Source organism: Pimephales promelas, chromosome 25 (assembly GCF_988280905.1).
Source record: "Pimephales promelas chromosome 25, fPimPro1.hap1.1, whole genome shotgun sequence".
Classification (NCBI taxonomy): domain Eukaryota; kingdom Metazoa; phylum Chordata; class Actinopteri; order Cypriniformes; family Leuciscidae; genus Pimephales; species Pimephales promelas.
This window is the reverse complement of record NC_142793.1, coordinates 9,790,018-9,934,196: the sequence shown is the minus strand read 5'-3', so window position 1 is coordinate 9,934,196 and position 144,179 is coordinate 9,790,018. Positions and strand designations below refer to the sequence as shown.

Below are 144,179 nucleotides of genomic sequence, written 5' to 3'. Positions count from 1 at the left end.
TTTTTTTCGGGCCGAATTTTTGAGTTTCGATATCTCAGCTCTGGAAGGGGCTAGAGCCTCCATTTTTGCACTCAGGTCTAAGTCTCATGGCCCTCTATCAGAATCCAGAGTTTTGGGAAGATTGGAGAAACTTAATTTTTCGCCCCAAAAAAAAAACGTAAGGGGTACCACTGTCGTTTTTTTTTTACGGGCCGAATTTTTGAGTTTCGATATCTCAGCTCTGGAAGGGGCTAGAGCCTCCATTTTTGCACTCAGGTCTAAGTCTCATGGCCCTCTATCAGAATCCAGAGTTTTGGGAAGATTGGAGAAACTTAATTTTTCGCCCATAAAAAAAAAAACGTAAGGGGTACCACTGTCGTTTTTTTTTTCGGGCCGAATTTTTGAGTTTTGGATATCTCAGCTCTGGAAGGGGCTAGAGCCTCCATTTTTGCACTCAGGTCTAAGTCGCATGGCCCTCTATCAGAATCCAGAGTTTTGGGAAGATTGGAGAAACTTAATTTTTCGCCAAAAAAAAAAAAAACGTAAGGGGTACCACTGTCGTTTTTTTTTCGGGCCGAATTTTTGAGTTTTGATATCTCAGCTCTGGAAGGGGCTAGAGCCTCCATTTTTGCACTCAGGTCTAAGTCTCATGGCCCTCTATCAGAATCCAGAGTTTTGGGAAGATTGGAGAAACTTAATTTTTCGCCCAAAAAAAAAAAACGTAAGGGGTACCACTGTCGTTTTTTTTTTCGGGCCGAATTTTTGAGTTTCGATATCTCAGCTCTGGAAGGGGCTAGAGCCTCAATTTTTGCACTCAGGTCTAAGTCTCATGGCCCTCTATCAGAATCCAGAGTTTTGGGAAAATTACAGAAACTTAATTTTTCGCCAAAAAAAAACAAAAAACGTAAGGGGTACCACTGTCGTTTTTTTTTCGGGCCGAATTTTTGAGTTTCGATATCTCAGCTCTGGAAGGGGCTAGAGCCTCCATTTCTGCACTCAGGTCTAAGTCTCATGGCCCTCTATCAGAATCCAGAGTTTTGGGAAGATTGGAGAAACTTAATTTTTCGCCCAAAAAAACAAAAACGTAAGGGGTACCACTGTCGTTTTTTTTTTCGGGCCGAATTTTTGAGTTTCGATATCTCAGCTCTGGAAGGGGCTAGAGCCTCCATTTTTGCACTCAGGTCTAAGTCTCATGGCCCTCTATCAGAATCCAGAGTTTTGGGAAGATTGGAGAAACTTAATTTTTCGCCCCAAAAAAAAACCGTAAGGGGTACCACTGTCGTTTTTTTTTTCGGGCCGAATTTTTGAGTTTCGATATCTCAGCTCTGGAAGAGGCTAGAGCCTCCATTTTTGCACTCAGGTCTAAGTCTCATGGCCCTCTATCAGAATCCAGAGTTTTGGGAAGATTGGAGAAACTTAATTTTTCGCCCAAAACAAAAAAAAGTAAGGGGTACCACTGTCGTTTTTTTTTCGGGCCGAATTTTTGAGTTTTGATATCTCAGCTCTGGAAGGGGCTAGAGCCTCCATTTTTGCACTCAGGTCTAAGTCTCATGGCCCTCTATCAGAATCCAGAGTTTTGGGAAAATTGGAGAAACTTAATTTTTCGCCAAAAAAAAAAAAAAAACGTAAGGGGTACCACTGTCGTTTTTTTTTTCGGGCCGAATTTTTGAGTTTCGATATCTCAGCTCTGGAAGGGGCTAGAGCCTCAATTTTTGCACTCAGGTCTAAGTCTCATGGCCCTCTATCAGAATCCAGAGTTTTGAGAAGATTGGAGAAACTTAATTTTTCGCCCAAAAAAAAAAACGTAAGGGGTACCACTGTCGTTTTTTTTTTTGGGCCGAATTTTTGAGTTTTGGATATCTCAGCTCTGGAAGGGGCTAGAGCCTCCATTTTTGCACTCAGGTCTAAGTCGCTTGGCCCTCTATCAGAATCCAGAGTTTTGGGAAGATTGGAGAAACTTAATTTTTCGCCAAAAAAAAAAAAAACGTAAGGGGTACCACTGTCGTTTTTTTTTCGGGCCGAATTTTTGAGTTTTGATATCTCAGCTCTGGAAGGGGCTAGAGCCTCCATTTTTGCACTCAGGTCTAAGTCTCATGGCCCTCTATCAGAACCCAGAGTTTTGGGAAGATTGGATAAACTTAATTTTTCGCCCAAAAAAAAAAACGTAAGGGGTACCACTGTCGTTTTTTTTTCGGGCCGAATTTTTGAGTTTTGATATCTCAGCTCTGGAAGGGGCTAGAGCCTCCATTTTTGCACTCAGGTCTAAGTCTCATGGCCCTCTATCAGAATCCAGAGTTTTGGGAAAATTGGAGAAACTTAATTTTTCGCCAAAAAAAAAAAAAACGTAAGGGGTACCACTGTCGTTTTTTTTTTTCGGGCCGAATTTTTGAGTTTCGATATCTCAGCTCTGGAAGGGGCTAGAGCCTCCATTTTTGCACTCAGGTCTAAGTCTCATGGCCCTCTATCAGAATCCAGAGTTTTGGGAAGATTGGAGAAACTTAATTTTTCGCCCAAAAAAAAAAAAAACGTAAGGGGTACCACTGTCGTTTTTTTTTCGGGCCGAATTTTTGAGTTTTGATATCTCAGCTCTGGAAGGGGCTAGAGCCTCCATTTTTGCACTCAGGTCTAAGTCTCATGGCCCTCTATCAGAATCCAGAGTTTTGGGAAAATTGGAGAAACTTAATTTTTCGCCAAAAAAAAAAAAAAACGTAAGGGGTACCACTGTCGTTTTTTTTTTCGGGCCGAATTTTTGAGTTTCGATATCTCAGCTCTGGAAGGGGCTAGAGCCTCAATTTTTGCACTCAGGTCTAAGTCTCATGGCCCTCTATCAGAATCCAGAGTTTTGGGAAAATTGGAGAAACTTAATTTTTCGCCAAAAAAAAAAAAAACGTAAGGGGTACCACTGTCGTTTTTTTTTTTCGGGCCGAATTTTTGAGTTTCGATATCTCAGCTCTGGAAGGGGCTAGAGCCTCCATTTTTGCACTCAGGTCTAAGTCTCATGGCCCTCTATCAGAATCCAGAGTTTTGGGAAAATTGGAGAAACTTAATTTTTCGCCAAAAAAAAAAAAAACGTAAGGGGTACCAATGTCGTTTTTTTTTTCGGGCCGAATTTTTGAGTTTCGATATCTCAGCTCTGGAAGGGGCTAGAGCCTCAATTTTTGCACTCAGGTCTAAGTCTCATGGCCCTCTATCAGAATCCAGAGTTTTGGGAAAATTGGAGAAACTTAATTTTTCGCCAAAAAAAAAAAAAAAACGTAAGGGGTACCACTGTCGTTTTTTTTTTTCGGGCCGAATTTTTGAGTTTCGATATCTCAGCTCTGGAAGGGGCTAGAGCCTCCATTTTTGCACTCAGGTCTAAGTCTCATGGCCCTCTATCAGAATCCAGAGTTTTGGGAAGATTGGAGAAACTTAATTTTTCGCCCAAAAAAAAAAAAACGTAAGGGGTACCACTGTCGTTTTTTTTTCGGGCCGAATTTTTGAGTTTTGATATCTCAGCTCTGGAAGGGGCTAGAGCCTCCATTTTTGCACTCAGGTCTAATTCTCATGGCCCTCTATCAGAATCCAGAATTTTGGGGAAATTGGAGAAACTTAATTTTTCGCCAAAAAAAAAAACGTAAGGGGTACCACTGTCGTTTTTTTTTTTTCGGGCCGAATTTTTGAGTTTCGATATCTCAGCTCTGGAAGGGGCTAGAGCCTCCATTTTTGCACTCAGGTCTAAGTCTCATGGCCCTCTATCAGAATCCAGAGTTTTGGGAAGATTGAAGAAACTTAATTTTTCGCCCCCCAAAAAAAAAAACGTAAGGGGTACCACTGTCGTTTTTTTTTCGGGCCGAATTTTTGAGTTTTGATATCTCAGCTCTGGAAGGGGCTAGAGCCTCCATTTTTGCACTCAGGTCTAAGTCTCATGGCCCTCTATCAGAATCCAGAGTTTTGAGAAAATTGGAGAAACTTAATTTTTCGCAAAAAAAAACAAAAAAACGTAAGGGGTACCACTGTCGTTTTTTTTTTCGGGCCGAATTTTTGAGTTTCGATATCTCAGCTCTGGAAGGGGCTAGAGCCTCAATTTTTGCACTCAGGTCTAAGTCTCATGGCCCTCTACCAGAATCCAGAGTTTTGGGAAGATTGGAGAAACTTAATTTTTCGCCCCAAAAAAAAAACGTAAGGGGTACCACTGTCGTTTTTTTTTTCGGCCGAATTTTTGAGTTTTGATATCTCAGCTCTGGAAGGGGCTAGAGCCTCCATTTTTGCACTCAGGTCTAAGTCTCATGGCCCTCTATCAGAATCCAGAGTTTTGGGAAAATTGGAGAAACTTAATTTTTCGCCAAAAAAAACAAAAAACGTAAGGGGTACCACTGTCGTTTTTTTTTTCGGGCCGAATTTTTGAGTTTCGATATCTCAGCTCTGGAAGGGGCTAGAGCCTCCATTTTTGCACTCAGGTCTAAGTCTCATGGCCCTCTATCAGAATCCAGAGTTTTGGGAAGATTGGAGAAACTTAATTTTTCGCCCAAAAAAACAAAAACGTAAGGGGTACCACTGTCGTTTTTTTTTCGGGCCGAATTTTTGAGTTTCGATATCTCAGCTCTGGAAGGGGCTAGAGCCTCCATTTTTGCACTCAGGTCTAAGTCTCATGGCCCTCTATCAGAATCCAGAGTTTTGGGAAGATTGGAGAAACTTAATTTTTCGCCCCAAAAAAAAAACGTAAGGGGTACCACTGTCGTTTTTTTTTTACGGGCCGAATTTTTGAGTTTCGATATCTCAGCTCTGGAAGGGGCTAGAGCCTCCATTTTTGCACTCAGGTCTAAGTCTCATGGCCCTCTATCAGAATCCAGAGTTTTGGGAAGATTGGAGAAACTTAATTTTTCGCCCATAAAAAAAAAAACGTAAGGGGTACCACTGTCGTTTTTTTTTTCGGGCCGAATTTTTGAGTTTTGGATATCTCAGCTCTGGAAGGGGCTAGAGCCTCCATTTTTGCACTCAGGTCTAAGTCGCATGGCCCTCTATCAGAATCCAGAGTTTTGGGAAGATTGGAGAAACTTAATTTTTCGCCAAAAAAAAAAAAAAAACGTAAGGGGTACCACTGTCGTTTTTTTTTCGGGCCGAATTTTTGAGTTTTGATATCTCAGCTCTGGAAGGGGCTAGAGCCTCCATTTTTGCACTCAGGTCTAAGTCTCATGGCCCTCTATCAGAATCCAGAGTTTTGGGAAGATTGGAGAAACTTAATTTTTCGCCCAAAAAAAAAAAACGTAAGGGGTACCACTGTCGTTTTTTTTTTCGGGCCGAATTTTTGAGTTTCGATATCTCAGCTCTGGAAGGGGCTAGAGCCTCAATTTTTGCACTCAGGTCTAAGTCTCATGGCCCTCTATCAGAATCCAGAGTTTTGGGAAAATTACAGAAACTTAATTTTTCGCCAAAAAAAAACAAAAAACGTAAGGGGTACCACTGTCGTTTTTTTTTCGGGCCGAATTTTTGAGTTTCGATATCTCAGCTCTGGAAGGGGCTAGAGCCTCCATTTCTGCACTCAGGTCTAAGTCTCATGGCCCTCTATCAGAATCCAGAGTTTTGGGAAGATTGGAGAAACTTAATTTTTCGCCCAAAAAAACAAAAACGTAAGGGGTACCACTGTCGTTTTTTTTTTCGGGCCGAATTTTTGAGTTTCGATATCTCAGCTCTGGAAGGGGCTAGAGCCTCCATTTTTGCACTCAGGTCTAAGTCTCATGGCCCTCTATCAGAATCCAGAGTTTTGGGAAGATTGGAGAAACTTAATTTTTCGCCCCAAAAAAAAACCGTAAGGGGTACCACTGTCGTTTTTTTTTTTCGGGCCGAATTTTTGAGTTTCGATATCTCAGCTCTGGAAGAGGCTAGAGCCTCCATTTTTGCACTCAGGTCTAAGTCTCATGGCCCTCTATCAGAATCCAGAGTTTTGGGAAGATTGGAGAAACTTAATTTTTCGCCCAAAACAAAAAAAAGTAAGGGGTACCACTGTCGTTTTTTTTTCGGGCCGAATTTTTGAGTTTTGATATCTCAGCTCTGGAAGGGGCTAGAGCCTCCATTTTTGCACTCAGGTCTAAGTCTCATGGCCCTCTATCAGAATCCAGAGTTTTGGGAAAATTGGAGAAACTTAATTTTTCGCCAAAAAAAAAAAAAAAACGTAAGGGGTACCACTGTCGTTTTTTTTTTCGGGCCGAATTTTTGAGTTTCGATATCTCAGCTCTGGAAGGGGCTAGAGCCTCAATTTTTGCACTCAGGTCTAAGTCTCATGGCCCTCTATCAGAATCCAGAGTTTTGAGAAGATTGGAGAAACTTAATTTTTCGCCCAAAAAAAAAAACGTAAGGGGTACCACTGTCGTTTTTTTTTTTGGGCCGAATTTTTGAGTTTTGGATATCTCAGCTCTGGAAGGGGCTAGAGCCTCCATTTTTGCACTCAGGTCTAAGTCGCTTGGCCCTCTATCAGAATCCAGAGTTTTGGGAAGATTGGAGAAACTTAATTTTTCGCCAAAAAAAAAAAAACGTAAGGGGTACCACTGTCGTTTTTTTTTCGGGCCGAATTTTTGAGTTTTGATATCTCAGCTCTGGAAGGGGCTAGAGCCTCCATTTTTGCACTCAGGTCTAAGTCTCATGGCCCTCTATCAGAACCCAGAGTTTTGGGAAGATTGGAGAAACTTAATTTTTCGCCCAAAAAAAAAAACGTAAGGGGTACCACTGTCGTTTTTTTTTCGGGCCGAATTTTTGAGTTTTGATATCTCAGCTCTGGAAGGGGCTAGAGCCTCCATTTTTGCACTCAGGTCTAAGTCTCATGGCCCTCTATCAGAATCCAGAGTTTTGGGAAAATTGGAGAAACTTAATTTTTCGCCAAAAAAAAAAAAACGTAAGGGGTACCACTGTCGTTTTTTTTTTTCGGGCCGAATTTTTGAGTTTCGATATCTCAGCTCTGGAAGGGGCTAGAGCCTCCATTTTTGCACTCAGGTCTAAGTCTCATGGCCCTCTATCAGAATCCAGAGTTTTGGGAAGATTGGAGAAACTTAATTTTTCGCCCAAAAAAAAAAAAAACGTAAGGGGTACCACTGTCGTTTTTTTTTCGGGCCGAATTTTTGAGTTTTGATATCTCAGCTCTGGAAGGGGCTAGAGCCTCCATTTTTGCACTCAGGTCTAAGTCTCATGGCCCTCTATCAGAATCCAGAGTTTTGGGAAAATTGGAGAAACTTAATTTTTCGCCAAAAAAAAAAAAAAACGTAAGGGGTACCACTGTCGTTTTTTTTTTCGGGCCGAATTTTTGAGTTTCGATATCTCAGCTCTGGAAGGGGCTAGAGCCTCAATTTTTGCACTCAGGTCTAAGTCTCATGGCCCTCTATCAGAATCCAGAGTTTTGGGAAAATTGGAGAAACTTAATTTTTCGCCAAAAAAAAAAAAAACGTAAGGGGTACCACTGTCGTTTTTTTTTTTCGGGCCGAATTTTTGAGTTTCGATATCTCAGCTCTGGAAGGGGCTAGAGCCTCCATTTTTGCACTCAGGTCTAAGTCTCATGGCCCTCTATCAGAATCCAGAGTTTTGGGAAAATTGGAGAAACTTAATTTTTCGCCAAAAAAAAAAAAAAACGTAAGGGGTACCAATGTCGTTTTTTTTTTCGGGCCGAATTTTTGAGTTTCGATATCTCAGCTCTGGAAGGGGCTAGAGCCTCAATTTTTGCACTCAGGTCTAAGTCTCATGGCCCTCTATCAGAATCCAGAGTTTTGGGAAAATTGGAGAAACTTAATTTTTCGCCAAAAAAAAAAAAAAAACGTAAGGGGTACCACTGTCGTTTTTTTTTTTCGGGCCGAATTTTTGAGTTTCGATATCTCAGCTCTGGAAGGGGCTAGAGCCTCCATTTTTGCACTCAGGTCTAAGTCTCATGGCCCTCTATCAGAATCCAGAGTTTTGGGAAGATTGGAGAAACTTAATTTTTCGCCCCAAAAAAAAACCGTAAGGGGTACCACTGTCGTTTTTTTTTCGGGCCGAATTTTTGAGTTTCGATATCTCAGCTCTGGAAGGGGCTAGAGCCTCCATTTTTGCACTCAGGTCTAAGTCTCATGGCCCTCTATCAGAACCCAGAGTTTTGGGAAGATTGGAGAAACTTAATTTTTCGCCCAAAAAAAAAAACGTAAGGGGTACCACTGTCGTTTTTTTTTCGGGCCGAATTTTTGAGTTTTGATATCTCAGCTCTGGAAGGGGCTAGAGCCTCCATTTTTGCACTCAGGTCTAAGTCTTATGGCCCTCTATCAGAATCCAGAGTTTTGGGAAAATTGGAGAAACTTAATTTTTCGCCAAAAAAAAAAAAACGTAAGGGGTACCACTGTCGTTTTTTTTTTTCGGGCCGAATTTTTGAGTTTCGATATCTCAGCTCTGGAAGGGGCTAGAGCCTCCATTTTTGCACTCAGGTCTAAGTCTCATGGCCCTCTATCAGAATCCAGAGTTTTGGGAAGATTGGAGAAACTTAATTTTTCGCCCAAAAAAAAAAAACGTAAGGGGTACCACTGTCGTTTTTTTTTCGGGCCGAATTTTTGAGTTTTGATATCTCAGCTCTGGAAGGGGCTAGAGCCTCCATTTTTGCACTCAGGTCTAAGTCTCATGGCCCTCTATCAGAATCCAGAGTTTTGGGAAAATTGGAGAAACTTAATTTTTCGCCAAAAAAAAAAAAAACGTAAGGGGTACCACTGTCGTTTTTTTTTTCGGGCCGAATTTTTGAGTTTCGATATCTCAGCTCTGGAAGGGGCTAGAGCCTCAATTTTTGCACTCAGGTCTAAGTCTCATGGCCCTCTACCAGAATCCAGAGTTTTGGGAAGATTGGAGAAACTTAATTTTTCGCCCCAAAAAAAAAACGTAAGGGGTACCACTGTCGTTTTTTTTTCGGGCCGAATTTTTGAGTTTTGATATCTCAGCTCTGGAAGGGGCTAGAGCCTCCATTTTTGCACTCAGGTCTAAGTCTCATGGCCCTCTATCAGAATCCAGAGTTTTGGGAAAATTGGAGAAACTTAATTTTTCGCCAAAAAAAAAAAAAAAAAACGTAAGGGGTACCACTGTCGTTTTTTTTTTCGGGCCGAATTTTTGAGTTTCGATATCTCAGCTCTGGAAGGGGCTAGAGCCTCCATTTTTGCACTCAGGTCTAAGTCTCATGGCCCTCTATCAGAATCCAGAGTTTTGGGAAGATTGGAGAAACTTAATTTTTCGCCCAAAAAAACAAAAACGTAAGGGGTACCACTGTCGTTTTTTTTTCGGGCCGAATTTTTGAGTTTCGATATCTCAGCTCTGGAAGGGGCTAGAGCCTCCATTTTTGCACTCAGGTCTAAGTCTCATGGCCCTCTATCAGAATCCAGAGTTTTGGGAAGATTGGAGAAACTTAATTTTTCGCCCCAAAAAAAAAACGTAAGGGGTACCACTGTCGTTTTTTTTTTTTTCGGGCCGAATTTTTGAGTTTCGATATCTCAGCTCTGGAAGGGGCTAGAGCCTCCATTTTTGCACTCAGGTCTAAGTCTCATGGCCCTCTATCAGAATCCAGAGTTTTGGGAAGATTGGAGAAACTTAATTTTTCGCCCCAAAAAAAAACGTAAGGGGTACCACTGTCGTTTTTTTTTTACGGGCCGAATTTTTGAGTTTCGATATCTCAGCTCTGGAAGGGGCTAGAGCCTCCATTTTTGCACTCAGGTCTAAGTCTCATGGCCCTCTATCAGAATCCAGAGTTTTGGGAAGATTGGAGAAACTTAATTTTTCGCCCAAAAAAAAAAACGTAAGGGGTACCACTGTCGTTTTTTTTTTCGGGCCGAATTTTTGAGTTTTGGATATCTCAGCTCTGGAAGGGGCTAGAGCCTCCATTTTTGCACTCAGGTCTAAGTCGCATGGCCCTCTATCAGAATCCAGAGTTTTGGGAAGATTGGAGAAACTTAATTTTTCGCCAAAAAAAAACAAAAAACGTAAGGGGTACCACTGTCGTTTTTTTTTCGGGCCGAATTTTTGAGTTTTGATATCTCAGCTCTGGAAGGGGCTAGAGCCTCCATTTTTGCACTCAGGTCTAAGTCTCATGGCCCTCTATCAGAATCCAGAGTTTTGGGAAGATTGGAGAAACTTAATTTTTCGCCCAAAAAAACAAAAACGTAAGGGGTACCACTGTCGTTTTTTTTTTCGGGCCGAATTTTTGAGTTTCGATATCTCAGCTCTGGAAGGGGCTAGAGCCTCCATTTTTGCACTCAGGTCTAAGTCTCATGGCCCTCTATCAGAATCCAGAGTTTTGGGAAGATTGGAGAAACTTAATTTTTCGCCCCCAAAAAAAAAAAACGTAAGGGGTACCACTGTCGTTTTTTTTTCGGGCCGAATTTTTGAGTTTCGATATCTCAGCTCTGGAAGGGGCTAGAGCCTCCATTTTTGCACTCAGGTCTAAGTCTCTCTATCAGAATCCAGAGTTTTGGGAAAATTGGAGAAACTTAATTTTTCGCCAAAAAAAAAAAAACGTAAGGGGTACCACTGTCGTTTTTTTTTTCGGGCCGAATTTTTGAGTTTCGATATCTCAGCTCTGGAAGGGGCTAGAGCCTCAATTTTTGCACTCAGGTCTAAGTCTCATGGCCCTCTATCAGAATCCAGAGTTTTGGGAAGATTGGAGAAACTTAAAAACAAAAAAACAAAAACGTAAGGGGTACCACTGTCGTTTTTTTTTTCGGGCCGAATTTTTGAGTTTCGATATCTCAGCTCTGGAAGGGGCTAGAGCCTCTCTACGTTTTTTCTAGCCCATGGAGGCTCTTGAGTTTCGATATCTCAGCTCTGGAAGGGGCTAGAGCCTCCATTTTTGCACTCAGGTCTAAGTCTCTCTATCAGAATCCAGAGTTTTGGGAAAATTGGAGAAACTTAATTTTTCGCCAAAAAAAAAAAAACGTAAGGGGTACCACTGTCGTTTTTTTTTTCGGGCCGAATTTTTGAGTTTCGATATCTCAGCTCTGGAAGGGGCTAGAGCCTCAATTTTTGCACTCAGGTCTAAGTCTCATGGCCCTCTATCAGAATCCAGAGTTTTGGGAAGATTGGAGAAACTTAATTTTTCGCCCAAAAAAAAAAACGTAAGGGGTACCACTGTCGTTTTTTTTTTCGGGCCGAATTTTTGAGTTTCGATATCTCAGCTCTGGAAGGGGCTAGAGCCTCTCTACGTTTTTTCTAGCCCATGGAGGCTCTTGAGTTTCGATATCTCAGCTCTGGAAGGGGCTAGAGCCTCCATTTTTGCACTCAGGTCTAAGTCTCTCTATCAGAATCCAGATTTTTGGGAAAATTGGAGAAACTTAATTTTTCGCCAAAAAAAAAAAAAACGTAAGGGGTACCACTGTCGTTTTTTTTTTCGGGCCGAATTTTTGAGTTTCGATATCTCAGCTCTGGAAGGGGCTAGAGCCTCAATTTTTGCACTCAGGTCTAAGTCTCATGGCCCTCTATCAGAATCCAGAGTTTTGGGAAGATTGGAGAAACTTAATTTTTCGCCCAAAAAAAAAAACGTAAGGGGTACCACTGTCGTTTTTTTTTTCGGGCCGAATTTTTGAGTTTTGGATATCTCAGCTCTGGAAGGGGCTAGAGCCTCCATTTTTGCACTCAGGTCTAAGTCGCTTGGCCCTCTATCAGAATCCAGAGTTTTGGGAAGATTGGAGAAACTTAATTTTTCGCCAAAAAAAAAAAAAACGTAAGGGGTACCACTGTCGTTTTTTTTTCGGGCCGAATTTTTGAGTTTTGATATCTCAGCTCTGGAAGGGGCTAGAGCCTCCATTTTTGCACTCAGGTCTAAGTCTCATGGCCCTCTATCAGAATCCAGAGTTTTGGGAAGATTGGAGAAACTTAATTTTTCGCCCAAAAAAAAAAAAACGTAAGGGGTACCACTGTCGTTTTTTTTTCGGGCCGAATTTTTGAGTTTTGATATCTCAGCTCTGGAAGGGGCTAGAGCCTCCATTTTTGCACTCAGGTCTAAGTCTCATGGCCCTCTATCAGAATCCAGAGTTTTGGGAAGATTGGAGAAACTTAATTTTTCGCCCAAAAAAAAAAAAACGTAAGGGGTACCACTGTCGTTTTTTTTTCGGGCCGAATTTTTGAGTTTCGATATCTCAGCTCTGGAAGGGGCTAGAGCCTCAATTTTTGCACTCAGGTCTAAGTCTCATGGCCCTCTATCAGAATCCAGAGTTTTGGGAAAATTACAGAAACTTAATTTTTCGCCAAAAAAAAACAAAAAACGTAAGGGGTACCACTGTCGTTTTTTTTTTCGGGCCGAATTTTTGAGTTTCGATATCTCAGCTCTGGAAGGGGCTAGAGCCTCCATTTTTGCACTCAGGTCTAAGTCTCATGGCCCTCTATCAGAATCCAGAGTTTTGGGAAGATTGGAGAAACTTAATTTTTCGCCCAAAAAAACAAAAACGTAAGGGGTACCACTGTCGTTTTTTTTTTCGGGCCGAATTTTTGAGTTTCGATATCTCAGCTCTGGAAGGGGCTAGAGCCTCCATTTTTGCACTCAGGTCTAAGTCTCATGGCCCTCTATCAGAATCCAGAGTTTTGGGAAGATTGGAGAAACTTAATTTTTCGCCCCAAAAAAAAAACGTAAGGGGTACCACTGTCGTTTTTTTTTTTCGGGCCGAATTTTTGAGTTTCGATATCTCAGCTCTGGAAGAGGCTAGAGCCTCAATTTTTGCACTCAGGTCTAAGTCTCATGGCCCTCTATCAGAATCCAGAGTTTTGGGAAGATTGGAGAAACTTATTTTTCGCCCAAAAAAAAAAAACGTAAGGGGTACCACTGTCGTTTTTTTTTCGGGCCGAATTTTTGAGTTTTGATATCTCAGCTCTGGAAGGGGCTAGAGCCTCCATTTTTGCACTCAGGTCTAAGTCTCATGGCCCTCTATCAGAATCCAGAGTTTTGGGAAAATTGGAGAAACTTAATTTTTCGCCAAAAAAAAAAAAAACGTAAGGGGTACCACTGTCGGTTTTTTTTTCGGGCCGAATTTTTGAGTTTCGATATCTCAGCTCTGGAAGGGGCTAGAGCCTCAATTTTTGCACTCAGGTCTAAGTCTCATGGCCCTCTACCAGAATCCAGAGTTTTGGGAAGATTGGAGAAACTTAATTTTTCGCCCAAAAAAAAAAAACGTAAGGGGTACCACTGTCGTTTTTTTTTCGGGCCGAATTTTTGAGTTTTGATATCTCAGCTCTGGAAGGGGCTAGAGCCTCCATTTTTGCACTCAGGTCTAAGTCTCATGGCCCTCTATCAGAATCCAGAGTTTTGGGAAAATTGGAGAAACTTAATTTTTCGCCAAAAAAAAAAAAAAAAACGTAAGGGGTACCACTGTCGTTTTTTTTTTCGGGCCGAATTTTTGAGTTTCGATATCTCAGCTCTGGAAGGGGCTAGAGCCTCCATTTTTGCACTCAGGTCTAAGTCTCATGGCCCTCTATCAGAATCCAGAGTTTTGGGAAGATTGGAGAAACTTAATTTTTCGCCCAAAAAAAAAAACGTAAGGGGTACCACTGTCGTTTTTTTTTCAGGCCGAATTTTTGAGTTTTCATATCTCAGCTCTGGAAGGGGCTAGAGCCTCCATTTTTGCACTCAGGTCTAAGTCTCATGGCCCTCTATCAGAATCCAGAGTTTTGGGAAGATTGGAGAAACTTAATTTTTCACCCAAAAAAAAAAACGTAAGGGGTACCACTGTCGTTTTTTTTTTCGGGCCGAATTTTTGAGTTTTGATATCTCAGCTCTGGAAGGGGCTAGAGCCTCCATTTTTGCACTCAGGTCTAAGTCTCATGGCCCTCTATCAGAATCCAGAGTTTTGGGAAGATTGGAGAAACTTAATTTTTCGGCCAAAAAAAAAAACGTAAGGGGTACCACTGTCGTTTTTTTTTTCGGGCCGAATTTTTGAGTTTCGATATCTCAGCTCTGGAAGGGGCTAGAGCCTCAATTTTTGCACTCAGGTCTAAGTCTCATGGCCCTCTATCAGAACCCAGAGTTTTGGGAAGATTGGAGAAACTAAATTTTTCGCCCAAAAAAAAAAAACGTAAGGGGTACCACTGTCGTTTTTTTTTTTCGGGCCGAATTTTTGAGTTTCGATATCTCAGCTCTGGAAGGGGCTAGAGCCTCCATTTTTGCACTCAGGTCTAAGTCTCATGGCCCTCTATCAGAATCCAGAGTTTTGGGAAGATTGGAGAAACTTAATTTTTCGCCCAAAAAAAAAAAACGTAAGGGGTACCACTGTCGTTTTTTTTTCGGGCCGAATTTTTGAGTTTTGATATCTCAGCTCTGGAAGGGGCTAGAGCCTCCGTTTTTGCACTCAGGTCTAAGTCTCATGGCCCTCTATCAGAATCCAGAGTTTTGGGAAGATTGGAGAAACTTAATTTTTCGCCCCAAAAAAAAAAACGTAAGGGGTACCACTGTCGTTTTTTTTTTTCGGGCCGAATTTTTGAGTTTTGATATCTCAGCTCTGGAAGGGGCTAGAGCCTCCATTTTGCACTCAGGTCTAAGTCTCATGGCCCTCTATCAGAATCCAGAGTTTTGGGAAAATTGGAGAAACTTAATTTTTCGCCAAAAAAAAAAAAAAAACGTAAGGGGTACCACTGTCGTTTTTTTTTTCGGGCCGAATTTTTGAGTTTCGATATCTCAGCTCTGGAAGGGGCTAGAGCCTCAATTTTTGCACTCAGGTCTAAGTCTCATGGCCCTCTACCAGAATCCAGAGTTTTGGGAAGATTGGAGAAACTTAATTTTTCGCCCCCAAAAAAAAACGTAAGGGGTACCACTGTCGTTTTTTTTTCGGGCCGAATTTTTGAGTTTCGATATCTCAGCTCTGGAAGGGGCTAGAGCCTCCATTTTTGCACTCAGGTCTAAGTCTCATGGCCCTCTATCAGAACCCAGAGTTTTGGGAAGATTGGAGAAACTTAATTTTTCGCCCAAAAAAAAAAACGTAAGGGGTACCACTGTCGTTTTTTTTTCGGGCCGAATTTTTGAGTTTTGATATCTCAGCTCTGGAAGGGGCTAGAGCCTCCATTTTTGCACTCAGGTCTAAGTCTCATGGCCCTCTATCAGAATCCAGAGTTTTGGGAAAATTGGAGAAACTTAATTTTTCGCCAAAAAAAAAAAAAACGTAAGGGGTACCACTGTCGTTTTTTTTTTTCGGGCCGAATTTTTGAGTTTCGATATCTCAGCTCTGGAAGGGGCTAGAGCCTCCATTTTTGCACTCAGGTCTAAGTCTCATGGCCCTCTATCAGAATCCAGAGTTTTGGGAAGATTGGAGAAACTTAATTTTTCGCCCAAAAAAAAAAAACGTAAGGGGTACCACTGTCGTTTTTTTTTCGGGCCGAATTTTTGAGTTTTGATATCTCAGCTCTGGAAGGGGCTAGAGCCTCCATTTTTGCACTCAGGTCTAAGTCTCATGGCCCTCTATCAGAATCCAGAGTTTTGGGAAAATTGGAGAAACTTAATTTTTCGCCAAAAAAAAAAAAAAACGTAAGGGGTACCACTGTCGTTTTTTTTTTTCGGGCCGAATTTTTGAGTTTCGATATCTCAGCTCTGGAAGGGGCTAGAGCCTCAATTTTTGCACTCAGGTCTAAGTCGCATGGCCCTCTACCAGAATCCAGAGTTTTGGGAAGATTGGAAAAACTTAATTTTTCGCCCCAAAAAAAAAACGTAAGGGGTACCACTGTCGTTTTTTTTTCGGGCCGAATTTTTGAGTTTTGATATCTCAGCTCTGGAAGGGGCCAGAGCCTCCATTTTTGCACTCAGGTCTAAGTCTCATGGCCCTCTATCAGAATCCAGAGTTTTGGGAAAATTGGAGAAACTTAATTTTTCGCCAAAAAAAAAAAAAAAAACGTAAGGGGTACCACTGTCGTTTTTTTTTTCCGGCCGAATTTTTGAGTTTCGATATCTCAGCTCTGGAAGGGGCTAGAGCCTCCATTTTTGCACTCAGGTCTAAGTCTCATGGCCCTCTATCAGAATCCAGAGTTTTGGGAAGATTGGAGAAACTTAATTTTTCGCCCAAAAAAAAAAAAACGTAAGGGGTACCACTGTCGTTTTTTTTTCGGGCCGAATTTTTGAGTTTTGATATCTCAGCTCTGGAAGGGGCTAGAGCCTCCATTTTTGCACTCAGGTCTAAGTCTCATGGCCCTCTATCAGAATCCAGAGTTTTGAGAAAATTGGAGAAACTTAATTTTTCGCAAAAAAAAAAAAAACGTAAGGGGTACCACTGTCGTTTTTTTTTTCGGGCCGAATTTTTGAGTTTCGATATCTCAGCTCTGGAAGGGGCTAGAGCCTCAATTTTTGCACTCAGGTCTAAGTCTCATGGCCCTCTACCAGAATCCAGAGTTTTGGGAAGATTGGAGAAACTTAATTTTTCGCCCCCAAAAAAAAACGTAAGGGGTACCACTGTCGTTTTTTTTTCGGCCGAATTTTTGAGTTTTGATATCTCAGCTCTGGAAGGGGCTAGAGCCTCCATTTTTGCACTCAGGTCTAAGTCTCATGGCCCTCTATCAGAATCCAGAGTTTTGGGAAAATTGGAGAAACTTAATTTTTCGCCAAAAAAAAAACAAAAAACGTAAGGGGTACCACTGTCATTTTTTTTTTCGGGCCGAATTTTTGAGTTTCGATATCTCAGCTCTGGAAGGGGCTAGAGCCTCCATTTTTGCACTCAGGTCTAAGTCTCATGGCCCTCTATCAGAATCCAGAGTTTTGGGAAGATTGGAGAAACTTAATTTTTCGCCCAAAAAAACAAAAACGTAAGGGGTACCACTGTCGTTTTTTTTTCGGGCTGAATTTTTGAGTTTCGATATCTCAGCTCTGGAAGGGGCTAGAGCCTCCATTTTTGCACTCAGGTCTAAGTCTCATGGCCCTCTATCAGAATCCAGAGTTTTGGGAAGATTGGAGAAACTTAATTTTTCGCCCCAAAAAAAAACGTAAGGGGTACCACTGTAGTTTTTTTTTTACGGGCCGAATTTTTGAGTTTCGATATCTCAGCTCTGGAAGGGGCTAGAGCCTCCATTTTGCACTCAGGTCTAAGTCTCATGGCCCTCTATCAGAATCCAGAGTTTTGGGAAGATTGGAGAAACTTAATTTTTCGCCCAAAAAAAAAAAAACGTAAGGGGTACCACTGTCGTTTTTTTTTCGGGCCGAATTTTTGAGTTTTGATATCTCAGCTCTGGAAGGGGCTAGAGCCTCCATTTTGGCACTCAGGTCTAAGTCTCATGGCCCTCTATCAGAATCCAGAGTTTTGGGAAGATTGGAGAAACTTAATTTTTCGCCCAAAAAAAAAAACGTAAGGGGTACCACTGTCGTTTTTTTTTTCGGGCCGAATTTTTGAGTTTTGGATATCTCAGCTCTGGAAGGGGCTAGAGCCTCCATTTTTGCACTCAGGTCTAAGTCGCATGGCCCTCTATCAGAATCCAGAGTTTTGGGAAGATTGGAGAAACTTAATTTTTCGCCAAAAAAAAAAAAAACGTAAGGGGTACCACTGTCGTTTTTTTTTTCGGGCCGAATTTTTGAGTTTTGATATCTCAGCTCTGGAAGGGGCTAGAGCCTCAATTTTTGCACTCAGGTCTAAGTCTCATGGCCCTCTATCAGAATCCAGAGTTTTGGGAAGATTGGAGAAACTTAATTTTTCGCCCAAAAAAAAAAAACAAAAACGTAAGGGGTACCACTGTCGTTTTTTTTTTTCGGGCCGAATTTTTGAGTTTCGATATCTCAGCTCTGGAAGGGGCTAGAGCCTCCATTTTTGCACTCAGGTCTAAGTCTCATGGCCCTCTATCAGAATCCAGAGTTTTGGGAAGATTGGAGAAACTTAATTTTTCGCCCAAAAAAAAAAACGTAAGGGGTACCACTGTCGTTTTTTTTTTCGGGCCGAATTTTTGAGTTTTGATATCTCAGCTCTGGAAGGGGCTAGAGCCTCCGTTTTTGCACTCAGGTCTAAGTCTCATGGCCCTCTATCAGAATCCAGAGTTTTGGGAAGATTGGAGAAACTTAATTTTTCGCCCAAAAAAAAAACGTAAGGGGTACCACTGTCGTTTTTTTTTTCGGGCCGAATTTTTGAGTTTCGATATCTCAGCTCTGGAAGGGGCTAGAGCCTCCATTTTTGCACTCAGGTCTAAGTCTCATGGCCCTCTATCAGAATCCAGAGTTTTGGGAAGATTGGAGAAACTTAATTTTTCGCCCAAAAAAAAAAACGTAAGGGGTACCACTGTCGTTTTTTTTTCGGGCCGAATTTTTGAGTTTTGATATCTCAGCTCTGGAAGGGGCTAGAGCCTCCGTTTTTGCACTCAGGTCTAAGTCTCATGGCCCTCTATCAGAATCCAGAGTTTTGGGAAGATTGGAGAAACTTAATTTTTCGCCCAAAAAAAAAAACGTAAGGGGTACCACTGTCGTTTTTTTTTCGGGCCGAATTTTTGAGTTTTGATATCTCAGCTCTGGAAGGGGCTAGAGCCTCCGTTTTTGCACTCAGGTCTAAGTCTCATGGCCCTCTATCAGAATCCAGAGTTTTGGGAAGATTGGAGAAACTTAATTTTTCGCCCAAAAAAAAAACGTAAGGGGTACCACTGTCGTTTTTTTTTTTCGGGCCGAATTTTTGAGTTTCGATATCTCAGCTCTGGAAGGGGCTAGAGCCTCAATTTTTGCACTCAGGTCTAAGTCTCATGGCCCTCTATCAGAATCCAGAGTTTTGGGAAGATTGGAGAAACTTAATTTTTCGCCCAAAAAAAAAACGTAAGGGGTACCACTGTCGTTTTTTTTTCGGGCCGAATTTTTGAGTTTTGATATCTCAGCTCTGGAAGGGGCTAGAGCCTCCATTTTTGCACTCAGGTCTAAGTCTCATGGCCCTCTATCAGAATCCAGAGTTTTGGGAAAATTGGAGAAACTTAATTTTTCGCCAAAAAAAAACAAAACGTAAGGGGTACCACTGTCGTTTTTTTTTCGGGCCGAATTTTTGAGTTTCGATATCTCAGCTCTGGAAGGGGCTAGAGCCTCCATTTTTGCACTCAGGTCTAAGTCTCATGGCCCTCTATCAGAATCCAGCGTTTTGGGAAGATTGGAGAAACTTAATTTTTCGCCAAAAAAAAAAACGTAAGGGGTACCACTGTCGTTTTTTTTTCGGGCCGAATTTTTGAGTTTCGATATCTCAGCTCTGGAAGGGGCTAGAGCCTCCATTTTTGCACTCAGGTCTAAGTCTCATGGCCCTCTATCAGAATCCAGAGTTTTGGGAAGATTGGAGAAACTTACTTTTTCGCCCAAAAAAACAAAAACGTAAGGGGTACCACTGTCGTTTTTTTTTCGGGCCGAATTTTTGAGTTTCGATATCTCAGCTCTGGAAGGGGCTAGAGCCTCCATTTTTGCACTCAGGTCTAAGTCTCATGGCCCTCTATCAGAATCCAGAGTTCCCTATCGTAGTCACTTCGAGTTACGTCAGAAGTGACGGAGATTGGGGGTTTCGCATAGAAAGCCAATCCTCTTCGAGTATTAAAACACGAGCCAATGGCATGCAATGCCTTGGGGCTGCGGAAATTTGCATAGCGTACTCCGCCCTACTCCGTGAGTATAAAAGGAGGAAGTGAACGCAACCGCAGTATGTTTTCGCTTCGGAGCCAAGAGAACCTCTTCACTCCTCAAAGCTGAATCAAGACTCTTCGAGACGAGCGTCCTCTTCAGTGTTGGTGTGACGGCGGTACCCAGCGAGATTCTGCATTGCCTGCGATCTGTGCAGTGGTTTGCCAGACTTTGCGCTTCTCCCTGGTAGCCTCAGCGCTGAAAGAGTGAATTTCTCTCCTCTCTGTAAAAGAGCTGCACGCGGCACGTCTTTTTAAAGATGGCTCGCCCGTGCCCTTCTGGATGTGGTAGATTTCTGTCGTCATCTGATGGTCACGAACGCTGCTTTGTTTGCTTGGGCATTCAGCATGCAGCAGCAGCGTTCGTGGATGACTCATGTTCCTTCTGTGGGACCATGACCATCTCCACACTGAGGTCGCGGCTCAATGATCTCACTAGAGTGAGAGCCCCGGTCCCCCCTACTCGATCGGCTTCCTTCACGAGAGGGGGCCCGTCGACCCGGGGACCGGGCGATCTAACGGTGACGGTGTGGGATAAAGCCCCGACAATTCCTCGGGCCACACCTCCCGCCTCAGTGCGTGAGCCAGCGGGCGCTAGTTCGACTCGGTCGGTTGTCTCTTCGGCGGCACCGGCTGCTTCGAGCAGCGCCCCAGATGATGATGCGATGTCTATCACAGCATCACTAGGCGGGCTTGATTCCTCGGGAGAGGAAGATCCGGCTGCGTTGCCTCCTTCGGGAGTCCCAGCGTTGTCCGCGTCAGATCCCGAGATGACGGCCATGCTGTCTCGAGCCGCTGGGAGTATCGGGCTAGAATGGAAACCTCCATCCTGCCCCGACCTCTCACGGATGGATAATTGGTTTTTGGACAAGGCTGCCGCTGCAAAGCCACGGCCGACTCCAATACCTTTTTTCCCCGAGCTGCATGCGGAGTTATCGCGCTCTTGGGGGGCTCCTTTGTCCACTCGAGAGCGCGATCTCTCCCCCGCCTTTCCCCCCCTCGACGGCGGGGCCGCCCGTGGGTGCACTGGGATGCCCCCGGTGGAGCGCTCTGTTGCGATGCAGCTGTGTCCACAGAGCGCCTCCACCCGTGGTCCTCCTAAGCACCCATCCAAAGCCTGTGGGTTCTCGTCTGCTATGGCGGCGCGATCCTACAGAGCGGCGGGACAGGCGGCCTCCGCTCTGCATGCTATGACCACTTTGCAGGTCTTCCAAGCGAAGTTGCTCAGAGACATGCACGAGGGCGGGACTGACACGACGGCATTCAAAGAACTGCGGTCCGCCACTGACCTTGCTCTCCGGGCAACGAAAGTGGCTGCTCGCGCCGTTGGTCAGGTGATGGCCACTAGCGTGGTTCAGGAGCGTCATCTGTGGCTCAACCTGTCGGATACGCGGAGCGCTGAGCGGACTCGTCTGCTCGACGCTCCGCTGTCCCAGGTTGGCCTTTTCGGCGGTGCGGTCGAGGACTTCGCCCATCAGTTCTCCACCGCCCAGAAGCAGACGGAGGCCATCAAACACATCCTGCCCCGACGACCAGCTGCTGCCTCCACCCAGTCGTCGGCACAGGCGCCTCCCCCTGCTCGCCGCCGAGGACGCCCCCCTGCGGCTCCCCTCCCTCCCGCCCGGCCCCAGCAGCAGCCTTCACCCGGGCCCCGGCGTCGAGGAGGCCGCAGGCCGGCGTCACAGCCCCCTCAGGCCGCTCGCCCCGCTAAACGCCAGGCCAAGCGAAGATCCTGACACGGGCCGCTCAGTGACGATCTCGAGTCTTTCACAGGAGGCGGTAGCAGGCCCCCTCCTTCCCCCGGTGGAGGGCCGGGGGAGAATCTTTTGTTCTCAGCTCCCCGCTGCTCACCCACGGGTGGGCAGCACCCTGAACTGGTTAAAGAAAGACTTGACATCCTCACTGAGCTCACAGACTGGAGTGAGTGCCCCCGATGCCCCAGGGTATCGGCCCACTCACTCCTCTCTGTCTCGGAGGGCGCGGAAGGGTGCGTGTGTCGTCCCCGGGCTACACCAATCCCTTCCCCCTCTCTCGCCAGACCCCCGGCAGAACGGACCCCCGTGGAACGCTCCGCTTTCCCTGGTCCCTTCTGTCGGGGAGCGGGCTTCGACGCATCCGAGCGGGGTAACCCCTGCACGCGTGCCAGTCGACCCGCCACGCTGCCCCTCCGGGGGGACGTCTGTGGTTCACATGACCCCGTTGGCTCACTTCCTGGAAGCCTGGCTAGCGCTTCCCGGGGTATCCCGCTGGGTCATCAGAACGATCAGATTCGGCTACGCGATTCAGTTCGCACGGTCTCCTCCCCGCTTCAGGGGAGTTCGCTCCACGATAGTCGGTGGCAATGCCCCAGTCCTGAGAGCGGAGATTGCGAACCTGCTGGCGAAGGGTGCAATCGAGACGGTCCCTCCAGCCGAGGTGAGGTCCGGGTTTTACAGCCCCTACTTCATTGTCCCCAAGAAGACCGGTGGGTTACGACCGATCCTGGACCTGCGCATTTTGAACCGTTCTCTCCATCGACTACCGTTCAAAATGCTCACGGCCAAACGCATTTTCGAATGTGTTCGGTATCAGGATTGGTTTGCAGCGATCGACCTGAAGGACGCGTACTTCCATGTGTCCATCTTACCTCGACACAGACCGTTTCTTCGGTTTGCCTTCGAGGGCCAGGCATATCAGTACGCCGTTCTCCCATTCGGGTTAGCTCTGTCCCCTCGCGTCTTCACGAAGATCGTCGAGGCAGCCCTTGTTCCCCTTCGCGAACACGGGGTTCGCATCCTGAATTATCTCGACGACTGGCTGATACTAGCACACTCTCGAGCTCAGCTTTGCGAACACAGAGACTTGGTGCTCCGGCACCTAGCCCGTCTGGGCCTTCGGGTCAACCGAGAAAAGAGCAAACTTTGCCCCGTGCAGAGGATCTCTTTTCTCGGCGTGGAGATAGACTCGGTCGCCATGTCCGCGCAGCTCACGATCGAGCGCGCGCACTCACTGCTGACTTGTCTTCGTCAGTTCGAGGGCAAGAGTGCGGTTCCACTGAAACTTTTTCAGAGGCTCCTGGGGCATATGGCATCCGCGGCCGCGGCAACGCCGCTCGGTTTGCTTCATATGAGACCGCTTCAGCTGTGGCTTCGCGATCGAGTCCCGAGGTGGGCATGGCATCGCGGCTCGCTCCGAGTCCCAGTGACTCCGACATGCCGGCGAACCTTCTTCCCGTGGTCGAACCTCAGCTTTTTACGGACGGGCGTCCCTATTCAGCGAGTTTCCAGGCATCTCATCGTCTCCACGGATGCATCTACCACGGGTTGGGGTGCCATGTGCAATGGGCATGCAGCCGCCGGCTCCTGGACGGGGGCCCAGCGCCTCATGCACATCAATTGCCTCGAGCTGCTGGCAGTACGGCTCGCCCTGCACCGCTTCAGAGCGTTGCTCAAGGGCCAGCATGTGCTTGTCCGCTCAGACAACACTACGGCTGTAGCGTACATCAACCACCAGGGGGGTCTACGCTCGCGCCGGTTGTCGCAGCTCGCCCGCCACCTCTTGATATGGAGTCAGAAGCACCTGAGGTCCCTTCGTGCAGTTCACATTCCTGGAGACCGGAACTGGGCAGCCGACGAGCTGTCTCGGGTCCGCCCTATCTCCGGCGAGTGGCGACTCCATCCCCAGTCGGTCCAGCTGATCTGGAAAGAGTTCGGGGAGGCACAGATAGATCTGTTCGCCTCCCGGGACTCAGCCCACTGCGCCCAGTTTTATTCTCTGACCTGGGGCACTCTCGGTTCGGATGCGCTGGCGCACAGCTGGCCACGGGGCCCACGCAAGTATGCGTTTCCCCCAGTGAGCCTCCTTGCACGGGTGTTGTGCAAGATCAAGGAGGACGAGGAGCAGGTCTTGCTGGTAGCCCCCTACTGGCCCACCAAGACGTGGTTCTCCGATCTCATGCTCCTCGCGACAGCACCTCCTTGGCCTATTCCTCTGAGACAAGACCTACTCTCTCAGAGACGGGGCACTCTGTGGCACCCTCGTCCCGATCTCTGGAGGCTGCACGTGTGGCTCCTGGACGGGACGAGGCAGGTTTGAGTTCGCTGCCACCTGCGGTGGCGGCAACCATCACTTCCGCAAGAGCGTTGTCCTCGAGACACCTTTATGCGTTGAAGTGGAACCTCTTCGTCAATTGGTGCTCTTTTCGCGGAGAAGACCCCCGGAGATGTTCGATCAGTGTCGTGCTTTCCTTCCTGCAAGAAGGGTTGGAGCGCAGGCTGTCGCCCTCCACCCTTAAGGTTTACGTCGCGGCCATTGCCGCTTCTCATGAAGCAGTGGAAGGTAAGTCCTTAGGGAAGCACGACCTGGTCATCAGGTTCCTGAGGGGAGCGAGGAGGCTGCATCCGCCTCGTCCTCCCCTCGTACCCTCTTGGGACCTCTCGGTAGTTTTAAGTGCTCTGCAGAGGCATCCCTTTGAGCCTTTGCAATCAGTAGAGTTAAAGTTTCTGTCCATGAAGACAGCACTCCTGGTTGCATTGGCCTCCATCAAGAGGGTGGGGGACCTGCACGCATTCTCCGTTGACGAAGCGTGCCTGGAGTTCGGGCCGGCTTACTCTCACGTGATCCTGAGACCCCGGCCTGGATATGTGCCCAAGGTTCCCACCACTCCCTTCCGGGACCAGGTGGTGAACCTGCAAGCGCTGCCCCCGGAGGAGGCAGACCCAGCCTTGGCACTGCTCTGTCCGGTACGTGCTCTCCGCACCTATGTCGACAGAACGCAGTGTTTCAGGACCTCAGACCAGCTCTTTGTCTGTCATGGAGGGAGCCAGAAGGGAAGGGCTCTCTCAAAGCAACGGCTGTCCCACTGGATAGTGGATGCCATTGCTTTGTCTTACCAGCAGCAAGGCCTTCCGTGCCCCCTTGGTGTGACGGCCCATTCCACTCGGAGTGTAGCCTCCTCTTGGGCTTTAGCGCACGGCGCCTCGCTAACAGACATCTGCAGAGCTGCAGGCTGGGCGACACCCAACACCTTCGCCAGATTCTATAATCTGCGAATTGAGCCGGTATCCTCTCACGTACTCGTTTCGGCCAGTTCTGGATCCGCTCAGGTGTCTTCGCTTGCTCGCCACTCCACTCCCCGGACTGGATAAGTGCGATATTTCCTCAGTTCTTCCATTGAAGTCTTGAGTCCTCCAGCACCGACGATGCGGGCACCACTGCGTGGCTCTGGATGCTAGCTAGGTGCCTCCATGCGCACGGTTCCCCATGGTAACCGTCTCATGTGTATTATCCACTGTAAGCCTCTCTGAGCATGTGTCTTCCCTTGGCAAGCCATCTGCCACCCCTGGAGTTTAAATCAGTAGCCACCTGCGGTTGGTACTCCAGTGTTCCATATGTGTCCCTATGTGGCCATATGTGTATTCTTAAGTCCTCCCTTCGGTAGGCAGCTGGTAGCATGTCCCCTTCGGGATATGTTTCCCAGTGTACCTTGGTAATCCTGTGTCAAAGTCGGATCCCCAAAAAAAAAAAAAAAAAAAAAGAGGTAAGGCTCGGGGGTTCAGTCTTTCGCAGGGCACTGGAAGACAGCTTGAAGATGGCGTGATGGCACAGACCCCCAATCTCCGTCACTTCTGACGTAACTCGAAGTGACTACGATAGGGAACGTCTCGGTTACGTATGTAACCCTCGTTCCCTGAGTAAGGGAACGGAGACGTTACGTCTCCCTGCCACTTCTGCTGTATCGCTGGGTAGAGGCCGAGTTCAGTCTTGGCTCCTCAGCGAAGACATACTGCGGTTGCGTTCACTTCCTCCTTTTATACTCACGGAGTAGGGCGGAGTACGCTATGCAAATTTCCGCAGCCCCAAGGCATTGTATGCCATTGGCTCGTGTTTTAATACTCGAAGAGGATTGGCTTTCTATGCGAAACCCCCAATCTCCGTCACTTCTGACGTAACGTCTCCGTTCCCTTACTCAGGGAACGAGGGTTACATACGTAACCGAGACGTTTTGGGAAGATTGGAGAAACTTAATTTTTCGCCCCAAAAAAAAAACGTAAGGGGTACCACTGTCGTTTTTTTTTTTCGGGCCGAATTTTTGAGTTTCGATATCTCAGCTCTGGAAGGGGCTAGAGCCTCCATTTTTGCACTCAGGTCTAAGTCTCATGGCCCTCTATCAGAATCCAGAGTTTTGGGAAGATTGGAGAAACTTAATTTTTCGCCCAAAAAAAAAAAACGTAAGGGGTACCACTGTCGTTTTTTTTTCGGGCCGAATTTTTGAGTTTTGATATCTCAGCTCTGGAAGGGGCTAGAGCCTCCATTTTTGCACTCAGGTCTAAGTCTCATGGCCCTCTATCAGAATCCAGAGTTTTGGGAAAATTGGAGAAACTTAATTTTTCGCCAAAAAAAAAAAAAAAACGTAAGGGGTACCACTGTCGTTTTTTTTTTCGGGCCGAATTTTTGAGTTTCGATATCTCAGCTCTGGAAGGGGCTAGAGCCTCAATTTTTGCACTAAGGTCTAAGTCTCATGGCCCTCTACCAGAATCCAGAGTTTTGGGAAGATTGGAGAAACTTAATTTTTCGCCCAAAAAAAAAAACGTAAGGGGTACCACTGTCGTTTTTTTTTTCGGGCCGAATTTTTGAGTTTTGATATCTCAGCTCTGGAAGGGGCTAGAGCCTCCATTTTTGCACTCAGGTCTAAGTCTCATGGCCCTCTATCAGAATCCAGAGTTTTGGGAAAATTGGAGAAACTTAATTTTTCGCCCCAAAAAAAAAACGTAAGGGGTACCACTGTCGTTTTTTTTTTTCGGGCCGAATTTTTGAGTTTCGAAATCTCAGCTCTGGAAGGGGCTAGAGCCTCCATTTTTGCACTCAGGTCTAAGTCTCATGGCCCTCTATCAGAATCCAGAGTTTTGGGAAGATTGGAGAAACTTAATTTTTCGCCCAAAAAAAAAAACGTAAGGGGTACCACTGTCGTTTTTTTTTCGGGCCGAATTTTTGAGTTTTGATATCTCAGCTCTGGAAGGGGCTAGAGCCTCCATTTTTGCACTCAGGTCTAAGTCTCATGGCCCTCTATCAGAATCCAGAGTTTTGGGAAAATTGGAGAAACTTAATTTTTCGCCCAAAAAAAAAAAAAAACGTAAGGGGTACCACTGTCGTTTTTTTTTTCGGGCCGAATTTTTGAGTTTCGATATCTCAGCTCTGGAAGGGGCTAGAGCCTCAATTTTTGCACTCAGGTCTAAGTCTCATGGCCCTCTATCAGAATCCAGAGTTTTGGGAAGATTGGAGAAACTTAATTTTTCGCCCCAAAAAAAAAAACGTAAGGGGTACCACTGTCGTTTTTTTTTCGGGCCGAATTTTTGAGTTTTGATATCTCAGCTCTGGAAGGGGCTAGAGCCTCCATTTTTGCACTCAGGTCTAAGTCTCATGGCCCTCTATCAGAATCCAGAGTTTTGGGAAAATTGGAGAAACTAAATTTTTCGCCAAAAAAAAAAAAAAAACGTAAGGGGTACCACTGTCGTTTTTTTTTTCGGGCCGAATTTTTGAGTTTTGGATATCTCAGCTCTGGAAGGGGCTAGAGCCTCCATTTTTGCACTCAGGTCTAAGTCTCATGGCCCTCTATCAGAATCCAGAGTTTTGGGAAGATTGGAGAAACTTAATTTTTCACCCAAAAAAAAAAACGTAAGGGGTACCACTGTCGTTTTTTTTTCGGGCCGAATTTTTGAGTTTCGATATCTCAGCTCTGGAAGGGGCTAGAGCCTCAATTTTTGCACTCAGGTCTAAGTCTCATGGCCCTCTATCAGAACCCAGAGTTTTGGGAAGATTGGAGAAACTAAATTTTTCGCCCAAAAAAAAAAAAAAACGTAAGGGGTACCACTGTCGTTTTTTTTTTTCGGGCCGAATTTTTGAGTTTCGATATCTCAGCTCTGGAAGGGGCTAGAGCCTCCATTTTTGCACTCAGGTCTAAGTCTCATGGCCCTCTATCAGAATCCAGAGTTTTGGGAAGATTGGAGAAACTTAATTTTTCGCCCAAAAAAAAAACGTAAGGGGTACCACTGTCGTTTTTTTTTCGGGCCGAATTTTTGAGTTTCGATATCTCAGCTCTGGAAGGGGCTAGAGCCTCAATTTTTGCACTCAGGTCTAAGTCTCATGGCCCTCTATCAGAATCCAGAGTTTTGGGAAGATTGGAGAAACTTAATTTTTCGCCCCAAAAAAAAAAAACGTAAGGGGTACCACTGTCGTTTTTTTTTTCGGGCCGAATTTTTGAGTTTTGATATCTCAGCTCTGGAAGGGGCTAGAGCCTCCATTTTTGCACTCAGGTCTAAGTCTCATGGCCCTCTATCAGAATCCAGAGTTTTGGGAAGATTGGAGAAACTTAATTTTTCGCCCCAAAAAAAAAACGTAAGGGGTACCACTGTCGTTTTTTTTTTTCGGGCCGAATTTTTGAGTTTCGATATCTCAGCTCTGGAAGGGGCTAGAGCCTCCATTTTTGCACTCAGGTCTAAGTCTCATGGCCCTCTATCAGAATCCAGAGTTTTGGGAAGATTGGAGAAACTTAATTTTTCGCCCAAAAAAAAAAACGTAAGGGGTACCACTGTCGTTTTTTTTTTCGGGCCGAATTTTTGAGTTTTGATATCTCAGCTCTGGAAGGGGCTAGAGCCTCCATTTTTGCACTCAGGTCTAAGTCTCATGGCCCTCTATCAGAATCCAGAGTTTTGGGAAAATTGGAGAAACTTAATTTTTCGCCCAAAAAAAAACAAAAACGTAAGGGGTACCACTGTCGTTTTTTTTTTCGGGCCGAATTTTTGAGTTTCGATATCTCAGCTCTGGAAGGGGCTAGAGCCTCCATTTTTGCACTCAGGTCTAAGTCTCATGGCCCTCTATCAGAATCCAGAGTTTTGGGAAGATTGGAGAAACTTAATTTTTCGCCCAAAAAAAAAAACGTAAGGGGTACCACTGTCGTTTTTTTTTTCGGGCCTAATTTTTGAGTTTTGATATCTCAGCTCTGGAAGGGGCTAGAGCCTCCATTTTTGCACTCAGGTCTAAGTCTCATGGCCCTCTATCAGAATCCAGAGTTTTGGGAAAATTGGAGAAACTTAATTTTTCGCCCAAAAAAAAAAAAACGTAAGGGGTACCACTGTCGTTTTTTTTTTCGGGCCGAATTTTTGAGTTTCGATATCTCAGCTCTGGAAGGGGCTAGAGCCTCCATTTTTGCACTCAGGTCTAAGTCTCATGGCCCTCTATCAGAAACCAGAGTTTTGGGAAGATTGGAGAAACTTAATTTTTCGCCCCAAAAAAAAAAACGTAAGGGGTACCACTGTCGTTTTTTTTTCGGGCCGAATTTTTGAGTTTTGATATCTCAGCTCTGGAAGGGGCTAGAGCCTCCATTTTTGCACTCAGGTCTAAGTCTCATGGCCCTCTATCAGAATCCAGAGTTTTGGGAAAATTGGAGAAACTAAATTTTTCGCCAAAAAAAAAAAAAAAACGTAAGGGGTACCACTGTCGTTTTTTTTTTCGGGCCGAATTTTTGAGTTTTGGATATCTCAGCTCTGGAAGGGGCTAGAGCCTCCATTTTTGCACTCAGGTCTAAGTCTCATGGCCCTCTATCAGAATCCAGAGTTTTGGGAAGATTGGAGAAACTTAATTTTTCACCCAAAAAAAAAAACGTAAGGGGTACCACTGTCGTTTTTTTTTTCGGGCCGAATTTTTGAGTTTCGATATCTCAGCTCTGGAAGGGGCTAGAGCTTCAATTTTTGCACTCAGGTCTAAGTCTCATGGCCCTCTATCAGAACCCAGAGTTTTGGGAAGATTGGAGAAACTAAATTTTTCGCCCCAAAAAAAAAAAACGTAAGGGGTACCACTGTCGTTTTTTTTTTTCGGGCCGAATTTTTGAGTTTCGATATCTCAGCTCTGGAAGGGGCTAGAGCCTCCATTTTTGCACTCAGGTCTAAGTCTCATGGCCCTCTATCAGAACCCAGAGTTTTGGGAAGATTGGAGAAACTAAATTTTTCGCCCCAAAAAAAAAAAACGTAAGGGGTACCACTGTCGTTTTTTTTTTTCGGGCCGAATTTTTGAGTTTCGATATCTCAGCTCTGGAAGGGGCTAGAGCCTCCATTTTTGCACTCAGGTCTAAGTCTCATGGCCCTCTATCAGAATCCAGAGTTTTGGGAAGATTGGAGAAACTTAATTTTTCGCCCAAAAAAAAAAACGTAAGGGGTACCACTGTCGTTTTTTTTTCGGGCCGAATTTTTGAGTTTCGATATCTCAGCTCTGGAAGGGGCTAGAGCCTCAATTTTTGCACTCAGGTCTAAGTCTCATGGCCCTCTATCAGAATCCAGAGTTTTGGGAAGATTGGAGAAACTTAATTTTTCGCCCCAAAAAAAAAAAACGTAAGGGGTACCACTGTCGTTTTTTTTTCGGGCCGAATTTTTGAGTTTTGATATCTCAGCTCTGGAAGGGGCTAGAGCCTCCATTTTTGCACTCAGGTCTAAGTCTCATGGCCCTCTATCAGAATCCAGAGTTTTGGGAAGATTGGAGAAACTTAATTTTTCGCCCCCAAAAAAAAACGTAAGGGGTACCACTGTCGTTTTTTTTTTTTCGGGCCGAATTTTTGAGTTTCGATATCTCAGCTCTGGAAGGGGCTAGAGCCTCCATTTTTGCACTCAGGTCTAAGTCTCATGGCCCTCTATCAGAATCCAGAGTTTTGGGAAGATTGGAGAAACTTAATTTTTCGCCCCAAAAAAAAAACGTAAGGGGTACCACTGTCGTTTTTTTTTTTCGGGCCGAATTTTTGAGTTTCGATATCTCAGCTTTGGAAGGGGCTAGAGCCTCCATTTTTGCACTCAGGTCTAAGTCTCATGGCCCTCTATCAGAATCCAGAGTTTTGGGAAGATTGGAGAAACTTAATTTTTCGCCCAAAAAAAAAAACGTAAGGGGTACCACTGTCGTTTTTTTTTTCGGGCCGAATTTTTGAGTTTTGATATCTCAGCTCTGGAAGGGGCTAGAGCCTCCATTTTTTGCACTCAGGTCTAAGTCTCATGGCCCTCTATCAGAATCCAGAGTTTTGGGAAAATTGGAGAAACTTAATTTTTCGCCCAAAAAAAAAAAAAACGTAAGGGGTACCACTGTCGTTTTTTTTTTCGGGCCGAATTTTTGAGTTTCGATATCTCAGCTCTGGAAGGGGCTAGAGCCTCCATTTTTGCACTCAGGTCTAAGTCTCATGGCCCTCTATCAGAATCCAGAGTTTTGGGAAGATTGGAGAAACTTAATTTTTCGCCCCAAAAAAAAAAAACGTAAGGGGTACCACTGTCGTTTTTTTTTCGGGCCGAATTTTTGAGTTTTGATATCTCAGCTCTGGAAGGGGCTAGAGCCTCCATTTTTGCACTCAGGTCTAAGTCTCATGGCCCTCTATCAGAATCCAGAGTTTTGGGAAAATTGGAGAAACTAAATTTTTCGCCAAAAAAAAAAAAAAACGTAAGGGGTACCACTGTCGTTTTTTTTTTCGGGCCGAATTTTTGAGTTTTGGATATCTCAGCTCTGGAAGGGGCTAGAGCCTCCATTTTTGCACTCAGGTCTAAGTCTCATGGCCCTCTATCAGAATCCAGAGTTTTGGGAAGATTGGAGAAACTTAATTTTTCACCCAAAAAAAAAAACGTAAGGGGTACCACTGTCGTTTTTTTTTCGGGCCGAATTTTTGAGTTTCGATATCTCAGCTCTGGAAGGGGCTAGAGCCTCCATTTTTGCACTCAGGTCTAAGTCTCATGGCCCTCTATCAGAATCCAGAGTTTTGGGAAGATTGGAGAAACTTAATTTTTCGCCCAAAAAAAAAAACGTAAGGGGTACCACTGTCGTTTTTTTTTTCGGGCCGAATTTTTGAGTTTCGATATCTCAGCTCTGGAAGGGGCTAGAGCCTCAATTTTTGCACTCAGGTCTAAGTCTCATGGCCCTCTATCAGAATCCAGAGTTTTGGGAAGATTGGAGAAACTTAATTTTTCGCCCCAAAAAAAAAAAACGTAAGGGGTACCACTGTCGTTTTTTTTTCGGGCCGAATTTTTGAGTTTTGATATCTCAGCTCTGGAAGGGGCTAGAGCCTCCATTTTTGCACTCAGGTCTAAGTCTCATGGCCCTCTATCAGAATCGAGAGATTTGGGAAGATTGGAGAAACTTAATTTTTCGCCCCAAAAAAAAAACGTAAGGGGTACCACTGTCGTTTTTTTTTTTCGGGCCGAATTTTTGAGTTTCGATATCTCAGCTCTGGAAGGGGCTAGAGCCTCCATTTTTGCACTCAGGTCTAAGTCTCATGGCCCTCTATCAGAATCCAGAGTTTTGGGAAGATTGGAGAAACTTAATTTTTCGCCCAAAAAAAAAAACGTAAGGGGTACCACTGTCGTTTTTTTTTTCGGGCCGAATTTTTGAGTTTCGATATCTCAGCTCTGGAAGGGGCTAGAGCCTCAATTTTTGCACTCAGGTCTAAGTCTCATGGCCCTCTATCAGAATCCAGAGTTTTGGGAAGATTGGAGAAACTTAATTTTTCGCCCCAAAAAAAAAAAACGTAAGGGGTACCACTGTCGTTTTTTTTTCGGGCCGAATTTTTGAGTTTTGATATCTCAGCTCTGGAAGGGGCTAGAGCCTCCATTTTTGCACTCAGGTCTAAGTCTCATGGCCCTCTATCAGAATCGAGAGATTTGGGAAGATTGGAGAAACTTAATTTTTCGCCCCAAAAAAAAAACGTAAGGGGTACCACTGTCGTTTTTTTTTTTCGGGCCGAATTTTTGAGTTTCGATATCTCAGCTCTGGAAGGGGCTAGAGCCTCCATTTTTGCACTCAGGTCTAAGTCTCATGGCCCTCTATCAGAATCCAGAGTTTTGGGAAGATTGGAGAAACTTAATTTTTCGCCCAAAAAAAAAAACGTAAGGGGTACCACTGTCGTTTTTTTTTTCGGGCCGAATTTTTGAGTTTTGATATCTCAGCTCTGGAAGGGGCTAGAGCCTCCATTTTTGCACTCAGGTCTAAGTCTCATGGCCCTCTATCAGAATCCAGAGTTTTGGGGAAATTGGAGAAACTTAATTTTTCGCCCAAAAAAAAAAAAAAACGTAAGGGGTACCACTGTCGTTTTTTTTTTCGGGCCGAATTTTTGAGTTTCGATATCTCAGCTCTGGAAGGGGCTAGAGCCTCCATTTTTGCACTCAGGTCTAAGTCTCATGGCCCTCTATCAGAATCCAGAGTTTTGGGAAGATTGGAGAAACTTAATTTTTCGCCCCCAAAAAAAAAACGTAAGGGGTACCACTGTCGTTTTTTTTTCGGGCCGAATTTTTGAGTTTTGATATCTCAGCTCTGGAAGGGGCTAGAGCCTCCATTTTTGCACTCAGGTCTAAGTCTCATGGCCCTCTATCAGAATCCAGAGTTTTGGGAAAATTGGAGAAACTAAATTTTTCGCCAAAAAAAAAAAAAAAACGTAAGGGGTACCACTGTCGTTTTTTTTTCGGGCCGAATTTTTGAGTTTCGATATCTCAGCTCTGGAAGGGGCTAGAGCCTCAATTTTTGCACTCAGGTCTAAGTCTCATGGCCCTCTATCAGAACCCAGAGTTTTGGGAAGATTGGAGAAACTAAATTTTTCGCCCAAAAAAAAAAAAAAAACGTAAGGGGTACCACTGTCGTTTTTTTTTTTCGGGCCGAATTTTTGAGTTTCGATATCTCAGCTCTGGAAGGGGCTAGAGCCTCCATTTTTGCACTCAGGTCTAAGTCTCATGGCCCTCTATCAGAATCCAGAGTTTTGGGAAGATTGGAGAAACTTAATTTTTCGCCCAAAAAAAAAAACGTAAGGGGTACCACTGTCGTTTTTTTTTCGGGCCGAATTTTTGAGTTTCGATATCTCAGCTCTGGAAGGGGCTAGAGCCTCAATTTTTGCACTCAGGTCTAAGTCTCATGGCCCTCTATCAGAATCCAGAGTTTTGGGAAGATTGGAGAAACTTAATTTTTCGCCCCAAAAAAAAAAAACGTAAGGGGTACCACTGTCGTTTTTTTTTCGGGACTCAATTTTTGCGCTTTGATATCTCAGCTCTGGAAGGGACTAGAGCCTCCATTTTTGCACTCAGGTCTAAGTCTCATGGCCCTCTATCAGAATCCAGAGTTTTGGGAAGATTGGAGAAACTTAATTTTTCGCCCCCAAAAAAAAAAACGTAAGGGGTACCACTGTCGTTTTTTTTTTCGGGCCGAATTTTTGAGTTTTGATATCTCAGCTCTGGAAGGGGCTAGAGCCTCCATTTTTGCACTCAGGTCTAAGTCTCATGGCCCTCTATCAGAATCCAGAGTTTTGGGAAAATTGGAGAAACTTAATTTTTCGCCAAAAAAAAAAAAAAAAACGTAAGGGGTACCACTGTAGTTTTTTTTTTCGGGCCGAATTTTTGAGTTTCGATATCTCAGCTCTGGAAGGGGCTAGAGCCTCAATTTTTGCACTCAGGTCTAAGTCTCATGGCCCTCTACCAGAATCCAGAGTTTTGGGAAGATTGGAGAAACTTAATTTTTCGCCCAAAAAAAAAAACGTAAGGGGTACCACTGTCGTTTTTTTTTCGGGCCGAATTTTTGAGTTTTGATATCTCAGCTCTGGAAGGGGCTAGAGCCTCCATTTTTGCACTCAGGTCTAAGTCTCATGGCCCTCTATCAGAATCCAGAGTTTTGGGAAGATTGGAGAAACTTAATTTTTCGCCCCCAAAAAAAAAAACGTAAGGGGTACCACTGTCGTTTTTTTTTTCGGGCCGAATTTTTGAGTTTTGATATCTCAGCTCTGGAAGGGGCTAGAGCCTCCATTTTTGCACTCAGGTCTAAGTCTCATGGCCCTCTATCAGAATCCAGAGTTTTGGGAAAATTGGAGAAACTTAATTTTTCGCCAAAAAAAAAAAAAAAACGTAAGGGGTACCACTGTAGTTTTTTTTTTCGGGCCGAATTTTTGAGTTTCGATATCTCAGCTCTGGAAGGGGCTAGAGCCTCAATTTTTGCACTCAGGTCTAAGTCTCATGGCCCTCTACCAGAATCCAGAGTTTTGGGAAGATTGGAGAAACTTAATTTTTCGCCCAAAAAAAAAACGTAAGGGGTACCACTGTCGTTTTTTTTTCGGGCCGAATTTTTGAGTTTTGATATCTCAGCTCTGGAAGGGGCTAGAGCCTCCATTTTTGCACTCAGGTCTAAGTCTCATGGCCCTCTATCAGAATCCAGAGTTTTGGGAAAATTGGAGAAACTTAATTTTTCGCCCAAAAAAAAAAACGTAAGGGGTACCACTGTCGTTTTTTTTTTCGGGCCGAATTTTTGAGTTTCGATATCTCAGCTCTGGAAGGGGCTAGAGCCTCAATTTTTGCACTCAGGTCTAAGTCTCATGGCCCTCTATCAGAATCCAGAGTTTTGGGAAGATTGGAGAAACTTAATTTTTCGCCCAAAAAAAAAAAACGTAAGGGGTACCACTGTCGTTTTTTTTTCGGGCCGAATTTTTGAGTTTTGATATCTCAGCTCTGGAAGGGGCTAGAGCCTCCATTTTTGCACTCAGGTCTAAGTCTCATGGCCCTCTATCAGAATCCAGAGTTTTGGGAAGATTGGAGAAACTTAATTTTTCGCCCCAAAAAAAAAACGTAAGGGGTACCACTGTCGTTTTTTTTTTCGGGCCGAATTTTTGAGTTTCGATATCTCAGCTCTGGAAGGGGCTAGAGCCTCAATTTTTGCACTCAGGTCTAAGTCTCATGGCCCTCTACCAGAATCCAGAGTTTTGGGAAGATTGGAGAAACTTAATTTTTCGCCCAAAAAAAAAACGTAAGGGGTACCACTGTCGTTTTTTTTTTCGGGCCGAATTTTTGAGTTTTGATATCTCAGCTCTGGAAGGGGCTAGAGCCTCCATTTTTGCACTCAGGTCTAAGTCTCATGGCCCTCTATCAGAATCCAGAGTTTTGGGAAAATTGGAGAAACTTAATTTTTCGCCCAAAAAAAAAAACGTAAGGGGTACCACTGTCGTTTTTTTTTTCGGGCCGAATTTTTGAGTTTCGATATCTCAGCTCTGGAAGGGGCTAGAGCCTCAATTTTTGCACTCAGGTCTAAGTCTCATGGCCCTCTATCAGAATCCAGAGTTTTGGGAAGATTGGAGAAACTTAATTTTTCGCCCAAAAAAAAAAAACGTAAGGGGTACCACTGTCGTTTTTTTTTCGGGCCGAATTTTTGAGTTTTGATATCTCAGCTCTGGAAGGGGCTAGAGCCTCCATTTTTGCACTCAGGTCTAAGTCTCATGGCCCTCTATCAGAATCCAGAGTTTTGGGAAGATTGGAGAAACTTAATTTTTCGCCCCAAAAAAAAAACGTAAGGGGTACCACTGTCGTTTTTTTTTTTCGGGCCGAATTTTTGAGTTTCGATATCTCAGCTCTGGAAGGGGCTAGAGCCTCCATTTTTGCACTCAGGTCTAAGTCTCATGGCCCTCTATCAGAATCCAGAGTTTTGGGAAGATTGGAGAAACTTAATTTTTCACCCAAAAAAAAAAAACGTAAGGGGTACCACTGTCGTTTTTTTTTCGGGCCGAATTTTTGAGTTTTGATATCTCAGCTCTGGAAGGGGCTAGAGCCTCCATTTTTGCACTCAGGTCTAAGTCTCATGGCCCTCTATCAGAATCGAGAGATTTGGGAAGATTGGAGAAACTTAATTTTTCGCCCCAAAAAAAAAACGTAAGGGGTACCACTGTCGTTTTTTTTTTTCGGGCCGAATTTTTGAGTTTCGATATCTCAGCTCTGGAAGGGGCTAGAGCCTCCATTTTTGCACTCAGGTCTAAGTCTCATGGCCCTCTATCAGAATCCAGAGTTTTGGGAAGATTGGAGAAACTTAATTTTTCGCCCAAAAAAAAAAACGTAAGGGGTACCACTGTCGTTTTTTTTTTCGGGCCGAATTTTTGAGTTTTGATATCTCAGCTCTGGAAGGGGCTAGAGCCTCCATTTTTGCACTCAGGTCTAAGTCTCATGGCCCTCTATCAGAATCCAGAGTTTTGGGGAAATTGGAGAAACTTAATTTTTCGCCCAAAAAAAAAAAAAAACGTAAGGGGTACCACTGTCGTTTTTTTTTTCGGGCCGAATTTTTGAGTTTCGATATCTCAGCTCTGGAAGGGGCTAGAGCCTCCATTTTTGCACTCAGGTCTAAGTCTCATGGCCCTCTATCAGAATCCAGAGTTTTGGGAAGATTGGAGAAACTTAATTTTTCGCCCCCAAAAAAAAAACGTAAGGGGTACCACTGTCGTTTTTTTTTCGGGCCGAATTTTTGAGTTTTGATATCTCAGCTCTGGAAGGGGCTAGAGCCTCCATTTTTGCACTCAGGTCTAAGTCTCATGGCCCTCTATCAGAATCCAGAGTTTTGGGAAAATTGGAGAAACTAAATTTTTCGCCAAAAAAAAAAAAAAAAGCGTAAGGGGTACCACTGTCGTTTTTTTTTTCGGGCCGAATTTTTGAGTTTTGGATATCTCAGCTCTGGAAGGGGCTAGAGCCTCCATTTTTGCACTCAGGTCTAAGTCTCATGGCCCTCTATCAGAATCCAGAGTTTTGGGAAGATTGGAGAAACTTAATTTTTCACCCAAAAAAAAAAACGTAAGGGGTACCACTGTCGTTTTTTTTTCGGGCCGAATTTTTGAGTTTCGATATCTCAGCTCTGGAAGGGGCTAGAGCCTCAATTTTTGCACTCAGGTCTAAGTCTCATGGCCCTCTATCAGAACCCAGAGTTTTGGGAAGATTGGAGAAACTAAATTTTTCGCCCAAAAAAAAAAAAAACGTAAGGGGTACCACTGTCGTTTTTTTTTTTCGGGCCGAATTTTTGAGTTTCGATATCTCAGCTCTGGAAGGGGCTAGAGCCTCCATTTTTGCACTCAGGTCTAAGTCTCATGGCCCTCTATCAGAATCCAGAGTTTTGGGAAGATTGGAGAAACTTAATTTTTCGCCCAAAAAAAAAAACGTAAGGGGTACCACTGTCGTTTTTTTTTCGGGCCGAATTTTTGAGTTTCGATATCTCAGCTCTGGAAGGGGCTAGAGCCTCAATTTTTGCACTCAGGTCTAAGTCTCATGGCCCTCTATCAGAATCCAGAGTTTTGGGAAGATTGGAGAAACTTAATTTTTCGCCCCAAAAAAAAAAAACGTAAGGGGTACCACTGTCGTTTTTTTTTCGGGACTCAATTTTTGCGCTTTGATATCTCAGCTCTGGAAGGGGCTAGAGCCTCCATTTTTGCACTCAGGTCTAAGTCTCATGGCCCTCTATCAGAATCCAGAGTTTTGGGAAGATTGGAGAAACTTAATTTTTCGCCCCAAAAAAAAAACGTAAGGGGTACCACTGTCGTTTTTTTTTTTCGGGCCGAATTTTTGAGTTTCGATATCTCAGCTCTGGAAGGGGCTAGAGCCTCCATTTTTGCACTCAGGTCTAAGTCTCATGGCCCTCTATCAGAATCCAGAGTTTTGGGAAGATTGGAGAAACTTAATTTTTCGCCCCCAAAAAAAAAAACGTAAGGGGTACCACTGTCGTTTTTTTTTTCGGGCCGAATTTTTGAGTTTTGATATCTCAGCTCTGGAAGGGGCTAGAGCCTCCATTTTTGCACTCAGGTCTAAGTCTCATGGCCCTCTATCAGAATCCAGAGTTTTGGGAAAATTGGAGAAACTTAATTTTTCGCCAAAAAAAAAAAAAAAAAAAACGTAAGGGGTACCACTGTAGTTTTTTTTTTCGGGCCGAATTTTTGAGTTTCGATATCTCAGCTCTGGAAGGGGCTAGAGCCTCAATTTTTGCACTCAGGTCTAAGTCTCATGGCCCTCTACCAGAATCCAGAGTTTTGGGAAGATTGGAGAAACTTAATTTTTCGCCCAAAAAAAAAAAACGTAAGGGGTACCACTGTCGTTTTTTTTTCGGGCCGAATTTTTGAGTTTTGATATCTCAGCTCTGGAAGGGGCTAGAGCCTCCATTTTTGCACTCAGGTCTAAGTCTCATGGCCCTCTATCAGAATCCAGAGTTTTGGGAAGATTGGAGAAACTTAATTTTTCGCCCCCAAAAAAAAAAACGTAAGGGGTACCACTGTCGTTTTTTTTTTCGGGCCGAATTTTTGAGTTTTGATATCTCAGCTCTGGAAGGGGCTAGAGCCTCCATTTTTGCACTCAGGTCTAAGTCTCATGGCCCTCTATCAGAATCCAGAGTTTTGGGAAAATTGGAGAAACTTAATTTTTCGCCAAAAAAAAAAAAAAAAACGTAAGGGGTACCACTGTAGTTTTTTTTTTCGGGCCGAATTTTTGAGTTTCGATATCTCAGCTCTGGAAGGGGCTAGAGCCTCAATTTTTGCACTCAGATCTAAGTCTCATGGCCCTCTACCAGAATCCAGAGTTTTGGGAAGATTGGAGAAACTTAATTTTTCGCCCAAAAAAAAAACGTAAGGGGTACCACTGTCGTTTTTTTTTCGGGCCGAATTTTTGAGTTTTGATATCTCAGCTCTGGAAGGGGCTAGAGCCTCCATTTTTGCACTCAGGTCTAAGTCTCATGGCCCTCTATCAGAATCCAGAGTTTTGGGAAAATTGGAGAAACTTAATTTTTCGCCCAAAAAAAAAAACGTAAGGGGTACCACTGTCGTTTTTTTTTTCGGGCCGAATTTTTGAGTTTCGATATCTCAGCTCTGGAAGGGGCTAGAGCCTCAATTTTTGCACTCAGGTCTAAGTCTCATGGCCCTCTATCAGAATCCAGAGTTTTGGGAAGATTGGAGAAACTTAATTTTTCGCCCAAAAAAAAAAAAACGTAAGGGGTACCACTGTCGTTTTTTTTTCGGGCCGAATTTTTGAGTTTTGATATCTCAGCTCTGGAAGGGGCTAGAGCCTCCATTTTTGCACTCAGGTCTAAGTCTCATGGCCCTCTATCAGAATCCAGAGTTTTGGGAAGATTGGAGAAACTTAATTTTTCGCCCCAAAAAAAAAACGTAAGGGGTACCACTGTCGTTTTTTTTTTTCGGGCCGAATTTTTGAGTTTCGATATCTCAGCTCTGGAAGGGGCTAGAGCCTCAATTTTTGCACTCAGGTCTAAGTCTCATGGCCCTCTACCAGAATCCAGAGTTTTGGGAAGATTGGAGAAACTTAATTTTTCGCCCAAAAAAAAAACGTAAGGGGTACCACTGTCGTTTTTTTTTTCGGGCCGAATTTTTGAGTTTTGATATCTCAGCTCTGGAAGGGGCTAGAGCCTCCATTTTTGCACTCAGGTCTAAGTCTCATGGCCCTCTATCAGAATCCAGAGTTTTGGGAAAATTGGAGAAACTTAATTTTTCGCCCAAAAAAAAAAACGTAAGGGGTACCACTGTCGTTTTTTTTTTCGGGCCGAATTTTTGAGTTTCGATATCTCAGCTCTGGAAGGGGCTAGAGCCTCAATTTTTGCACTCAGGTCTAAGTCTCATGGCCCTCTATCAGAATCCAGAGTTTTGGGAAGATTGGAGAAACTTAATTTTTCGCCCAAAAAAAAAAAAACGTAAGGGGTACCACTGTCGTTTTTTTTTCGGGCCGAATTTTTGAGTTTTGATATCTCAGCTCTGGAAGGGGCTAGAGCCTCCATTTTTGCACTCAGGTCTAAGTCTCATGGCCCTCTATCAGAATCCAGAGTTTTGGGAAGATTGGAGAAACTTAATTTTTCGCCCCAAAAAAAAAACGTAAGGGGTACCACTGTCGTTTTTTTTTTTCGGGCCGAATTTTTGAGTTTCGATATCTCAGCTCTGGAAGGGGCTAGAGCCTCCATTTTTGCACTCAGGTCTAAGTCTCATGGCCCTCTATCAGAATCCAGAGTTTTGGGAAGATTGGAGAAACTTAATTTTTCACCCAAAAAAAAAAAACGTAAGGGGTACCACTGTCGTTTTTTTTTCGGGCCGAATTTTTGAGTTTTGATATCTCAGCTCTGGAAGGGGCTAGAGCCTCCATTTTTGCACTCAGGTCTAAGTCTCATGGCCCTCTATCAGAATCCAGAGTTTTGGGAAAATTGGAGAAACTTATTTTTTCGCCAAAAAAAAACAAAAAACGTAAGGGGTACCACTGTCGTTTTTTTTTTCGGGCCGAATTTTTGAGTTTCGATATCTCAGCTCTGGAAGGGGCTAGAGCCTCAATTTTTGCGCTCAGGTCTAAGTCTCATGGCCCTCTACCAGAATCCAGAGTTTTGGGAAGATTGGAGAAACTTAATTTTTCGCCCAAAAAAAAAAACGTAAGGGGTACCACTGTCGTTTTTTTTTCGGGCCGAATTTTTGAGTTTTGATATCTCAGCTCTGGAAGGGGCTAGAGCCTCCATTTTTGCACTCAGGTCTAAGTCTCATGGCCCTCTATCAGAATCCAGAGTTTTGGGAAAATTGGAGAAACTTAATTTTTCGCCCAAAAAAAAAAAAAAAACGTAAGGGGTACCACTGTCGTTTTTTTTTTCGGGCCGAATTTTTGAGTTTCGATATCTCAGCTCTGGAAGGGGCTAGAGCCTCCATTTTTGCACTCAGGTCTAAGTCTCATGGCCCTCTATCAGAATCCAGAGTTTTGGGAAGATTGGAGAAACTTAATTTTTCGCCCCAAAAAAAAAACGTAAGGGGTACCACTGTCGTTTTTTTTTCGGGCCGAATTTTTGAGTTTTGATATCTCAGCTCTGGAAGGGGCTAGAGCCTCAGTTTTTGCACTCAGGTCTAAGTCTCATGGCCCTCTATCAGAATCCAGAGTTTTGGGAAGATTGGAGAAACTTAATTTTTCGCCCAAAAAAAAAAACGTAAGGGGTACCACTGTCGTTTTTTTTTCGGGCCGAATTTTTGAGTTTTGATATTCCAGCTCTGGAAGGGGCTAGAGCCTCCATTTTTGCACTCAGGTCTAAGTCTCATGGCCCTCTATCAGAATCCAGAGTTTTGGGAAAATTGGAGAAACTTAATTTTTCGCCAAAAAAAAACAAAAAACGTAAGGGGTACCACTGTCGTTTTTTTTTTCGGGCCGAATTTTTGAGTTTCGATATCTCAGCTCTGGAAGGGGCTAGAGCCTCCATTTTTGCACTCAGGTCTAAGTCTCATGGCCCTCTTTCAGAATCCAGAGTTTTGGGAAGATTGGAGAAACTTAATTTTTCGCCCAAAAAAAAAAACGTAAGGGGTACCACTGTCGTTTTTTTTTCGGGCCGAATTTTTGAGTTTTGATATCTCAGCTCTGGAAGGGGCTAGAGCCTCCATTTTTGTACTCAGGTCTAAGTCTCATGGCCCTCTATCAGAATCCAGAGTTTTGGGAAAATTGGAGAAACTTCAATTTTTGCAAAAAAAAAAAAAAAACGTAAGGGGTACCACTGTCGTTTTTTTTTTTCGGGCCGAATTTTTGAGTTTCGATATCTCAGCTCTGGAAGGGGCTAGAGCCTCCATTTTTGCACTCAGGTCTAAGTCTCATGGCCCTCTATCAGAATCCAGAGTTTTGGGAAGATTGGAGAAACTTAATTTTTCACCCAAAAAAAAAAACGTAAGGGGTACCACTGTCGTTTTTTTTTCGGGCCGAATTTTTGAGTTTCGATATCTCAGCTCTGGAAGGGGCTAGAGCCTCAATTTTTGCACTCAGGTCTAAGTCTCATGGCCCTCTATCAGAACCCAGAGTTTTGGGAAGATTGGAGAAACTAAATTTTTCGCCCAAAAAAAAAAAAAAACGTAAGGGGTACCACTGTCGTTTTTTTTTTCGGGCCGAATTTTTTAGTTTCGATATCTCAGCTCTGGAAGGGGCTAGAGCCTCCATTTTTGCACTCAGGTCTAAGTCTCATGGCCCTCTATCAGAATCCAGAGTTTTGGGAAGATTGGAGAAACTTAATTTTTCGCCCCAAAAAAAAAAAAACGTAAGGGGTACCACTGTCGTTTTTTTTTTCGGGCCGAATTTTTGAGTTTTGATATCTCAGCTCTGGAAGGGGCTAGAGCCTCCATTTTTGCACTCAGGTCTAAGTCTCATGGCCCTCTATCAGAATCCAGAGTTTTGGGAAGATTGGAGAAACTTAATTTTTCGCCCAAAAAAAAAAACGTAAGGGGTACCACTGTCGTTTTTTTTTCGGGCCGAATTTTTGAGTTTCGATATCTCAGCTCTGGAAGGGGCTAGAGCCTCAATTTTTGCACTCAGGTCTAAGTCTCATGGCCCTCTATCAGAATCCAGAGTTTTGGGAAGATTGGAGAAACTTAATTTTTCGCCCCAAAAAAAAAAAAAACGTAAGGGGTACCACTGTCGTTTTTTTTTTCGGGCCGAATTTTTGAGTTTTGATATCTCAGCTCTGGAAGGGGCTAGAGCTTCCATTTTTGCACTCAGGTCTAAGTCTCATGGCCCTCTATCAGAATCCAGAGTTTTGGGAAGATTGGAGAAACTTAATTTTTCGCCCCAAAAAAAAAACGTAAGGGGTACCACTGTCGTTTTTTTTTTTCGGGCCGAATTTTTGAGTTTCGATATCTCAGCTCTGGAAGGGGCTAGAGCCTCCATTTTTGCACTCAGGTCTAAGTCTCATGGCCCTCTATCAGAATCCAGAGTTTTGGGAAGATTGGAGAAACTTAATTTTTCGCCCAAAAAAAAAAACGTAAGGGGTACCACTGTCGTTTTTTTTTTCGGGCCGAATTTTTGAGTTTTGATATCTCAGCTCTGGAAGGGGCTAGAGCCTCCATTTTTGCACTCAGGTCTAAGTCTCATGGCCCTCTATCAGAATCCAGAGTTTTGGGAAAATTGGAGAAACTTAATTTTTCGCCCAAAAAAAAAAAAAACGTAAGGGGTACCACTGTCGTTTTTTTTTTCGGGCCGAATTTTTGAGTTTCGATATCTCAGCTCTGGAAGGGGCTAGAGCCTCCATTTTTGCACTCAGGTCTAAGTCTCATGGCCCTCTATCAGAATCCAGAGTTTTGGGAAGATTGGAGAAACTTAATTTTTCGCCCCAAAAAAAAAAACGTAAGGGGTACCACTGTCGTTTTTTTTTCGGGCCGAATTTTTGAGTTTTGATATCTCAGCTCTGGAAGGGGCTAGAGCCTCCATTTTTGCACTCAGGTCTAAGTCTCATGGCCCTCTATCAGAATCCAGAGTTTTGGGAAAATTGGAGAAACTAAATTTTTCGCCAAAAAAAAAAAAAAACGTAAGGGGTACCACTGTCGTTTTTTTTTTCGGGCCGAATTTTTGAGTTTTGGATATCTCAGCTCTGGAAGGGGCTAGAGCCTCCATTTTTGCACTCAGGTCTAAGTCTCATGGCCCTCTATCAGAATCCAGAGTTTTGGGAAGATTGGAGAAACTTAATTTTTCACCCAAAAAAAAAAAACGTAAGGGGTACCACTGTCGTTTTTTTTTCGGGCCGAATTTTTGAGTTTCGATATCTCAGCTCTGGAAGGGGCTAGAGCCTCAATTTTTGCACTCAGGTCTAAGTCTCATGGCCTTCTATCAGAACCCAGAGTTTTGGGAAGATTGGAGAAACTAAATTTTTCGCCCCAAAAAAAAAAAACGTAAGGGGTACCACTGTCGTTTTTTTTTTCGGGCCGAATTTTTGAGTTTCGATATCTCAGCTCTGGAAGGGGCTAGAGCCTCCATTTTTGCACTCAGGTCTAAGTCTCATGGCCCTCTATCAGAATCCAGAGTTTTGGGAAGATTGGAGAAACTTAATTTTTCGCCCAAAAAAAAAAACGTAAGGGGTACCACTGTCGTTTTTTTTTCGGGCCGAATTTTTGAGTTTCGATATCTCAGCTCTGGAAGGGGCTAGAGCCTTAATTTTTGCACTCAGGTCTAAGTCTCATGGCCCTCTATCAGAATCCAGAGTTTTGGGAAGATTGGAGAAACTTAATTTTTCGCCCCAAAAAAAAAAACGTAAGGGGTACCACTGTCGTTTTTTTTTCGGGCCGAATTTTTGAGTTTTGATATCTCAGCTCTGGAAGGGGCTAGAGCCTCCATTTTTGCACTCAGGTCTAAGTCTCATGGCCCTCTATCAGAATCCAGAGTTTTGGGAAGATTGGAGAAACTTAATTTTTCGCCCCAAAAAAAAAACGTAAGGGGTACCACTGTCGTTTTTTTTTTTCGGGCCGAATTTTTGAGTTTCGATATCTCAGCTCTGGAAGGGGCTAGAGCCTCCATTTTTGCACTCAGGTCTAAGTCTCATGGCCCTCTATCAGAATCCAGAGTTTTGGGAAGATTGGAGAAACTTAATTTTTCGCCCAAAAAAAAAAACGTAAGGGGTACCACTGTCGTTTTTTTTTTCGGGCCGAATTTTTGAGTTTCGATATCTCAGCTCTGGAAGGGGCTAGAGCCTCCATTTTTGCACTCAGGTCTAAGTCTCATGGCCCTCTATCAGAATCCAGAGTTTTGGGAAGATTGGAGAAACTTAATTTTTCGCCCAAAAAAAAAAACGTAAGGGGTACCACTGTCTTTTTTTTTTCGGGCCGAATTTTTGAGTTTTGATATCTCAGCTCTGGAAGCGGCTAGAGCCTCCATTTTTGCACTCAGGTCTAAGTCTCATGGCCCTCTATCAGAATCCAGAGTTTTGGGAAAATTGGAGAAACTTAATTTTTCGCCCAAAAAAAAAAAACGTAAGGGGTACCACTGTCGTTTTTTTTTTCGGGCCGAATTTTTGAGTTTCGATATCTCAGCTCTGGAAGGGGCTAGAGCCTCCATTTTTGCACTCAGGTCTAAGTCTCATGGCCCTCTATCAGAATCCAGAGTTTTGGGAAGATTGGAGAAACTTAATTTTTCGCCCCAAAAAAAAAAACGTAAGGGGTACCACTGTCGTTTTTTTTTCGGGCCGAATTTTTGAGTTTTGATATCTCAGCTCTGGAAGGGGCTAGAGCCTCCATTTTTGCACTCAGGTCTAAGTCTCATGGCCCTCTATCAGAATCCAGAGTTTTGGGAAAATTGGAGAAACTAAATTTTTCGCCAAAAAAAAAAAAAACGTAAGGGGTACCACTGTCGTTTTTTTTTTCGGGCCGAATTTTTGAGTTTTGGATATCTCAGCTCTGGAAGGGGCTAGAGCCTCCATTTTTGCACTCAGGTCTAAGTCTCATGGCCCTCAATCAGAATCCAGAGTTTTGGGAAGATTGGAGAAACTTAATTTTTCACCCAAAAAAAAAAACGTAAGGGGTACCACTGTCGTTTTTTTTTCGGGCCGAATTTTTGAGTTTCGATATCTCAGCTCTGGAAGGGGCTAGAGCCTCAATTTTTGCACTCAGGTCTAAGTCTCATGGCCCTCTATCAGAACCCAGAGTTTTGGGAAGATTGGAGAAACTAAATTTTTCGCCCCAAAAAAAAAAAACGTAAGGGGTACCACTGTCGTTTTTTTTTTCGGGCCGAATTTTTGAGTTTCGATATCTCAGCTCTGGAAGGGGCTAGAGCCTCCATTTTTGCACTCAGGTCTAAGTCTCATGGCCCTCTATCAGAATCCAGAGTTTTGGGAAGATTGGAGAAACTTAATTTTTCGCCCAAAAAAAAAACGTAAGGGGTACCACTGTCGTTTTTTTTTCGGGCCGAATTTTTGAGTTTCGATATCTCAGCTCTGGAAGGGGCTAGAGCCTCAATTTTTGCACTCAGGTCTAAGTCTCATGGCCCTCTATCAGAATCCAGAGTTTTGGGAAGATTGGAGAAACTTAATTTTTCGCCCCAAAAAAAAACGTAAGGGGTACCACTGTCGTTTTTTTTTCGGGCCGAATTTTTGAGTTTTGATATCTCAGCTCTGGAAGGGGCTAGAGCCTCCATTTTTGCACTCAGGTCTAAGTCTCATGGCCCTCTATCAGAATCGAGAGATTTGGGAAGATTGGAGAAACTTAATTTTTCGCCCCAAAAAAAAAACGTAAGGGGTACCACTGTCGTTTTTTTTTTTCGGGCCGAATTTTTGAGTTTCGATATCTCAGCTCTGGAAGGGGCTAGATCCTCCATTTTTGCACTCAGGTCTAAGTCTCATGGCCCTCTATCAGAATCCAGAGTTTTGGGAAGATTGGAGAAACTTAATTTTTCGCCCAAAAAAAAAAACGTAAGGGGTACCACTGTCGTTTTTTTTTCGGGCCGAATTTTTGAGTTTTGATATCTCAGCTCTGGAAGGGGCTAGAGCCTCCATTTTTGCACTCAGGTCTAAGTCTCATGGCCCTCTATCAGAATCCAGAGTTTTGGGAAAATTGGAGAAACTTAATTTTTCGCCCAAAAAAAAAAAAAAAACGTAAGGGGTACCACTGTCGTTTTTTTTTTCGGGCCGAATTTTTGAGTTTCGATATCTCAGCTCTGGAAGGGGCTAGAGCCTCCATTTTTGCACTCAGGTCTAAGTCTCATGGCCCTCTATCAGAATCCAGAGTTTTGGGAAGATTGGAGAAACTTAATTTTTCGCCCCAAAAAAAAAAACGTAAGGGGTACCACTGTCGTTTTTTTTTCGGGCCGAATTTTTGAGTTTTGATATCTCAGCTCTGGAAGGGGCTAGAGCCTCCATTTTTGCACTCAGGTCTAAGTCTCATGGCCCTCTATCAGAATCCAGAGTTTTGGGAAAATTGGAGAAACTAAATTTTTCGCCAAAAAAAAAAAAAACGTAAGGGGTACCACTGTCGTTTTTTTTTTTCGGGCCGAATTTTTGAGTTTTGGATATCTCAGCTCTGGAAGGGGCTAGAGCCTCCATTTTTGCACTCAGGTCTAAGTCTCATGGCCCTCTATCAGAATCCAGAGTTTTGGGAAGATTGGAGAAACTTAATTTTTCACCCAAAAAAAAAAACGTAAGGGGTACCACTGTCGTTTTTTTTCGGGCCGAATTTTTGAGTTTCGATATCTCAGCTCTGGAAGGGGCTAGAGCCTCAATTTTTGCACTCAGGTCTAAGTCTCATGGCCCTCTATCAGAACCCAGAGTTTTGGGAAGATTGGAGAAACTAAATTTTTCGCCCAAAAAAAAAAAAAACGTAAGGGGTACCACTGTCGTTTTTTTTTTTTCGGGCCGAATTTTTGAGTTTCGATATCTCAGCTCTGGAAGGGGCTAGAGCCTCCATTTTTGCACTCAGGTCTAAGTCTCATGGCCCTCTATCAGAATCCAGAGTTTTGGGAAGATTGGAGAAACTTAATTTTTCGCCCAAAAAAAAAAACGTAAGGGGTACCACTGTCGTTTTTTTTTCGGGCCGAATTTTTGAGTTTCGATATCTCAGCTCTGGAAGGGGCTAGAGCCTCAATTTTTGCACTCAGGTCTAAGTCTCATGGCCCTCTATCAGAATCCAGAGTTTTGGGAAGATTGGAGAAACTTAATTTTTCGCCCCAAAAAAAAAAAACGTAAGGGGTACCACTGTCGTTTTTTTTTCGGGCCGAATTTTTGAGTTTTGATATCTCAGCTCTGGAAGGGGCTAGAGCCTCCATTTTTGCACTCAGGTCTAAGTCTCATGGCCCTCTATCAGAATCCAGAGTTTTGGGAAGATTGGAGAAACTTAATTTTTCGCCCCCAAAAAAAAACGTAAGGGGTACCACTGTCGTTTTTTTTTTTCGGGCCGAATTTTTGAGTTTCGATATCTCAGCTCTGGAAGGGGCTAGAGCCTCCATTTTTGCACTCAGGTCTAAGTCTCATGGCCCTCTATCAGAATCCAGAGTTTTGGGAAGATTGGAGAAACTTAATTTTTCGCCCCCAAAAAAAAAAACGTAAGGGGTACCACTGTCGTTTTTTTTTTCGGGCCGAATTTTTGAGTTTTGATATCTCAGCTCTGGAAGGGGCTAGAGCCTCCATTTTTGCACTCAGGTCTAAGTCTCATGGCCCTCTATCAGAATCCAGAGTTTTGGGAAAATTGGAGAAACTTAATTTTTCGCCAAAAAAAAAAAAAAAAACGTAAGGGGTACCACTGTAGTTTTTTTTTTCGGGCCGAATTTTTGAGTTTCGATATCTCAGCTCTGGAAGGGGCTAGAGCCTCAATTTTTGCACTCAGGTCTAAGTCTCATGGCCCTCTACCAGAATCCAGAGTTTTGGGAAGATTGGAGAAACTTAATTTTTCGCCCAAAAAAAAAAACGTAAGGGGTACCACTGTCGTTTTTTTTTCGGGCCGAATTTTTGAGTTTTGATATCTCAGCTCTGGAAGGGGCTAGAGCCTCCATTTTTGCACTCAGGTCTAAGTCTCATGGCCCTCTATCAGAATCCAGAGTTTTGGGAAAATTGGAGAAACTTAATTTTTCGCCCAAAAAAAAAAACGTAAGGGGTACCACTGTCGTTTTTTTTTTCGGGCCGAATTTTTGAGTTTCGATATCTCAGCTCTGGAAGGGGCTAGAGCCTCAATTTTTGCACTCAGGTCTAAGTCTCATGGCCCTCTATCAGAATCCAGAGTTTTGGGAAGATTGGAGAAACTTAATTTTTCGCCCAAAAAAAAAAAAACGTAAGGGGTACCACTGTCGTTTTTTTTTCGGGCCGAATTTTTGAGTTTTGATATCTCAGCTCTGGAAGGGGCTAGAGCCTCCATTTTTGCACTCAGGTCTAAGTCTCATGGCCCTCTATCAGAATCCAGAGTTTTGGGAAGATTGGAGAAACTTAATTTTTCGCCCCAAAAAAAAAACGTAAGGGGTACCACTGTCGTTTTTTTTTTTCGGGCCGAATTTTTGAGTTTCGATATCTCAGCTCTGGAAGGGGCTAGAGCCTCCATTTTTGCACTCAGGTCTAAGTCTCATGGCCCTCTATCAGAATCCAGAGTTTTGGGAAGATTGGAGAAACTTAATTTTTCACCCAAAAAAAAAAAACGTAAGGGGTACCACTGTCGTTTTTTTTTCGGGCCGAATTTTTGAGTTTTGATATCTCAGCTCTGGAAGGGGCTAGAGCCTCCATTTTTGCACTCAGGTCTAAGTCTCATGGCCCTCTATCAGAATCCAGAGTTTTGGGAAAATTGGAGAAACTTAATTTTTCGCCAAAAAAAAAAAAAAAACGTAAGGGGTACCACTGTCGTTTTTTTTTTTCGGGCCGAATTTTTGAGTTTCGATATCTCAGCTCTGGAAGGGGCTAGAGCCTCAATTTTTGCGCTCAGGTCTAAGTCTCATGGCCCTCTACCAGAATCCAGAGTTTTGGGAAGATTGGAGAAACTTAATTTTTCGCCCAAAAAAAAAAACGTAAGGGGTACCACTGTCGTTTTTTTTTCGGGCCGAATTTTTGAGTTTTGATATCTCAGCTCTGGAAGGGGCTAGAGCCTCCATTTTTGCACTCAGGTCTAAGTCTCATGGCCCTCTATCAGAATCCAGAGTTTTGGGAAAATTGGAGAAACTTAATTTTTCGCCCAAAAAAAAAAAAAAAACGTAAGGGGTACCACTGTCGTTTTTTTTTTCGGGCCGAATTTTTGAGTTTCGATATCTCAGCTCTGGAAGGGGCTAGAGCCTCCATTTTTGCACTCAGGTCTAAGTCTCATGGCCCTCTATCAGAATCCAGAGTTTTGGGAAGATTGGAGAAACTTAATTTTTCGCCCCAAAAAAAAAACGTAAGGGGTACCACTGTCGTTTTTTTTTCGGGCCGAATTTTTGAGTTTTGATATCTCAGCTCTGGAAGGGGCTAGAGCCTCAGTTTTTGCACTCAGGTCTAAGTCTCATGGCCCTCTATCAGAATCCAGAGTTTTGGGAAGATTGGAGAAACTTAATTTTTCGCCCAAAAAAAAAAAACGTAAGGGGTACCACTGTCGTTTTTTTTTTCGGGCCGAATTTTTGAGTTTCGATATCTCAGCTCTGGAAGGGGCTAGAGCCTCAATTTTTGCACTCAGGTCTAAGTCTCATGGCCCTCTATCAGAATCCAGAGTTTTGGGAAGATTGGAGAAACTTAATTTTTCGCCCAAAAAAAAAAAACGTAAGGGGTACCACTGTCGTTTTTTTTTCGGGCCGAATTTTTGAGTTTTGATATTCCAGCTCTGGAAGGGGCTAGAGCCTCCATTTTTGCACTCAGGTCTAAGTCTCATGGCCCTCTATCAGAATCCAGAGTTTTGGGAAAATTGGAGAAACTTAATTTTTCGCCAAAAAAAAACAAAAAACGTAAGGGGTACCACTGTCGTTTTTTTTTTCGGGCCGAATTTTTGAGTTTCGATATCTCAGCTCTGGAAGGGGCTAGAGCCTCCATTTTTGCACTCAGGTCTAAGTCTCATGGCCCTCTTTCAGAATCCAGAGTTTTGGGAAGATTGGAGAAACTTAATTTTTCGCCCAAAAAAAAAAACGTAAGGGGTACCACTGTCGTTTTTTTTTCGGGCCGAATTTTTGAGTTTTGATATCTCAGCTCTGGAAGGGGCTAGAGCCTCCATTTTTGTACTCAGGTCTAAGTCTCATGGCCCTCTATCAGAATCCAGAGTTTTGGGAAAATTGGAGAAACTTCAATTTTTGCAAAAAAAAAAAAAAAACGTAAGGGGTACCACTGTCGTTTTTTTTTTTCGGGCCGAATTTTTGAGTTTCGATATCTCAGCTCTGGAAGGGGCTAGAGCCTCCATTTTTGCACTCAGGTCTAAGTCTCATGGCCCTCTATCAAAATCCAGAGTTTTGGGAAGATTGGAGAAACTTAATTTTTCGCCCAAAAAAAAAACGTAAGGGGTACCACTGTCGTTTTTTTTTTCGGGCCGAATTTTTGAGTTTCGATATCTCAGCTCTGGAAGGGGCTAGAGCCTCAATTTTTGCACTCAGGTCTAAGTCTCATGGCCCTCTATCAGAATCCAGAGTTTTGGGAAGATTGGAGAAACTTAATTTTTCGCCCAAAAAAAAAAAAACGTAAGGGGTACCACTGTCGTTTTTTTTTTTCGGGCCGAATTTTTGAGTTTCGATATCTCAGCTCTGGAAGGGGCTAGAGCCTCAATTTTTGCACTCAGGTCTAAGTCTCATGGCCCTCTATCAGAATCCAGAGTTTTGGGAAGATTGGAGAAACTTAATTTTTCGCCCAAAAAAAAAAAAACGTAAGGGGTACCACTGTCGTTTTTTTTTTTTTGGCTGAATTTTTGAGTTTCGATATCTCAGCTCTGGAAGGGGCTAGAGCCTCCATTTTTGCACTCAGGTCTAAGTCTCATGGCCCTCTATCAGAACCCAGAGTTTTGGGAAGATTGGAGAAATTTAATTTTTCGCCCAAAAAAAAAAAACGTAAGGGGTACCACTGTCGTTTTTTTTTCGGGCCGAATTTTTGAGTTTCGATATCTCAGCTCTGGAAGGGGCTAGAGCCTCCATTTTTGCACTCAGGTCTAAGTCTCATGGCCATACCCGGCGCTATGGGCGGGCCTTAGGTGGCCGGGCCCGCCTACCGAGCGCCTGTGCCCCCTTCTCCATGCAATTTGCAATTAATAAGTTTTAAAAAGAAATTTATTTTAAAAATAAAAATAATGTATTGAATAACTCATGCGGAGATTCCACTCCCAAAAACGTCGACTTCAGCTGTCTTAAGAACATTAGTGGGCCAGTTATTTTTATTACTCTTCTTAAGTTGCACCAGCCCTGACACAATGCTAAATCATAAAACAGATATCAATAACATTACGATATCCTTTAATCGATTTAAATAGTTATTGATTTAGGTTTATGTGGTCGTTCAATTACGCCTTTATAATTGTATTAAACGTGAATGTAAATAATGGTCCAGGGGTAGAACTTTTGCCAAGCGTGCCAGAGATTCTGGGTTCTATCCGTTCTAATTCTGGGTTCTAATCCGTTCTAATAACATTTTTTTTTCCATCAAAACTGATTATGTTTATCAGTGGTTGTATATCAGGCACAGACAAAACATCTTCAGAACATTTTGTGTTTTAATTTCACCGTAATGAATAGAGTCTCTCCACAACTGATTGCGCGTCCGAGTGAAGACTGTGCGCAAGCCAGAAAAAAAAAACACATTAGCCTATCCGCGCCAGCGGCAACGAGCATTAATTTGAACAGTTGATTTTAAAAACACATTTCAGCGCTAGATCGTCTCTTATTTAAAAAACGAACGAAACGAATGCTCTGCTAGTTAACTGAAGATGTTTTGTTTATTTGTATTGGTACATTCGTGCCGAAATGTTTCAAAAGTGGTGGGTACAATATCGACGGTGGGGACATATCCCACCCGCAAATTACGCCTGGTACTTGAAATCGGCGTAATAGTTAGTTTTTGTCCTATAGAAAAATGTATTGGATGTCATAATTAGGCCCCCCCTACAATATTAAATGCCCGTCCATTGGTTTGTTTCTGCAGCCGGCTCTGATTCTACGTGGCATTGATTCAACAAGGTGCTGAAAGCATTCTTTGGAAATGTTGGCCCATATTGATAGGATAGCATCTTGCAGTTGATGGAGATTTGTGGGATGCACATCCAGGGCACGAAGCTCCCATTCCACCACATCCCAAAGATGCTCTATTGGGTTGAGATCTGGTGACTGTGGGGGCCATTTTAGTACAGTGAACTCATTGTCATGTTCAAGAAACCAATTTGAAACGATTTGATCTTTGTGACATGGTGCATTATCCTGCTGGAAGTAGCCATCAGAGGATGGGTACATGGTGGTCATAAAGGGATGGACATGGTCAGAAACAATGCTCAGGTAGGCCGTGGCATTTAAACAATGCCCAATTGGCACTAAGGGTCCTAAAGTGTGCCAAGAAAACATCCCCCACACCATTACACCACCACCAGCAGCCTGCACAGTGGTAACACTGGCAGATTCTGACTCTACCATCTGAATGTCACACGTGTTGTGTGTTCAAATGCTTTGTTGCATACCTCGGTTGTAACGAGTGGTTATTTCAGTCAAAGTTGCTCTTCTATCATCTTGAATCAGTCGGCCCATTCTCCTCTGACCTCTGGCATCAACAAGGCATTTTCACCCACAGGACTGCCGCATACTGGATGTTTTTCTCTTTTCACAACATTCTTTGTAAACCCTAGAAATGGTTGTGAGTGAAAATCCTAGTAACTGAGCAGATTGTGAAATACTCAGACCGGCCCGTCTGGCACCAACAACCATGCCACGCTCAAAATTACTTGCAATAGTGTCATTGATTACAAGCTGTTTAACTGACGTCTTTCCGCGGTTGAAACGCTGATTGAGCGAATCAATGTGACACGGATTTCGATAAGTTGTACTCTATCTTTTAACACACTTTCAGATGCTCATTCATGTTTATTTCACGCTGTGACTGGTATTATTAAGCCGGAAGAGAGATCAGCGCTGCTGCTTCTCCAGTGCGATCTCACGCCACAGCGCCAAAACTCTATTTATGTTTTTGAATTTCTAAAGAAAACGGACGTAATTTGAAAATTGAGACTTTGTTTCATATCAATAGTAACAAAGCCAAAGGACAAAGATTATTGCGATTTTTTTGGATGCGCGCAACCGCGATACAATGTTCCATTCATTCAAATGAAACAGGATGACTAATCGATTCTTGAGATTTAAGAATCGATATCGCTTCGTAAAAAAATGAGAATGATTAATATCGAGAAATCGATATTTATTACCCAGCCCTATTTATGTATGTAGACATATTAAGTTCAGTAATTTCAGTTAAATTGCAATGAGGATTACCTATTAATTGTCATTTAAGTGAAATTACTGAACTTGAATATATAAGCTTGATAAAGATGATCATTTTAGAAGAAAATTTCAAATGGCATTTAGAGGCTTTTGCATCTGAACTCTTCATTGCATTTTAAATAATAGAACATTTCTCAGTGATCGTAAATAAAACAAAATTCCATTTTCTCGGTTTAATGAAAACCAATAGGTCGTTATGGCAGAGGCGAATAAACATCCGGATATCTCTCCAATGGAGCGTGTTAACGCAAACGTGTAAGTTTCACGTTTGAGGGGGTTAAACCGTGACATCTACACATTTTCCAAAGTGGACTATTTAGGCTGCTTCATTAAAAATGTGACATTTAGACATTTTTTTTTTTTAGCGTGAATCGAGGCAAATGAATCCTGTTCACCTTGAAAATAATAAATGTTTTTTGCATTTTAAATATTAGACCATTTCTCAGTGATCGTCAATAAAACAAAATTCCATTTTTCTCAGTTTAATGAAAACCAATAGGTAAGATTCAGTTTAAGTGTAAGTTTCACGTTTGAGGGGGTTTAAACCGTGACATCTACGCGTTTTCAAAAGTGCACCAAAGTGATTATTTCACGTCTTGTCACGATATCGGGTTGAAGAAACATTGTTTAGGCCACTTTTGTTTGATATAATGACAACAAATTAATGCAAGTATGGAAATTGAACTCAAGTCTTCTTGATTAAAGCCCAACGCTTTATCAACTGAGCCACTGAGTCTGTTGAGTGCAAGGGTGTATTGGACTGGGTTTTATTGCAGGTTTGGTTTTATTTGTTGGAAAAATAAATATAGAAATATAATTTGACACAAGAGGGCAGTATAGCCCTATTTATGCTTCTGAGTTTAAACTAAACCGTGACATCTACACGTTTTCCAAACTGGACCAACGTGATTAGCCTATTTCACGTCTTGTCGTGATACGGGTTGGGCACTGAAGTTACAGGAGTTTCTTCCCGTTGCTAAGCAATGGAACTAGGTCGAGTATTTAAAAGGTTATGGTTAACACGGTTAACGTGGTTTAACGTCGATGTAATACGTTGTTTTTAGCGTACCTTTTGCTTAAACGAGGAGCTGGGGGACGCTGGAAAAATAGACATTTTACTCATTAGAATGTGGCATGGATCCATGCAAATGAATCATTTTCACCTTGAAAATAATAAATGTTTTTTTTTTTTTTTTTTTTGCATTTTAAATAATAGAACATTTCTCAGTGATCGTAAATAAAACAAAAAATTTTTGGTTTAATGAAAACCAATAGGTCGTTATGGCAGAGGCGAATAAACATCCGGATATCTCTCCAATGGAGCGTGTTAATGATCATAAACATTCAAATTAACAATCAATTAAATGTAAAAAAAAATGATGTATGATATAATTAACATTAACACAAGCATAAATTTAAAAAATCTAATTTAAATTAATGTAAATCATATATAGGCTAGGCCTACAAACATTAAATGAATAATAAAAAAATGAAAAAGTCATGTTTAAAAGAGATATTGTATTATTTTGCTCCTAATAAGATGGAAAATAGCAGAAAATAGTGTCTAAAAAACATAAATATTAACGATAAAAATGTACGATAATTTATAATAATATGAACATAAATACATTATAATTGATATAATTAATATTTAAGCCTAGACACATTACAATGACAAAAAACAAAATTAAAAGTCATGTTTTAGGAAACAATCATAAAATTGTATTATTTGTGTCCTAATACGATAACAAATAGCAGGAAAAGGAGTCTTAAAATCAATTTTGGGGAAGGGGAAGTGACGTATGCCATAAAGCAGTCAAATTTTGTGGTTCTTTTTGTGCTCGGGTTCCCTCCCCGAAGTTACAGAGTGCCAGTAAAAGCGATACAGACCACGTCAGGCTATGGCAGACCTGTCATTCAACCTATTGTAAGTCGATGTACCATCCGAATGGTTTGGGAAAAATATTATAAAGATTGAAAAAACTACATAGTGCTGCTTTAATACCTTTTTCACACTTTTTTTGTGTTATTTTTTTTCCACATTGTTTCCACTAATCTTTGGAAAACCTTTATTTAAAGCAAAATCACAACTGTAGATACACAATTTCATTTTTTTTTTTAAATTCAAGTTGATTCAAGATAGTAAAACGCATATTAAACATAGGCCAGAAGATTTTTTTAACAGTGAATAAAAAGGCATGACTCAAGTAGGCCTAAATAATATTCCCAGTCAAATTTCCTGCAAGATTCAAGTAAAACGAACTGTATATAAGGTCAGTTATATGTGTACCGGTAGTCCTAATAGTATCCTGCATCCTATTTCTAACGCATAGACAGTTGTACCACCCTGCTAACTGTGGATCTGAAAGGATATTCTGTTGGTCCTCGGATACTGTCTATCAGGCAGACCATTGCAAGGTGACAAATATCTCAAAAGTGCAAAACAGGAAGCACACACATTTTCTCTACAGTGTTACTCCCAGTGAAGACATTCAATAACCCATTTCCACAGCAGCTTATATTTCGGGGATTGCGTTCTTGTCTGCCAAGACCATCAACACGTTCAACCTAAATATGGGGGATGTTTATAGGCTACTATTCTTAAAGGTGCATTCAGTGTTTTTTTGTTGCTTATTTGTTGAGTTTTTATAAAAGTCATCTGAATTGCATTGTGCACACAGGCGTAATTCATTCCATTGTGATGTCTAACGTCCATTGTGGTACAGGTACAGGTACAAAAAAACATTTAAAGAGGCACTATGCAGTTTTTGTTTTACCTTAAAGGAGTAGTTCACTTTAAAAAAAAAAAACTTTTGCTTATAATTTACTTGTTCATGTCATTCTTTCTTCAGTCGAAAAGAAATTAAAATTTTTTGATGAAAACATTCCAGGATTTTTCTCCAAATAATGGACTTCAATGGGAACCAAACGGTTGAAGGTCCAAAAGACAGTTTTAGTGCAAACTGAAAACTGTTGAAAGGGCTTTAAACAATTTCAAACAATGAATAAGAGTCTTATCAAGCGAAACAATCGCTCATTTAAAAAAACAAAAAAAAAACAAAGTTTAAGTTTTTTTTAAGCTCAAATGGTCGCCTTGCTCTGTTCTGTGATGCGTGTTCGTGACTCTCCTGTTCAAACTCATTCATCAAAATGAACAAATCTTTTTCCGAGTCAATTCGTTCATTTCGTTCGTTTGAATCAACCAAATTAGATGAACGAGTTAGATGAACGAGTTTGAACAAGAGAGTCACGATTTGCATTACACAACAGAGCAAGGCGACCATTTGTGCTTATAAAACTTAAACTGTGTTTTTTTTATATATAAATATGAGCGATCGTTTTGCTTGATAAGACCCTTATTCATCGTCTGGAATCGTTTAAAGCCCTTTGAACAGTTTGCAGTTTGTACTGAAACTGTCTTTTGGACCTTGAACCATTTGGTTCCCATTGAAGTCCATTATATGGAGAAAAATCCTGGAATGTTTTCATCAAAAACCTTAATTTCTTTTCAACTGACATGGATATCTTGGATGTGTGTAGTTTGTGTGCAGATGTGGAGTCTACGAGGAAAGACATTTGTATAGTTAGAAGTGTCTTTTATCTGATGAACTCATGGGCTTCATGCGTGAAGCACCAGCAGAGCAAATTTTAGAGTGTACATAGACCATTCTTGCACATGAAATGTGTCTCTTTTATTACCTATGCCTGTAATGGAATAGGTAGGGCCCCCTGAATGTGTTTTCCATATGATTCCGTTTGCATGCTCCTACTATAAATAATTTATATTGGCTTTAAGTGGAATTAGTGCAGGTTTTCATCGTCAGCAGAGCCACTGATACCGTGAGAGTGGGCGCTTACTTGAATATCCCTGTGTTTATTGAAGGGTCAGATGAGCTACTTCTACAATGACAAAGGTGGGAATTCCAACACCTCTAAATTGGTGTATTTCTATTTGCATGGAATTCTACACACACTCTATAAGCTATATTATGCAGTTTGAGACTTAAGTGGATGAAGAAATTTTATTCTGCAATGAAGCCTATGGCTATATTTCGCATTGTGCCAGTTATTCTCATTATGTTCATATTTCACCTGAATGATTAAATTGTTTACATAACATTTAATAATAATATATCAACATAAAAATAACATTTTAAATATTACATTTTCCTCCCCAATTTATAATGAGAATTTTTATCAATAACAGAAAAGCTATTTCCCCAATAGGTTTATATTTGAAGAGTTCAGATGGAAAAGCCTCTAAATGGCATTTGAAATTTTCTTCTTTAATGATGATTTTTATCAAACTTGTATATTTAAGTTCAGTAATTTCACTTAAATAACAATTAATAGGTAATTATCATTGCCATTTAAGTGAAATCACTGAACTTAAATATACAAGCTTGATAAAAATGATCATTCTAGAAGAAAATTTCAAATGGCATTTTTGCAGGATTTTGCATCTCTTAGCAAAGCAAAGAAAAAGGCATAAAGAAATGAAGAGTTCAGATGCAAAAGCCTCTAAATGCCATTTGAAATTTTCTTCTTTAATGATGATTTTTTATCAAACTTGTATATTTAAGTTCAGTAATTTCACTTAAATAACAATTAATAGGTAATTATCATTGCCATTTAATTTTGCATTTTTGATTTTGCATCTGAACTCTTCATTTCTTTATGCCTTTTTCTTTGCTTCGTTTGACTTTGGGGTAGAATAGGACATGATCTTGACAGGTTTTATAGAATTTAGTTTGCAAACAACAGGCTCCTATACAGTAACAAAATGTAAACTTTATTGCAGATTGACATCTCTATTTTTCAGATTAACAGAAGACAGAAAAGTTGAATGGCAGAGTCATATGTTATATGCACATTGCTGATTGACTTGTGGCACCTGATGTCTAAACAAACCCATCAGAGATTGCTCAGCAGGGAACTTTTCAGAATATAATTTTCATAGTGTAGCATTTTAATATAAAATACAAGCAAAACAAGGCTCCAAAACACCATTCTATATAAGATCATCACAATTAGTCTCTTCTGTAAATGCTCAAATGAAAAGAGCATCAAGAGATTAAGACGTTAACAGTGCGCTGGGGCGTAAGACATTTTCTTTCTTTTGGATTTGATATCTTTGACCTGAGAAACCTGCAGATACAGTAAACATTCAAAATCACAGTGATGATTAAGAGGACATTCCCAGTAGGCCACACGTATCAGGTGATACTGATCAAGTTCTCCTCTCTGCACTGTAGATTCACATGATGGTGATTGTGATTTAGTGTTTTAGCACAGGGACCAATGCTCCAAGGTTGGACCTTGTCAAGACACAAGAGATTCACAAGCTGAGTAGCAGCACATCTATCAAATTATTTTAAAAGTTCATCTGGATTTTGCCAAAGTGCCCCTATTATGATTTTTTTCGAATATTGCAATTTGTGAAAGGTCTCCAAAGTTGTCTCCTAAAAGAAAGAATCGATTCGGAAGTGCCAAAAAAAGTCTCACTTACTGTTACAAAACCCATGGTCCTCATTGGCTGCCTGCGAACATCTACTTTGACCCTCAAACACTGTAGTTCTCGCTGAGGCCTGGAAATGCTGTTTTCTACTTTGCGATGGCACATCCACTTTGCCTCCACATCTAAAAGATGAGGGCTCGTGCACAAATCATTACAGTAAAATCAACAAAATCGTTACTGTCCGAATCACTACATGTGTACATGGAGCATTGCATTCTGATTACAATCGATTTAAAAATACAATCCAAATGAAAATGCTGCTTGAAAACACCTCAATTGAAATTAAAATGCACAAACTGATTGCAATTGAAATAGGTTTGGGTGGGGAAAAATCTTTTTCAAATCCATTCTATAGGTAAAAGATTGGACTGAAAACCGAAATCAGAGCAGAGTAGACCAATCACAACAAACTGGGCCATCTGACCAATCACAACAGAGTAGACCAATCACAATAGACTGGGACATCTTACCAATCAGAGCATAGTAGACCAATCACAACAGCCTGGGCCATCTGACCAATCAGAAAAGAGTATTCCAATCACAACAGATTGGGTCATCTGACCAATTACAATAGACTGGGACATCTGACCAATCAGAACAGAGTAGACCAATCACAAAAGGCAGGGCCATCTGACCAATCAGAAAAGAGTATTCCAGTCATAACAGATTGGGTCATCTGACCAATTACAATAGACTGGGCCATCTGACCAATCAGAAAAGAGTATTCCAATCACAACAGACTGGGTCATCTGACCAATTACAACAGACTGATACATCTGACCAATCACAACAGAGCAGACCAATCACAACAGACTGGGACATCTGACCAATCAGAGCACAGTAGACCAATCACAACAGACTGGGCCATCTGACCAATCAGAAAAGAGTATTCCGATCACAACAGACTGGGTCATCTGACCAATTACAACAGAGTAGACCAATCACAACAGACTGTGACATCTGACCAATCAGAGCACAGTAGACCAATCACAACAGACTGGGACATCTGACCAATCAGAGCACAGTAGACCAATCACAACAGACTGGGCCATCTGACCAATCAGAAAAGAGTATTCCGATCACAACAGACTGGGTCATCTGACCAATTACAACAGAGTAGACCAATCACAACAGACTGTGACATCTGACCAATCAGAGCACAGTAGACCAATCACAACAGACTGGGCCATCTGACCAATCAGAAAAGAGTATTCCAATCACAATAGACTGGGTCATCTGACCAATCACAACAGACTGGGTCATCTGACCTATCACAACAGACTGGGACATCTGACTAATCACAACAGAATAGACGAATCACAACAGACTGGGACATCTGACCAATCACAACAGACTACATCATCTGACCAGTCCGAGCAGAGTAGGCTCTCGGAAAGGAGGGGTTTAGGACTCAACCCTTGAGTGAGCCGTTTCAGACAATGTGAGAAAAGAGCTGATGCTGCAATGTATATTATGAGGAAATTAAAGTGTTTTTGACCTTGGATGCATGTAACCCGATTGTAGGAGACCTCCAAAAGAATTTAGGAACCTTTAATATTGCATAATAGGAGCACTTTAAACCACAATTCTACAGGACAAATGTTGCCCTCAGGCTGTAAAATCATTTGTAATGGTGGAATTCAGCTTTCTAACAATTAGCAACTATATTTCATAAAACCAGGTATTTTAAACATGACCACAAAATGTACAAATGCCGCTACAATCATCAATGTTCTTCTAGAGTTAAGGCAGACGTCGTCAACGAATGATCAAGTTTAGTCTGAAGTGATATAAATACAAAACTCTACTTCTACCTTCAATAATGTCCTACAGTTTGAATTAATGAATATCTAGAAATACCATATTGGTTAATCTGGTCAATTGTAAGAATCTAAACAAATAATTTTTAAAATCAGCATAATATCAAAATCTCTCAAAAACAACCATTATGAAGAAACAATTTGTCCTTTTGAGTTCTGCATTGAAACTAAGACTGTACAGCAATGAAAAAAATGTCTTTAACATCGGCTCATATTCTAGTACTATTGATTGATCTTCAATATTTGTGTATATGTAGTAAAAAAATGATTGTGCTATTCACGTTAAAAGCCCTTAATTTCAGTCTCCTCAATCAATAAGTGCTTCTCTCACAGTTCATGCTAAAAAAAAAAAAAAACACCACAAGAACTTGAGGTACAGTTAAAACATTACAAACTACAGCAAATATTCAGCAAAGTTCAAGTAAAAACCCAGCTGAGATGAGTGATGTTTAAGGTTTTTTCATCTTCATCCATTTAGCGCATTGGTTTGTCCTTGTAGAGTCTTTCTCAATTTCCATTCGATTGTTTGGTCTTCGTAAAATTCCATTGATTGTTTTTAAGCAAAGGGTTTGATTTCTAGCTCCATATCATGATAACAATTTAACTTTAAGAGGCTGTAAGATTTTCATAAATTTATCAAATGTAAACCGGCGTTCTGAAGAAGTAAAAATCCCCCCTCCCCCTCCAAAAAAAAAATCTCATGAAATAAAACAAGTAGTGAAGAAAACGAGAGAGATCTAAAAATCATGAGAAAATATAAATCACTTTGATTTTTAAAGTGCAAATGTAAAATTATCTTCTACCTAATCTCAAGATTCCTTGAGACACAGATAATGGTCTTTATGGAAAGTGCAATTTGAGATCAGCACAAGTCGTAAGTAAGCCTCAGGATCTCCGTCGTACAAAAACTGGCACGTCCCCAAGGCCGACCGGGTAACTTTCCAGAAACGTCCCTCCATCAAACACTTGAGCATTGTTAGTGTCCTGCCACTGAAAGGCACTCTCTGGCAGGTAAATGTCTCTTTGTAAAGCTCCTTTCTCTGTAACCGGAGCAACAAGAACCTAGAAAAAAAGGAGAACAACTTTAAAGGGGTGGTTCAGGATTTTGGACATCAGGTCTCATTTCCAAGTACAGTCCGTTCTCATCCCAAGACGTCATCTAACTGACACTTTTGACCATACGTCAACATCCGACGTTTTAGGGCCCTTTAACGTCAGTTAGATGACGCTATCTAACCTTGACCCTACCCGAGACCTAGACCTACCCGCATCATCTAACTGACGCTAAAGTTAAAGAGTCAGTTAGATGACGCCCTAGGATAGCGTCATCTAACTGATGTTAAAGCGTCGGAAAGCGTCAGTTAGATGACGTCTTGGGATGAGAATGTGTTGCCAAATTAGCCTTAGTGTTATTTATCAGTGGAGACAGTTTTCAAACATTTTTATCCAGTCATTCCAGTTGCATAGTTCGCCGGTGCTAGACTAGCGCGAGTCAACAGTATCGGCTAGCCTGCCAATAAAAACAGTTTTACCCACTCCACAGTACACCAAAAGTAAATAAATTGTAACGCCAGACTATCTTGAAATAAAATTGAGTACACAATTCTTATGCAATTTTGTGAATTCTTTATGCTTTAGTTATTCACTGTCCATGATTTAGTGCAATATTGCAGAAAGAGCAGAAAAGGGGCTTTCGTACCCGGTAGTTCTAGGAACTTGGTTATAGCAACTATCCACCAGAGTGGTTCCCAGAGAGCTAATGGTTCCCCCACTGCACGTTTTCTTTGTCTCCCTTATCAAACACACCTGATTCAAATCATCAGCTCATTATCATATGAGCTGATGAGTATGAATCAGGTGTGTTTGATTAAACGTGCAGTGTTGATGGGTCCTCCAGGACAGGTTTTAGAACCACTGCGCTATAGGAACATTTTCCTGATTGCGTTTGACCTATGGCTAAGCCACGCCCCCTCCAGTCACTCGGACACACAGTCAACATTCGGGGACAGGTACTATGGCAGCTGTCACAGTAAGAGACATTTCACAGGACTCGATGAAAAGCTTCATCTCCAGGCAAAAATGTAGTGATGGGGACGAGACCGCCTATGCCGAGTCCGAATCAAGACCGAGTCTTTGAAGGGTCGAGTCCAAGTCGAGACAGAGTCCGTTGGTTTTCAAATACAGTCTAGTCTGAGTAAAGACAAAGTCTTTGAAGGGTCGAGTCCAGGCAAAAATGTTGTGATGGGGACGAGACCGCCTATGCCGAGTCCGAATCAAGACCGAGTCTTTGAAGGGTCGAGTCCAAGTCGAGACAGAGTCCGTTGGTTTTCAAATACAGTCTAGTCTGAGTAAAGACAAAGTCTTTGAAGGGTCGAGTCCAGGCAAAAATGTTGTGATGGGGACGAGACCGCCTATGCCGAGTCCGAATCAAGACCGAGTCTTTGAAGGGTCGAGTCCAAGTCGAGACAGAGTCCGTTGGTTTTCAAATACAGTCTAGTCTGAGTAAAGACAAAGTCTTTGAAGGGTCGAGTCCAGGCAAAAATGTAGTGATGGGGACGAGACCGCCTATGCCGAGTCCGAATCAAGACCGAGTCTTTGAAGGGTCGAGTCCAAGTCGAGACAGAGTCCGTTGGTTTTCAAATACAGTCTAGTCTGAGTAAAGACAAAGTCTTTGAAGGGTCGAGTCCAGGCAAAAATGTAGTGATGGGGACGAGACCGCCTATGCCGAGTCCGAATCAAGACCGAGTCTTTGAAGGGTCGAGTCCAAGTCGAGACAGAGTCCGTTGGTTTTTGAAATACAGTCTAGTCCGAGTCAAGACAGAGTCTCTGAAGGGTCGAGTCTGAGTCGAGGCCGATTCCGTTGGTTTTCAAATACAGTCGAGTCCGAGTCAAGACCGAGTCTTTAAAGGGTCGAGTCCGATTCGAGACCGAGTCCGTTTGTTTTCAAATACAGTCGAGTCAGAGCCAAGACCGAGTCTTTGAAGGGTCGAGTCCGAGTTGAGACCAAGTATGTTGCTTTTCAAATACAGTCGAGTCCGAGCCAAGACTGAGTCTTTGAAGGGTTAAGTCCGAGTCGAGACCGAGTCCGTTGGTTTTCAAATCCAGTCAAGTCCGAGTCAAGACTGAGTCTTTGAAGGGTCGAGTCTGAGTCAAGACCAAGTCCGTTGGTTTTCAAATACAGTCGACTCCGAGTCAAGACCTAGTCTCTGAAGGGTCGAGTCCGAGTCGAGGCCAAGTCCGTTGGTTTTCAAATACAGTCAGGTCTGAGCCAAGGCCGAGTCTTTGAAGGGTCGAGTCGGAGTTGAGACCGAGTACGTTAGTTTTCAAATACAGTCGAGTCCGAGCTGAGACTGAGTCTTTAAATGGTCGAGTCCGAGTCGAGACCGAGTCCGTTGGTTTTCAAATCCAGTCAAGTCCGAGTCAAGACTGAGTCTTTGAAGGGTCGAGTCCGAGTCAAGGCCAAGTCCGTTGGTTTTCAAATACAGTGGAGTCCGAGTCAAGACTGAGTCTTTGAAGGGTCGAGTCCGAGTCGAGACCGAGTCCGTTGGTTTTCAAATACAGTCGAGTCCGAGTCAAGACCGAGTCTTTGAAGGGTCGAGTCCGACTCGAGATCGAGTCTTTGAAGGCTCGAGTCCGAGTCGAGACTGAGTCTGTTGGTTTTCAAATACAGTCGAATCCGAGTCAAGACTGAGTCTTTGAAGGGTCGAGTCTGAGTCAAGACCGAGTCTTTGAAGGGTCGAGTCTGAGACCGAGTCTGTTGGTTTTCAAATACAGTCGAGTCCGAGTCAAGGCCGAGTCTTTGAGGAAGCAAGTCCGAGTCGAGATTTTGTCCCGATATATCAGTTTTGATATTCATGATTTAATATCACCCCAGTTAATAAGAAACAGTTAGGCCTACAAAATAAGCTAGATTGGGAATTTTTTAGAGCAGTCGTCTTAACGTCTTACAGGGATAGTTCACTTTGAAATAAATTTTTGGTATGCTTTAGCTTACCTCAAGGGCCTACAATATGTAGGTGTCTTTGTTTCCACAGTATTTTCAATTTTGATATTTTTAGGTCAAACCGTTCTTGTCTGTCAGTCATATAATGCAGGTGTATGGTCACCAACAGTGACATCATGCACATGTGTATTGCATGTTCAGTCTATGTGTAGTGTTTCTTTATAAAGTGACATCGTCCCCTACTGGCCTGGCATGAATAATACAGCATTATCAGTTGTTTTTTTGGATCCGTGTAAACGGAGATCGTTTTGACAACGTTGTCGTCTGTACGGTAAAAATCCAAAGAAAACATTTTTCCGTTTTTAGTACATCATTGTTGTGTAAATGTGCCCTTAACCTGCTAGCAAAGTGCTTCACGTAACCATTGTTCATTCACTGTTCAGCTTCAGCTCACCCATCTCTTGTTGTTATTTTTTTCATATTCTCATCAACACGGTTTTATATTTTAACACTGCGCATCTAGTCTTCCTTATCTCAGCTTCGTTTGACTAACATCCCATCAGAAATTATGTTTACAAAATTAACACTGAAAACATTTAATCTCCTTCTGATTTCAGGTTAGGTTTGGAGGTTTGGACTGTGTTGTTCCAAAACCAACAAATGATACATGTCCTACATGGTAAAATCCCGGTCACTGTTTTTGAGCAAGGAGTTTAAACTCAGGTTCCTCCTAAACGGGCTGATTGGAAGCAGCTTACCTCATCTCCAATGAGGAACTCATCGTCAATGGTGAATGTGATTGGGTCATTTGGACTGAGCCACCACAGCGGTCTGTAGATTGGGTTTCCAGCTTCTTGCCATTCTTCAGCATATTTCAGGATCAAAGGAACGACAAAGTCGTGGTGCTTGACTATGTAGAATCTGGTGAGGTTTAGGACCTAGACGGAAGGTGAGATTGTCAGTGAATGCTTAATAAAACGTATATGAAAGAAGATGTGAGTTTTGTTCGACACTGTTCTTGTCTAGTTCTGCTGTGGTTTGTTTCTAACATTCCTTGGGAGGTCACATCCTTCACTTAACATCCTAGCCAGCCTCTGGTGACGGAAACAAAGCAAAACCACGTTCATAAAAAATGTATTCTCTAGTTGAAAAAAGTTTCATGAGATGAATTTTGAATAACTGCCTGAGTTCGGTCTAATTTTAAATGGGGAAAACAGGCCTGTGGCTTCCATTCCCATTTTCCTCCTATTTAGACCCAACATAGTCATTGAGTCTCTAATGGGTGTTGGTGTTGGGTAATCGCACAAAAGCTAGTACACCCACACACACTGCCTGCAGAGGCCAATCGAACAGAATGGAAAATAAAGGCAAGTAAAACCTTTCAGTAATATCAGCACATTTAACATCTATACTGATTAATTATGATTTAAAGAGGTTAAGACTGTCCAGATAATACTCATGAGCCAAGACCAAAACCACTGCATGTTCAAATACTATTTCCTCACTGAAATAGATGGCATAAAGTTCTTAAAGGGATTTTTCACCCTAAAATTGTCTTAATTTATTCTTCCAATGCCATTCCAAATGCCTTTATTCTCAGACAGTAAGTAATCGTAACACAACTTATTTTTTATAGGATGAGTTCACCCAAAAATGAAAATTAAGTCATCATTTATTCACCCTGGTATTCTTCCTGTCGTATATATGCCATTGTTTTGTTTTTTGGACCACAAAATGAGCATCCATATAATGGCAGTGAATATTGACCAGCATCAACCTTTAAAAAAAGATGCTAAAGCATCACAGAATGACCCCATGTGACACATACATACAGTACCTTGGATTCCAACAATTGTAATATACAGTATACGACACGGGTCGCATGAGATCATTCTGTGATACTTTTTGTTTTTTAGAAAAAAAGCTTAATGCTGATCGCTATTCACTGCCATTATATGGACAAGCGCGAGCAGGACATTTAAAAAAAACAATTATCCTTTTGTGCTCTGAAAAATAAGAATAAAGGGCATAATGCATTGAAACAACACCAGGGTGAGTACAGTAAATCATGACTTCATTTTCATTTCTGGGTGAACTATCTCTTTAAGCTTGAAATGAATTGTAATGGCAGTGATTAACTTTCAAAATTTTCATTTTCAAAGTCAGCTGTCCCTCTACTTTCTGCTAAATATAACCACATGTGTCCATTCATAGCAATGAAATGCATTGAAAACTCTACATCTACCAGTGATTAGAAAAAAAACAAGAAAAAAAAACACCTCCTATTCTGGACTGCAAAGTCAAATCACAAACCAAACCTGTAATTGTCTCTGGAAATTTTCTTTTCCACTTATCCAGCGATTCATTATTCCTGGTGCAGCGGTTCTCATTACAGTTAAGATTGAGAGTCATAAATTTGAAAGAGACACTAATGCAGACCATATGGACCCTTAACCACAGGTGATGTTGGGGAAAGGCCAAGCAATTACACCATGAAATGCAAGAAAAACGGCCACCTGGAGGATCCTCTGTGCCGGTCCTAAACTCAAACCGTGCTCAAATATATCAGTGCTTGAGACTACATATTCTGGTATGTATTTAGCTAGTGTTTGGAGAAGGGCATTCTCATGATACACCATGGAGTGAATGAGTATTAGATTCCTACTGTTATGTTAAGAGTGAAAAAGAAATCTCTCATTCTGAGGCGTTTAACTCTCAATGGTCAACATATTGCGCCCAGTTTTCCTACCAGGGAACTCAGTCTTTATTACACTTAGCTCCATGTTATCCCTTTTTCTTTCCTGACCTCAACAGGGGGGAAAAAACTGAACTGAAAGCAAAACCCGAATAGGGCCGAGGACTCGCCCTTGCTGCACTCACCCATTCGTTCTCAAAGACCCACGGAGGTGTCTGGAAGCTGATGACAGGAAGAAAGGCTGCGATTTCCAGCCAGCGAACGAAGAGCTCGTCGTCTGCAACCAGTTCGGCAGAGAAAGAGCCTCCTGCCATTGAGGAATGCAAATGCATTCACATGTAAAAAAAAAAGATATATATAATCATTTGTGATTATTCAAAACTGTTTTATACAAAATTATAATTGATATAATATAAAGTACTGTCTATAAAAAATGTTTTTTTTTTAAATTATTATTATTATTATTATTTTCATGAGTAAGTGTGCTTATTTGCTGCTTTTCCCAATATTCTTAGTTGAGATTCTGACAATATAATGCATTTCTTGAAAATCTAAATCAGTATATTTAATATCTAACATATTTCTACGGTTTAATATTACAGTCATTTGTGAGTGAAATGGGCCTGATTGTCAAAGTAAAACAGTCATAACTGTCCTAAAAAGGGGGTTAATTTTCTTAATGCAAAATATAATACTTTTTTAAGTGCTGCGCAGCGATTAATCGCGATTAATCGCATCCAAAATAAAAGTTTTTGTTTACATAATGCAGGTGTACTGTGTAGAATTATTTAGTATTTAGTAATGATGCCCTTGAGGCCGGAGTAACTCCAGTCTGACTGTAGTGCACTCATGCGGATGAACAGCGGTTTGTGGCTGGACCTGTGCAAACAAAAATCGGCCAGTTACAAAACAATTCGACACATTATCTGATATTTGTGTCCGGTCCACATGTGATCTTTTGCATATTTTAGATCTGATTGTTCAAACCATAATCGACTTAAGTTACATCCTGCGATGGTAAATGACTAGCCTGGATGCCAGCCCGAACCCCGCCCACAACATTTTTTTGGTCGGGAAGTTCGCTCTGGACTCGATCCATTGAGGAGAAATTATGATCAGTCAAAAAATGAACGGGCCAATCAAATTGCCAGGGCGGGATTTAAACGATGGAAAGATATTTTTGCCGTCCTTCCTACATGATTCGGGAAAAGTGTAACTTAGCAGCTGGCTCTGACGGTCGTTAAGAAGATGGGACGGAATGAAAAGTCTGTGGTCGTCGTGGTTTCTCCTTTGGTCGCACTCATGGAGGACCAAGTAAAAGAAGCAACACTTGTTATTTTATTTCTAAAATAAGTAAGTTAGTTGAAAACTGCGCTATGCAAAGTAGTTGACTTACTGCGTTGCTCTGATTGGTTGTAGGTCTACCGACTATCCAATTGAGTGCAGAGTTTGTTTTTTTCCTGGTTCGGTTACGACACGCCTCATAATTAAAGCCCAATGGAGGAGTTTCAGATTCATATTCTCTCTAGAATATGAGTATGACGAAGTCATGCTAGTAAATGACACTGTTGTTTAAGAAAACCTCTTTGCATTTTTCCGACTCCAAATATGAGTGGCTGTTAATGTGGAAAAGGGATGAAAAACTGTAAACTATGCCTGTGGTTACGCATGGTATTTCCACAGTGCTGATAACATGAAAAATAAATAAATAAGATCTTCCAAAATCCAATTTAATCAGATTTCAAATCACACATATGTAGGGCTGTCAAACGATTAATCGCGATTAATAACATCCACAATAAAAGTTTCTGTTTACATAATATATGTGGGTGCACTGTGTATAATTATTTTATATATATATATATATATATATATATATATATACTGTATATATATATATATATATATACTGTATATATATATATATACTGTATATATATATATATAAACACACACATGCATGTAAATTTAAGAAAAAAAATTATTTATATATAAAATATTTATATTTATATATAATATAAATTATATATAAATCTATATACAGTATATATATATGAAAATATTTCTTAAATATATATACAAGCATGTGTGTCTATTTATAATTGTACACAGTGCACCCACATATATTAGGCTATGTAAACACAAACTTTTATTTTGGATGCGATTAATCGCGATTAATCGTTTGACAGTCCTACACATATGCATGTGGTTTGGATCAGGTTTGGATTTGATTTAGACAGTACAACTACATATTTGAGTCGGACACGCTAAGAATATATTTCGGATTTTGGTTATATACACACACATGCATATATTTATATTTAAGAAATGTTTTTTTTTATTTATATGTAAAATGTTATATTATGCAGACACAAACTTTTGTTTTGGATGCGATTAATCGCGATTAATCGTTGCCCAGATAAAAACTTTCCAGTAACACTTTACAATAAGGTTCATTAGTTAACATTAGTTAACTACATTAGTTAACATGTACAATATGTGAACAATACTTCTTCAGCATTTATTAATCTTAGTTAATATTAATTCCAACATTTACTAATACGTTATTAAAATCAAAGGTTGTATTAGTTAACATTAGTTAATGGACTGTTAACTAACATGAACAAACAATGAGCAGCTGTATTTATATTAACTAACATTAACAAAGATTAATAAACACTGTAACTAATGCATTGCTCATCGTTAGTTCATGTTAGTTAATGCATTTACTAATGTTAACTAATGAACCTTATTGTAAAGTGTTACCAACTTTCCCTTGATTTGTGTTTGAAATGTGACCTGGTCATGTTCTTAAAAGATTTACCAATTGTGTGCTAGTTAGTGGTGAAGACACTCCTTTGTTTTTGTAAAGGATTCAAGAAGACAGTTGATTAAATGATATTTCCTTTCTCTATGGAATGCATCGTCACAAAAGATAAATGTGTGTAAATGTGAATTCATGTGTGTGTGTGGGCAGGCATTACCTACTGCGTCAGGAATGAAGAAATGATATCCCAAAAGACTGTGATGCAGCAGGGATGGAATGATGCCCTTGAGGCCGGAGTAACTCCAGTCTGACTGTAGTGCACTCATGCGGATGAACAGCGGTTTGTGGCTGGACCTGTGCAAACAAAAATCGGCCAGTTACAAAACAATTCGACACATTATCTGATATTTGTGTCCGGTCCACATGTGATCTTTTGCATATTTTAGATCTGATTGTTCAAACCATAATCGACTTAAGTTACATCCTGCGATGGTAAATGACTAGCCTGGATGCCAGCCCGAACCCAGCCCACAACATTTTTTTGGTCGGGAAGTTCGCTCTGGACTCGATCCATTGAGGAGAAATTATGATCAGTCAAAAAATGAACGGGCCAATCAAATTGCCAGGGCGGGATTTAAACGATGGAAAGATATTTTTGCCGTCCTTCCTACATGATTCGGGAAAAGTGTAACTTAGCAGCTGGCTCTGACGGTCGTTAAGAAGATGGGACGGAATGAAAAGTCTGTGGTCGTCGTGGTTTCTCCTTTGGTCGCACTCATGGAGGACCAAGTAAAAGAAGCAACACTTGTTATTTTATTTCTAAAATAAGTAAGTTAGTTGAAAACTGCGCTATGCAAAGTAGTTGACTTACTGCGTTGCTCTGATTGGTTGTAGGTCTACCGACTATCCAATTGAGTGCAGAGTTTGTTTTTTTCCTGGTTCGGTTACGACACGCCTCATAATTAAAGCCCAATGGAGGAGTTTCAGATTCATATTCTCTCTAGAATATGAGTATGACGAAGTCATGCTAGTAAATGACACTGTTGTTTAAGAAAACCTCTTTGCATTTTTCCGACTCCAAATATGAGTGGCTGTTAATGTGGAAAAGGGATGAAAAACTGTAAACTATGCCTGTGGTTACGCATGGTATTTCCACAGTGCTGATAACATGAAAAATAAATAAATAAGATCTTCCAAAATCCAATTTAATCAGATTTCAAATCACACATATGTAGGGCTGTCAAACGATTAATCGCGATTAATAACATCCACAATAAAAGTTTCTGTTTACATAATATATGTGGGTGCACTGTGTATAATTATTTTATATATATATATATATATATATATATATATATATATATATATATATATACTGTATATATATATATATACTGTATATATATATATATAAACACACACATGCATGTAAATTTAAGAAAAAAAAATTATTTATATATAAAATATTTATATTTATATATAATATAAATTATATATAAATCTATATACAGTATATATATATGAAAATATTTCTTAAATATATATACAAGCATGTGTGTCTATTTATAATTGTACACAGTGCACCCACATATATTAGGCTATGTAAACACAAACTTTTATTTTGGATGCGATTAATCGCGATTAATCGTTTGACAGTCCTACACATATGCATGTGGTTTGGATCAGGTTTGGATTTGATTTAGACAGTACAACTACATATTTGAGTCGGACACGCTAAGAATATATTTCGGATTTTGGTTCCCTGTCTGAACAAAGTCTCAATTGTGGTAGGTTACCATTGATGCCAAATGGGACGGATTTTTGGATTAACATTTCCGGTTGATCCTTGAACAACATTCCGGTGAAACAAACCTAATGATACCACCTGTAAATCCCAACCCCATCCCTAAATCTAACCTAAAATAAGATTTTAGGACCAACAAGGATTTTGCTCCATGACCTACTTGGCAAATTCAGTGATTGATCGGGATTATTTAAACAGTAACACCAAATACCTTGTTCCTGAGGTCACAATGGTGTTGTCCCCGATCTTCTCTGCCAGGTCAGCAAGGCGTGTGATGTATTCGTCCCCGACTGATGCAAGAGGGGGGCGCAGGGCCTGATCCTCGAAAAGGTTTCCCTCACCGCCTTCCAGGATGACATACTCCATGCCCAAATGACTGTGTAAGCTGTCCACTTTGTCCAGAAACCAATTCGTGGCTTTAGGGTTGGTGATGTTGAGCTTCACACTGTACTTTCCCTTCCACTGAGTCAACATAGGCACCTTATGAACGAGAAATAATAATGAACAGGTAAATATATTGTAGGTAAATAACAAATAAAAGTGTCCATTGAAAGAAAATAGTTCTTAAAAAAAGTTATTTTGAGGTCAAACTGTATCGTTCTGAAAAATGTTTATACCATTTTCAAGAAAAGTTTAGATTAAATGACATCAAGTAATTTTTTTGCGTAAGTGTACACATCTTAATCCTTAGAAATTTTACTACTATTTTTACTATTACCATAAATTTAAATAATTTTTTTTTTGTTTGAGTTGCGCCACATGACATTTTATAACCTGAACTATAGTTGCCTCCTCAAACTGCCAAACTACTTAATAAGAGAATTAAATAGAATTTCAAAAATAATTCTATTCTTTTAATGAGCCTATTTTTCTTTATTATTATATCAGGACAGTCACACGTTTTTTTTTTTTTTTTTATACTTTCTGCCCCCAAAAATATTTTAAAAATCAATTCTTTGTCTGAATTAAAAAAACGTTATGTATTTTTTGATTTTTTGTATAGATCCTGAAAAAAAGGCACCCCACATTAACTAAAACTAAAATAAATAAAATAATAAACAACACTTGAAACTAAACATTGACTGAAATAAAAGAAAACCCTGAAACTTATTTTGAATGTTATTTGAGCAAGTTGTCAAGGCACCATTTCTCATTTTGGTTTAGTTTAAGTTGAAATACTAAAATAACTAAAAATAAAATAATCAAAGTAAATATGAGGTCCATGTTGTTGGTTTGTTTGTTTGTTTGTTTGTTTGTTTGTTTTTCATAGCTTATAGCTTTCATTATGTAACGGTCACCAGGTGGAGTGCCCTTGAGAGTCACCAGAGGGCACTCCACACCAGATGTTCATGTTTCACACAAACTACATTTCCCAGAACTCACTGCCCGGACTCATCATCACTGATCACATTCACCTGTACCTCATTCACTGATTGCATTCACCTGTGTCTCATCCTGTTAGTGTGTCTATATATACCTTGTGTTCACGTTCAGTGTTTGCGAAGTCTTGTTGTACTGTTTGTCTGCATTTCTGAGCATTTTCTGTGTTTGTTTTCTGGTTTTTTGACTTTTGGATTGTTCTTGGATTTTGATTACTGCTGCCTGCCCTGACCTCTGCCTGCTTCTTGGATTCCCATTGTGTATTCTCCATTGTCCTGTCTGCTGATTCTCGACCCTGCCTGTACGACTATTCTTATATTAAAGCTGCATTTGGATCTACATCTCCCAGTCTCGGAGCAGTTCATAACAGATACACAGAGAAACAAACAAAACAGGCAGGGACCAGAGGCAAGAGAGTAATCCAGGGAACAGGGCAAGATATCCAAAAACCAAGAGACAAGAAAACCGTAGAATGCTCAGAATTGCAGTGTAACACTAAAACAAGACTTCGCGGTGAGTGACTGAATGAACAAGGTATATATAGCCAGACTAACAGGATGATGAGACAGGTGAATGCAATCAGTGAATGAGGTACAGGTGGATGTGATCAGTGATGATGAGTCCGGGCAGTGAGTTCTGGGAAACGTAGTTGTGAGGGAAACATGAACATCTGGTGTGGAGTGCCCTCTGGTGACTCTCAAGGGCACTCCACCTGGTGACCGTTACACATAGCTTATTATGTTCACCTTTGCAAGGGCAATTATTCGAAAATTTTTTAAATATAGGCTATTTGTCATCTTTTATAAAAAAATTGGAAATTTAATCGACAAATTTAATTAGAACAATAAGACAATAAGCTGTTAATTAAATTACAGTCTATGGTATCAACCAAAGAAGCTGCATCTGAATTCTGAACTGGCATGTAGACCTATTAGCCTACTATTAATTAACTGTTTAATGCTGCTCAGAGGAATTACACAGTAATTACAATTACATAGTATTATGATATCAACGTTTAAAATATAACATTTTGAATAGCCTTTTAAATATGAAATTAATGACAAAATGAAACAATACTTAGATTATGAGAGTAAGACCCCCAGTAGGTGGCAGCACGTAACTGTCTCTAGTCAGTCAGTGAGTCATTCATTCAACCGATTCGTTCAAAACGCTGATTCATTCATGAACCACTTGGTTATATTTGGGACATTGAATCATTGAATCAAGAAAACCCTTTCTAGTCCCTGCTCAGCACGATTTGTGGTAAAGAATCAGTCGAGCAGCGGAGGACTGTTATTCTGTGGAAACTGTGGAAGAGATGAAAGTGTTGATATTTGGTTGACCAATCAGCGGAAAGGGGCGCTGCCCACACGTGGAAATCGAATATTCAATCCATTTTTTCATCGCTGAACATAAAAATATAAAAATCAAGCCGAATTCTCATTTTTTATTATTTTTTTTTTTTGGGAAAAAAGAAAAAAGAATAAATGAGCCGTTTTCTCATTTTTCTACTTTCAATATAAAATCGAAAAAACGAATGAACGCAACGTACACGGACCTTATGAAATAAGGATTCATCTATATTTAATTTAAGTCTGTAAAGTGTTTGATAACTTTATTCAATTTAGGTATATTTGCTTTGATAAGAATGAGGTAAATATGACATTTATTATGGGTTGATATGAACATTGTTTTAAGTTCACTTAAATTAAAAGTGTGGCTGATGGCTCTGACTCTGATGGCTACTTCCAGCAGGATAATGCACCATGTCAAAGCTCGAATCATTTCAAATTGGTTTCTTGAACATGACAATGAGTTCACTGTACTAAAATGGCCCCCACAGTCACCAGATCTCAACCCAATAGAGCATCTTTGGGATGTGGTGGAACGGGAGCTTCGTGCCCTGGATGTGCATCCCACAAATCTCCATCAACTGCAAGATGCTATCCTATCAATATGGGCCAACATTTCTAAAGAATGCTTTCAGCACCTTGTTGAATCAATGCCATGTAGAATTAAGGCAGTTCTGAAGGTGAAAGTGGGTTAAACACAGTATTAGTATGGTGTTCCTAATAATCCTTTAGGTGAGTGTATCTATATATAAATCTCATTTTCTTAAACCAACACAGCAAAAATTAAGTACATGTAGCTGATTAATATTACGCAGTACTCATTTGAGTATGTACAATGGAACTATGTCACCTTAAATCACAGTATCCCAAAAACTAACTAAAATTGAAGTGAAAATACTAAAATGATTGGCTTCATGTCTTCATATGCATAAACAGTGTTACCAGTCGTCCCTGTGGTCCTGAGGGCTGGCTCAGCCAGAAGTCTTCAAAGCCCGCCTGAACGGAGGTCTGAAACGGCTGCGAGTCCACACTCAGGTACGGGGACAGGGTGATGGAAATGTTTAGAAGCTTTACAAAAGGGAGGTCCCTGGTCTGTCTCTTAGACGTCCTTTTCTTTCCATTGAGGTAGCTGTGGTCCTACAAAAACGAGAAATAATTAGCAAAGATGTTTTCTTTGTCTGGCCAATGGCACCTGCTAAAAAAAGTGGTGCAAATGACTCACTGAACCTTACAAATCAAGCTTGATACGGGTGTAAACAGGGCCTATAATACTATGGCATTTAGGTGACGTGACAATTTCCACTATTGATTTAAAAATGAGTTAAAATCAGGGGTTCACTAACACACACTTTGCCGGTAAGTAGCAGTTTTCTTACAGATTTTGGCAGCCAGCTTTATCGTCTCGGGATTCAAACTTTGTTGATTGTTTTAACAGTACGGAAAATATCATTGTTTCACCATCCCTGAAAATAATACCTCTATTAATGTTTTTACCATGACAGTCACTAACAGTGCCACAATGTCTGAGAAAATACAACAATAATGTCTTTTATATTAATCATATCGTACTGCGCTTATGAGGAATCTGTGCAATAAATAGCGAATACTGGCAAGTGTGTTTATAACCAAATCCATTCCAAGTCAAGCTGTTGGTTTTGCTTACGACTGTGTTATTTCAGGCTAAAATGGAAACTAGCAAAGAAAAAAAACACAAGCATTGGGATTGTTTCCCGATTGGAGTTTTGTATAACTTTCACACAATGGAAGGTTTTCCACTGCAATTTAGCGGTAAGACATTTATTCAGGTTGGGATACGGGAACGTGTGGGACGTGTATCAGATACACATGCAATTATGCTTCACTGACATATTTGTTATAAAGTCCTTAGTTTTCGTTAGTCGAGGTCATAATCAAAACAAGTTAATTGTATGCACTGCAAAACAAATTTCGCAGAGAAATCGAGCCTATACCACATCTGAAATGTGTTCTTTTCAAAACAGTTATTTTAAAACTGTATTTAAAAAGGGTGGGAAGATACTGTATAACCATGAAAATGGTGTATGAAAAAAATGTATAGGAGTTATTGTAAAAGGAGGGCTGCACTCTGCTTTGCATTGACGTTAATGTTCTGATAAGCCTTTTAAGTATTTTAGACATTGAGAACATTCTTTCCTTGGCAAAAAGTTCCCATTTTTCCTCTTTCACCTGCCTCTAATCTTTCTAGAGGAATTCAGCTGTGAAACGATCCACTCAGTTTTGAGATCAGTCAAGCATGCAGAACAATGTCTTGACTACTCAAAAAATGATAGAAACAATAAATAAAGACATAAAGACAGACCTAAAATGGAAAATCTGAAGCATTTTTTTTTTCTGGCCAATAGTAGTTCTGTGTTCTTGTCCTGTAAATTATGGACATGTTTTTCCTGTTTTTACTCCGCATATACAATACTATTTATTATTGTATAACTGCCCATTCTCACCCCCAAGGCATCACCTAACTGACGCCTTGGGAAGCATTTGGCCATACTTCAATATCGAGACGCTTTAGGCGCCCTTTAGCGTCAGTTAGATGACGCCCTAGGATCGCGTGTAACCCTACCCCCACCCCAGACCTAAACCTAACCGCGTCCTCTTTCCTTTAGCGTCAGTTAGATGACGCCGTAGGATCGCGTCATGTAAGTGACGCTAAAGGGCGCCTAAAACGTCAAATATTGAAGCATGGTCAAAGGTGACGCCTTGGGGTGAGAATGCATTGTGTATAAATATTATGCAATATTATACATGTACATTCTTAAAATTGAGTGACTTCAACCCACTAAAATAAATAGCTGAACGTATTAATCTCATCCCCTAATGTTCATGTATTTCATTTTGAAATATTTTGGGGGCATGAAGTCAGAAATGTCTGGGTTATAAATGTCATATATGAACCATATTTATTTATTCATATCAAGTCATGTGGTGCAACTACCCAGACAACAATATGGTGTCAGCCCATCTGGTACACATGAAATGGTGTAGGGCCGGATCTGGGCTGACACTACGTTGATGGGAATAAAAATATATAATAAAACAGGAAAATCATATAATAGTGTACCCCCAGCAGAACCTCATGTGACAATGTCAATAAGTTTCTTAAAACTGTCCTTTTATGGCAAGTTCAGGCTGTGAAATGCCATAAAGCGCGACACTCCAAAAACATCATGATATTTATGAATACACAACGCATTCTCACCCCAAGGCGTCACCTTTGACCATGCTTCAATATTTGACGTTTTAGGCGCCCTTTCATCTAACTGACGCTAAAGGGCGCCTAAAGCGTCAGATATTGAAGCATGTTCAAAATGCTTCCCAAGGCGTCAGTTAGGTGACGCCTTGGGGGTGAGAATGGGCTGGAATACACAATAATAATAAAAAAGTATACATTGAAAATTTTAAAAACATAAGGTATGTACTTTTCCAACATCAACACTCTCATTTGTCATTGGCCAAACTACATAGTGATATTTACCATTAGCATGATGTTAAAAGTTGGTTAGAGCGAATGCTACAGAGACGTTAAGCTGTGGTTATCATGTGGGAAATTTAGGGGTTAAGTCTCACCCACTTTGTACATTTTTGTGATAAAATATATGACTTGAATGCATTTTAACTTCTTAGCATCTGCCAAATACGTAAAAGTAGCAAAAACGCAGCATAAATCTCCAGCTAACATGACACAGATAGCCTACACTGGTACATATCAGTCCCCATAGCAAAACAAGTATCACCTAATTGGAAACCAGTTCCCTGCTGGCATTGGAGTGAACCAGAGATGTGTGTCTTTCTCTCAGGGGATCAGATCACACTTCCCTGACCTCTCCAGCGACTGCAGATCCGCTTAGAAAAATCAAGCCTTTCATGTCCACAACACTGACCAACTCTGACTGTTTTGTTCTGTCAGACTGAACTTAACAGCCCAGCTGGTGGCTTTTAACGTGAGACGTTTCGACTTGAACACAGTGTTCCCGCGTCCCTTGGTAACTCTGCCTGGTATGCACATCGGTATGAAAACCAAACGTGTTCTGCCAGACCCATAGCCTGTGTTTGTGATTATAATGAGTACCTTCAGAAACCTCACGATCGACCGCACGAGAAATAATGGCGAAGTGTGTAATTTACGCACCACTAGCGGTCACTAGTTTGTTCACTCAGTCATGCAGGTTTGGTGTGACGTGTGGGTTAGTAAATTATGGCATCTGTTTTAACTGTTTTTTGATCAAAACAATATTTTTTTAATTCAGTTTAAGCCTAGTAAAAATTCTATCCCAAAGCCTCAACAATTCAAAACTCAAAGCCCTTAAATCTGTTTTTATTACAAGATGTTTAAAATGCACAGATTTTCATGTGTTTAATGTAAGGGTTGTGCACATTAGCTGTCACTATTTGGACGCATAAGCGAATTGTAAAATTTAACAATGACTGCATTTACATGCACCCTCGTAATGCGATTATGATGAGATTTAGGCAAAATGCGATTAAACTTTCCCTCATGTAGGCACACTAATCTGATCAAATTGATGCGATTAAGCTCATTATCGTTGCAACCATAGTCATAATAAAATGTGGCATATACAGATTTTATTCGCAATAAACAAGCATTGTAAACATTTCAATCTCATCTACTCCACTCTGGTCAAACTATCCAGTAACACAGCGGTAAAGAAGGCATCACGTTTCTGAAGAAACTGAGCCGCTGAAGAAACTAAGTTCAAGTTGACAACTTTCCACGATTTTGAACATAAAGTATATTGACGAAATAAAGACATTTAGGTGAAAAAAAAAAATCCAATATGGCCAAAAAATAACCACAATTATTAGCGATTACACAGAATAACGAAAAATGCATGTGAACGGGATTGAAGAGGTTTGGTCAAGTCTTAAAGGGTAACTAAACCCCTGGTCAGAGCCTGACTCCACCCACTGGCAATATTTGAAAATGCTGAAAAAGTGGGCAGACCCCAGCGGAGATAGAGGGGACGAAATAGATGCTAAAACGCTCTATCCTGATCGTTTTCAATACTCACAATTCCAATTCCTGATTCGCTACAGTGGTTTTGACGACACAAGATGGTTTATATTTTGCCAAGGGCGTAGATCGCGTGGTGAGCTGAAAGCTGCGTACGTCACGAAGAACCGCTAAAATCCAATAGGACAATTCAACTGCAGTAGCCACCGTTCAACCTGAAGAGGGCAGCACTAAGACGCTTTTACACCATATATTGTAGAAATAAAACACTTTATAAACAACGTCAAAAAAGTTACTCGAATCAATGACTGGTATTAATAAAGATCAATTCTAACAGATCATTAACTAAAAAAAGTTGGTTAAGTGTTTAGTTACTCCTTAAACATCTAAAGTGCTTACTCTGATTATTGGAAATTCTGCAACCCGTACAACAACGTAGTTTACTGCTTCACTACCATAGTACGATGCAACGTTGGAGAAATCAACTAGCTAGTCACGGCTGTTTCCCGAAACCCACTGTCGCAAAGTATCGTTCAACCACATTGGTTTCGCACGTGGTGGAGTAAGAACTACTTTTATTGAAACTGTTTGAGATCCAATTAACGCTAGATTTGTTTTATACAAATTACAGACATGTCATCTGAGGACTATTTCTAATTGCTCTCAGTTGTTTTGCTTTATTACCAGACTCAATATTTGGCTCGTTCTTACATAGTAGAGCACGTTCGCACATGCGCCCTTTTTTTAAACACGTTACGTCAAATCTTTTGAAAAACTAAAAGACGTAAATTACATTTGCATGTATTCTTAATAAAAGGCACCGGTTGTACTGAATGTCAGCTTGCTTATTTTGCTCAAGATAAGGATTTATTACCTCCAAATGTCATGCAATATAGAAACGATGCCTCTGACCACAGGTCGAGAGCTGTCGTTCAAACCACACAACTAATTTGCGAATGTTCGCTGGAACGATGGTATCAGGAAACACCGACTCGTTGAACTATGCTGATAATGACGGAACTTGCGACCATAGTTGGCTAACGGTGCTTTCGGGAAACGCACCCCTGGTTAGTGGCCGACAGGTATCAGCGTGGGGCAATGAAGGGATCTGTCTCGTACCGAAAGGTCATCTCGATGGACGCCTCCAACTCAGGTTGGGGCGCTCGATCCCTTCGAGAGCAGACCGGTCAGACCAAGAGAAGCTTCTTCACATAAATTGTCTGAAGATGATAGCGGTCGAGAACGCACGGAAGTGCTTCCTCCACGTTCTAGTCCACTCGGACAATATGTCTGTGGTGTCCTACGTGAACCGTCAGGGCGGTGTCAGATTCAGGAACCTCTGCGATCTAACAGAATGCCTCCTTGTTTGGTCTCAGTACTCTCTGCGCTCGATGAGAGCTGCACATGTGCCAGGCCACCTGATCGATGCCCCAGACAAACTGTCCAGGGATAACGTTCCCCCGGGGAAATGGCCCCTGCACCCCCTAACAGTCCAGTTGCTAAGGCGCCAATTTGGCAAAGCAGAAGTCTTCTTTTTGCATCAAAGGACAACTCACTGCCCAATGTTCTTTTCATAGAACGAGGACGCACTGGCCCAAATCTGGCCCAGCCGCCCACTCGCGCCACTCTGTACTCTTTCTAGCCCCACGTTGGGAGAACCAAACCTGGTTTCTCGAGCTGGCGCGTCTGTCACACACAGCCCCTTAGCTGATTCAGGTGAGGACAGAACTCCTCTCTCAAGCCTGCGGCTTAATCTGTAATTCCCATCCAGAGCGCTGGTTTCTGCACGTATGGTTGATCAATGGATACCCGTTGTCTTGCCAGAAGGAGTAAAGAACATGATTACGCAGTCTAGAGCTCCCTCTACGAGAAGGTTTTACGTGCACGCTAAATGGTCTGTCTTCTTCAAATGGTGCACTGACAGAAATCTGGACCCACGAACGTGTGGGGTCACTCGGTTTGCTTCGCTTCCTTTAAGAGCTGTTGGATAAGGGAAGGTCCCCCTCCACGCTTAAAGTCTATGAGGCGGCCGTTGCAGGGTTCAATAGGAATAGGGTCAATAGGAAGGAATGACCTTGTCATCTGCTTCCTTAGAGGAGCCAGTAGGATGAATCCCCGCGCCTCCCGTCAGTTCCTATATGGGATCTTTCTTTGGTCCATGAGGCCCTGAAAGCATATCCCTTTGAACCATTAGATTCCGTGGATCTAAAGTACCTCTCGCTCAAAACCGTTTTTCTGATTGCTCTGTCATCAGTCAAACGTGTGGGGGACTTACATACGCTGTCCGTCAGTGCTGCGTGTCTTGAGTTTGGACCGAATGACTCTAAAGTCATCCTCAAACCTAGCCATGGTTATGTCTCTAAAGTCATTGACACTCTGCCAGCATCCGATAACAAGAGCTATGTTAATATCCTCTTCCCTGTCAGGGCGCTGAGGGCTTACATTATGCGCTCCGCCCCTTTCAGGCACTTGGAGCAGCTTTTCGTTTCGTTTGGTGGGCATGCAAAGGGTCTCGCCGCCTCGAAACAAAGCCTGTCCAGGTGGATAGTGGACGCTATCGCAGCTGCTTATGCATCAAAAAGTCTACAATACACTTTGGGCGTCAGGGCTCATTCCACTAGAGGTGTGACCTCGTCGTGGTTATGGTCCAGCAGCGTGCTGGGCCTCCCCATCCACATTTGATAGGTTTTATAACCTCGAAGTTCCCGCTCTGCAGGCTATACTTCTGTCAGAATAAGTGGGATGTATGTTCTGCCCAGATTTGATCGTGCGCAGGCTACTCTCACGTGACTTAGCTCTCCCGTGACTTGCACTATATTGGGTTGATATGCTTTATATATGCCGGCAACGCCGCTCGGTATTCCCTAGGAGTGCTTATGTACATATGCCGCCCACGTTGCTAGCCGCCTGCCTAGCGTAACCTAGGTATAAAAGAGGCAGACATCCCAAGTCTCCCGGAAGTTCCGGGAGTCTCCCGCATATTGATAGCGTCTCCCTGATGCCCGCAAATTAGTTAAAATCTCCCGGAATCTAGAGCGAGACATACTGCGCGCATAACATACATAACGCGCTGCGCGTGCACTGTACAGAGGGAGAGACAGAGTGTGCCTCGCGAACGCGAAAGTTAGCCCTCCCTCCCACCCAAGATCCTGTTACCGAAATATACCTCCCGGAAATGAATTCTTGCAGGTTGGGATGTCTGAAGAGGGAACGAGTATTGCGTAACCTGCTGTGCTCGCGCCACAGGCGACTTTCGCTTCAGTCAATGAAAACCAGGGAAGCAGTCTCCGAGCATCTCTTTTATACGCTAAGCCACACCCATTCTGGCGGGCTGTGACACGCCATGCCAGGCTCAGTGGTAGGCTACTACAGTTGCTGCAGGGCAGCCAATGAGCACGTTAGACAGCCTGATCTAGGTCTGCTAGCTGCTGCACTGCGTTGACAATAAATAAAAAATGAAGGATAATTTTTTGGCTTCATACCTCGAGAAAACAACTTAACCCATAGCGTAAGCAACTTACGCAATACTTGTTCTCTCTTCTAAAGAACAGAGGTTACGCTAAGTAACCAGTACGTTTCCTCCTATGGTTTCCTCACATATTATACTTTGGGCTTTCTCTATGCATTTACACACACGTGTACTACTCAAAAATGGTGCTAATATATATTATTGACATGCTGATATAATAAGCTCATAACCAGCTTCTGGTTGTGAAACCATTGAGATTTCTATTCCCAAAGAAATGGGATAACCTTTCACAGGTGAGAATGTGTTGCTTTGTGTTTTTATAAGTATCAACTTGTAACATCTACTTTCAAGAAAGCTTGCTAAGAAAGATTGCTACATAATAAAGTGAGGGACCAGAGACTTCACATTTCAATGAGCCATGTGTATTATACCATAAATCAGCATTCAGGCAGTAACCATACAAAATACATGAGGCATTCATTTACAAGACAATAGGGCTAATTCAGCTCTTCCCAATAATGCTTTTGGTAGCCAAGAGTTCAGTCCTTAGAGTCCCACAAGTAACAAGAAACTGTACTTAAGCGAAGAGCGGAAGAGTTCACAATGGTCTGAATCCAAGTGTCCAAGCAGCGGTTGATACTAGGACAAACTGTAGTTCAAGGCACAAACAGCAGATGCCAAAGGTGTGATTGTAGACAATTAATTCCATATTGGTCAAGGGTTTAGTTATAGATGAGTTGCTGCCTCATGCCTGCACGATGAACCCTCTGCATCAAACAAACAAACAAACTGAGTGCCACCATAACACATTTACATCTCATTTGCTGACACATCACCTAACATTACACATACAAACAAAGTACAAACTGAACACTTACGTTTGAGCATAAGAACCACAGGTTCCTCAAATCAGGGAAAAACATGACCACACTAGTAGGGAAGCTTCTCCATGTGCTTAACACATCCTTCCTAAAAAAACAAAAAAAAAAAAACACATCCTTCCTTCCTTACTCTACTTCTTCTACCATTTTATGCTACTAGGAACCTTCCTTACTAGAGTACCCCCTAGTGGTAGAACGGAGTATTACATAGTACAGAGAGCTAATAAGACAAATGTAACTGCAAGCTGTTACACACCCCTCTCCCTAAAGAAAAGTCTCAAATACTCCCATAGAATTTTTTTAACTTTTCAATATGGTAAGTATCACATTGGTTCGGATTGTCAAGCATTACTACCTTGTAATTGACATTATTCATTCTCTTCAAAATCTTTGCAGGTCCCTGCCATTTTGGAGCTAACTTGGCAGTAAAGTAATCAGCAGCTCGAGAAAGATGATGAGTCAGTACCCAAACCAGATCTCATTCCTCAAAGGTTTCAGCCCTTCTTCGTTTATTGTAGTACTTGGCTTGCCTCTCCTGTGCTTGACTAGTTTTCTCCCTCACTTGGTCCAGAAGAATATTCTGTCTCTCAATTGTGGTATAGGCTACATGATCAGGATTAGGCGCCTTGCGGACTAACCGTTCAAGAGGTCCTTTTAACTTGCGTCCAAGTGCAATTTCCGCTGGAGTAAGAGCTGTACTTTCTTGCCACGCCGAATTTATAGCATATCGGAACTCTGGTAACCACTTATCCCAGTCACGATGGTTATCATGGACAAAAGATGCTATCATCGTTTTCAAAGTTCTGTTGACCCTCTCAGTTAAGTTGGTCTGAGGATGATAAGCTGTTGTGAGTTTCTGAACCACACCCCCATCGTTTACAGGTATCATTTAGTAGCTGGCCAGTGAATTGAGGTCCTCGGTCTGAAACCAAGTATACCGCCGTTCCCCATCTTGTGAACATCTCTTTTATCAGTATGTTGGTTATGAGGTGAGTTTTCGAAGACCGTAGAGCAAAGAGTTCTACCCACTTGCTGCAATAATCCAAAAAGACTAATAGGAATTCATTGGATCGAGGGCTTCTCGGGAAAGGACCCATCAAATCCACTCCGAGCATATATCCCGGTTCTACTACTGGGGTTGACTGCAACAATCCAGATAGCTTAGTGATTCTTGGTTTGTAGGTTTGACACGTCTTACATACCTTACAGAAACTCCAAACATCTTTGCGAATTTCAGGCCAATAAACATTGTCAAGTAGCCTCCGTAGAGTTTTCATTCTTCCCAGATGACCACTCAATCGATTTGCATGAGCAAATTGCAGGAATGCTTCCCTCAATGATGCAGGTATGACTAGCTGATTAGTGTACCCTAGTTGCTTGTCCGGTACCCTACGAAACAAGTAGTCATTTTCCACAATGTAAGCAACACGGCTTGGGTCAGTATTAGTTTGTTTAGCTGACTCCCATAAGGTCTGTAAAGAAGAATCAAGCTTTTGAGCTCTCCCAATCTCATCCCAGCTGACTGGTAAATTAGGGTCTGGTTTTGTGGGTTGACACAGGGCAATGTGACCTACCACCTCTTGCACAGGTATGCCTCTGGATAGGGCATCAGGTACCACATTACAGGATCCCTTACGGTACTTAACAGTGAAGTTAAAACTTTGCAGCCTTAAAGCCCAGCTAGTCAAACGGGAGGATGGATTGGGTTGATTGAATACCCAAGTCAGGGCAGAATGGTCTGTGAGTACTTCAAAGTTTCTTCCCTCCAGGTACTGTCTCCACTTTTCTACAGCCCACACCACGGCTAAACACTCCTTCTCAGCTGTAGAATATGATTTCTCAGCTCCATGAACCAGTCTCGAAGCATAAGCGATGACATGCTCCAATCCATCAACCTCCTGTGTCAGAACAGCTCCTAATCCTATATCACTAGCATCCGTTTGTACTTTAAAATCTTTTGTGAAATCAGGTGGCATTAGAACTGGTGCTTGTTGAAGGGCACTTTTAAGATCATCAAAATCTTTTTGACATTCAACTGTCCAATCCCACACTGCATCCTTCCCTTTTAACGCGTACAAAGGTGCTGCTCGCTCAGAAAAATGAGGAATGAAGCGGTGGTACCAACTTGCAAGGCCTACAAATCTCTGTACCTCCTTGACGTTCTTGGGTACCGGGAAATCACGGACCGCTTCAATTTTTGAGGATTCAGTACGGACTCCTTCTCCAGAAATAACATGTCCTAGGTAAGTGATGGTCTTTTGCAACATAGAACACTTCTTGAGATTGAGAGTTAATCCTGAAGCTTCCAACTTTGCAAAGAGTTGCTTGAGATGTTGGAAGTGATCTTGAATGCTCCCGGAATAGATCACAATGTCATCAAGATAAACAAAACAGAACTTCCCCAAGTAATCTCTCAGAACGTTGTTCATTAGCCTTTGAAATGTTGCAGCGGCGTTTTTGAGACCAAAAGGAAGACGAACAAATTCAAATTGATTGTTTCTGGTGACAAAAGCAGTCTTTTTAATACTGTCTTCATCCATTCCTACTTGCCAGTAACCAGATTTAAGGTCCAATGTGCTGAATATGGTCGCTCCATACAAGGATTCTAGGATATCTTGAATCTGTGGCATTGGAAATCCATCAAGAGGAGTCTTTGCATTTAACCCCCGGTAGTCAACACAAAAGCGAGTGCTACCATCCTTCTTTGGCACTAAGACTACTGGTGCAGCCCAAGGAGAAACAGATGGCCTTATGATGCCTTTGTTCAACAGATTCTCTACCTCTTCATCTATGAACTTTTGTTTGGTAACGGAAACGGGGTAAGCTTTCTTACGCACAGGAATCTCGTCAGTCGTATGAATTCGATGGTGAATCAAAGTAGTCTGTCCCAAATTATCTGTGCATACTGTCGGCCAATCAAGCATTAGACCTTCTAACTGCCGCTTTTGCGCTTTAGAAGCGTCAGCTCGATTCACTACTTCTTTTACAGCCGTTAGTGTAGTGGAAGTCGTTGGCACTAAAGGTAGTGCAAGGTGCAGACTGACCATTGGCAAGGGTGAAGAAGTGTTGAAGGAGTAAATTGTGTCACTGTCTTCCGGTAATGTGTAAGTGGAATTTTTAAAATCAAGACAGATACCGGAAGTCATCAGGAACTCAAGCCCTAGTACAACTGAGAACGCCAGATCACTGTCTCTCATTACATAAGCCCTTAGCGGATAGTCATGACCATGGACTGTAGCCTGCCAAGCTATCTTCCCCAAGGCTGTCTGTACATGACCATTTGCGAGTGAAAATGACTGTCCCCTACTTGACTGCATAACTTCATTGGGTGACAATTGCTGCCAACAGGATTCTTGTACTATTGAATAAGTGCTTCCGGTGTCTAGAATTGCTTGATATTGATGGCCTTTTATGGTTATGGGTAAAGTTAATGTAGACATCGGCTTTCCATCATGTTCTGAAAAGACAGCAATATGCGGGTTAAATGGTCGTCCTTTTGAGTTCCTATTGGCTTCAGCAGACTTAGGGGAGTTTTCTTGATGCCTTTGCCTCCAGAAAGCTCTCTCAGCCGCAATATCTCTCTCTATGAGTGTTCCTACCCGTACTAGCTCATCCACTGTAGTTGCAGTACCTCGTAAAATACTAGCTATTTTTGGATTACAGTTCCGAAGTGTTGCTTGAAGGATTTCACGTTCTGTCATCGCTGGTTTCAACCTCAAACATAGCGCTCGGTACTGGTATGCAAATGTCCGGATGCTCTCATCAACTCCTTGTTTCCGTTCTCTTATTCTTCTCTCCACTTCAACCTCGTGATCTTCAGATAAAAAGGATTGAAGAAAAGCAGACTTAAACTGTGCCCAAGTTTTTACTTTCTTCTTTTCTGCCAACCACCAGTCTTTAGCTGTGTATGTTAATACAGAAGGAAGCATGGATAATATTTCCACATCATTCAAAGGTTGCATAGCTAGATACTCATCACATCGCTCCAGATACGTAATGGAATCCTCTCCATCCAAACTTCCGAACTTTGGAAATTCTAATTTGACAGGGGTCTGACAGTGCATCGGTCTGAAGGAACTATGGGTTACTCCAGTGTGGTTAAAATTTGGGGTAGAAGTGGCTCCCTCAGAAGACTGAATCAAAGATCTCAACTGGCTATCTCTCCGTTTCAGGCAATCCATAGTTGCTTTTTCCAAATCCTGGACCTTAGCTTCCAATGTGACTTTTACTCGCCCGCATCCAGCCTCCAGTTTAGCAGATAAAGAGTCTTCTAACTGCTGTATCTCTGTATGATGATCTTGATGCAAATTTAAAATATGTTGCAACTGATTTTCAATGGCAGTCATGCGATTACTTTGCACATCTAACTGGTATTGGATATCTTTAAAGTGTATATTAGAGGATCCCTCCCAACCCTCCATTTTACATTCAATTTTATGCATTCTTGCGGCCAAACAGTCATCATCTTCGTTGGGAGGAGGAGGAGGAGGCAACAAAGAATCATCAAAATCATATTCTTGTTCTAGATCTTCCTGTTCATTTTCCAGATACAAATTACTAAGAGAATGAATAAGGTCTCTGACAGGCTCACGGCGTGTAGTGAAAGGTGCTGAAGAATAGTCTGGACTTAAAGGATCATTTCCCCCTGCCTCTCTTTGTGAGAAAGCCATTTTGCAACTAACAACCTCTTTAAGTAATCTTAATTCTTAAGACCCAAAGTAAATGAAATGTAAAGATACCTCAAACTATGGTCACAATAAAACACTTGTGTAGAATGGCTCATTGCAAATAGAATTTATGTCTCTCTTCAAGATTCAACAAAATGTTGCTTCCTGTCCCTGTTCGGGCGCCATATTTTATGTAACATCTACTTTCAAGAAAGCTTGCTAAGAAAGATTGCTACATAATAAAGTGAGGGACCAGAGACTTCACATTTCAATGAGCCATGTGTATTATACCATAAATCAGCATTCAGGCAGTAACCATACAAAATACATGAGGCATTCATTTACAAGACAATAGGGCTAATTCAGCTCTTCCCAATAATGCTTTTGGTAGCCAAGAGTTCAGTCCTTAGAGTCCCACAAGTAACAAGAAACTGTACTTAAGCGAAGAGCGGAAGAGTTTACAATGGTATGGATCCAAGTGTCCAAGCAGCGGTTGATACTAGGACAAACTGTAGTTCAAGGCACAAACAGCAGATGCCAAAGGTGTGATTGTAGACAATTAATTCCATATTGGTCAAGGGTTTAGTTATAGATGAGTTGCTGCCTCATGCCTGCACGATGAACCCTCTGCATCAAACAAACAAACAAACTGAGTGCCACCATAACACATTTACATCTCATTTGCTGACACATCACCTAACATTACACATACAAACAAAGTACAAACTGAACACTTACGTTTGAGCATAAGAACCACAGGTTCCTCAAATCAGGGAAAAACATGACCACACTAGTAGGGAAGCTTCTCCATGTGCTTAACACATCCTTCCTTCCTTACTCTACTTCTTCTACCATTTTATGCTACTAGGAACCTTCCTTACTAGAGTACCTAGTGGTAGAACGGAGTATTACATAGTACAGAGAGCTAATAAGACAAATGTAACTGCAAGCTGTTACAAACTCAATATTACATGTTTTTACTATGGTAACTTTTTAATGTAGTGTTAGCTGACACCTTCGTCTTGTTGTATTGTGTTAGTTTTGCAAAAACATCAGCTGAAGTCTATTGCGATCACTTTCAGTCAATTTGCTCTCGAGTGTTGACGGACCAGCTTTGCCTGTTCCAATATGGCGGACGGCTTACGTGTAGCTGCCCATTGAAATTGCAGATAATGAGGAATCTATATATATATATATATATATATATATATATATATATTTATGTTGGTAACGACAGAACTTGCAGTCATAGTTGGCTAATTATGCTTTTAGGAAACACACCCCAGATTAGTAATCATCTGTCTCAGACAGTGTTATTTTAGTATCATTGAATTACTATTATAGTTTTTGATAATATTTTGAATTAGATTTTGATTTTCACTTTACTTTTAGTTAAGGTTTTAGTCATTTTCTTGTGATTTTTTGTCATTTTCATTAGTTTCATTAGTATATTTGTATTAATTAGTATTATATATGTCTATTTTTTAGAAGAACTTATCAAACTTTGGTAGAACGTTTTTTGTTTTTTTTGTTTTTTCAGTTTAAAACATTTCACGAGTTCACACTTACATATAATTTTGAGTGAGTAAGATTCAATGTGTATTTGGCGTGCTGTCCGGAGGGAGGGCTCCAAGCTCGGAATTTTGCCCGAACCCAGAGTACACCCTCTGTATGTAAGTGATTTTTAGAAAGAGGAGTGTGGAGAACTAGGAGTGTGGAGGAGGGATGCTGCAAACTGTCAATGGATCGAGGTAAGACTGCTGAGTCTATATGCACCCTTTTATAATTGTTTTCTGATTGTAATTGCTGTCCACTTGTGTTAATTATCTGAACATGCTCCTCCCGAACTTAGTTAATAAACCTTCATTTATTTTATTTAGAGTAACGACTCCTTTTTTATGCATTTATTTTAGTTAACGATAGCTGTTACTGATCATTTCTACTCAACCATATACAAATATAGACGTAAAATGATCATTTTCAAAATGTACACTTGTTTGAAAGGGTAGAAAATGCAGTGCTGTTGGCTCTCTGGAGTGTGTGAGTTGTGTTCGGGAGGAAAATGAAGGCCTGTAGACCCGCAGCTCTAACAGGTGCAGAGCCTGAGCCGCTGACGGCTGGAGATTAAACTGCACACACTGAAGGTCAGAGATGGGGAATCTGCTGCAGACACACACACACACACACACACTCACCAGGGACAATCTGAGTTATTACTGGCTTTCATTGTTTGTTGTGATTTTCTTTTTTAATTATTATTTATAAGACAACGAAACAAACCATACATAATTATTATTATTTTCAAATGATCTTTTTAAATATATACAATATAGATCAAAAGTAATATTTATTTTAATGAAATATAAAGACATTCATTATGCTACAAAAGAGCATTTCGTTTCATTTGGTTGATTCAACGAACAAAATGAACGAATTGACTCGGAAAAAGATTTGTTCATTTTGATGAACGAGTTCGAACAGGAGAGTCACGAACGTGCATCACCGAACAGAGCAAGGCGACCATTTGAGCTTATGAAACTTAAACTTTGTTTGTTTTTGTTTAAATGAGCGATCATTTTGCTTGATAACAACCTTATTCATCATCTGGAATCGTTTAAAGCCCTTTGAACAGTTTGCAGTTTGCACTGAAACTGTCTTTTGGACCTTCAACCGTTTGGTTCCCATTGAAGTCCATTATATGGAGAAAAATGTTGGAATGTTTTCATCAAAAACCTTCATTTCTTTTCGACTGAAGAAAGAAAGACATGAACATCTTGGGTGACATGGGGTGAGTAAATTATCAGCAAAAGTTTTTTTTTAAATGATCTACTCCTTTAAGCAGCACAACTCTTTTCAACATTGATAATAATACGAAACGTTTCCCGAGCATCAATTTTAAGTATTATTATTATGTGATTGCTCTCCTCACAAATCAACCATTTCCTTTTTTTCATTGGCTTAAAGGGCTAGTGCATATGTGAGCCAACATTCAGTACGAATAAAATACTGATATAATCTGATACGGACATTACTCAAGTCTTAATGGAATCGGTGACATGTACCGGGGTCATTTTCAACCGGGGTTAGGTTACACCTCTGATAGCTAGTTTAAATACAGAAGAGTCAAACTTGAATGCACAGCAGGGTTGGAGGCAGAGGGTGATTTGGTGCTGGGACTGCAAGAGTCGCTCACCATGTTGGCGAGGAGGGCAGTGGAATGTTCGTCGAGGCCGATGACTCCCTCCAGGTGAAGCCGCTTCAGCCGGTTTGAGAAGGTTCTCAGCTCTCTCTCTAGCTTGGCCCCAGAGTCCACATTTGCCAGAAGCTTCCAGAAGGGCAGCCTTGAGATAAATATTGTATTTGTTAGGCTAGAGCTGTTATATTAAAGGTTATACATCATAGTACACCACACCAGGATAACTATTAAAACTAAGGGTATGTTTACACAACAACGATGTACAAAAAACTGAAACTTTTTTTGCGTACAGAAGACAATGCGGTCAAAACCAGCGTGTAGTTGTGACATCGCCACCTACTGGCCTGACATTGTCACCTACTGGCCAATGGAAACTGGCCAATTTTTTTTTTTTTTTGCATACAGACGACAACGTGGTCAAAACCATCCCCATTCACACGGATCTGTGAAAAGACTAAAACGCTGTATTATTCATGCCAGGCCAGTAGGTGGCGATGTCAATTTGTAAAACTACACGCCTATATACACTTAACGATACGGATGCGAATGACGTCACCGTTTTCACAAATTCGCCTTTTTGTAGTTTACACCACAAAAATTACTGTTTTCAAAAACTTGCACTTTGAAACGCATTATTCAAAAGTTTGATTTCAGGCCACCAAAAGCTGTTGTTGTGTAAATGAACGGCCAAAACACATAAAAAGTTTTAAGTTAAAGGGTAACTAAACCCCTGGTCAGAGCCTGACTCCACCCACTGGCAATATTTGAAAAATGCTGAAAAAGTGGGCAGACCCCAGCGGAGATAGAGGGGACAAAATAGATGCTAATCGTTTTCAATACTCGCAATTCCAACTCCTGATTCGCTACAGTGGTTTTGACGAAACAAGCTGTTTTTTATACTGCCAAGGGCGTAGCTCGTACCAAGAGCGTGGTGAGCCGAAACCTGCGTACGTCACAAAGAACCGCTAACATCCAATAGGAAAATTCAACTGCAGTAACCACCGTTCAACCTGAAGAGGGCAGCACTAAGACGTTTTTACACCATATATTGTAGAAATAAAACACTTTATACACAAATGTCAAAAAAGTTACTTGAATCAATGACTGGTATTAATAAAGATCCATTCTTACAGATCATTAACTAAAAAATGTTGGTTTAGGGTTTAGTTACTCTTTAAAGTTACGAAGCCCTGTACATGACATGCAGGGAAAAATAGTAGGCTAAATCGTACACACGTTTTACTAATTTGTTCCCTCGATTTATAAATCGTGCGCACAATATAGCAAATCAAGGGAACGAAATAGAAAATTGTGCGCATGACTTAGACTGTTATTTTCGCCCTGCATCTCATGTGCGGGGCTCCGTAAAAAGTCCAAAAATATATAGACATTTAAAATAAAAACATCAAAATGACTAAAATTTAAGTTGAAACAAAATATAAAAAATTAAATATCATTCAAAATATTAACCAAAAATATCATAGTACATCAATTACACTAAAATAACACGGCACCACACCATAAAAAAGATTTAAAAAATTAAATCTTAAAAACAGTATTATCTGCAGTATTGATTTACATTAATCTAGAATAGAAAGTGAATCAGAAATCAAAACTTTGTGATCGCAAAATCGATTCAAATTGCTTCTAATATAGGACAGACACAGCTAATAATAAAGAAAACGCTATTGTGCATCCCTAGAAATTCAAAGTAATAAATAAATAAATAAATAAAAGAGGTAGAGAGAGAGTTTTAACATGTGTAGTACCGTAAGACGTCCATGTTTGGCAGCTCTCGTCTGGCTGTGGAGAGCCGGTTCATTGACTCCTCATGGACGGCCTTGATGTTGTGTCCGACACACACGGTGTACTCCAGAGGCATGCGCTCCATACTGGGGGGCGTCTGCAAACAGTAGTGCTGTCTGCTTTCCATTCCTACATGTAATGGGATGTTTGGGGCCACGAGAACTGACACACCTTTAAAAGAAACACCACTGGATTACTGATGGTCAGCTTTGCAAATTTGAAATCCCTAATCAATCAAAAAAAATAGTAGTTTTGTTGCTTTTAGTCCATGTCTGTTGTGCTAAGTGTACTCCTAAAAGTTGACAAAATGACTTTTAGCAGATACACACACATACAAATATTGATGACATCATCGCAGGGGTGTCTACATATTTTTGTCCAATCAAATACTGAGGTCTCTTCTGCTCAGCAGCATTGATTTGAATGAAACACAGTAAAACAGTAATATTGTGAAATATTATTACAAATTAATTTGTTTGAATATATTATAAAATGTGATAAAAATGAGTGTGATGTCAAAGCTGTACTATCAGCATCATTACTCCAGGCTTCAGTGTCACATGATCCTTCAGAAATCATTCTAATATATGATAATATATATAATATATCTTTCTTTCTTTCTTTTTTTGAAAGAAATTAATACTTTAATTCAGCAAGGATGGTTGAATTGATAAAAAGTAATAGAAAATATTTATACTGTTAGGAAAAAAAATCTATTTTGAAAAAACGCTGTTCTTTTTAACTTTTTATTCGACTAAAAAAATCCTGAAAAAATGATCACAGGTTAAAAAAAATATTAAGCAGTGCAACTCTTTCCAATATTGATAATAATGAGAAATGTTTCTTGAGCAGCAGATCATAGAATGATTTCTGAAGGATTGTCAGGATTTGTTCTCATGTTGTGTATGGCCTGTGTTTTGGGCTATGTGTTTGCGATGTCTTGTGTTGTTTACCACGCCCCCTTGTTCTGCTCGTTAGTCTTGATTGTTCATTGGTGGTAGACTACCTGTGCCCTGGTGGTGATGTACTTTCTTATTCTGTGCTTTTTTCGTTTTGTATCTTGTCATCCTGTTGAGCTGTGTATTCCCAACGCTATCTCACGACCAATACATACGAATTCGTACGAGTGATTAAAAACTGGCTAATTCGTACTAATTCATACGACCTCACTCGTACGAATTCGTACGATTTGTCTAAACCCACGTGATGGGTAGGTTCAGGAGCGGGGTCAGGGGTAGGTAATCCATACAAATTTATACGAATTGGCCAATTAGTAAAATATGTACGATTTAGCAAAAATCATACTAATTCGTACGAGTGAGGTCATACGAATTGTTACCACCTCATAAAATTGGTACGAATTCCCATGAGATCGGGTTGGTATTCCTGTGATCAGAGTTTGTATCCTGCATGTTAGTTCTAATCTCATGTTATTGTCAAGTTTATTAGTCTAGTCTAGTCTTGGCAATGTTTGTTTGCCCCCTTGTGGGTCTGTTTAATAAATCTGTGTTTTGTTTATTACTATCTGCATTTGGGTTCATATCTGCATTCCGTGACAACACTCTTAACAATGCTGGGTTGTTTTAACCCAAATTTGGGTCAAATATGGACAAACCCAAATTTTGGTTTAAAATGTAGTTTAAAATTTTAACCCATTTTCAACTTTCACTTTCAACTTACATTTTTAGGGCCCAAGCCCTGAAAGGGCGAAGGCCCTATTGTTTTCCTTGGGATTATTAGGGCCCAAGCCCTGAAAGGGCGAAGGCCCTATTGTTTTCCTTAGGATTATTATTATTAGGGCCCAAGCCCTGAAAGGGCGAAGGCCCTATTGTTTTCCTAAGGATTATTATTATTATTATTATTATTTATACGACTATTCGGGCACTTTTGGGGCCCTTAACATGCTCAAAAACTCTTGAAACTTTGCACACGGGTCAGAATCCGCGGCCATCAGGGCCGGGCTGAAGATGGTACCCGGGCGTGGCAGGGGGGCTAGACAGCGCCCCCTGGAACGGGGTCCGAAAACTTGGTCCATAAATCAAACACGCTTGCATGTAATAATATGAAACTCGGTGCACATATAGATCTCATCGTTCATATATACCTCAAACTATTACTTTTTACCCCAGCCCAACAGGAAGTCGGTTATTTAGAGTTGTTCATAAAACACTCGCAATGGAATGTGCAATACTCCTCCTAGAGAATTCAAACACACGGCACGAAACTCGGTCAGCGTGAAGTCAAGACATTGAGGATGAAAGTTTGTGTGGGGATTTTTGATATCTCGAACGGTTTGGCCGTGGCGAGGAAACGAAATAATGGCGAGAATCGTGAAACAGGAAGTGTGTCATAACTTCAGCATACATTAACTGATCTTGATGAAACTTCAGCAGTTTGTTCGCTGTAAGAGGACGATCACATGGATGTGACTATTGTGAGTCAAAGTTATAGCGCCACCAACTGGCAGCAGGAACTGTGTCACTTTCAAAATGCTTTGAAATCACCCTCTTATTTTTACCCGATTTGCTTCAAACTTAATCTGTATAATGTAAACACATAGCAGATGAAGACCTGTGAATGGATTCTTGATATCTTTGATACTGTTGCTGTGGCAACGCATCAAACTTTAAAATTCTTTTTTTTTGATGATTTTGAGACTCTTAGCGGCTTTTGGGACCCTTAACGGGTTTGAAAACTCTTGAAACTTTGCACACAGGTCATATCCCACAGTCCTCAGAGCCGGGCTGAAGATGGTACCTGGGTGTGGCAGGGGGGCTAGACAGCGCCCCCTGGAACGGGGTCCGAAAACTTGGTCCATAAATCAAACACGCTTGCATGTAATAATATGAAACTCGGTACACATGTTGATCTCATCATTTCATCTCTACCTCACACTCTTACTTTTACCCCAGCCCAACAGGAAGTCGGCTATTGAGGTTTGTTTGTAAAACGCTCGCAATGGAATGTGCAATACTCCTCCTAGAGAATTCAAACACACGGCAGGAAACTCGGTCAGCATGAAGTCAAGGCATTGAGGATAAAAGTTTGCGAGGGGATTTTTGATATCTCGAATGATTTGGCCGCGGCGAGGAAACAAAGTTATGGCGAGAAACGTGAAACAGGAAGTGTGTTATAACTTCAGCACACATCAACCGAGCTTGATGAAACTTCAGCAGTGTGTTCGCTGTAAGAGGACGATCACATGGATGTGACTATTGTGAGTCAAAGTTATAGCGCCACCAACTGGCAGCAGGAAGTGTGTCATTTTCAAAATGCTTTGAAATCACCCTCTAATTTTAACTCGATTTGCTTCAAACTTCATCTGTATAATGCAAATACATGGCAGATGAAGACCTGTAAATGGATTCTTGATATCTTTGAAACTGTTGCCGTGGCAACGCATCAAACTTTACCATTCTTTTAGGATGCTTTTGAGACTCTTAGCATGCTTCAAATTGCATGAAACTCGACAGACACATCACATTTATTAGCCAGTAGACATGTGCAACGTTTCAGAAACGGGTGTGGTGAGGGCTCAGTAGCGCCACCTTTTGACAAAAGTGGGGTTGTTAGTTTTATCTACAGTTACAAAAATCAGTATGTATATTGTACTCCTCGAGCCGGACAACTTTCTAATTGACACTCATTAGCTAGGACCCACAGAAAGTCAGATATGTTTGTTTGAATGTAGAGAAAATCTCAGAATTTTGCCAGTCTCTCAGTGTCTCTCTGTGTGATTGAGAGGAGGGGCGCCTGTCAGGTTAATTTTAACCCTTTATTTGCTGTGTGCAACTTCTCTGGCATTTTCGGGGGCCTTAACATCCTCTAAAACTCTTGAAACTTTGCACACGGGTCAGAACCCATGGCCATCAGGGCCGGGCTGAAGCTGGTAACCGGGCGTGGCAGGGCGGCTCGACAGCGCCCCCTGGACTGGGATTCAAAAATTTGTCCATAAATCAAACACACTTGCATGAATTAATATGAAACTCGGTACAATTAAAGATCACATCAGGCCAAACAACTTTCGTGCTCTAAGTTTTATGACAGTTCAAATGGAAGTTATTTATGAATTATGAATTATGGGTTGTTTGAATAATTGTCCTAGGAGAAATACATCAAATCACAATGCATGTGTTTACCAATCACAACCAAACTCGGTGTGCATGAAGTCAAGACATTGAGGATGCTCAATTGCGGACGGATTTTTGATATCTCGAACGGTCTGGCCGTGGCGAGGAAATGAATTTTATGACTAAAAAAGGACACATAAAGTGTGTTATAACTTTGCTCAATTTACCTACAGTTACAAAACTTACCACGTATATTGTTCTCGTCAAGCCGATCAACTTTCCAATTTAAAGTCATTCGCTCTGAGCAACAGAAAGTCAGATATTGTAGTTTGAATGGATTTATTTCCCCTGCGATTCTCTCTCTCTCTCTCTCTCTCTCTCTCTCTCTGTGTGGGTGTGTGTGTCTGTGTGGGGAGGGGAGGGCTGTTGTCTGTGTTTATGTGTGTGTGTGTGTGTGTGTGTGTGTGTGTGTGTGTGTGTGTGTGTGTGGCTGGCTGCGATTTTTCCTACAAGTCCTTGTCTCTAAGTCCTTGTCTTTTTGCATAACAATTTTGCATAACAATATTTTTAAATGACAAAATAGGCATATAACCCCCATCTTTTAAATGTATAGTTTGCTTTAAATAAAAGTAAGATTGTATTTGTAATTGAAGTTGAATGAATTTAAAATTCATGTGCTATATTTCAATATATTTGTTTTCCTTAAGATTTTAAAACACTAACTTCATTCTTATCTGAATTACAAATATTTGTTTCTGTATAAAATAATACTCTGACTAAAAACACATTTGATGTTTTTTTTTGGGGGGGATTTTTATTTACATGTATTTATGTGTGTGTGTGTGTGTGGTGTGTGTGTGTGTGTGTGTGTGTGTATAAAGTGCAGGGTTTTTTTAGATAAAGTAGAATTTCTATAACTATGTGTTGAACTAATAAATCACTCTTGTGTGTGTTAAACACAATCTACTTAATACAGACAACTTCATTATAAAGATAAATAACAAATCCAAAAAATATATGATTATAATCTATGACAAAAAAAGCCATTACAAACTATATTAATGGAAAATACACATTGCTCTTTGTATTGTTGTAAAATATTCATGAAAAACAAGATAACAAAAATCAAAAAGATAAATTATTTTAGATATAGCCATGTTTTAAATGTATAGCAGAGATGTTAATTGAGGCAGCAACATACAAACTTTCTAGAACAACATGGACCTGGATAGCTGGTTTTTATGGAGGACAGTGAAGAGGAAGAGGGTGCAAATCAAACAGCTCATTCTCAGACTACACAGCAAACAGCTTAAGTTTTTAGTGCTTTGTTTGAGGTTTTTAGTGCTCTGTCCTATCTATTATCAACATATAATAGATGGAACAGAACAAGAAAGGCAATTAATAATCTGTCATTGCGTCACTGCATTATGATATGAAAGGCTCAGTACAGTGTGGCACAAAACGCTTATGCGCATCCCGAGTGGAGAATGATGCGCTTAAAGCCACATGGAGTTACAGCGCACAGCGCATCGAGTCCGCATTGATGCAAGCTCTACAATACACTTCTTTTTGATAGTCAAAGCGGGAGTTACGTTTTTACACGTCGTACAGAATAACCCTAAAGGCACCAAGGTGGCGGTGCCACCGGCTTTATATTAAATATAAATATAGATGTGAGCAGCGATAAAGCGCCAAAGCCGGCGGTACCACCATCCCGGTGCCTTTGGGTAACTAAAGGCATCGGGGTTGCGGTGCCACCGGCTTGGGCCCGCAATCGCTGCTCGCAGCTATATTTATTATTATTATTATTATTTATACGACTATTCGGGCACTTTTGGGGCCCTTAACATGCTCAAAAACTCTTGAAACTTTGCACACGGGTCAGAACCCGCGGCCATCAGGGCCGGGCTGAAGATGGTACCCGGGCGTGGCAGGGGGGCTAGACAGCGCCCCCTGGAACGGGGTCCGAACACTTGGTCCATAAATCAAACACGCTTGCATGTAATAATATGAAACTCGGTACACATGTTGATCTCATCGTTTCATCTATACCTCGTGCTTTTACTTTTTACCCCAGCCCAACAGGAAGTCGGCTATTTAGGGTTGTTAGTAAAACACTCGCAATGGAATTTTTAATACTCCTCCTAGAGCTTTGATCCAAATTCGACGAAACTCGGTCAGCGTGAAGTCAAGACATTGAGGATGAAAGTTTGCGAGGGGATTTTTGATATCTCGAACGGTTTGGCCGTGGCGAGGAAACAAAATTATGGCGAGAAACGTGAAACAGGAAGTGTATCATAACTTCAGCACACATCAACCGATCTTGATGAAACTTCAGCAGTGTGTTCGCTGTAAGAGGACGATCACATGGATGTGACTATTGTGAGTCAAAGTTATAGCGCCACCAACTGGCAGCAGGAAGTGTGTCATTTTCAAAATGCTTTGAAATCACCCTCTAATTTTAACTCGATTTGCTTCAAACTTCATCTGTATAATGCAAATACATGGCAGATGAAGACCTGTAAATGGATTCTTGATATCTTTGAAACTGTTGCCGTGGCAACGCATCAAACTTTACCATTCTTTTAGGATGCTTTTGAGACCCTTAGAATGCTTGAAATTGCATGAAACTCGACAGACACATCACATTTATTAGCCAGTGGACACGTGCAAAGTTTCAGAAACGGGCGTGGTGAGGGCTCAGTAGCACCACCTTTTGACAAAAGTGGGGTTGTTAGTTTTATCTACAGTTACAAAAATCGGTATGTATATTGTACTCCTCGAGCCGGACAACTTTCTAATTGACACTCATTAGCTAGGACCCACAGAAAGTCAGATATCTTTGTTTGAATGTAGAGAAAATCTTAGAATTTTGCCAGTCTCTCAGTGTCTCTCTGTGTGAGTGAGAGGAGGGGCGCCTGTCAGGTTAATTTTAACCCTTTATTTGCTGTGTGCGACTTCTCTGGCATTTTCGGGGGCCTTAACATCCTCTAAAACTCTTGAAACTTTGCACACGGGTCAGAACCCATGGCCATCAGGGCCGGGCTGAAGCTGGTCATCGGGCGTGGCAGGGCGGCTCGACAGCGCCCCCTGGACTGGGATTCGAACATTTGTCCATAAATCAAACACACTTGCGTGAATTAATATGAAACTCGGTACAATTATAGATCACATCAGGCCAAACAACTTTCGTGCTCTAAGTTTTACGACAATTAAAATGGAAGTTGAGAATTATGGGTTGTTTGAATAGTTGTCCTAGGAGAAATACATCAAATTACAACGCATGTGTTTACCAATCACAACCAAACTCGGTGTGCAAGAAGTCAAGACATTGAGGATGAAAGTTTGCGAGGGGATTTTTGATATCTCGAACGGTTTGTCCGTGGCGAGGAAACGAAATCATGGCGAGAAACGTGAAACAGGAAGTGTGTTATAACTTCAGCATACATTAACTGATCTTGATGAAACTTCAGCAGTGTGCTCGCTGTAAGAGGACGATCACATGGATGTGACTATTGTGAGTAAAAGTTATAGCGCCACCAACTGGCAGCAGGAAGTGTGTCACTTTCAAAATGCTTTGAAATCACCCTTTTATTTTTACCCGATTTGCTTCAAACTTCATCTGTATAATGTAAACATACGGCAGATGTAGACCTGTGAATGGATTCTTGATATCTTTGATACTGTTGCCGTGGCAACGCATCAAACTTTACCCTTCTTTTAGGATGCTTTTAGGATGCTTTTGAGACCCTTAGCATGCTTCAAATTGCATGAAACTCGACAGACACATAACATTTATTAGCCAGTAGACATGTGCAAAGTTGCAGAAACGGGCGTGGTGAGGGCTCAGTAGCGCCACCTTTTGACAAAAGTGGGGTGGTTAGTTTTAACTAGAGTTACAAAAATTGGTATGTATATTGTACTCCTCGAGCCGGACAACTTTCTAATTGACACTTATTAGCTAGGACCCACAGAAAGTCAGATATTTTTGTTTGAATATGGCCACTCTGAGCCTACATGTCTCTGTGTCTTTGGCTGGCTGGCTGGCTGGCTGTCTGTGTGTGTGTGTGTGTGTGCAGGGGGAGGGGGCTTAACCATTTCACTGCTGTGTGTATGACCTGCATAAAGAAAATACATTTCTCAAGCCTGGTATTTTTTAATTAAGTTTTTATTTTTTATAAGTAAAGGCATATAACCAGTTTAATTGTAGTGAATTGACAATAGTTTTATATAATTAGTTTATTAATCAGATTAACTTGGTCAATAAACTTGGTCTGAAAATTTGGTCCATAAATCAAACACACTTGCATGTAATAATATGAAACTTGGTACACATATAGATCTCATCGTTTCATTTATACTTCACACTCTTACTTTTTACCCCAGCCCAACAGGAAGTTGGCTATTTAGGGTTGTGTTTAAAACACATGCAATGGAATTTAAATTATTGCTCCTAGAGCACTGAACAAAATTCGCCGAAACTCGATCAGCGTGAAGTCAAGACATTAAGGATGAAAAAGTGCCACGGGATTTTTGATATCTCGAACGGTTTGGCCGTGGCGAGGAAACGAAATTATGGCGAGAAACATGAAACAGGATGTGTGTTATAACTTCAGCATACATTAACTGATCTTGATGAAACTTCAGCAGTGTTTTCGCTGTAAGAGACCGATCACATGGATGTGACTATTGTGAGTCAAAGTTATAGCGCCAACAACTGGCAGCAGGAAGTGTGTCACTTTCAAAATGCTTTGAAATCACTCTCTTATTTTTAACCGATTTGCTTCAAACTTCATCTGTATAATGTAAATACACGGCAGATGTAGACCTGTGAATGAATTTTTGATATCTTTGATACTGTTGCCGTGGCAAAGAAACAAACTTTAACATTCTTTTTTGATGCTTTTGGGACTCTTAGCATGCTTGAAATTGCTTGAAACTCAACAGATACATCACATTTATTAGCCAGTAGACATGTGCAACTATGGCAAAAGATTAAAGTAATGTTAAAAAGTAAACACTAAAAGCCTCATATCTTCTAAAAATGTAATTATACATCATTTGTTTCTAAATTAAATTATACAAATATTATAACTTCCCCAATTTTTCCTTTTTTTCATTTAAGAATTATGTTTACGTTCAAAAACAGCCAGAATTGTTGTAAAATTCAGAAAAAAATAATAATCTGAGTCATACGTAGTGCTATACTGCCCTCTTGTGTTCAATATCAGGTAGGCCTATTGTGTATTCCCACCGGTTAATCAACGTGTGACTCCGCTGGGACTTGGGAGCTTTTAAATCGCTTACTTAAAACCGAAAGTCAAAATACGGATGTCCGCACAAGACATTAATGGTGTGGAGTAGAGCGAGCATTTTAAATAAATTCCTATTAAGTAGGATTGAACTAAACAGAAAGAATGTTCACTCTGTTCTGCTGGTTCCTCGCTGGTGGATCATATGATTACTTTGTCATAATCTATGACAAAAATGCTATTATAAACTATATTAATAATAGATAATACACATTGCTCTTATTTTTAAAAAATACATTCATGAAAAACAAGATAACAAAAATCATAAAAAGATATAGCCATGGCTGCTATAAATGTTTGAAATGCATAGGACAGATGTTTAATGACGCAGCAACATATAATTGAAAGGCAATTAATAATCTGTCATTACGTCACTGCATTATGATATTACGGCTCTAATACGGTGCAGCACAAAGCACTTATGTGCATCCCGAGCGGAGAATGATGTGCTTGAAGCCACATGAAGTTACAGCGCATTGAGTCCGTATTGAAAAGTTCAAAGCACAAAGGAAATACATATTTATGAACAGTGTATTATACATTATCTATCTATGCAATAGTTTATTGAGCCTTTTCTTTTAAAGGTTTTAAATTTCAGTTACTGTGTGCGTGAAGAACAATTATAGTGCTCTGACTCTAGTGTTGTGATCTAACCGACAGCGTCTGACACCCGGTAGAAAGTAACACGATTAAGTTACAGCAATAAAGTCCAGCAAGAAAAAGTTTCTTCATTCGAAAATATAGACCTTTAGACCTTTATCTTAAAGACCCAGTATAATAGGATTAACTTTGAATCATCTTGAAGATCGTTTCATCATTGACTGTAACCGAATGCGACGTGCTGTTTGAATGCTGAATGGAGAATGACTGACAGGCGCAGAGAGGGAAAAGTTTACGTGTTCTTGAATTTAATGACTTAAATATTAATTTCTATATCACATAATAGCTTCAGAACACTTATAATACAGTACACAAAAACTTAATGGTACTTTAGAAAGTTTTTGTGCCTTTGTGCCTTACATAGAATAGTATATGCACAATATAGAATTTGAATCAGCCTCGTCAAAGATGGCAGTGTCAGAGCCGATACCGATCCTGAGTATCTAACCGGCACACTTCTTTTCAACAGTCAAATTGAAATTGAAATTGCTTGAAACTGAACAGATACATCACATTTATTAGCCAGTAGACGTGCAAAGTTTCAGAAACGGGCATGGTGCAAGGACTAAATAGCGCCACCTTTTGACAAAAGTGGGGTTGTTAGTTTTATCTACAGTTACAAAAATCGGTATATACATTTTACTCCTCAAGCCGGACAACTTTCTATACATAGTCATTAGCTCGGACCAAGAGGAAGTCCGATATTTTGGTTTGAATATGGTGAGCCTCTCTCTGAGCCTACGTCCCTGTATGGCAAGCCCTTTTAACATTTAAAAGCTAAGTTTGCCTAACCGGAATTAACATTGTAGATATCAACAACGTCTTTCTGTCTAGTCGTAATTACATTTTGGATAGTTTGTATTATCATTTAAGATATCTGTAACATAATTTTGACTAGTCGAAATGACAGAGTATGGCAAGCCGTTTTAACATTTAATCATGAAAGGGCCAAAGCCTTCGGCACCACCACCCGGGTGCCTTTAGGTAACTAAAGGAACCGGGGTTGCGGTGCCACCGGCTTGGGCCCGCCATCGCTGCTCGCAGCTATATTTATTCTTTAGTATTATTATTATTTTGCTACCTTTTGGGCACTTTTGGGGCCCTTAACGTGCTCGAAAACTCTTGAAACTTTGCACACGGGTCAGAACCCGCGGCCATCAGAGCCGGGCTGAAGATGGTACCCGGGCGTGGCAGGGCAGCTCGTCAGCGCCCCCTGGAACGGGGTCCGAACACTTGGTCCATAACTCAAACACGCTTGTATGTAATAATATGAAACTCGGTACACATGTTGATCTCATCGTTTCATCTATACCTCGCGCTCTTACTTTTTACCCCAGCCCAACAGGAATTTGGCTATTGAGGTTTGTTTGTAAAACGCTCGCAATGGAATGTCAAATACTCCTCCTAGAGCTTTGATCCACATTCGACGAAACTCGGTCAGCGTGAAGTCAAGACATTGAGGATGAAAGTTTGCGAGGGGATTTTTTATATCTCGAACGGTTTGTCCGTGGCGAGGAAACGAAATCATGGCGAGAAACGTGAAACAGGAAGTGTGTTATAACTTCAGCATACATTAACTGATCTTGATGAAACTTCAGCAGTGTGTTCGCTGTAAGAGGACGATCACATGGATGTGACTATTGTGAGTCAAAGTTATAGCGCCACCAACTGGCAGCAGGAAGTGTGTCACTTTCAAAATGCTTAGATATCACCCTTTTATTTTTACCCGATTTGCTTCAAACTTCATATGTATAATGTAAACATACGGCAGATGTAGACCTGTGAATGGATTCTTGATATCTTTGAAACTGTTGCCGTGGCGACGCATCAAACTTTACCCTTCTTTTAGGATGCTTTTAGGATGCTTTTGAGACCCTTAGCATGCTTCAAATTGCATGAAACTCGACAGACACATCACATTTATTAGCCAGTAGACATGTGCAAAGTTGCAGAAACGGGCGTGGTGAGGGCTCAGTAGCGCCACCTTTTGACAAAAGTGGGGTGGTTAGTTTTAACTAGAGTTACAAAAATTGGTATGTATATTGTACTCCTCGAGCCGGACAACTTTCTAATTGACACTTATTAGCTAGGACCCACAGAAAGTCAGATATTTTTGTTTGAATATGGCCACTCTGAGCCTTTGGCTGGCTGGCTGGCTGTCTGTGTGTGTGTGTGTGTGTGTGTGTGTGCAGGGGGAGGGGGCTTAACCATTTCACTGCTGTGTGTATGACCTGCATAAAGAAAATACATTTCTCAAGCCTGGTATTTTTTAAATAAGTTTTTATTTTTATTTTTTATAAGTAAAGGCATATAACTAGTTTAATTGTAGTGAATTGACAATAGTTTTATATAATTAGTTTATTAATCAGATTAACTTGGTCAATAAACTTGGTCTGAAAATTTGGTCCATAAATCAAACACACTTGCATGTAATAATATGAAACTTGGTACACATATAGATCTCATCGTTTCATATATACTTCACACTCTTACTTTTTACCCCAGCCCAACAGGAAGTTGGCTATTTAGGGTTGTGTTTAAAACACATGCAATGTAATTTAAATTATTGCTCCTAGAGCACTGAACCAAATTCGACGAAACTCGATCAGCGTGAAGTCAAGACATTAAGGATGAAAAAGTGCCACGGGATTTTTGATATCTCGAACGGTTTGGCCGTGGCGAGGAAACGAAATTATGGCGAGAAACATGGAACAGGATGTGTGTTATAACTTCAGCATACATTAACTGATCTTGATGAAACTTCAGCAGTGTTTTCGCTGTAAGAGACCGATCACATGGATGTGACTATTGTGAGTCAAAGTTATAGCGCCACCAACTGGCAGCAGGAAGTGTGTCACTTTCAAAATGCCGTGGCAACGAAACAAACTTTAACATTATTTTTTGATGCTTTTGGGACTCTTAGCTTGCTTGAAATTGCTTGAAACTCAACAGATACATCACATTTATTAGCCAATAGACATGTGCAACTATGGCAAAAGATTAAAGTAATGTCAAAAAAGTAAACACTAAAAGCCTCATATCTTCTAAAAATGTAATTATACATCATTTGTTTCTAAATTAAATTATACAAATATTATAACTTCCCCAATTGTTCCTTTTTTTTCATTTAAGAATTGTGTTTACGTTCAAAAACAGCCAGAATTGTTGTAAAATTCATAAAAAAATAATAATCTGAGTCATACGTAGTGCTATACTGCCCTCTTGTGTTCAATATCAGGTAGGCCTATTGTGTATATTCCCACCGGTTAATCAACGTGTGACTCCGCTGGGACTTGGGAGCTTTTAAATCGCTTACTTAAAACCGAAAGTCAAAATACGGATGTCCGCACAAGACATTAATGGTGTGGAGTAGAGCGAGCATTTTAAATAAATTCCTATTAAGTAGGATTGAACTAAACAGAAAGAATGTTCACTCTGTTCTGCTGGTTCCTCGCTGGTGGATCATATGATTACTTTGTCATAATCTATGACAAAAATGCTATTATAAACCATATTAATAATAGATAATACACATTGCTCTTATTTTTGAAAAATACATTCATGAAAAACAAGATAACAAAAATCATTAAAAAAAAATATAGCCATGGCTGCTATAAAGCAACATATAATTGAAAGGCAATTAATAATCTGTCATTACGTCACTGCATTATGATATTACGGCTCCAATACGGTGCAGCACAAAGCACTTATGTGCATCCCGAGCGGAGAATGATGTGCTTGAAGCCACATGAAGTTACAGCGCATTGAGTCCGTATTGAAAAGTTCAAAGCACAAAGGAAATACATATTTATGAACAGTGTATTATACATTATCTATCTATGCAATAGTTTATTGAGCCTTTTCTTTTAAAGGTTTTAAATTTCAGTTACTGTGTGCGTGAAGAACAATTATAGTGCTCTGACTCTAGTGTTGTGATCTAACCGACAGCGTCCGACACCCGGTAGAAAGTAACACGATTAAGTTACAGCAATAAAGTCCAGCAAGAAAAAGTTTCTTCATTCGAAAATATAGACCTTTAGACCTTTATCTTAAAGATCCAGTATAATAGGATTAACATTGAATCATTGAAGATCGTTTCATCATTGACTGTAACCGAATGTGACGTGCTGTTTGAATGCTGAATGGAGAATGACTGACAGGCGCAGAGAGGGAAAAGTTTGTGTTCTTGAATTTAATGACTTAAATATTAATTTCTATATCACATAATAGCTTCAGAACACTAATAATACAGTACACAAAAACTTTATGGTACTTTAGAAAGTTTTTGTGCCTTTGTGCCTAACAGAATAGTATATGCACAATATAGAATTTGAATCAGCCTCGTCAAAGATGGCAGTGTCAGAGCCGATACCGATCCTGAGTATCTAATCGGCGCACTTCTTTTCAACAGTCAAATTGAAATTGAAATTGCTTGAAACTCAACAGATACATCACATTTATTAGCCAGTAGACGTGCAAAGTTTCAGAAACGGGCAATGTGCAAGGACTAAATAGCGCCACCTTTTGACAAAAGTGGGGTTGTTAGTTTTATCTACAGTTACAAAAATCGGTATATACATTGTACTCCTCAAGCCGGACAACTTTCTAATACATAGTCATTAGCTCGGACCAAGAGGAAGTCAGATATTTTGGTTTGAATATGGTGAGCCTCTCTCTGAGCCTACGTCCCTGTATGGCAAGCCCTTTTAACATTTAAAAGCTAAGTTTGCCTGTCCGGAATTAACATTGTAGATATCAACAACGTCTTTCTGTCTATTCGTAATTACATTTTGGATAGTTTGTATTATCATTTAAGACATCTGTAACATAATTGTGACTAGTCGAAATGACAGAGTATGGCAAGCCGTTTTAACATTTAATCATAAAAGGGCCAAAGCCTTCGGCACCGCTACCCGGGTGCCTTTAGGTAACTAAAGGAACCGGGGTTGCGGTGCCACCGGCTTGGGCCCGCCATCGCTGCTCGCAGCTATATTTTTAATTACATTTTTAACCCAGCATTTGGGTTTGTCCATATTTGACCCAAATTTGGGTTGAAACAACCCAGCATTTTTTAGAGTGAAGGATCATGTGACACTGAAGACTGGAGTAATGATGCTGCTTTAAAATTCAGCTTTGATCATAGGAATACATTAAACCATTGTTTGAAAATGCTAACAATATTTCACAATATACGGAGATGCGTAGGATTAGGGGTGGGATTAGGGATCAGGGGGTGGAGATGGGTAGGATTAGGGGTGGGGTTAGGGATCAGGGGGTGGAGATGGGTAGGATTAGGGGTGGGATTAGGGATCAGGGGGTGGAGATGGGTAGGATTAGGGGTGGGGTTAGGGATCAGGGGGTGGAGATGGGTAGGATTAGGGGTGGGGTTAGGGATCAGGGGGTGGAGATGGGTAGGATTAGGGGTGGGGTTAGGGATCAGGGGGTGGAGATGGGTAGGATTAGGGGTGGGGTTAGGGATCAGGGGGTGGAGATGGGTAGGATTAGGGGTGGGGTTAGGGATCAGGGGGTGGAGATGGGTAGGATTAGGGGTGGGGTTAGGGATCAGGGGGTGGAGATGGGTAGGATTAGGGGTGGGGTTAGGGATCAGGGGGTGGAGATGGGTAGGATTAGGGGTGGGGTTAGGGATCAGGGGGTGGAGATGGGTAGGATTAGGGGTGGGGTTAGGGATCAGGGGGTGGAGATGGGTAGGATTAGGGGTGGGGTTAGGGGTCAGGGGGTGGAGATGCATAGGATTAGGGGTGGGGTTTGGGGTCAGGGGGCGGAGATGCATAGAATTAGGGGTGGGGTTAGGGGTCACGGGGTGGAGATGCTTAGAATTAGGGGTGGGGTTAGGGGTAAGGGGCGGAGATGCGTAGGTTTAAGGGTGGGTTTAGGGTTCAGGGGTTAGAGATGCGTAGGATTAGGGGTGGGGTTAGGGATCAGGGGGTGGAGATGGGTAGGATTAGGGGTGGGGTTAGGGATCAGTGGGTGGAGATGCGTAGGATTAGGGGTGGGGTTATGGGTCAGTGGCTGGAGATGCGTAGGATTAGGGGTGGGGTTAGGGGTCAGTGGCTGGAGATGCGTAGGATTAGGGGTGGGGTTAGGGTTCAGTGGCTGGAGATGCGTAGGATTAGGGGTGGGGTTAGGGGTCAGGGGGCGGAGATGCCTTGGATCAGGGGTGGAGTTAGGGGTCAGGGGGCGGAGATGGGTAGGTTTAGGTATTTGTAAGGTGGGAAGAGTTGGATCTGGATCAAGAGATCCAGATTTTTTTTTTTTTTTTTTTTTTTACCTTTAGACTAAATATTAACAAAAATACTCTGTTGTCTAGATCTGGATTTCTTGTTCTGCAGTGAGGACCATCTCTATTTTAATTTTTTTTTAAAATGAAGCCTTGGTTACAAGAAGACATTAAAAATAGTAAAGTTTCTAAACTTTTGACCGATAATGTATATTCTTTTTTGAAATTAATGTCAGGATTCTTTTGGTTAACTGAAATTAAAAATTACAGCATTCATTTGAAATATTTTTTTGTAACATAACAAAATGTCTTTACTGTCACTTTTGATCAATTTAATGTGTCTTTCCTGAAAAAAATGATACATTTCTATTAAAAAAAAACAAACAAGTTTTTGAATGGTGTATGTCCCACCACAACTTCCTGTTTCAATTCTAAATAACGCGAAAATAAAAGTCCACTCATTAAGAACTAAAATGCTGAAGAGAAATGTGGAGTCCAAACAGTGATGTTGACATGCATAGTATTGGTTTTCAATACTCAATGCAAGAGACACTGCGGAGACGTCAGGTGATTTCAGATGACACGTTAACTCCATTCGGGACTCTGTGTGAATGGCAGACACAGCACGAACGAAACCAAATACCATCTTTCGACCTACCCCAGTGAAGCAGCCTTTACAGCCTGATGTATCATGGAAATTTGGGGCCTTTAACATTTGGAACAGGAAACATTGGAATTCATAATTGAATATTTCTATTTTCAAAGCTTTTTGAGAAGGTGGGTGGTTTATGGGGCTGCTTCTGATGTCTTTCCGCACCTGAAAAGTTCAGATTATGTGAAGCAGATAATTATGTCCGCAGATGTAGCTGCCCTCCCTGGAATTCTTCCCGCTTCTCGGATTTCACCACCATGTCAATGAACCCCAGTGTGGACACACACACACACACACACACAACTGCCCGCACACCAAACCAAACTCACAAAACAAGCCATGAAACAATCCATCACAAGAAATATTGTTCTGCGATAAGCAGTACGTACATCATTTCAGAATTATGAACTTAATAAAAGAATTATTCATTATTATTCAAGAATTATTGATTCTTTAAACTCTTTAGAACAGCAGCAAAAATATTACATTAAAGGGTTAATTCATCCAAAAATACAAATTCTGTCAACATTTTCTCACCCTCAAGTTGTTCCAAAACCTGTAAGAGTTTCTTTCTTCTGTTCAACACAAAAGAAGATATTTTGAAGTATGTTGGTAACCAAACATTTGATGGACCCCATTGACTTCCATAGTAGGAAAAGAAAATACTATGGAAGTCAATGGGGTCCATCAACTGTTTGGTTTCCAACATTCTTTATAATATCTTCTTTTGTGTTAAACAGAAGAAAGAAACTCTTACAGGTTAGGAACTACTTGAGAATGAGTCAACAATGACAACATTTTTATTTTCGGTTGAACTGTCACTTTAAGATAGTAAATCCTGACATAAGAAAAGCCATCAGGAATTTGAAAGTTTTTTTTTGTTTTGTTTTACCGTTAAACAAAATATTAACAAAAATACTCTGTTGACTATTATATTTGACGCATCCAGATTTTATGGCTCATATAATGTGTGATAGTAGAATATGGAAGTTACACACGGTAAGTTTCATTCAGAGGCCCAAACTGAGTGCAGTTGCTCATATTTATATGGCCAAAAAGTAAGATGAGATTATCATGTAAATCATTCAATCAAATCTTTATAACTGTATGGCAGACTACTTACATAAAATGCATATGATTATCAGTTGTCACACAATATATCTCCCAATACTGTCTTAGAAAGATGATATTTAAATGCTTAGTTGATAAAAACTCTTAACGGTGGGGGACAAAACGTATAATGCAATACAAACAATGACAAAGACAAACGAATAAGTATCCCTTAAAAGCCATATGTTATATATTTAACAAATGATGTATGAATAATCAAGTAAACCTTATGTTGCTTTATAAAAATCAGTAAAGATTTCACAGAACAATTGACAATAACCCAGAGCTGAAGCGTTTGTTGAGTTACATTAAAGGATTAGTTCACTTTTGAAAAAATTTCTGCTGATAATTTACTCTCCCCCATGTCATCCAAGATGTCCATGTCTTTCTTTCCTCAGTCGAAAAGAAATTTAGGTTTTTGATAAAAACATTCCAGGATTTTTCTCCATATAATGGACTTCAATGGGAACCGGATGGTTCAAGGTCCAAACGACAGTTAATAACAGTTTCAGATGCAGCTTCAAATGTCTTTAAACGACACCAGACGATGAATAAGGGTCTTATCATGCGAAACGATCGGTTATTTCAAAACTTATTCCAAAAATGTAACTTTTCGAAGGACAAATGCTAGCCTTGCTCTATTCTGTGAGGCGCGTTTGCAACGTCACGTAATACGTAATTACGTTCAAAAGGTCACGGGCGACGTAGGCGAAAGTACAGAGTCAGTGTTTACAAGTTGAACGCATAGGTTGAAAGTGAAAACTAACTCAAACGCCGTTTACAAAAAAAAGGAATTAAAAGGAAAAACAACGATGTCGGACGATTTTGATTCTGTACCTCTGGCTACGTCGCCCGTGACCTTTTGAACGTAATTACGTATTACGTGACGTTACAAATGCGCCTCAGAGAATATAGCAAGGCTAGCATTTGTCCTTAGAAAAGTTACATTTTTGGAATAAACTTTGAAATAACCGATCGCTTCGCATGATAAGACCCTTATTCATCGTCTGGTGTCGTTTAAAGACATTTGAAGCTGCATCTGAAACTGTTATTAACACTATCTTTTGGACCTTGAACCATCCGGTTCCCATTGAAGTCCATTATATGGAGAAAAAAAATCCTGGAATGTTTTCATCAAAAACCTAAATTTCTTTTCGACTGAAGAAAGAAAGACATGGACATCTTGGATGACATGGGGGTGAGTAAATTATTAGCAAAAGTTTTTTCAAAAGTGAACTAATCCTTTAAAGGCATTTTACTTAAAAAAAACTATCAATCAGACAACAAAAACATGCCGAAAAATGTGTACAACAGGCTTATCAGTTAAGCCGGCGACACACTGGACGACTGTAAGGCCGATTATAAATGTAATTTGATACATGCTCAAGATTTTGATCATGCTCAAACACACGAGTCGCATTCACAGCCGTGTTTAAAATCTGCTCCAGTCATTGGAAAGGAAACACTCTGTAATGTTCGGTCTTAGAATGTTTCAGCTAGTCTCATATTTACTCATTAGTCAATCATTTTTATTATACTTGTTGTAGTTAGTTTTTTCATAATGCATACAATGCTTATTGTCATAGTCTATTGATTATTTAGTTATTCAGGCAAAGTTAAACTGTAAACCCACAATGATCCAAATAATTAATTGGTTTGAGTAGGGTAAACTTAAATTAAACAAATGAGTATATAGAACTTACTTTTTCTTTTAAGTTCACAATACTGACACATTTTAAGTCATCTGAATTATTAATTGATTTGAGCTTTATGATTTGTTATGTATTTTTTTTTTTTACCTTTATTTTACCAGGAAAGAAGCACATTGAGATTAAAAATCTCTTTTACAAGAGCGTCCTGGCCAAAACTGACAGACACAGCACATTTGAGTGTAACAAATAACATCCAACAATACAAACACATATATGCACACAAGCAACTCAAGTACAATTTCAAAATCAAAATACAGAACTAGCTAAAACATCTACAGCCCGATGTTTCATTCTCTAAATCATTTAAAATTGATTTAAAAGTGTCCAACGAAACCAGTTTCCTCAGTTTCAACGTACTTTGTAAACAATTCCAGGCAGAGGGAGCAGCAAATTTAAATGCCTTTTTCCCAAATTCAGTTCGTACCACTGGAACAGACAGTAAAAATAAGTCCTGTGATCGGAGGCTATAGCTAGAAGGATACTTTTTACAGATATATGTACAAAGATATGATGGTAATAAACCCAGGATGGATTTATAAATAAAAACATGCCAGTGTTTTTGTCTTCGGATGGACAGCGCAGACCAACCAACCCGAGCATACAACACACAATGATGAGTGAGAGTTTTCAGATTTGTTATAAACCTCAGTGCACCATGATAAACAGTGTCTAAAGCATGTAAACATTGTGTAGATGCATGCATATATATAACATCACCATAATCTAGTACCGACAAAAAAGTCGCTGCAACAAGCCTCTTTTTTGCCTCAAAAGAAAGGCAGGACTTAATTCTAAAGTAAAAACCCAATTTCACTTTAAGTCTTTTCACCAGTTGCTGTACATGAGGGCCAAAGGAGAGAGCGTCGTCAAATAAAATACCCAGATACCTGTACTGAGACACAAACTCAATTTTTGAACCTTGGGTCGTAGTAATGGGCAGAAGATTATTTTGAGGGATTGATTTGGATTTTGAAAACAACATGGATTTTGTTTTATCCACATTTAAAACCATTTTCAAGTTGGGTTGTGGAAACCATCAAGGTGAAAAGTAGAGCATGAGCTTAGTTTGAGAACGTTTTTTTATTGCATTCAATCAGCAATTAATATATGCACAATGCTATCAAAACATTGTGTTACAGATTAGCAAGTTAGCATTTACCGAATTAGGTAAGTGTCTACCACTAAAATAAGTTCATATAACATGATAATTTTAAGTATGAGTTAATCACTTAAATATTTCAAGTTGAGAGCAATTACAAATCTGCCAGTTCTACTTAAACTTTGAATTGAAGTGCCTCAATATTTTTGAGTTGTCAACTTTTTCAGGTTTACAGTGTACTTTTAGTTAGTTGAATGTCTGAAGTGGACCATCAACATCAACAACCATAATTTTTACAGTGTATTGAATAGTTTATATAACATTTCTATTCATCTTGGGATTTGTGCTTTAAAAGCTTAAATAAAGCTAAAGCTTAAACTAAGTGTGTTATTCTTGTTCCAACAATTAATTAGACAAATGGTATTTAAATGGGTCACTATTCAGTGATCATTTTTCATATTTGATTATAAAATAGAACCAAATGTGCTGATTTTGTAAAGTTAATATTCATTTTTGCTTTGCGTTCATTGAGGTTTAAAATGTGTAATGTGTAAAAGTCAGTTACAGACTGCGAATGGAATTTTTTCTCTATTAAAAGTTATTGTCTCGTTAGTTTCCTTTTCCCTTTTATACTGCGAGACTCAGAGAGAAACATCTCTTAAATAAGATAGATTATTTGGCAAACTTTACCAGTTCCCTCTATTTATCACTGCAGATTAGACTTGGAGAGATATGAAGGTTGATGTCGTGGCTCGCGTTTATAAATAATAGCATGTAGGGTGTAATGTCTGCTTAGTATCGCACCTGCTACAGACTTTGCCAAGTTAAGGAAAACAGCCAAACTTTTCAGCATAAGATTTTGCATATGCTTTCTTAAAGGGCCAGATCATGTCAAAAATGAAAATGTTGTTCCAAACCTTTTAAGCTTTCTTGCTTCTATAGGATGCAAAATATTTTTTCAAAGATTTTTTTTTTTCATCATGAAAGTCAATGGAGTGCAATGTTGTTTTGAACGCCATTGATTTCAATTGTATTAACAAAAACAGTTCTTGACTTGCACTGAAGGAATAATATCATACAGGTTTGGAATATGATGGAGTAAAGAGAAGAAAATATTCATTTTTGAGTCACCCGCCCCTTTGAGTAAAAAAAAATAAAGCTTTGGTTCAACTTTTCCAATCCAAAAAAAAAAAAAAGTGCGTTTGAGAGCGCAAACTCAAAATTCACAGCTATAATTGGAAGACGAAGCAACGGCTGAAACTGAATAGAACAAAATGTTTTCAGTTCTTTCTTTATCCTTTCTATCAGGTTATATGATACACTGTTATTATTTATTGTCATAATTTCAAATAGCATTTCCAAGAATCATTCATTTATTGTTCAAAAATTGTTCCACTCTCTGCTCCCATCCAGGCCATATTAGGTGAAAAAAAAGTGTGATGGGATGCTGTTATTCATCTTTGCTTTAAAGACAGAGTGGAAAATATTTCAGGAAAGCTGGTAGTAGTTACTGTGGGGAATTATTCTAAAAATAAGAGACTGCTCCCCCTCTTTTTCAACTTCTGTAGAACCCACCTTGCTCATAACTCAAGCCAAAAGTCTCTTAAACGTCAGCAAATGACAGTTATTTATTCCCCTCTGTGCAGATTCCATGTTATACACACCTTAAGAAAGAGGCCTCCAAGCTTTTGAAGGGTAAAACTCAAAGCGTCCGACTCTGGACTGATACAAAAAATAGCCAAACGTCAACATGACTTCAGCCAAGAGCTTCTGGATTATTTGCGAATCACCTTTTTTTTTTTTTTTTTTTTAATAAAGATCAATATTCTCCCACGATTCTGAACATGCAACTAAACAAAATAACGTAATTTACAAGAGGTTCTGACAAAATGTCAATTGCTGCAGTCCATTCAATTTTTTTCATTTGGAATATATATATATATATATATATATTAGGGGTGTTAAATGATTAATCGCGATTAATTGCATCCAAAATAAAACTTTGTGTTTACATAATATATGTGGGTGCACTGTGTATAATTATTTTGTATATATAAATACACACACATGCATGTATATTTAAGAAAAAAATATTATTTATATATAAAATACTTATATTTATATATAATATAAATTTTATATATAATCTATATACATGAAAATATTTCTATATAAATATATACAAGCATGTGTGTGTATTTATTATATATATATATATATATATATATATATATAAAATAATTATACACAGTGCACCCACATATATTATGTAAACACAAACTTTTATTTTGGATGCGATTAATCGCGATTAATCGTTTGACAGCCCTAATTTTTTTTCAATTGGTTTGAAAGAACGATTCAATAACTCATATACTCATATACTACTGTGACGGGGCGCATAGCTATCGTCACGGCAGCGATACGCTGCCTATCCTTGTACACAAAGACTGTGTGTAATGTGATCCGAATGTTTGTCTAGCACGTTAAAGTTTTTGTTAATCTTTATTCTGTCATAAATTAGCGGTTAATCTAGCCTTTCATAACAAAAACTCATATATCCCGTAGCTTTTGGTGTGCACATCTTTAACAGCTAATACTGCGGGGATTTAAATGCTATAGCTACTTCCATCAATACATATCTTGCTGTTTTCAAGAAAATTATGTCATCTACATCACAGTTATTCAGTTACAATAATCACAGAATACATGTTTTCAATAGGTATCTGTTTATTTAGTTTAAGAGAAACATTGTGTTCACATACCATCTTTGTTGTACTCGCGTCTCTGGTTTGTTTGAGTAAAGGAAAATGTGCCGCTATTGTGGGGTTTAAATGACGCTATGACTTCCGGGTCAAGAGAAAAATTACCCGTAGTTTGAGTTTAATTAATTCGTAGCTGTTAATGTGACTTTTTGCTTGCCAATTGTCAGCTGAAACTGTAGAAATAATATTCTGTAATTTTCTAGTTTTATAGAGGTTGTATTTCATGCTGTTTTTAAGCATTTATGCTGTTGTCATCTGAGTCACCCCTGTATCATAATCATGTGTTGGTATGTTCCAATTCCATGGGTGAACTCAGGTCTATAAAGGCTAGTATTTTCATTCTGTAAAGGGAGCGCGGGGTGAAAGGACATAAGTCTGTCCTTGCTCTAATATACTGACTTGTGTTAAGGTCAATGTTTGAACTGTTGTAAAAGTTTTTTTTTTTAAATGTATTTATTTTGACTCTCATGTCAATTACTTTGTTTATTCAAAAGTATTTTTTTTTGTTGTTAATTTTTTTTTTTTGCTTTTCATTGGCCTTAATTATGGATAAATAAAATCCCATCTATGCAAACTCATCTAACTTCTCCTGAGTGCTACATCTGCTCATGACCATTCAGTCACGACTACCCATAACATTTGGTGGCAGCGGTTTCCGGGTAAACAGTGTCTGAGCAGCACTCGGGGATTCAAGATGGATAATCAAGGCAGTGGTACAGCGCCCCCTAGAGATGGATCGGCTATGAGTACTAGGCCAAAATCTACTGTGTCATCCAAGCATCCTACTCCGGTGGTGGAAGACAGGACAGACCGCTTGGAGAGGATTGTAAAAACTATGGCGGAGTCTCAGCGGCATCAGCAGGACCAGTTGGAGGCAGAGGCGCTTCGGCAAGAACGGAGATGGAAAGGTATGGAGCACCAATTCAAGCAACTGCAGCAACTAGTGAGTGGCGACACAATATTAACACAGTCGATGGGCCAACCACTCGCCGGACGGCAGCAGATGTACCCATCCAGTTCACGCACTACGACAGCCTTTGATCCGCTCAACATGCCATTCCTGGATGTACCAACTCCTCAGCCACATCCAGGTCAGCACCCAGTACCAGGGATGCAGAGCTCCCTTAACTCTACAGCTCTCGGCCTTGCAACACCGATGAACCTCCAACGGGGGTGGAAACCCCCTAGGATGTCCGCGTATGAAGAGGATGAAGATATTGAACACTATTTGACTACCTTCGAAAGACTCGCAGCAGCAAGTCAATGGCCCCAGGAGACTTGGGTATTGTACCTTGTGCCCTTGTTGAATGGTAAGGCCAGATCAGCCTATGTAGCCATGTGCGTTGAAGACAGCCAAGATTACATGAAAGTGAAGCAAGCCATTCTTAACAAGTTCAACATCAGTGCAGAGACTTTCCGCTCCAAGTCTATCAAGGAGGGGGAGACGGCGAAAGAACTTCAAGCCCGGCTAAAGGACCTGATGGAGAAGTGGCTAGTTCCAGAAACCCAAACCAGGGACCAGGTGTGTGACCAAATCGTGTTGGAGCAATTTCTGGGCATGCTGTACCCTGAGTTGCAAGTATGGGTGAAGGAGCGCACCCCGGGGTCGTCGGCGCAAGCAGCAGAGCTGGTGGAGACCTTCATGGCGGCCAGACAAAACAGAAGAGGCTATCATCTGGGTCCACAACAACAGGACTGGAGAAGACCCTACCAAGCAGCCCAGAGAGAACCAGAGAAGACAGTTCCTGGTAGGCCTGCGGGTGGTAACAGTCGTGTGGTTAGACCATCTAATAGTCCCAATGTTAGCCCCACACCAGCAGCAACACATAGAGTACCTATATGTCACGGTTGTGGTCAGCAAGGTCACATTAGGCCCAATTGTACACTGAAGAAAGTGTCTGATTCTAGACTATGTTACCTACCTGGCCCTAGCAAGCACTTATCTTGTGTTTCTTCTGATGTTACTGTCCCTGTGAAGATAAATGGAAAGATGGTACAGGCTTTAGTTGACTCAGGAAGTAGTCAGTCTTTCGTTCTTCAATCTTGTTTGAGGTCTGATTTCCAGCCCGTGGGTAAAGTGAGGGTCCGTTGTGTGCATGGAGATGAGACAGAGCACCAGACCAGTGAGGTTCTCATAGAGATTAATGGCCAAAAATATTTGTTAACCGTAGGGATTTTAGACAAATGCCCTTACCCAGTGATTTTAGGCCAGGATGTGCCAGTTCTTACAGAGCTATTGCAAAGTGTTAACACAGTCAGTGCCTATGTTACAACTAGAGCACAGGCCAAGACCAAAATGGACTCTAATGTGTGGTCAGAGTTACCATTTGAGAATTGTCCGGGTGATAAACCTAAAAAGTCCAAGGCAGAGAAGCGCAGAGCAAAGGTGGCAGGTACATTGGTGCAGGAAAGCCTGTCCTTTCCACAGCTAGAGGACATTGACGCCTTTGTAGACTTCGAGAAGCTTCAACAGGAAGACCCCACACTTAGCTCTTGCTTTTCTTCTGTCAAGACTGATGATGAGGCTAGGGAAGCAATGAGGGAGGGTGACCAGTGTTTTGTTGTTAATAATGGGAAATTGTATCGGGTGAGTACGGACACTGAACAGTTGGTGGTTCCTAAGACTCTGAGAGACAAAGTGTTACACCTAGGTCATAGTAATCCATGGTCAGGACATCTAGGCAGGGAGAAGACTGAAAAGAGAATCCTGCAAAGATTTTATTGGCCAGGTGTTAACAGGGACATAGCAGAGTACTCTAGGTCTTGTCCAGAGTGCAAGTTGTCTGCTCGCTCCAAAAGAGGTTTAAAAGCTCCCCTCATCAGTCTCCCAATTATTGACACGCCTTTTAGTCGAATCGCTATGGATGTAGTTGGTCCCTTGGAGAGGAGTAAGGCAGGGCACCGCTATATCTTAGTAATTTGCGATTACGCAACACGTTACCCTGAAGCATTCCCCCTCAGAAATACTAAAGCAAGGCAAGTGGCCAATAGTTTGATTCAACTTTTCTCCCGTGTTGGTGTCCCCAAAGAAATCTTAACTGATCAGGGAACTAATTTTACCAGCAAGATACTGAGACAGGTCTATTCCCTGTTAGGAATTCGGGGCATTAAAACCACACCCTACCACCCGCAGACCGATGGTATGGTTGAGAGATTCAATCAGACCCTGAAGTCGATGTTGCGGAAGTTTGTGTCTGAATCAGGAGCTGACTGGGACCAGTGGCTTCCATACCTATTGTTTGCCTACAGAGAGGTACCGCAGGCATCCACCGGGTTCTCCCCCTTCGAACTCTTGTTTGGACGGGAAGTGAGAGGCCCACTGGACATTCTCCGAGAGAGTTGGGAGGGGGACGCTCCTCATCAGCCAACCAGCATTGTGAGTTATGTCCTGAAAATGCGAGAGAAGCTGGACCAGCTGAGTTCCAGGGCTCACCAACATCTGGCTCAGGCTCAAACAAGGCAGAAAACGTGGTATGATCAGACAGCACGTAGTCGCACCTTTGTGTCCGGACAGAAAGTGCTGCTACTGTTGCCTTCATCAGAAAGCAGTTTGCTGGCAAAGTGGCAAGGCCCCTTCAAGGTACTTCGCAAGGTCGGTGAGGTTACCTATGAAATCTCAATGCCAGACAGACGTCACTCTAAACAGATCTTCCACGTGAATCTCTTAAAACAATGGATTGATCGACCATCTTCTGTACAAGATCAGCTGTGGGCGCGGACTGTGGAAGAGGAAGAGGAGCCGTTGGAGCAGTATTTTCCGACTGTGGGCGGCGAGTCAACCTACCCCTCTGTTACCCATTTGACAAATGAACAGCAGGAGGACCTAAAGAGAATCATCCCAAGAGGCCTGTTCCGAGACCAGCCAGGGCGAACCGACATCATCACCCATGACATCCGGCTGACTTCTCCAGGTCCTATTCGGCAGACCACCACCAGGGTTCCAGCGCGACTGATCCCCGCGCTGAAGCAGGAGGTGGTGGCGATGCTGGAAATGGGGGTGATTGAGACTTCACATAGTGAGTGGTGCAGTCCTGTGGTCCTGGTGCCAAAAAAGGATGGGGGGCTCCGCTTCTGTGTAGACTTTTCGAAACTGAATAACATATCAGCTTTTGATCCATATCCCATGCCTCGTGTAGACGAGTTGGTGGAGCGCCTGGGAAAGGCTGAGTTCCTCAGCACCTTGGACTTGTGTAAAGGATACTGGCAAGTGCCACTCAACACCCAAGCACGAGAACTGACCGCCTTCAAAACTCCATCAGGATTGTTTCAGTTTAAGGTCATGCCCTTTGGCCTTCATGGAGCTGCAGCAACATTCCAGCGTCTCATGGATGAGGTGCTGAGGGGCGCTGAGGACCATGCCGCTGCTTACATTGATGATGTCATTATTTACAGTTCGTCGTGGGAAGAACATCTTCAACACCTTAGTGATGTCTTCCGAAGGATTCGGCAGGCCGGGTTGGTAGTAAATGCCAGCAAATGCCAACTTGCCAGGTCTGAAGTATGCTACTTGGGATATGTCCTGGGTTGCGGTACTATACGTCCTCAGGTCAGCAAGGTGGAAGCCATACGCAACTCCCAGCCGCCTACAACCAAGAAGGGGGTTAGATCTTTTCTGGGGTTGGTCGGATGGTACCGGCGCTTTATTTCCGACTTTTCAAGCCGAGCAGCTCCCTTGTCAGATCTCACTCGTAAGACCAGTCCCAATAAAGTCGTCTGGACTGCAGAGTGTCAGGCAGCTTTCCACGACCTCAAGGAGAGCATGTGCCACGAACCAGTGTTGCAGAGTCCTGACTTTTCCTTACCCTTCACGGTGCAAACGGACGCTTCTGGCATTGGACTAGGAGCAGTGTTGCTGCAGGGTGAGGGGGAGGACAAAAGACCTATACAGTTTGTGAGCCGCAAACTTTTCCCTCGTGAGACTCGGTACTCCACCATAGAAAAGGAGTGTCTGGCCATCAAGTGGGCGCTGGACACTTTAAAATATTACCTTGTTGGCAAAGAGTTTGTCTTGGAGACAGACCACAGGCCCTTGCAATGGCTACATCGTATGCGTGACTTTAATTCCAGAATCACCCGATGGCACCTGTCCTTGCAGCCATACAGGTTTACAGTGAAGTATAGAACGGGAAAGGATAACGTTATTGCTGACTTTCTTTCACGTCAGGAGATGGACCTAGACGTTCTCTCTTAAGGGGGGGGGGGTGTGTGACGGGGCGCATAGCTATCGTCACGGCAGCGATACGCTGCCTATCCTTGTACACAAAGACTGTGTGTAAATGTGATCCGAATGTTTGTCTAGCACGTTAAAGTTTTTGTTAATCTTTATTCTGTCATAAATTAGCGGTTAATCTAGCCTTTCATAACAAAAACTCATATATCCCGTAGCTTTTGGTGTGCACATCTTTAACAGCTAATACTGCGGGGATTTAAATGCTATATACTTCCATCAATACATATCTTGCTGTTTTCAAGAAAATTATGTCATCTACATCACAGTTATTCAGTTACAATAATCACAGAATACATGTTTTCAATAGGTATCTGTTTATTTAGTTTAAGAGAAACATTGTGTTCACATACCATCTTTGTTGTACTCGCGTCTCTGGTTTGTTTGAGTAAAGGAAAATGTGCCGCTATTGTGGGGTTTAAATGACGCTATGACTTCCGGGTCAAGAGAAAAATTACCCGGAGTTTGAGTTTAATTAATTCGTAGCTATTAATGTGACTTTTTGCTTGCCAATTGTCAGCTGAAACTGTAGAAATAATATTCTGTAATTTTCTAGTTTTATAGAGGTTGTATTTCATGCTGTTTTTAAGCATTTATGCTGTTGTCATCTGAGTCACCCCTGTATCATAATCATGTGTTGGTATGTTCCAATTCCATGGGTGAACTCAGGTCTATAAAGGCTAGTATTTTCATTCTGTAAAGGGAGCGCGGGGTGAAAGGACATAAGTCTGTCCTTGCTCTAATATACTGACTTGTGTTAAGGTCAATGTTTGAACTGTTGTAAAAGTTTTTTTTTTTTAAATGTATTTATTTTGACTCATGTCAATTACTTTGTTTATTCAAAAGTATTTTTTTTTGTTGTTAATTTTTTTTTTTTGCTTTTCATTGGCCTTAATTATGGATAAATAAAATCCCATCTATGCAAACTCATCTAACTTCTCCTGAGTGCTACATCTGCTCATGACCATTCAGTCACGACTACCCATAACAACTACATATATGTTTTTGAATAAATCTCTTTAATGAATGATTCAATGACAAATAAATCTTTTATTAGTGACTCGTCGCCACCTACTGGTGTAACAATGTCATTAATTCAATCTTTATTTGAAGTGTCAAGTTACTTTCAAAGGCTGATTTACTCTATTTTGATCGCTAACATAGACATCAGTGTAAACTTTTACTAATCGAGCAGCTCTACTTAAATCTTCTTATTACAGGTGTTTTCCAGGTCACAGATCACTATTGCTATTGCTCATACTTAAGGTTAGTGTTTTTTGCATTTTAAAAACATTTTATTCAAGCTTCATGCATCCTTTGTTATCAACACTTGAATGTAAGTAACTATAGCAAACTATAACAAATGGAAAATATAGCAACTACAAGTATAACAAACGCACATTTCATTTCACCGGAAGTGAATCAATCAAAACTAAATTTAGCTGGAAAATAACATTCAAGAACCGCTATAAAACCAAACCAATCTCTGTTACCTTAAATTGTATGTTTATCTCTGTAAAGCTGCTTCGAAACAATCTATATTGTTTAAAGCGCTATACACTCAACTAAAGGATTAACACCAGTTCAATTTCTCATTAATATAATTATCTAATCAACCAATCACATGGCAGTTGCTTCAGTGCATTTAGGGGTGTGGTCCTGGTCAAGACAATCTCCTGAACTCCAAACTGAATGTCAGAATGGGAAAGAAAGGTGATTAAGCAATTTTGAGCGTGGCATGGTTGCTGGTGCCAGTCTGAGTATTTCACAATCTGCTCAGTTACTGGGATTTTCACACACAACCATTTCTAGGGTTTACAAATAATGGTGTGAAAAGGGAAAAACATCCAGTATGCGGCAGTCCTGTGGGCGAAAATGCCTTGTTGATGCTAGAGGTCAGAGGGGAATGGGCCGACTGATTCAAGCTGATAGAAGAGCAACTTTGACTGAAATAACCACTCGTTACAACCGAGGTATTCAGCAAAGCATTTGTGAAGCCACAACACACACAACCTTGAGGCGGATGGGCTACAACAGCAGAAGACCCCACCGGGTACCACTCATCTCCACTACAAATAGCAAAAAGAGGCTACAATTTGCAAGAGCTCCCCAAAATTGGACAGTTGAAGACTGGAAAAATGTTGCCTGGTCTGATGAGTCTCGATTTCTGTTGAGACATTCAGATGGTAGAGTCAGAGTTTGGCGTAAACAGAATGAGAACATGGATCCGTCATGCCTTGTTACCACTGTGCAGGCTGGTGGTGGTGGTGTAATGGTGTGGGGGATGTTTTCTTGGCACACTTTAGGCCCCTTAGTGCCAATTGGACATCGTTTAAATGCCACGGGGTATTTTCGTAATATATTCTCATTTTCCACATATTTTCCTGTATATCAGCAATTTCGAATTCGGCACGCTCTACAGCAGCTAAGCACAGAGCGAGTCTATGGAGCGAATGTACAGTGACTGCCAGATTCAAACTGCGTGCTTGTGCTATGGCTGGCGCTGAGCCAAACACAGACGAGCGCAGCGCTTGTCATAGGCTATATCACAACTGTTCAGTGTTTTTAACCACATAATATTTATTTTAGGTTACAGACATTTAAATATATATAATATATTATAGCAAAACAGTACATTTTTAGTTTGTAAAATCTACAATGGTGTCTATGGAAGCAGAAATAACAACCCATTCAAATAATTTGCGACGGTTTTTATTCATATCAGATAGATACTGTGTAAATAATTATAAAGTCAACTCTATTTTTCTCAGCTATTTCATTTCATGTATTTCGGGAGAAACTGATGAATTCCTGCACTGTAATAAATCTAACAGACAGAAATATCTGAACTGCGGCCCAAACACGGCATCCATCTCGCGTTACAGATAAAGATCTTTTTCTTTCTTTTTTTAAAACGACAAACTGACTTACACATTTGAGAATCGGAATATGAGAATGGTAAGCATCATGAAATGGTAAGCAAGTCAATATTTTGACATAAAAGCGCTAAATCTGCAATATAAAGTAAGTATCTTTATACTATATACTTATGCTTATCTTTTAAAATAAGTATACAAACAGCACACTTGAATAAACGTCTTTTTCTTAAGGGTCAACAATGAATTGGCATAGAAACACACAGCTAATACACGTGGACACAGAGGGACAATCACTACTTGGAGACTAGCACAATCTAAATATGTCATAATCTTTTTAAGAGATGAGTCAGTCATCATTTTGGACCGGACATAACTTGCCTGGACACATCAATAATGTCTCTCATCAACAAAGTGGACAAAGCTATTTGACAGACGTCGCATGACCGAATCCCCACATCACCAATCGGTTTAAAACCCCTATCCGATTTCAAGGCCTAAATGTAAATATACAGCGCTGAAAAGTTTACCTTTGGGTTTGCCCCGGGTCACCGGGGGCTCGTTTTACAGGCCTGAATAACAACATGCCTTTTGCCTGCAGAGCGGCAACTCAGAAAAAACAATTACGTCCATTATCAACACATCGCCGACCAATAGAAGGCGAGAGCCGCGACCACAGACAGCTGCCGGGTCGCCTTACGAATCTGAGCCAACATGACTGTCATTGTTATGCCACTGGCCATTATATACCATGATATGTCTGTGGTTGCTTGGCAACACAAGACAGCTGCATTGGCAGGAAGCTCGACATTTCTGTCTCAAAAGTGAGCCGATTACAGAGGGGTTGGAGAGGTCTCTCCACGAAACCGAGGCCGTCCTCTAAGCGAGGTGGAACGGGGATTAAAATTTCGGTTGAACTGCTCACGCCGTTACATAACTCTTTGTGGGCCTGTGCAAACAATGATCTAGGGAAATCATAAAAGGCCTTTGTTTATATCACATGATGAATATTATGGCCTTAGCTGACGACATGCCCTTTCGCTTTAATCTAATTCTGTTCAGCCGTCTGGGACGCAGATTACCACTTTCACTTCTCAGCTGCCGAAAGCTCACACGCGAAACATGGAAGACACCGATGAGGGTGCAAACAATGCGCCCGCACGAAAAAAGCAGCGTGACTGTGTTGAGTAAGTCGGGTTATTAATTGCTGGATTGTGTGTGAGGGTGTCTCGGCTTTGAGTGGTAACCATGTTTAGAGACCAGCTGCCCACCTAAACAAGCCTCTCATGGCACGTCTGGTGGTCTGAAGCACCACGACGCCCCTTCGATGACATTATTAGCCGTTAATGAACATTTTATCACACCAGAAATCCAAAAAGCGGTATGTTTGCACCATGAATGAGTAAAGGTGGCAGCTGTTTACCACTAGTGTTGTTGGCCAACGTTATTACCAGTGTTGGGGGTAATGTGAGTTCAAGTCTTCAAGTCACCAGTAAACAAAATATCTGAGTTACTTATTCAAAAAAGTACATTGTTTTCCAGTGTTGTAGTACTCGAGACTCGGACTCGTCTCGGACTCGGTCTCGAGACCATATTTTAATGGTCTTGGTCTTGTCATGGACTCGTGTGCATTTGGACTCGGAATTGACTCGTATTCGAACATTTTTTTTTTTTTTTAGGACTCTGACTTATTCCCGAGTCCACTCGTGTTCAATTCAAAATATTTTTCATGATTATTAATGTATGTTAATAAAATATTTCTTTAAATTGATTGACACGCCCAGTGATTGGTGATTTTCTAGTGCGCAACTGCGCATGACAAATTGTAATAAAATTACTTTTAACACCACCTACTATGTGGCATTTTTACCCTAAACTGATCATATTTTTTAAACTCTAAGTAAATTCAGTAAAAAAAAAAAAAAAAAAAAAAGGATTTCTCTAAGTAAATAAAAGTAAATTAGGTAATCAACCCTCACTGGTCTCGGTCTCGACTTGGACTCGACCGTCTCTGGTCTCGGACTCGACTCGGACTCGACTCTCTATGGTCTCGGTCTAGACTCGGACTCGAGTGAGGTGGTCTCGACTACAACACTGTTGTTTTCCCACGTATCGACTGATAGCTCTAATTTCCCAATGTTGAGAGAAATGGGGAGCAATCGCACTTTACTAATGCAGGGGCTCAAGACCGGCATGTATAGCACTGAAAGGTCCTTTACCTTGGTACACTCTTAGAAGAAATGGTTCTATTTAGAACCAGAAATGGTTCCATCCCCCGCTTCATATATGGAACTCCAAAATGGTTCTACTGTATATAGAACCATTTTTTGGGGGGTAAAAGGTTCTATTGGCCAAGTATGGAACCCCAGGGTTCTATATAGAACCCAGAGGAACCCTTTTTTAAGAGTGTATAGAACCTTTTAGGGGTTCCAAATACGTTGCGCTGATAGAACCTTTTAAGGTTCTATATAGAACCTTTTCTTCTAAGAGTGTAAAATAGAGCAAGCCCAGTCCAGGTGAGAAAAAGTAGCTCAAGAATCATTTCATTTATTGTTCAAAGTTGATGTTCTGTGTCAATTGCAAATGTTTCATTTTTTTTTTTTTTAGTCAACTCATGGATCTAGGACAGCCATTTTATAGGAACTCCTTCATCCCAAAGTGATTGACGAAGTGTTGTAGTGATGGTTAGTGACAGGACCTCCTATCTTAACACAGGTCTTCCCGAGGAGCCATGGGGCTCTCCGTCCCCCTCTTGACCCTACAGATTCTTAGAATACCACATGGTCAATTCTAGGAAGAGTCGCGGTGGTTTCAAACTTCCTCCACATGTCAATAATGAGACATGCATCTGGGAAGCTTGAATTTTACAGCTTTTTCCAGCTCAAGGCATTGACGCTGTGCTGTACTGGAGGTCGATGGCGGTTCTGGTTTCTGCTGTGTGGTTGAATCGTCTGGCCGGACGTTAAGTAAGGGATAATGTACATCAAACCGGTTGTTATCTCAGAATGAACATCGACATGGTGATCAAAGCAGAGGCTACGATACTGGCAGGCATAATATTAAATAATATAAAAATTGTAATATTTTATTAGCTCACCAAAAGCAAAACTTTTTCAATGGATGTTATTGTGGAGTAACGTACCGCTGGATGGTGCAATTGACCAATCAGAATCAAGTATTCCACAGAGCCGTGTAATAATTGATCATATCAGCAACCGATGAGATTTATTAGGGGTGTAACAATATATTGTGTCACAATACTTTATATGACAATATGTATTGTGTTTAGTTCACACAAAATAATAATTACTGTGTGAGAAAACAAGTTTTATTGTCAGTACTACATTAAAGGGATACTCCACTATTTTTGGAAATAGGTTCATTTTACCACTCCCCCAGAGTTAAACAGTTGAGTTTTACTGTTTTCAAATGCAATCAGCCGATTTTCTGCTATTTAGAAGAATATCAGTAACCAGACAGTTTCTGGTCTCATTGACTTCCATAGTAGGAAAAAAAATATACTATGGAAGTCAATGAGACCAGAAACTGTCTGGTTACTGACATTCTTCTAAATAGCAGAAAATCGCCTGAATGGATTCGAAAACGGTGAAACTCAACTGTTTAACTCTGGGGGAGTGGTAAAATGAGCCTATTTCCAAAAAAAGTGGAGTATCCCTTTAAAGTGCTATATTTGTTGAATACTGTATAATGTAGTGCATATAATGTGGGTTCTGATAACGCCAAATGTCTAATGTTACCAGTAAAAAGTGGCCTAAATTACTATAAATATATCTAGTCATAATCATCTTCAGAATCATGAATATGTTTGTTCTGGTGTCTCTATTGTCCAAGTCCAAGCCTGTTCATTTACACCCATATTGTAATACCAAATTTAGCATTTAATCAAAAGAACATTTTAGCATATGTCTTGGAGAATCGCAATAATGTTGTATGGCGAGTTCAGTATCTTGATATGTATCGAATTGTGACATGAGGGTATCGTTACACCCCTATGATTTATGTTTCACAATCCTTAAAACACAAAACATGGTTAAAATTTAAAAAAAAACTTTTGTTGATAATTTACTTACACCCATGTCATCCAAGATGTCCATGTCTTTCTCTCTTCAGTCGAAAAGAAATTAAGGTTTTTGATGAAAAAATTCCAGGATTTTCTCCATATAATGGACTTCATTGGGAACCAAACTGTTCAAGGTCCAAAAGACATTTTCAGTGCAAACTGCAAACTGTTCAAAGGGCTTTAAACGTTTTCAGACGATGAATAAGGGTCTTATCAAGTGAAACGATCGCTCGTTTAAAAAATAAATAAAAAAGTTTAAGTTTTATAAGCTCAAATGGTCGCCTTGCTCTGTTCTGTGATGCACGTTCGTGACTCTCCTGTTCGAACTCGTTTATTAAAACGAACAAATCTTTTTTTGTGTCATTTGGGTCATTCAACGAACGAAATGAATGAGTTGACTCTGGAAAAGATTTGTTAATTTTGATGAATGAGTTCGAACAGGAGAGTCACGCACGCAAATCACAGAACAGAGCAAGGCAACCATTTGAGCATATAAAACTTAAACTTTGTTTTTTTTTTTTTAAATGAGTGATTGTTTTGCTTGATAAGACCCTTATTCATCGTCTGGAATCGTTTAAAGCCCTTTTGAACAGTTTGCACTAAAACTGTCTTTTGGACCTTGAACCGTTTGGTTCCCATTGAAGTCCATTATATGGAGAAAAATCCTGGAATGTTTTCATCAAAAACCTTAATTTCTTTTCGACTGAAGAAAGAAAGACGTGGACATCTTGGATGACATGGGGGTGAGTAAATTATCAGCAAAAGTTTTTTTAAAATTGAACTACTCCTTTAATTTCGAGACACTCTGACAGTTTAAATGAGTTCAGTGAAGGATTCATTGAACTGATTCAAACCCATAACTTATGAGCAGTTTTTCATAAAAGTGATTTCCATCACAAACCCGAGTACACCATAACTTACACTATAAAAAAATAATAATACAGTTTGCTACGGAATTATTTTTTAGATTTAAAAGCATGCTCAATAATTTTGCCAAATAAGGATCAAGAATTATTAAATATACTGAAAAGCGCCATATAGGACGCTTTTGCAAAAGCGTAAATATCCAACGCACATGGCACCCTTTAACGTCTAATGAGACGCTTCGGTTAATGGTTAAGTTTAGGTATGGTGTAGGGTAAGGGTTAGACCACTAGGGGGCGCCTTCTGCCCAAATATATCTGCGTCTCATTTCACGTTAAAGGGTGCCATGTGCGTTGGATATTTACGCTTTTGCAAAAGCGTCTTATATGGCGCTTTGGGATGAGAACGGGCTCGAATGAGTATGAAAATGTGTTTATTATTGTTATAAATATGAATAATTATTATTCATATTTATTCATATTTTTCTGAAACTTCACATTGTTGTGACAGTACTTTTTTGGTGTGAAATAAATATACAAAGCTAAAATGTAAAATATGTGGAATAATGCTTGAATTCACTGCATCTGTCTGTAAACGTCCTCCACCCTGCCTCCAATCAAAATAACAGCCAGACATAAACACAATGGTTATTTAAATCTGCCTCTGAGATTGTTTGCTTAATTAACTCTCCATATAAACATCAGACATCTGCTGACAAATACCAATGGGTTCAGACTTAAATCCGCTGTCCTTTGTTTTGCAATCTTTCACCAAGCAGAAGTAACCATCCGTATTGTGTTACGCTCTATGTACAGTAGGTCCGCGCGATCTCAGGCCCGAGGCTGTTTTGAATTGTGTACATAGTCCTGAGTAAATACATGTTTGCTCTGGTCAACAATGTGTGCAATTACAGGGTGGCCAAATTTGGCTGAAGAGGTTAATGACGCAGAGCTCCTCTTTGCTTACCTGAGGATCCCAGGAAGTAGCGCTCTAAAACTGATCCGAAGCCAGAAGGGTTGTCCCTAAGATCGCTGACTGTGAAAGGCTGCATGGAAATGTTGGCATCGTTTATGGGCCAGTTGAGCGCATGGACACTGGCTCCTCCGTACCACGAAATATTCACCATGGAAAAACAGTCCTGAGAGAGAGAGAGAGGATAACTATCCTTAAAATGTATCATGGTCCATCTTTATACCAAAGCTTGATGACTTATTGCATGTGAAAGTGCCAATACATTTACTGATCGAGTTCCTGCATGCATATGGACATGCATATCTAGCTAAGAAGCTTTAGGCTCTCATAACACATAAAAACAGGTGCAGAACATCTAAAAGTCAAAGGATTGGACTGAAGAATGTGTTCTTGGGCTTAAATCTGAAATAACTCATGCCAGAGCATTACAGAGGGATGAAAATGAAGGGATTAAACTGGGAAACTTCCGAACAGCTTTAGGTTTGCTGAACAAAGAAAGTCATTGTCTTGTCGGATATCTGTGAAATGTATGTAACATTGTACTTTATCTTTGTGGCCGCTTCAGTGCGGTGAACTTTAAACCCTGCTTCATTAATCGCGACTAATCACATCTAACAAAAAAGTTTGTGTTTATATGCGTATGTGTTTGTATATGTATGTACACAGACATTATTTGACAGCATGAATAAAAAAAGATGAATGCTGCAAGTAAACAGAATATTCACATTTTATCTATATTCTTTATCAACACTGGGAAACAAGAAACCACTTAATAATTATTTATAAATATGTTATTTTAACATAAGCCTAATTGTGGAGGATAAAGCAATTTTGAGAATGGATGGATTAGCTTTATGTTTTAGTTGGTAATAAATTTGGAATATTTTAGTATCCACAAGTCAAGGCGTGTATTTTCATTGGACAATTTCGCCGGAGGTAACCATAGCAACTATAGCGATAGCGATAATCTAATACATAGTGATGATTTATTTTATTAGTTTTTTTATTTGAATATTAAAAATTTTTCACAAAAATGTGGTGTTTTTTTATCAGACTTTAAATTGACGTTTAGCTATAAGTTTGGTTTCGTGCGAGAAATTTCGTATCGAACTTTTAAAAAGCCAAAAAAAAAACCTACCCGAAAATCACTACACAAGGACAACTCTCAGTTTTACAGTTTTACGTGGTTTTTGGTTCGCTAGTTTTTACATATTTTTCAGTAAAAGTAAAATATTAAGTCTTCAAATCAGATGAAGAAGGTGTGGGGGAAACAAATACGATTTGTTTTTGAAAAATAACCCTAAGCTATTTTTGTGGGACTTAAAAACGGATTTTCAAAGACACCCGGTTCTATAAAAAAAAACACTATTTTGATTCTGTAACAACCTATATTTTCAAGAGTAAAGTTCCAATGATATTTTACCTTCAGATCCACATGGCAGTGAATTGGAGTCCAAGTTACACTATAGCACTCAGTATCCGAGTCCTCTTCCGATTCCAAAGATATCTTCACCTCTGCGACCGAATCCCAAGTGTAGCAGAACTCGGTTTTGTTAAGCCAGCACATGTTCCTCACGAACGGAACCTCAATATCAGTGTTCCCCACGTTCTCCACGTCTATCTCCGCAAAAGTCTTGTCCTCAGTCAGTGTCTGTATGACCAGAGTTTGCGTCCGTCTCTCCCAAATGAGCCCACTAAAGCTCCCCTTAAGGATCCAGTTCTTGTTGGGCTGATCCACAACTTGCCAATAAATGATCCCAATTGTCATGACAAAAAAAATAGCAACTCCCAAGCATGCAATAGCTCCTTTCCAGGTCTCGTTCATCTCTTTCAACCCCGTGTCCCATGTCACCTCTGGGATTGGACTTGGGTTCCTGTTGCGAGTGTGTGGCATGGTGATTTCAGAAATAAATAAAAAACAAATCTAATCGAAAGTGATGATAAAAAGTGACAACCTCGCTGCTAAAACATGCAGAATCGTCATCATGTCCCGGTCCTTCACGGTAACGCGTTCGATTGTCTGTGAATGTGACTTTTCGGAATTTGATCTAATTGCGTTGTTGCGCGCACCGGCCGCCGGTCATCAACGGATCAAGTTCTCCAAACAGAATCATTTCAGAATTAATCAGAAATTTAACGCATGCTGCTTCTAGTGCAAAAGAAAGTTTAAAGCATTGATCGCAGAAGAGTGAGCAGCCTTACCCGGGTTTGGCAGCAATGCCTACAAATAGCACCTCAGCGGCTTATTTGCTTGGCCGGCACTTTTGCGCGCTGGTGTGACGTAACTCCATACTGCTTCTTCAGAAAGGTAAAAGAGAAAGTGATTAGGCGAGCTTTGCGATTAGCGGGGCCCCTGATCAGGGGCCGGACAGAGCGCAGTGTGTGATGAATCACCCATTCTCAGTCTGAGTCCACGCGCTGGGCATTTTGGAGACGCGCGTGCAGAGTGATTTACTCGCATATGCATAAGCGAAAGAAACACGCATTAACCTTGCGCACAATGTTTCAGCAGGTGCACCAAGTAGGCGATTACTCCCACACTGTTGGTCTAATTTTCTCCAGAGGAAAGCGGAAAATATGCATTATTGTTCAAAGATTGAACCGCTCCATCTGCGTCATTAAGCACCATGCAGTGCATCGTATGTTTATTGTACATTTGTGTTGACTTGTATATCATGTAGCCTATATGATTTGTGTGTATTGTATTATGTGCATTCTAAGTATGTGGCAAATGACAAATAAAGATGTCTCAAATTATAAAAAGACGTATTTTAGAAGTTTAAAAGGTGCTAAGTAATTTGCTCTTATAATAACACTGACACCATTCTTAACAGTAAACATTTTTTTTAAAGATGTAAAAATGCCCCGAGGAGCAATAATTAATGCAATTGTCTTCATTACTTCTTGAATGTATACACAACAATAATAATAAATGAATGCAAATAAAAAAATCTATTTAAAAAAAGAAATCATATTTCAAATAAAGTATTTCTTGTTTATGTCTTGCGTTTATGATTATTATTAAAACACAATGCTCAAAAGAAAACATAAACTTACTGGCAAAGTTTCTGTATGCCACAAATTATTACAATCTCTATTAATTTATAATTTTCAAAACCATTTTTAATAGTTTAATAAATTCAGTCAAAAATAGTGTAACGATATCCACACAGACACGGGGATGTGAATAGGAACAATGCTGAGTTTGTTGAGCCAATTTTAGGATTAACAGAAGGCACATGACTAGATGGCATATCATGGTATGACCAAACAGAATATAACTTTTAATCTTATCTGTTGCAGCCAGAGATGGGAGCACACGTGTCACGATTTCCCTTGTCTTTTATGTGTTCTAGGACACCTGTGTCTTTATTACCTGCACCTGTGTCTTGTTCGCCTCTTGTAGTCCTGTGTATATACACCCGTGTTTCAGTTGTCTTGTGTCGGTCGCTGTCTTTCCAAAAAAGGTTGTTGTTGTTTTTTTTTTTCTGCAGATCCTCTCCTCTTCCCTGCGCTACCATAACAATGGGGGCAGACAAGAGAAGGAGCACAGAGAAGATCACCAGGAGAAGACACAGATACACAGAGATGACTAAGAGGTTGACCAGTAAATTACTTGGTGTGGATATCAAAGATAGAGTGTACTGTGTCCTTGACAGCAATCCTGTAATCCTCATGTACAGTGACTCCAAAAGCAGAGCCATTAAGATGAATGCCCATGGTGGAACCAATGAACAGAGGAGCCAGGAGCACGACTGACTGAGGTGAAGCCAAGAGAGGTGGAGATCCAGGTGGATCCAAGTAGAGGAAGACCCAGTGTGATACCACTGGGCTGGAGGGCATGGTGGAACTGCAGGCTCGCAGGACTGATGTGGAGACAGGGCATACCATACCGTGGCATAGCCGGTGGATTGAGGACAATGATAGAGCCGGAAGGAAAGGATGAGCCTGGTGGAGCCGGAGGGGTGAAGAAAAGAGGTGGAGCTGCAGGCACTGGAAGTCCATGGTGTAACCAGGGTGATGCCTGACCAATCCAACGCCAGAGGGACGAGGGAGCCCGGCAGAGCCTGAGGGATGACAGACCATGGTGTTGCCAAGGGAGCGTCGGGCCAAGGTGGAGCTGAAGGATTGAAAGGCCAAGGTGGAGTCATCGGCTCAAAGGCCCGAGGTTGAGCCAGGGGATCTGCGCACCTAGACAATGCTGGTAAACGGAAAGCCCAAGGCAGAGCCAGGAAGCAAGGCCAGAGGAGGAGGACTTGATGGAACCAGCTAAGGCGGGGCCAAGGAGCATGAAGTCAGAGCAATGTTTCTCCCAGTGGGAGGCTTGTGGCTGGGCCGAACCAGTGGCGTCAAAGGACTCTTGGGGCTGGGTGGAACTAGTGGAGTGGGTGAAGGAGCTTGGAAGCCAGGCAGGACCCGTGTAGTAGGTGAACGAGACCCACAACAGCATGTGTGTGGTGAGCTCATGCTCAGTGTCCAATCATATTCAGAATGCAGGTTTAGGCTCTGGGATGGCAATGGCTCACGTTTGAGCTCCTGCATGGACATTGGGGCCGGCTTACACACCTGGTCAGACCCGGCTGGCTTTGGCTCTGGGTCTGTGGTGGGCTCTGGCTTTGAGTCCTTGGCAGGCATGGCACTGTCTCTGGGTCTATGGCTGGCATGAGGAGGTGTGGAAAAGGACTAGGGAGGAGTTCCCAGGCAGGTGGGGTCACCGGAACAAGGATTGATGATGACTGTATGGTGGTCGTGGGGTGAGGAGGTTGCAGCTAAATGTCCTCTTCTTCCATCTCACCGACAGTGAATGGTGAGCCACTCGACCACCGAGCATAGTCCATATATTGTGCCAGCGTGCAGGTGGCGAATACAACTCATTTAAAATGAGTTCAAATAAATATTTGAAAAGCTTACACAACAAATATGATTAATACATATGCATGTGCAGCGAATAGGGCGTCAGGCGCGAATGATTTCAATGTTAAGTCAATGCAAAGACGCTTTACGCGCGTGAAAAATTTCTGCGGTGCGAATGAGGCGTGGAGCGCGGCGCGGAAGACGCGAATACGCCTCATTCGCGCGTCAAGTTGGCGCGAATTGAGCGTCGTGCATTCACGCGTTTGACGCGAATTCGCGTCTGCCGCCCGAGTTGAAAAATCTGAACTTTGGCGTGAATTCGCGCCGCGTTAACCAATCAGGAGCCTAGCTGCTTGCTCACGTGGTGAAGTGTCTGGATGCTTCAATAAATTATTTTGTTAATATAACTAAATGCATGGTGGGATTATGCACAACAAAGCAAATGTTTCATCACTTAAAACATTATTTCTATATACAGTAGGAGACATGTTCATTTTGTATTGAATGTTATTCATTCCATATCTAGAAATAGTATTATGTTGTAAAGACAATCAACATATGTGCATAAATTCGTGTCTGGACGTGAGAAAGAGAAAAAAAAAAAATCACAGGACAGGTTAATAACTTTTGAAGGCTGGCTCTATTTTTCATCAAAACAAAAATGACAGCTAGATTAGATGGATGAGGGCGAGGGTGATCCTCGCTCAGATGCGGGACAACAGGTCATCAAACTGGGCGCGTGACAGGCGGAAGTACCGCTGACAGCGGCCGTCATCCAGCGCAGCTCCTGGAGCGAGCAAATGGTGAAACTCGCCAAACGGTTCGGCTCCGAAGGGTCCGGTGGACACAAATATACGGCGACGATGATCCCCACGCCGCTGTTCTGCTCTCCAGAGTAAATACAGAGCGGTAACTCTCTTGATGAATGCTCGGTCGACATAAAAACAATGGCCGCCAACGGATTTTGATTCTGACGCGCGTAAATTTCGCTTCAAACTTTACGCGCGCCAGTTTCGCTCTTGACACGCGAATTAACACTAGTGGTCAAGCGTCAAACTAGACGTGTCAGGCGCGAATTTGACGCGCGATTCGCGTCCGGTGTGAACGTAGCATTAGGAGCACAGCTTGGGACTAAAACATTTGTGACCCTGGTATGTAGTCCAGATCCATGCTATGAAACCTTATAAAAGTGTGCGGAGAAGACCAGCCCGCAGCATCACATACTTACTGAAGTGAGACTTCTGACAAAAAGTTTTAGAAGCTGCCATACTCCTGTTATCGTGGGCTCTCTCAAGCAGATAGAAGGAAAATTGGGTGTACCCGATCTTCAAGTCTTACTACCAGTGTAGTCCAGTGAACGTACTGTAAGTCTCAAGAGCCATTACTGGGCAAATCAGATTTAGCTTATCTTGGTCCGCTAACCCAAAATGATGAAGATGACAGGCCTGCAAGAACATGTAATGCAAGATTGTAGGTACTTAAGGCCCATACCAAAAGTGTAAGATGGCTAGGGTGTAAGATGGCTTTGACCCTACCCTGGGCAAACTCTAGGCAGGAGGAGGCAACTGGCAGAGCCTGCAAATTTCCTACCCTCTTAAGGAACATAAACACCAAGAGAAATGCCATTTTTAGTGTAAGGAATTTGTCAGATACTGAGTCCAGAGCCTCGAAAGGTGCCAGGGACAACCCTTCTAGCACCACGGCTAAAACCCAGGCTGGAAATCCCACGTGAACTGCAGGCCTCAAAGTGCCACATGTGAAACAGGTTATTAAATGGTGCTCCCTGATTCAGGTACCCAGGGATGTGATCTGCTCTCTGGTGCGCCAGTCTGCAAAGAGGATTTGACCACAGGACCCCCCTGATGATTTATGTACGAGACTACCGATGGGTTGTCTGGACGGACAAGAATATTATAGCCTGAGATCTGGGAGGAAGTACTACAAAGGTAGAAACAGCCATCTTCTCCAGGGAGTTTATGTGCCAAGAGAGATGATACCCTCTCCTCAAACCTCGAGTTGAGCAGCCCTGGAGGATCTTGCCCCAGCAGTGGCTGACTGGCAGGGAGTGCCCGAACCAAATCTGATAGCACCCCCCGTAGAAACACACATCTCAGTGACGCAAATATACTGGGCAGAAACTAATGGCTTGCTCTAAGACCTCCACACCTCGTTGTGTAGATCTGAAAAGAAGAGCAGGCCTCAATGATTGAGCTTTGCTAGGCAAATATACTCGTCCAGTTCACTCTTGCGATATGCTTCCTGGTTCTCGGCCCGCCAATCGCTGTTTAATTAAGCTATGGCCTAAATGATAACCTCCACCAGCTCCTCGTGAGCAGGGGAAAGAGGTGGCGAGTCCTTTAAATCGATGCTCACGATGTCCATGATCGCAGGCTTCTGTATCTCAAGTGAAATCACTGGAACCCACGGGTGAGAGCCAAGAAAGGGCTGATCCCGTCTCAGACTCCTCCGCAAGCCCCATTTACGACCCCCATGATTGGACCTAAACCACAGGGGGCACAAATCTGGTCGCTCTCATCAAAGAGGGTCCGGTTGGAGTGGAGCGTTCTCAGTGGAAGGGTCACAGGGTAATGTTGCGCAAATCATGACTGGGACAGTTGCACACGTTTGAGACACAGTCACGCTGAGGCGATCACACAGCGTTTCTCAAAGTGTGGGGCGCGCCCCACTGGTGGGGAATAGAAACATGATGAGTGGGGCGCGACAAACAGGAGAAAATGTGGTAATTTTTGTGTCCATCTCTATTAATTCCTTTATTTTATTGAGCATGAACTCAAAACAAAACAACGACACATTTAAATGTAGCCTTTCACACATAAGTTTAAAAGTTTTTAAAGGCACCCGATATTTAGATCGTATCCCTTAATGGTTTCCGTGGTGACGCGTCATTGCTTGTCATACCGCAGCCATAATAGCGCCGAATGACTGATTATCTGCTTTTATTTCACAAATTTGTTGGCTAGAGCAGGAAATAACTATCGTTAATATAACACGCAAACCCAAGGCGTCATAAATCCTTTAGCGTAATATGAGAATACCCTACCCTACCCCACACCTAAACCTACCCATCACAACGCGTGTTATATTAACGATAGCGGGTGCCATGTGCGTAGTATTTGGCCATTTTGTCATATATTGTAACATATGATGCTAAAGGATGAGAATGCGTTTGAAATATCTGATATTCCGATTGTCAAATATGAGCAGGTGGATGTGTTTTGTTGTTTAAACACCTTAGTTGAGCTATACGCAATGGGCGTTAGTTTATGCCACATTTTAGAGAATCGAATCTGTTGGATTTAACAAATGTCAAATGGTCCACTTCTCCCGAAATACATGAAATGGCTGGTGAACTGGGAGAAGAATAGAGTAAACTTGAAAGTTACATGATGTGTATTTGATATGAATAATACGCATTCGTCTAATTATAAATGAAATAATTATTATTGCCCCTTCCATAGACATAAGTGTGTATTTGACAAACATTAAATGTATTGCTTTTTTAGTAACTTATTTAAATGTCTGAAACCTAAAATCAACATGGTTGAAAACACTAAATAGTTGTGATGTCAAGCGGTGAGCGCTCTCCGTCTCTGGCTCAGAAAATATGTGTAGCCTACTACAAAACAGGCTCATTGCAGACATTAAACAATTAATCACACTGTAAAAATGAATGCGCTATATCTAATCAATAAAAATGTGACAACAGATTACAAGCAATATTATTAATTAAATTTAACAAATTAGAACGGAGTTATAATTAATCAAATTAATTCTTTAAATGTTAACCATTTAAAATGAGTACAATTTACAACAAAAATATCTGAATAACAGATAGACGTTAAAGATGAATGAAGAACTCTTTATTTTATATTGCCAAAATTAAAGACACCTGATGTTAACAAGCAGAATCACTGAGAAAACCATCATTTTAAGTCACTATTATGGTGATCAATGTTTGTTTTAGTTGGGCTCTTGACCCTTAAATCATTCACTTTAAGTTTTGTTTGGCTGATATACTTGTTATAACAGTCAGATGAACAAATAGAAAAGGTTATCTGATGGTGTTGGTTCTGTTTTAACATAATAATTTTTTTTTTTTCACTATCATTTGACTGTTTAACTTTTACTCATTACTGGTTAACTTTTAAGGAATTAATTTGATTAATTATTACTCCATTCTAATTTGTTTAATTTAATTAATAATATTGCTTGTAATCTGTTGCCACAATTGTATTGCTAAGATATAGCATTTTCATTTTTACAGAGAACTTTCAAAGTACACCAGATTTATGAATTCATCTTTAAAACGTACAAACTTTTCTTCCGGGTGAGCATGCCCCCGGACCCACCTAGGGGTGCAGAGGTCCACACCACACACAAAATACTGAATCACAGTAGCTTATATGATAGTCCTTGAAAAATACAATAAAAATACCTAAAAATCATAAAAATACCTAAAATACAGTACATACATTATTAGGATTTTACCACCTCCAAAGCGAGAAAAACCCTGAGATTAATATTATTGTTTTTCAATCTTGTTTGTTCTTTTTGCATGCAGTTTGCGAAGTGACAAAATAAAGCAAAGCACAACCAGTCCACACTTTTATTTTCTCCCTTTCTGAATTTGATGTTATCAGAGGTAAAATACAAACACAATTGCATTATTATTTTTTGTTTTTAAAATATTATGTTAATAAAATACATTTTAACTGAAAGCTAACATTTTTTGGGGGTGATTGCATGGGGACAGGTGAGGCATGAACCCTTCCCTACCTTCAAAGTGGGGAATGGCAGAAAAAGTTTGAGAAACACTTTGCAATGTCAGATGCAACGTCGAGTTACTTCAAAAGGGAACGAAAAAGTATGGGAATTATGCAGCCCGATCTCATGAAAGTTCGTATCTATGGCACGAATGTCATTTCTCGTGGCATTTATATGCCAAAAACAGTTTTTGCGTGTATTTGGCACGCGATTTTCGCGTACATATGATACGCACTTTTTTGCGTATAATACGCACGAACTCCCCACCCCCCTCCCCCGTAAACCTAACCCAGGGTTTTTTAGTGCGTACCATATACACGAAAAAAACCACTTTTGGCGTATAAATGCCACGAGAAATGACACTCGTGGTATAGATACGCATCTTCATGAGACTGTGTTGGAATTATGTATGCTACACAAATCCCAAAAATCTGTCAACAATCTCCAGTGTCTATCATCTGTCTATCTATCCCTAGCTTTCCCAGAAAACTCGTAGAGAAAGAACTTCTGATTGTAAAGCACCGATGTGTCGAAGCGCTCAATAGCCTAAATGCCTTGAAGATTAGTTGCGACTGGCTCAGATTCTGTAAGTCAGCCCTTTTGCACCTCAGGATTCTGCTGGCAGGGCTCTGGTCATTGGATAAGGCTGTGGGAACCTCACCTTTGCTGTTCACTCTTCTCCAATAATCACATAACCACTAGACGGCTTCACCTATCAGCTGACTACTGGTTGCCCCCATTTTCCTTTCACCCATCAGCTTTATTTATTGTTATTAATGTTCAGATTTGGATATAGATTTTTTTTTTCTCAGAATGGCAGCAAAGGCTTGCCAGTTCCATTTCCTCCTCATGTCTGTGGATGTGTGTGTGACTTTGCCAAGTTCATCTTTACAGTGGCCTTGGCTCAGGGTCAGAGTTGAGCGTGCTTTGGGGCCATGTCCAAAGGAAGAGTCTCAATTTACACATCAACTATATGACTCCGTTGAGAAGTGCTATAAATAACAGTTTGAATGATTGGTGGCTGGCTCTGCTTTCCACAGACTGTGGGAGTGAAACATGAAAAATAAACGATATAATATACTGTATATAATAAATGATTTAGTGAATGACACCACATTTTGATTGGTATATCTTTGTAAAAGACAATTTCAGCAGAAAAAAATACTTTGTTTTATTCTTTATTTGTTTACTTCCTTAATTAAATAAACACAATGGGGGACATAAAATACAAATATTTGTTCTTTCGATACCAATTAAAATGTTGTGTAATGTGTAGGGCTGTCAAACGATTAATCGCGATTAATTGCATCCAAAATAAAAGTTTGTGTTTACATAATATATGCGGGTGCACTGTGTCTAATTATAAATACACACACATGCTTGTACATATTTAAGAAATATTTTCATGTATATACTGTATTTATATATAAATATATATAAATATTTTTTTTTCTTAAATATACATGTGTGTGTATTTTTTATACAGTATATATATATATATATATATATATATATATATAGAAAAATAATTATGCACAGTGCACCCACATATATTATGTAAACACAAACGTTTATTTTGGATGCGATTAATCGTGATTAATCGTTTGACAGCCCTTGTAATGTGATATAATTTGTATCTATTATTCATTTATTCATTCATTTCTCTCTTTTGTACTTAAATATATTAATAAATTAATAATAATAACACCTTAACTTTATTATTTATCATTAGACATTTATTATATTAAATGTCTATGGAAACTTTCAATGGAAGAAACGAGGCAGAATGAGGACGGTTAAACGACTAATTAAATCAAAATAAAAGTTCTAAGGTAATGATACCTTTTCACTTTAATTATGATCTGCAGAGAATTTTTTTTATTTTTTAATTTATTTATTTATTCATATTTCAATAAATAAATAAATTATATTTTCATACTTTTATAGTACAAAATGGTAATAAATAAAAAATGAATACATATGATTTTTAAGGTGTTCACAGATTTTTGAACCCCACTAAACAGAGATACATTAAAGTCACGAAGAGAGAGTGCTATATTAAATTATTGAAAAAAAATGACTGAACAGTTTGCATCCGTCTCTCTTATTCTCATGGAGCAAGTCTCCTGGAATGTTTTGGACCACCTTGAGTTTTACAGTTGCAGATCTTTTTCATGTACATTCATGTAACATAATATCCCAGTCAATGCAATAACGGAAAATATGAGTGGCATGGCAGTCCCTCAAGGAAATATAAAATGCTGTTTGACAAAAGTAAAAAAAAAAAGAAAAAGAAAAAAGCGAAAAGACTTTTCCATCTTCCTGTCTGGATCTTCAATTTACAATTTCCCTTTGGATATTTAATATAACCCAAGCTGGGAAAGTTTCCATAGCTTTTCTCCCGCCTGCACTCTGGCATCTCCACCACAGTTAACCCCAATTTTTAGTATTCTGGTCCACATATTTTATCTTGCAAAACAAATTTCCATTCTGATTGCCTTGATTTTCCATGCAAATAAATCTTGACTAATAGGCCTATAACTTTGTTGAACTGTGTGATGGTAGCAATGGTAGGCTACAGAACTAAGTTTAACATTAATTTCAAGTAATTTACTCATTCATTTTATTAAACAAGAAAAACCGTGGACATCACTTACATTAGGCCTAGTGAA

At 40.9% G+C, this 144,179-nt stretch overlaps 1 protein-coding gene and 2 long non-coding RNA genes across 3 annotated transcripts; all 3 read right to left on the bottom strand.

The window, feature by feature from the left end:
- Positions 1–58,698: 58,698 nt before the first annotated feature.
- Positions 58,699–134,241, bottom strand: LOC120473328 (SITS-binding protein). The gene is made up of 10 exons (XM_039663114.2): positions 133,292–134,241; positions 131,863–132,034; positions 94,197–94,404; positions 92,425–92,572; positions 76,149–76,343; positions 72,686–72,954; positions 70,888–71,024; positions 68,089–68,210; positions 65,967–66,146; positions 58,699–62,327 (listed from the first exon to the last, which is right to left on the bottom strand). The coding sequence occupies exons 1-10, from the start codon at positions 133,760–133,762 to the stop codon at positions 62,151–62,153; spliced, it is 2,079 nt and encodes a 692-aa protein (XP_039519048.2). The 5' UTR covers positions 133,763–134,241; the 3' UTR covers positions 58,699–62,150.
- LOC120479980 (uncharacterized) lies at positions 84,084–84,653 on the bottom strand. The gene is made up of 2 exons (XR_016150664.1): positions 84,562–84,653; positions 84,084–84,450 (listed from the first exon to the last, which is right to left on the bottom strand). It is a non-coding gene; the product is annotated as an uncharacterized LOC120479980 (long non-coding RNA).
- On the bottom strand, positions 89,492–90,111 carry LOC120479997 (uncharacterized). Its single transcript, XR_016150665.1, has 2 exons — positions 89,970–90,111; positions 89,492–89,858 (listed from the first exon to the last, which is right to left on the bottom strand). It is a non-coding gene; the product is annotated as an uncharacterized LOC120479997 (long non-coding RNA).
- Positions 134,242–144,179: the final 9,938 nt, after the last annotated feature.

Coding starts and splice junctions, on each gene's coding strand:
- LOC120473328 (XM_039663114.2), bottom strand. CDS start 133,762: ATGCCACACACTCGCAACAGGAACCCAAGTCCAATCCCAGAGGTGACA. Junction 76,344..92,424: donor CTGCCCTCCTCGCCAACATG/GTGAGCGACTCT, acceptor TCGTTTTTGTAG/GACCACAGCTACCTCAATGG. Junction 72,955..76,148: donor CAGGACCACAGGGACGACTG/GTAACACTGTTT, acceptor CTCGTTCATAAG/GTGCCTATGTTGACTCAGTG.